Consider the following 101,031-nt stretch of genomic DNA (forward strand, 5'->3'; position numbering starts at 1 on the left):
CCAATAGTTCTCTCAACCCCTCGCTTATGGTCCTCACTATAACTCATACTAGCGCCAACAACACCTTCACTAGCATCGCTTGTGACTCTTATCACTTGCTTATGGGCCTACATCGCTCACTCACTTATCATTGTGATCCTCATATGAGGTGGGCACCTTGGGTAGAAATAGACCTCGTTTTCCCAAGGTGGGTCCCTTAATGACTGGAAGAGCATGTCGATGATGAGAGCCTTTACAACCTAAGACAAAAACAAACCTCAATTGCTCAAGGTGGGTCCCTTAGGGATGGGAGAGGCAGGTCGGTGATAAGAGTCTATATAGCCCGTCATATTGCCCACATCTCTTGCATGAAGTCCTCATTGCAGCCCATGCCATCACCAGCAATGCCCTCACCAATGTTATCTTCGACTCTTGTTGCTTGCTCATGGGCCCATACTGCTCGCTCGTCATTGTTCGCCATAGTGCTCATTGTGACTTTCACCCAAGAGAGATAGATTGGGCACCCAACCCTCCCTTTTCGCCACTGGGCCATGGAGCTCGAAAATCCTAATGTGCCCCTCATTATCGAGGTGAGGAGGTTGGAAAATCAACCCCTCTTCGATGTCTGGCGTTGCGACTCCTGTTGTTGTCGCACTTTATTAGCTCTTTGACTATCTCTGCCATTGGCGACCATGACCTTGATGACGAAATTGGGCAAAGCTCCTAGAGTGCTACTACCTCTTTCGCAAGGTTGGATGTTCAAGGAGGTGACCAAGATGGTGATGACCAAGAGTCAAGGAGATTAAGGTACAAGATAAATGATTATAAACTGTCTCACTTTTATCGCCCACATGGATAAAAGATCAAGTAAATATTGTTAAAAATGATTAGCAATTGGTTCCTCGTAGAATATTTTAAGAATATTCTATCCATTTATGATCAGGTATAAAAATACATCTTCAATATAATGAGAAAAGAGAATTACTTTTGACCACTTGAGTCCATACATCTATTTTTGGATTAACTTGAATGTCAAAGCAATTATGTCAGGAAACCTCGTACGATCTTGGTTTTCATGTAGATAACACCTTAGGAATGTTACGTTTTTACTTTGGAAGCATCTCGAATAACCCTATGCACATAGTTAGGATCATATCGGGTCAACTATGATATCAACGATATCTTCTCGTAACAAAAATAAAAATAAATAAATAAATATATATATATATATATATATAATTTTTAGTTTTTAACCAAAATTAAAAAGTTAATATAAAAATATTTATGTATAAAATATATATTAAGAAATTAGAAAGAGAATAGTGTTGTAAGTGTTGAAAGAGTCTGACATATATTATGTTTAACTAACAATTCCAAAGTATTATATTTTTGGATTGAGTTGATATGTATGCCTTGAATAAAATAAGTTGGTGAGAAATATCAATGTATAATGAATGACAACATCTATTGAGTTTGACAATCATAATAGTTTGACCAAGATTTATCATTTATTTCAACACTAAATCAGATCAATAACTTATTTTTTCTAGCTTGATTGATTCGTTTGCAAAGCATTTTATGTGTCATCTCCTTCCTCCCAAACTTCAGCTCTCTCTCACCAACATGATTTACGAGATTGGTGGTAAATGAGATCATGTGAACCTCATGTGCGGGTCCCACATGTTGGGTCGGTGACGTGGCCATGCGAAATCGGGTGGAATTTGTTTGGTGTATCTTGCGTGGGTCTGGATGTGCGGGGGATAAGAGGCACAGAGCACTTGTCCCTTCTTCGCAGAGACGGGTCCCGCGATCCTCAACTTTACCCGGACCGAGGCACCAAACACGAAAAAGCTATCATATTCATATGACGGGGCGGCGTGGATCCCGCGGCATCGACCGGTAGCAAGCGCCCTTTCCTCGGGCGGCGGCTGGCGCAGGACAGGCGAGCCGAACACCCGCGAGCTCTCGCTCGGCAGCAGGAGTCTCGTGACCCGACACGGTGGTTGGTGGCGGAAGAGAAAGGGAGGAATGGAACGACGAGGGCAATTGTAAGTTCTACCCGTGGTGTGTCTTCTACCGGGTCTCAATCATTTGCGCATCCACATGGTGGGTGGGTGAGCTAAACGCCACCACAGTGAGACCTCGGTACCACCCTGCACAAATACAGAAGGAAGAATAAATTGGGGAGGACATCCAGCTCACACTTCACTCGGGCTTCTTTTACCTCATACATAGCAAGATAATTAATGCCTCGACGCGTATATCGTACGGAATTACGTAGGAAACATACACTTCTAAGTCATATATATCGTTGTATTACGGTCACTATATTCCCAATCCAGCGTGCATTGGACGGTGGAGATGTGCATGTCGTATACACACGCATGACATGTTTCCATGGAAAATGCGAGCGTATTATCCGTACGTGTCAACCAAATACTACTACGTCAGACTACCTGTACATTTATTATGTATACGGGGAGAATGATGAGTGGAACGTGACCCCAACTTTTCCATCATGCTCTCGGCCTCCTTCCACCAGCACGAGTAATTATAACAGTGAATGGGATCCCTTACCGTCACCGCGCCATAAGTGCCACGTTACCCTGAGCACGACGACGGAAGGATGGCGATTCGGCTCGACCCCAACCGCATTCGTCGCCCGTGATGACCCCACGAGAACTACGGCTACTGAGAGGGCTTGCTTCTGTGTCTGGTGGCTTGACCCAGACACGGGAGCTGCGTCGCTGTACCGTCCGTGGGAGCGGCTGAGGACAAGGGAGAAGGATCACGGAAAACCTACGTAGAAGAAAGCACCCCGTTGGTCGCCTATGGTGGACCCCACGAGAACAATGGCTATCTAGGGGGCTGGTTCTGTGTTTGGTGGCTTGACGCAGACACAGGAATCGCGTCACTATATCGCCTGTGAGAGCGGCTGAGGACAACGGAGAAGGTGTCCGAAGGCTACGTGAAGTTAAAGGGAGTAAAGCCGATAAATTGGCTTTGTTTAACGTCCGCCTGCTCTGCCGCGATGGTCGCCACCCTGTTGCAGCCAACCGCAAACGCACAATCTCTCTCTATCTAACTCTTCCTCCTATTTCGGCGGTGATCACCGGCGTCAGGAGTGTTGTCTTGTGGGGAAGAAGCGAGGTATGTGGTGATATGGGGTTGCAAAGATATCTCCTTTTCGTCATTGTACTGTTTCCTAGTGCGCCTTCACTGCTTTCTTGTGCTTTGTTCATTGACATTTCCACACGGTCGATCGGCCGGAGGTGGAGTGAGTGTTCAGTGGGGTTCGGAGTTAGGGTTCGTTCTTCTGCGGTTCTTAGCTCTCCGTAGTCCTGTTCAGCAAGAATCCGAGACGTCGTGTTGGATTGGGTTTCTTTTGGCGGAATTGGGTAGTTTTGGTTGGAAAAGAAAATAATTTGAGCTGGATTGTGGATTCTGAAGTCCATTTTGGTGGCATTCGTAGAAAAATCTGAGATTTTCTATGCATTGTGTAAAAAGTGCTTTTACTGAAATTTTATCTGAATGTATGTTATTCTTTTTTTTTTTTTATCCTCACTCAAATGCCATGCCTCTTTCTATGCAAATCTTCTTGACAGTTCTATTTCAACCATTTTGGTCATCAATCTTTGTCTCGTTTGACCTCTCGGAGCTTATGTACACCATTTTAACCATAGACACGGAGAGAAAGAAAAATCCGTCTTTTTAATCTGTGGATATTTCTTCTCTACCTAGTCACTTGCTTTCTTGCTGTATCTCCCTAGCCCATAGAGTCTGCTACTGGGGTTCCACGTTCTCCAATGTTTACCATATTTATATGAAAGAACTTGAAGATAGCATCTTTAATTCCAATATTTTTGAGGCATTCTTGAAGAAAAAGAAGACTTTGAAGATGTCCAAACTGGAACTGGGATGAGATTGTTTTCTCAACAATGCTGGACATTTTTCTGAAAAATTGGCAAACAAATTGGACGTGAATGATGTTAGAGTGTCAACAAGGGTTTGGCATCGTTGTGCAGTAAAATGTATACAATATCCTTTCTTTGGTTAGGAATCTTATTTGCCCTTGTATTTTTTCAAGCTTATAATGGTGAGATATTCATCTTGTTATCTGGCATTTCTTGATTCTAGTTTCTTTTCAATTTGGTAGTTTGAAGCTGAGGTATAACTCCTTTCGTCACACTTGTAACAACTTTCTACTTTTGACACTGGTGAGGGATTTTGCAGTACAGAGTTCTGTGAATAAATAGTGAGGAACTACCTTGTATTGCATCTCCTTTCATTTAGGCATCAGAGACTCTCTCTGGATGTATAGAAAGGATGACTTGCATACATGATTTGACTAACAAGAGAAGGCTGATAACTGATAGAGCTCGAAGAGATGGTAGCTCTTCAATCTCATATTTTCGTATGTTCTAATATCATTTATGTGTTTAATTTTCCATAAATTGTAATCTTGAACATCCATGCTGTTTGTCCTGGATCTTTTTTATCTTTGGTTATTTTATTTTATTTTATTTTGGTGCGACAACAACAACAGTACTAACATGAATTCCATTAGTTTACTAATGCACTTGATATAATTTTCTTTACTGGCATTTTTTCTTTGTATTGCTTGCTATATCTGCTCAATTGATTATCTTTCTTGGTTCTCCATTTTGTACTCTTAGCAACAATCTTTGCTTCCTAATTTTGCTAGTTTCTTTTTTCTCTATAATTAAAAAACAATCTTTCAAAAATATATGGCTACATATGAGATCACATGTACATGTAGGCCATATGACCTTCTTCTTGACAATGTAGTCTCAGCATGCAGCACTATCGTATATGTGAAATCTATTGCGCATGTGTGGTCCTGTATAGCATAAAAAATGCCATTACTTCCTATCAGTGTTGTTATAAATATTATTATCATTTTGGTGCAATTCTGATTGCCGAGGATTGTTGTATGATGCCATGTTGGTGTGCCAAAATCATTTTGGCATGATGTGGGACCACACTGTAAAGGCTGGCACACTTCTATGCTGCCAAAAAATGGCCTAGCCACGTTACAGCATTACCGGCACTAAATAGCACCACATGCCAGGATCTTTCTAGCATTGTACATGTTGCCCCATATGTACCGACATAATAATCCTTAGAATGTGGTCCGTGAAAATGTGCAAATGTGGTCCATGATAATACGACATTCACAATTTAGACCTTTTCTCACTTCATATGACGTATCACTTAGGTTCTTAAAGAGTGTAAATGACATCCAACAACTTTCTTATATGGTCTTTGCACATACTTGTTAATATTTTGTACTTGTTTGTATAGTTTACTTATACTTTATAACTCTCTTGGAAATTAATAGTCTTGTAGTTAGTCCATGGTATGTCCAAATCTTTTCTTGACAAGTTGCAAATTTTCTTAGATGTTTCTAAAGATAATTATGCCAATTGCTTGGTCAGTTTTAAATTAATCTTTGAAGTGATTCTCAGAGCTTGTCCCGATTGTTATTGTTAAGACCAATGACTAGTGGGTTCTGCAGTTTGTTGAAACAAATTCGATATCGGAAAGCCCACTGATCCAAATCAAATTATGTGGATAGCAAACAAGTAAGCAGCTGAGACTGTCAGATATACTGAAGTTTATAGAGCTTTTTTTGGAGGTTATCCATATTCAGATTTCAATTTTACTGCAGATAGATCCTGATATGGAGAAGAAATCTTCAAGTTGCAGTTCAGGTCAAACACAAATTAAGATGCTAATAGAAAATGAGATATCAAAAGAAACAGAGTTAAAGCGGAAATCACTTAGTGTTGTGGCCCAACTAATGGGAATTGATGATCCTGCGCTAGCTCAACAACATGTCCCCATTTCTACTAAAAGGAATATGCAAGTGGATTATCCATCAACTACCTTAGCAGGAGCACTGAAGGGTTGCCATCAGCAAGAAGTCATTTTAAAGTGTCAGCAATGTGACTATGACAAGATGAAGGTCCAGGATGCACATGAAGTATCACAGAAACCTTCAAGAGCCAGTGGTATCAAGGATCTGTGGGGAAATTGTAATGAGAACCAGAACAAAAATAAAAAGGCCTTTGTTCGCAAAATATTCATGGAAGAAAAGTATGTGACAAAAGATGAAAAACTACTTCACTCCAAAGAGTTCCAAGATGCCCTGGAGATTCTCAGTTCAAACCGAGATGTATTTCTCAAAATTCTTCAAGATCCGGGTTCCCTTTTCCTGAAGAATATTAGAAATGTCCATATGAGTCCACCACTTCAAAAAAAGCACATTACTGTATTGAAGCCTTCACAAAAGGTTGAGAAAAAGGATGAGAATCTGGTGATGGAAGAGAAATATCCATTGTTCAATAAGTGTGAACGAGGAACAACCAAGCAAATCTGTGACGAACAATGTTGGAGCTCTAGTTTTACTCAAACAAATGCTGATATTTTTTCCCTGCCAAGTAGGATAGTGGTCCTAAAGCCTAGCACTAGAAAGCCCCGTGAAAAGAAATCCAAGGTAACCCCTCCAACTACTTTATGTAAATTGCTGGAACAGAGTGGCTTTTTTGGAGAGTTGGGAGATAGTGAAACCTTTGGATCAACATTTACAGCAAAGAATTGCAGTCAGCAGGGACTGGAGAGTATAACTGGCAATTGGACAGATAAATCCTTGTGCTCTCCGGTCAGAGTGAATGGGTGCAGAGATGAGAATTTATTGAACAAGCCAGAAAATGTAAACACTGAAGAAGATGGAGGCAGCTTTAGTGACTCGGAGATTTTGACTTCAACTTCACGGTATTCTTGGGAATATACTAACAGAACTGGTAGTTCTTGCTCAGCCTTAACCTTTAGTCAGGATTCAAATTCACCCAAGTCATCAGTTGTTATGGAAGCGAAGAAGCAACTTTTAGAGATATGGTCTTCCATGGCATCTAATGAGAATAATCAAGAACGGACACAATTGCCAAGGTGCTCATTCTCTTTAGGTGAAATGCTTGCCATCAAAGTGGTAAAGGAAGGTGAATGTGGTGATAAGTTTACTGTACCAAACAGCAAATCATGTGGCCAAGAAGCAGAACCAGAGTTATCTACATCCTGCAAGACCAATGGTAAAATAAAGAATGTGCAAAGGGAGACCTCCCTTATAAATTTATCTAGGTCAAAATCTGTTCCCATCTCATCTTCTGTTTATGATCACATTGAATTGAATAAGGAATCTTCTGACTTTGGGAAAAACAAATCTACGAAGACAAAGGAGATAGCGAAGTCTAAGAATGAAAAGTCAACTTTCAAAGAAAAATTTTCAAATTTTTTATCTTCAAAGATTAAGAAAACAAGCAGAGAAAACCCTGTTTCTCCTCCATTGATGGGCTCTGATGACAAGGCCCAGTCTGGTAGTGCTGGTTTAGCTGCAAACAAAAATGTTGAATCAATAAATCCTCTCTATAAGAACTTTCCTATGACAAGTTCACTGGCAAAGTATGAGGAAAGGTCTGGCAATGCAGCTTATCCAACACCAGTTATTGTAGTAACAAAAAAAGTAAGTTTCTTTTCAAATTTGCTTGTGTAATTCAGATTTCTTTCTTTCTAATTTTTACATATAAACTTGTAAGCCTTTTGTACATTGATCTCTTTCTCATTGCAACATAATACAGAAATCTTTGGTAGTTGTACAAAATACAACATCCATATGGAAACAAATGAGAAAATATCCCAAGAAAGATGCAACTCGTGCTTGCAATACCCTAAAGAAGAGACTCACCCTTCCCCTGAAGGCTATTGCCTCTAAGAAAAGAAGGCAAGCCTTTTTTTAATGAATATCAAAGTTTTTTCTGGACCCCCCAAGAAATCCATAATTTAAAATGAGATATAATCTCCTATAAAATGTCTTTTCTTGTTTTGCTCTTGCATATTGATTGCATATTCAACTTGGTGGAAAATACTTTTAGGTCACACTTTTTATTGATTTTACCTCTTTGAAGTTGCTGCTTAACTAAGATTTAGATTCTTCTCAGGCTTCTTTTTCTATTGAGAAAGCCAAGACATGCAATAATTCATCGGGTGAGATCAAATTCAGGGACTATGAGAGTTTAAAAAGCAACCAGGACCAACCTAGTCCTACTTCAGTTCTTCATGTGCCATTTGTAGATGAAACAAATGACAACGTGTCCCGATCATCTGAAGCTAATGCCGATCCACATGGTATGATCTTTTTTCCCACTTGTTAGAGTTCAAATATAAGTCAGGTCGTTTCTCATATGCATAAGATTTTGGAAATAGTGATCACCCAGCTAATGGATTCTTGTGGGAATCACAGTTTGTTGATTGCACTGTTAAGTCGCACTTGCATCCATGCGTCGAATCATTATTTTTTCCTTCAGTTTGCATCAGGAGATGTTAGAGTTTAAATTTAGGTTGGGTCATTTCCTATAAGCTTAAGCTTCTGATAACAATGTTGGCCAAATTATAATTTTATCATTACCTTTCATCATTCTTTTTTTGCCTTTCATATGATTACTGATTACTGTCTCTTCTTCATCCTAAGCTCTTCCTAGGCCGTCGACTATCAAATCAGTTGTTCGATCCTTATCATGGGAGAATGCCTACCTGGATAAGCCATCTCGAGATCTTTCTAAATGCAATGGGGCATCATCCAAGGTCGACAACCATGAACAAGAACATTTTGTATCTACCCGGAAGGTGCTCTCTTCTGGCTTAGAGAAGGCTACTATGATTTCTGCTGGATGTCAACCTCTTGATAGGCAATTAGATTCAGTGCCGCTTGCAAAATTCCTTACTTGGGAAAAAGAGGAAGCTGAGCACAGGGAGAAAAGGACAAAGCACCATTTCCTCTTTGGCTCTGTGAACTCAGCAGTAGAAATTGGTTCAACTGGTTTGACCACCTTACAAAGTGCATACCCATGGAATAGGGGATTTGGCAGGGATCTAGGAAATGTTTTTGCCAACTCTGCTGTATCAGTAGAGGTATGGAACCTAGTGAGGGATTCATTTTCTGTCAAACCAATGTGGGCAAGAGGTGAGGGCGGCATTGACAATCTAGTATTTGATAGAGCACTGATGAAAGTAAAAGGAGGACAGAGATTAGCTGAGTCAATGAGATTAGAAGTGCAGGAGATTGCCAAGGAGATTAGTAGGGATGTATTTAAGGATTTGGTTGGGGAGGCTTTGGCAGATATCAATGCCTAATGTCTTTGATGATTTCTCAATGCTCCCTTCAAGTGTCGTGCCATGCATCTGTTATTGTCTTTAGGCACAGTCAGTTACTTTGGTATATTTTATTTTTCTTTGTGACTGAGGTATGCTTCCACAAGCACTGATGTTTGTACATTGTGTTGATGACTGCTGTATTTATCAGTGTATCACTGATGAGCTTTATTTCATTCACTAACCTGATGTTTTCCTCTTCATTGTCAATGTGTTTAGACTGTATCAGCTCTCCAAACTTTCAAAGTAAAAAAGAATGAAAAGGTGATGTGATTTCTTCTTGGAATGTTCTGATCAAGTTTTATGAAACTATGTAGGTTTTACACATCCAGTGCCACTTATTCTTCTTGGTTCTTTTATTTCACTCGTCTAAAAGATCCTACAAGTAGCTATCAGTTATTTTTGTTCCTCTTATTTTATGCAACATGATGAGTATAATGGCAAGCAAGGAGATGCCTAAACTGTTGGACATGATGTTTGGGTATGAATATTTAATTAGTTGGAACTTTACATTAAGTCTTAATGCTGATTCTAATCACACAGGACAATACAAGATTAGAATCTAGCATATGCTGGATGTTGATGTGTGAGCTTGAAGGCTAAGATGAAAGTGTGAAAGATGAGCATGTTTATCTTATTTTTTGTTTATAGTTCTCTTTTGATATTGTAATCAATTGCTTATTTTTTCGTATTAGTTGCAAGTCAAATTGTTGAAGCCACTCATGGAAATTGTTTTTCCTTAAAAAAGATATATGCAAAGTGCAAAAGAGGGCAACATGTCTCAGCCACTGGTCAAGCAAAATAGTCAGATATCTCATAAAATAAGAACTGCAGCTTCTGTTATTCATGTAACATCAGATTGGTAGAAAGTATTTACTGCAACCAGTGACATAATTCATGGGTTCATGATTCTAAGCATTCTTCTCATTATGAACTTGTATTATGAATACATAATACAGGTTCTTGGCGGCAGTTTGGCATCTAACAAGCACAGAATAGCAGCAAGATGTTCCTAATTTCTTCCTTCTTTAAGCAAAGCAAGAGGGTATGAAAGGCAGGTGAGTTTGATAGTAATGGATGAAGCTTCAGCATCTGAAACTGGTCTAGCAAGAGGGTGTGAAGTGATGTTGAAATGGTTTGCTCTACATCTGATATGTCAAATGTCAACTAATGAAGATTGCCAAATGAAAATGTGCTTATAAATGTGACAATATAGTATTGAAGGGCATATATTATCTTCTGATAATTTTATGGTGGCAAGCTATTAGTATTGAGTGTGACAAGCAATAGGGTGGTGGCATGAGGAAGATAAAATAAGATCTCCACATCAGATCATCAATGAGAACATTGTGGATATCTATTGGGGTAAGTGAGCATTGATATGAGGAATCATGTTTTGGAAACACATATCTCATGATTCACTGACCCTGAAAACAAATGCTTGATTTTATACCTCTAATCATTTCCTTGGTCCATTACATAATGCAAATAATGGCCAATTATTGAGTCTATCATTGTTTGCCAATCAGATTACATGTTTTTAGTGTTAAATAACTATTAGTTTTAATACGCGTCATAGCATAAAATAATTTGTCAATATTGACTTTTTCTTAGTTCAATAAAAATCAAATGTCAACTATAAAAATAAAAATCTAAATACCTATGGTACAAACCGATAAACACCAATGTAGATATATATCATTCCGATCAATCTTTGGAACCTCCAAACATCACAGTGTGCCACATAAACACCCACCATGGAATATTAATCACACTTCAAATGAAGGATCCACTTTCCTTTCGAAATAATAATGATAAAAAAGATAAATAAATGTGGAAAAAGGAGAAAAAGTTAAGCAACAAGTGGCCAGGTAGCTTTTCCCTAATTGCTGCCTTTTCTGTGCGCATGATCGAGTTGTTGCTATCAACAGCGAAGTGGAGGTGGACCTGCTGGCAAACTTTTGATTTTGATGAGACTTCATTCCTTGTAGGCCTCTGCTTGGATTAATAATAGTTTAAAGGAGGAGGAAGAGGAGCTTTTTAATGCACAATTCTTCCATAAGAACTATCAATCAGCAAGTAGAGATCATTCATGACTTGAAATCTGAAAACCATGACAAATGACTTTGGAATTCCTTTTTCCATGATATGTAATTGCTTCTTGTTTTAGATTTTGGATTTACAGCTTGAATACCCTTTTTTTTCAACTGCTGATGGATCAAAAAGTAATGCTAAATATTTTCTGGAACATGGTTTGTGGTTCATTATGATTGATTGTGATGTTGAAATATTTCCATTTATTATTGTGTTTTGAGGGGTGAGCTACTGAACTATCTCAGAGATCATGGCAATTTATCAGCAACCTTTTACAGGTTTCTGATACTGATTGTTTAACTGGCACACTATATTCTGGTTATTTAAATCCCTCAGAAAATTACTTGCTTCCTTTTCAAACCTTTTTCATTTGCTTTTCTATAGAATTATTTTCCATTTAATTCCTTTTTTCAATTTAAAAAGAAAGACCACCAAGAAGAAATAGAAACTTGGAACAAAATATTGTGCTTTTACTTGATTATGAACTGATATATATATATATATATGTATATGTATATAGTAATCTACCTAAAGGAAATTTAATTCCAAGATCATATATTCTCTGATTTAACACTAAACAAAAGAGGAAACAAAAAGATATATTGACATCTCAATGACAGTGAAGCAGATCATTGGATAAGGAAGTAACAGAGGCTAGAGCAGTCCAAGTCTTGCTCCTCCTGTCTTCTTCCACACACACACATCAATTGGTCTAATTTGTCAGATGGAACATGCATCACATCTATCAGTTCAATGTCTCTGTGAATTCCTTGGCTGCCGACACTGAAGTCCAGAGTGTTCATGTCCTGCACTGCAACCCTAATTATTCTCTATCTATTTGGCTAAGGTGGACAGTTTCTTCAGCTTGATTGAGTCACTACAGAGAATGTTGCATTCTGTGTTGGAGAGCCAGTCAAAGCAAGCTTTGGTGGATGAAACAAGCTACAAGTTTGAGACCACATGAAAAGAAGCCACTTGGACTATCTTTTTGGTCTTTTCCATCAGCTTGTGGGGACTTAGTAGTTTGATCCTGTTTGGGATAATTTTTCTTGCAGGTTTTCTCATCTGCCAATGGAACTCCAACAGCACCACTGCTGGCATATCCATCCACATGTGTAGTACATGACCAGTTCTTGCACTCAGCTATGTGAAGAAAAGAAGGGATATGTAGCTTCCACAAGTAATCTCCTGTTCTATTTGATGTAACATACCAAATACATCTAATCTCTGTTCTATTTGATGTAACATACCAACTACATTTTTCTTGTAATACATGTGATTCTTTGTGCTTATTGGAGAGGGTTTCAATTCAACTTGAAGAAAAATTTGGTGCACCCCTTCCCTTGCTCTCAGTGTACTTTTTGTGTCATTCAGGATTCCCTTGATCTGAGTCACACAAACCCTCAAGCTGAGGATGAAGAGAATGGGAGTTTGTAAAGGATAAACATGGCTGTCTCTTTCAAGCAGCACAAAGGGTTCAATAAGATGAGGATAAAGCTAGATTTGTGAGTATGAGGTTGGCCCAAGGGATTGTAAAAGCTAATGATGTTTGTCCTTTTTGTTGTTAGCCATGATCCTACAATTGTTGAACATAAATATATATATATATAAACGATCTAAGTGTGGCATTCCTCAGTGAAAAGACAAGAAGTGGGGATTCAATGTCAAGTAGAGAGAATTTGGAAGCAATGTTCCTGGACACCTCTCTGGTCACTCAAATCTCATTCCTTCCATCTGTTCCTTGATTGGATTGAGGCTTACAGGCCAACAACTGATGCTTGTAGAACATGTCAATTCTGCAGCCTAACAAAATAAAGTTTATTTTGGTGATGTTAAACACAATCAACTTAAATTTATATCTGAATTAGCACTCAGACAGTGATCTTCAGGGAAGGAAGGATATCATATTACATATGCATTACAAGCAAACTCTTTTTAGCAAGTACAAATATGTGATGGAATAATTCCTAAGCTAAAATTTCTTATGGCTTCATTTGATCAGACAATTCATACTAACATAGTTTCTAATTTCTCCATAAGCTTTTTTGTGACTCAACTGTAGACAGGACAGTTTCGAAGGTGTCCAACTTTTTCTTGGGAAGAAACTTAAACCAAGTAAAATCTCAGACACAAAATGATGCTAAATCCAGAAACTGGAGTCATAAATGTTAGGACAGCTATATATCCACAGTTTCTCTCTAGAACTAAGCACTCCATGTTTTCTTTACCATTACCAAAACTGAGCTTGTATCCTACTCAAGCATGATATCAATGCATGTGAAAAAAGAATTGAAGGATTCTGACAAGAGGCATCTTAATGACTAATCCTTTGACCAAGATCTTCTTCATGATCAATGCTTTGACTAATAATTTCTGAAGACCAACCTTGACTGAATCCCTTGTGGATCTCAGCTTGATGCCACTAGTACAATACTTATCATATAAAACACTATTAAAGAAAAAAAAATTACAGTATGTGCAATAAAGATTAGCATAAGAATCAGTGACAAGTGAGAATAATAAAAATAATGGAAGAGAAAAGTCATATTGGAATTTGTCCAAATCCCAAGAGCCATTAATACAACTGAGCTCAACACCACTAAACTAATTGTAACCAATATAAATATTGATGATAGAGAAACCACAAGAGTGAGAAACAAGTAAAATATTAGTAAATAAGAGATGGTGGGAAGAGAGAGGAGTTTTTTCTTTGGGGTTTGTTCAGAGCCTGTGAAAGACACTCCACTATTTGAGCTCAACACCATTGGCTTACAAGTTGGAAGACATGGAATAATATGGTGAAGAAATCATTAGAGAATAGTTATTTAGAATTAGCAAGTGATAATTGCTGAATACGAAAACAAAGAGGAGGAAGGAGAAGTGGGCTCAAGGGGGAGTGAGAGAAAGAGATGGAAAGTGAGACTTGAAAGCATGCTTGCCGGCCATTATTGTGGCGTCTCTCTCTCTCTCTCTCTCTCTCTCTGTCCTGTGGCCTTATTTTCCCATTTCCCTCCAACTTTGGACCTTTCCTACAAAATCTGCCTGCTTTATGGATCGACGGTGAGGGTCGGATGGGGCCAAAAGCAGGGAAGATGCAGTGGACCAGTAGGCGTGAAATTCCACGTTGGGAATGGACTGAACCGAGATAGAACCCGTGCATCGACGGGTCGAAGAAGCGAAACAGGAGAAAAAGGCGACCGCTTTGCACTCCGCTCTTCGAGAAAGTCGGGGAAGTCGGCTCCTTTACGGTCCCGGCATACGAAAAGGTGCAGGATTCGCGATTTCTTGTGATGTTTGCTGCTGGCGAGTCTATTTTTTCTCGAAGGATTTTGGGGCGATTTGTAGGACTTAAGCTGAGATTTATCGTCTCCTTCGAAACGGTGGGTTTCTTTTGCAGAAAGGTGCGGCTTTGATGCTCAGGCTGAGGTTGCAAACTTGAAGACTCCAGTATTGGTAGGGGGAAATTGGTTATGGTTTCGTGCTGGGGGCAGCAATCTTGCGGCTTTGGTAGAGAAAGTGGAATTCCATGTGGATATCGGTCTGGAAAGGATTTGGTGCCTTTCGCAAGAAAGTCGTAAAAGCTGAGTTGGGTTTGAAGTGAGTTGTCTCAGTTCAATGGACCACTAGTGGAATTCCCTGGCTTTGATTTGATTTTGAGGATATCACCGCCAAGTTCGGTAGGATCGACAGCAAGTTTTCCAAATGTTAGGTGCGATAATTTTGTATTGAACTGTTTTAGTTTAAGAGGAGAAGCAAGTGACGATTTTGAGGGCTTGGTTATTTTATTTGCTTGAGGCAATGATAGTGTCATGAGTTCTCTTGAAATCAGAAACTTCAGTTTACCATACCAGAAGCAAATTCTGGCTTGATTGAAGAATTGATATTGTCATGAGCTTTCTTGAGGTAGAAAAGTTCAGCTTATCACACCGGCAACAAATTGTGGCTTGATATATCATCAATGAAGCGTTGCATCCGTCAGATCATAGGCTTTGGGACCATGGAGGTAAGACAATTTTTGCTGAATCTTCTAGGATTTGTTGTTTCTGTTGAATTGATTTCTAAGTAATTCTGCTTCTACGATTGGTTTTTTGCTTTATATCTTTTCTTGCAATTTGATGAAACGAGCTCTGTCAATTTTTGTTGCATGTATCAGGAAAATGGTCTTGAGTTCTTGAAGTGCAGAAGATGATTAAAAAGCTTGGCTTTATTCTTGATGCTCTGAGGCTTTACTTATCTCAACATTAGCACTTTGTGTAAGTCATAATGATGGCTAAGATGCCAGAGATTTCAAATTCTGAAGGAGCTTCTGTTTTGGTGGTTCTTCAGTTTGTAGCATTATTGGCCTCTGTAGTCATACATATTTCGGAAGGGGTAAACATTGAAGGACAATACCTGTTGGATCTTAAGAGTACAATGAGGGATGATCTGCACCACCTAGATAGTTGGAACCCTAACGATCGTACACCTTGTGGTTGGACGGGTGTTAATTGCACTTCCGGCCTCAATGCAGTGGTCGTTGGCCTTAATCTGAGCTCCATGAATCTATCTGGAAGCATCCCCCTGAGCATTGGTGGATTAGTTCACCTAACTTATCTTGATCTTTCCTTCAATGAGTTATCAGGAACAATCCCTAGGGAGATTGGAAATTGCTCAAAGTTAGAGTTTTTGTATCTCAATAGCAATAACTTTGAAGGTGAAATCCCTCATGAATTGGGTAGCCTTTCCTCTTTGTTAAAATGCAATTTGTGTAACAACAAGCTATCGAGCTCTCTTCCTGAGTCGATCGGAGGTCTTTCATCGCTTGTGGAACTAGTGGCCTACACTAACAACATCACAGGTCCATTGCCTCGTTCCATCGGCAGGCTCAAGAACCTAGTTATATTACGGATGGGGCAAAATTTGATCTCTGGAAGCATTCCTGTGGAGATAGGTGACTGCCAGAACTTGAAACGACTTGGTCTTGCCCAGAACCTGCTAGGAGGTGAGATCCCAAAGGAGCTCGGGAAGTTGAAAAACTTGACCGAACTAATTCTTTGGGACAACCAACTCTCTGGAATTATCCCTAAGGAGCTTGGAAACTGTAGCAGCCTCGTGACACTTGCCCTTTACCAGAATAATTTAGTGGGTAGCATACCTGCAGAGATTGGAAACCTGAAGAACTTGGAGAAGTTATATTTGTACAGAAATTCATTGAATGGGACAATCCCAAAAATGATTGGAAATCTTACTCGGGCAACAGAAATAGATTTCTCAGAGAATACATTGACAGGAAAAATACCATCTGAACTGAGTAACAATAAGGGTTTGCACCTGCTTTTCTTGTTCCAGAATCAGCTTACAGGCAGCATTCCACCAGAATTGAGTGAGTTAAGGAATTTAACCAAGCTTGATCTCTCGATCAACTCTCTCACCGGGCCCATTCCTCTGGGGTTGCAGTATCTGCCTAATCTAACTCAATTGCAACTCTTCAATAACATGCTGTCAGGCCTCATTCCCAAGAGTCTTGGCGTGTACAGTCCACTTTGGGTGCTTGATTTTTCAGAGAACAACCTCACTGGCCTAATACCGAGTCATCTTTGTAGACGTTCGAACCTTATTTTGTTGAATTTATGGTCTAACGGGTTGACTGGAAACATTCCTAGTGGAATTACAAATTGTAAATCCTTGGTGCAACTTCGTCTGGGTAAGAACAGTCTCACAGGAAGCTTTCCCTCTGATTTATGCAAGCTGGTCAATCTTACTGCTATTGAGTTAGATGAGAACAGATTCAGTGGTCCCATTCCATCGGAGATAGGGCAATGCAAAGCTTTGCAGAGGCTTATTCTTCCTAACAACTTCTTCACACATAAATTGCCAAGGGAGATTGGTAATCTGTCACAGTTAGTTATCTTTAACATCTCATCCAATGAAATTGGAGGAAGCATACCTCCAGAGATTTTCAACTGTAAGATGCTCCAGCGACTTGACCTCAGCAAGAATCAGTTTTTAGGGGCATTGCCTGATGAAGTTGGAAGCCTTTTGCAGTTGGAACTGCTTATACTTTCTGATAACAAGTTCTCAGGAACAATACCTTCCATCATAGGAAAGCTCTCTCATCTGACAGAGCTGCAGATGGGCGGTAATGAATTTTTTGGCACAGTACCTAAGGAATTGGGTGAGCTTTCCAGTTTACAAATTGCGATGAATCTTAGCTACAACAATCTTTCAGGAAATATACCACCAGAGCTTGGCAATCTTTCCCTTCTGGAATATGTTTGGTTGAACAATAACCACTTAACTGGCGAAATTCCATCGACATTTGCCCATCTGTCTAGCTTACTTGGACTGAATGTTTCATATAATAATCTCACAGGGCCTATACCTCCTATTCCATTGTTTCAGAACATGGCCCTAAGTAGCTTCATAGGAAATAGGGATCTTTGTGGTAAACCTCTCGGTCAATGTGGTTTGTCTCCATCGTCTACATCTCCATCAGCTAGAACAAGTACCTACTTGGGTAAGACGATTGCAATAATTGCTGCTGCCATTGGAGGAATTTCTCTTGTACTCATTGCTGTGATTGTATATATCATGATAAGACCCGTTGAGACAGTCGCACCTGTCAATGACAAGCAACCAGGTAATACAGATTCAGATACATACATATTTCCAAAAGAGAAAATTACGTTCCAGGACTTAGTTGCTGCCACAAATAATTTTGATGAGAGTTATGTAATTGGAAGGGGTGCTTGTGGAACAGTATACAGAGCTGTTCTGCAATCTGGGCAAACAGTTGCTGTCAAGAAGTTAGCATCTAATAGAGACAGTAGCAACGCGGAAAATAGCTTTCGTGCAGAGATTTCGACTCTTGGAAAGATTAGGCATCGAAACATTGTCAAGCTATATGGTTTCTTCTATCACCAGGGTTCCAACCTTCTTCTGTATGAGTACATGTCAAGAGGCAGCCTGGCTGAGTCGCTTCATGGAGGTTGCTCTTCTTCTCTTGACTGGGACACCCGGTTCATGATTGCGCTTGGGGCTGCTGAGGGACTTTCATATTTGCACCATGATTGCAAGCCCCGGATCATTCACAGAGATATCAAGTCGAACAATATTCTGCTTGATGAGAACTTTGAAGCTCATGTTGGAGACTTTGGATTGGCAAAGGTGATCGACATGCCACAATCGAAGTCAATGTCTGCAGTTGCTGGATCATATGGGTACATAGCACCTGGTAAGTCAACTTAAATACCATTATTTGTTTTGCCATTTTCTTCTACCTTGAGTTGCCTTTTTCTCCTGAGGCTGGATTCACCGAGTTTGAGTGTTACTTTTTCCTATTCATTTTTGCTGACTGTTTTACTGAAGAAGCAGCATGGTTATCAGAAGGAAAGCTGTTACACAATTGTTTAACCTTAGAGCTGATCTTTGATTTATTTTGTGAAAACATAACAATAAAGATTGATTACTATAACCTGTGTGGACCATGCTTTCCGATTTTTCTTCATCCGGTTGGTGTAAATTTGGGACTTGTGTACTCTGTTTTTATTTTTAATATAGTTCAAAGTGCGTCTCTTAACCTACATTAGCACATTAGAAAAATTGTCTAGAAATTCTTGCTTGGACAGGATTTGCCAAAGTCTGAGTTAGTTCCTTCTGGATTCACTCGTTACAATGTTGAATTCTGCACATATTGTAATGCTCTCTGAGAGAATGTTCTATACAATCTTTTTGATAATAACAACTATGATGTAATCCTTGTTCCTCATGATAAAGAAAACAATCTGTGTTCTTAATGACTATTTCCCATGGATGGTCACTTATGCTCGCTTTTTCCTCTTTCATCGATGTATTATTATATATTGGGGAATATCTACTTCATTTCTATCTTTCTGATCATGCATCTGATGTTTCTATATTTTCCCATGCTTTGGTTTGTTGCGCTTTGTGTGTTCATCTGCATCCTGAGTGCCTGTTATCGGATAATATCTTCGTCTGAGTTCAGATTTTCGAGCTTTATCATTAGCATATCTAATTAGCTCTAACAGACATCATTTTCTGTCAGAATATGCATACACCATGAAAGTTACCGAAAAATGTGACATCTATAGCTATGGAGTTGTCCTTCTGGAACTACTGACTGGAAGAACACCTGTACAGCCCTTAGATCAAGGAGGTGACCTTGTTACATGGGTAAGGACACACATCAGAACCAGTTCTTTGACTTCTGGAATACTTGATAGTCAATTGAATTTGGAAGATAGGGTTGTCGTCGGTCACATGATCATGGTCTTGAAAATTGCCTTGCAATGCACAAGTATGTCACCGATGAACAGACCAGCGATGCACGAAGTTGTATTCATGTTGGTCGAGTCTAAACAGAAGGCTGGGAGCTTGGCATCCTCACCGGTTTCCAATCTCTCCTCCGAAGAGGATAACTTGTGATGTATTCATGTTCTGCGTCCGACTAAATGATATATATTCCCCCTTTTTTCCTTTCAATATCTTTGCATTCTAATTTTCTTCTTTTCTCTCTTTTAATGTGTGATCATCTTTGCAGTTGCTATCTATAATATTACATTATGTCTCACTAACTTAGGCATTAGACCACTTCAAAATCAATATTGATATCGTTCTAGCTTCATGTGGACCTTCAGAGATGTCAAGTTGATGATTGTCTTGCATAACTTCATCATGTTAATCTCTTGAATTGCTGATTGGGGCAATTGGACCTCCATTTTAGATTCAAACCTCTATTTCAAACATTCTAGGCAATTACCATATGTCAAAGTCATTTGTCTCGTAGACTAGCCTTTTGAATCCATATTTATATGTTGCAAATGTATTGCCCCTTGTTTCACTTTGATTGCTGGAAAATTGAGCTTTGTAATTCACCATATTACTATGTGAATTTATTCTAATTGTTTTTATTATAATATAATTTTTCATTGTTTATCAAAATTAAAATAAATATATTTGGTTGAATTGGAAAGATAATATCCATTAGCAAAATATATGATTATTTTAAAAATACTTAGTTCCGCTAGATTTATATTCATAATTTAATAATATTATTTTCATAAAAAGGTGATTGTTTTATGACATAAAAATTCAAACAAATATATTTGGTCAGATCCCACAGACAATATCTATTAGGAAAACAGATTATTATTTTAAAATATGTTCACTTACGTTATATACATATTACTATGTGAATTTCTTTCTATTATTGTTATAAAAAGATGATTTTTTTATTATTTATTAAAATTATATATATATTGATACATTTTGTTTTTTCTTAAAACATATGTGTTTTAGAAATTATATCAAATAATATTATGATATATTGGTGATCATAATGTCACAAATCATTAAATAAAACAAAATATTATTAAACTTTTCTGATTTTGATGCTTATTTGAAACCTTAAGGAAAAACATACTCCCCATTTATTAGGAATTATATCAAATAATATTGAAATAAGATGATCACAACGATTCAACATTTTTTTAAATTCTTTTTATCTAAAATTTAAAAGATTCAAAAACTTAGTGGGTGTGTGTGTATATATATAAATACATATATATACATATATATATATATATATATATATATATATATATATATATGTGTGTGTGTGTGTGTGTGTGTATATATACACACACACATATATATATATATATATATATATATATATATATATATATATATATATATATATATATATATGTGTGTGTGTGTGTGTGTGTATATATATATATACACACACATATATATATATACATATATACATATATATATATATATATATATATATATATACATATATATATATATATATATATATATATATATACATATAGTTATCGAGTGGCCAAAACCTTCGGAGGAAAAAGCAAAAAAGAAACAACCTGCGAGATATGTGTGAGAGATAAAACGCAGCTCTCTCAGAAAGGTAATGCAGGGAAATCCATCAGTGCCGCTTGGAGCAAGCAATCGGAATAGTGTACCTCCACCAACTCCAAATGTCAGATCGTAATCTTCCCGAACAAGGATTGAGCACCGGGAGCATGGTACGCTTTCTATCTCTCGATCGAATCCCTTTTTTTCTTCTCCAAGATTTTATCTTTCTCAATCGAAGGTATTGCCGGTTCGCACACGGTCGATGAGCACTCCGTGACCGGTCCCCTATATTGCCGTCGTTATTGCTACATGGTACATTGGGTTTGATGTTGTCTTGTCCTTTCCCCCCCATTGCTCACTTCAACTGCTTGCAAATTGCCGTGGTTTGGCTGGTTTTCCATTTGTCTGTCATCAGAGGATGCTGGCCTTCTATCGGACTTGCAAAAAGTTGGTACTTTGGGACGGCTTTTTGTTCGCCATTGATAAAGTTGCCTAGGTCTCACAAAAGTCAATCATCTGAATGCCTGTGGTGTTATGTCTTTCTAGGGCAAGCCACTTTAATTGGGTATTCACTGTGCACTAATAAAATGTTTATATGTTTGTGATGAGATTCCCTTGAAATGTTAGACTACAGGGGACTACGGGATAGGTTCTTTGTCTACTTCAACTTCGAATTCCAGCACTTGAAATTTCCTTTCATTTATTTCTCCACCCATGTACTGGCTCATATGCGAAACAATTTGCAAGACCATTTTTTGCATGTACTATTTGACGATAATATAAATAATTTGTCATTAACTAATAGTTTATATAATTAAATAAATTTTATTAATTTCAATTACAATTTGATGCTATGGAATAAATTTAATTACACTCATTGACATTCTCTACTCAAAGGTTTGACATTCTCATCCAAGCCCGATGCAGTATCTAAAATATGTGCCTTGTGTAGTTCCAATGTAAGTTAATATTTGAAGAAATCCCATCTTTGTCTGCACATGGTAAACCTTGCTTGATACATATTAACCGATCCACAAAGTTGTCATAACCCAATCTTAGGCCCATTAGACCTGATAACTTGGATATTGTTTTTTTTTTTTTAATCACATGGTTCAAATTGCTTAAGCCTAAGTTACTAGTGGTAGAACTATTTAGCTACATAGTGAAGTCAAAATAAAAGTTGACAATGCTTTCTAGGTATGGCTGTTGATATGACTTTGTAAGGTGTTTCCATTAAAAGTCAAATCCCTTTTGTCTACTTCTGACCTTCTGTCTTTCCCTGTCATTTTTTCTAAAAACCATTTTGAATGCATGTAGATTTACAGACATGTTATTAATATTCTTCACTTGATCTGAAGGGACTTTTTTACCTAATACTTCCTTTGACAGTCTGTACACATTTGACCACTAGTAACTTTGGCTAGTGGACTAATAATCCTTCAATCCTTCTCAGACAATGATTGCATTTATAGGTCCTGGACAGTGATATGCAGGAACAGAGAAGCTGAATGTGTGTGGTTGTGGAGGTTTGCATCTTGCTGAAAGCCCCTGGTTCCAAGAAGGAACAATTTGATCAAGCATGCAAAAATTATTTCATTACTTGTACGATAAACACTAGAAGGTACACTGTCCTTGTTTTTCCCATTTGTCAACTTTCTAATTGTGTTCATACTTCTGTTACTATGTATTAAGATAAATCCAATCTTTTGTTTCAGTGAATCTTCAGAGAAGATGATGAGCTCCTTGTTTCAGTGATGTTTTAATCAGTTGTAGTCATCAATTCAGTATTGATACTGTTCAAATATCCAGGTCCAGCCAGCACATTATGAACCCAGTTATTTTCTGATGGAATAAGTAGCCTGTGTCATGGAGGGAATATAATTATTGTGTAATTGACTGGTGAAGTAGCTACTTACCAAGTGGAACACTCTACTAAAGTGCAAGCCCATGAGGGTATCACATGGACAGATGGCGACACTGGAATGACACCTTCTAAGATGAACTTAATCATATTCTCTGGAGTTGGGACCAGTGAACTATTAATCTGGATCCTAGATGGACCACCATTCAACCGTTCCAAATCTTGATGCTGGTTAACCTAAGGGCTGCCTTCATGGAGGGATCATTGACTCTATCTGCTCCACAAAGAGACGATAACTGGTCCACTTGCCCATCATAGCCGGTAGGTGGGTCCTCTGGTGTCCTCACCCACTGTCGATCTCCACCTCAGATTCTCTGCCACCGTGGTTCGACATTAAAGAATTGCTTCCATTCACGTGTCGTTTGCCACTGGGGACCACTTCACTCTCAAGATGTGGCGACTTCGAGAGTTATCCTGTCTTTCTCTCAGTTTCTTCATTGATTGCAGCCCCAAAATTGTCTTACTCTGAAATCAACACTTAAAAGCTCATGATGGTGTGGGGTTTTATGGTCACTTTCATCCTGCTAAGATGGTACTCACTGAAATGCGACAGAAGAAAGGTTAATTTCAAGGTGAGATTGTCCAACTTCTGTTCTCCTTTTCCAGCAGATCAATTCCAATAAGTGAGACATCTCTTCTTCTAGCCCATATTCTTAGAGCTGAAAGCTCAAGTTTTTTATCTTCACCATACCATGCTATCCTACTCTATGAGTCAGGACATGATAAGTTGTGATCCTCTTGTGCTTCTCTTGTATGATTTTTCTATGGCAGAAACTGATTGCACTACTAGAAAATATAATTTACATGTTATCTATTGCATATGGCTTTGTGGATCCATGATTTATTTATACCATTTAGCAAGGACTTCCCTTCAATGGAAGAAGTAATTCTTGCTGCTAGATCTTCTCACTAAAAGCTTCTCATCATAAGAACAACTGAAGGGATACGTCGAATGCGAGGGAAAAAAGAAAAACACCCACACTGATACTTGTGTAGTCTATCTTCATTTGAAAAAAAAAGCAGCAAAAAAGGATTTAGCATAAAGCAGGGTTTATGTACCCACTAGTATTTACCAATTCAACCAAGTATTGCTAAGAGGTCACAAAACTCAATGCTTTTCGGTGTATAACTCATTCTTTTTTTTTGTTAATTAATTCATTGATACTAGACGGTATAAATCAATGTAGTGATAATCTGTTATTGTTATCATTAACTGAGGCATATTCATGATTTTCATTGATATCTTAAATTTCAAATTTCCTTTTATTTAGGACTCTTAGGTTTGATATATCTTGACAGATAATTCCTTGTAACCTCACAGTTCAGGAAGACATATATTATTTTCAGCATTGTCATCGATCATATCAGTGAGAAGGTTTTTGGCTCTTTGAGAATAACGGTGATCCCCCACCAAGGGGATTTACCCAGGTCAGCATTTTAAGCTTCCTAAATTTTTCATCTTAAAGATTAACTACTCTTGTTCATTTTCTCATACATTTTCTCTATATGTTACTTTATCATTCATCTAATTGTGTTTTATTCTTATCAATATTTTCAAATTTGTAGGTAACAGGTACCATGGCATTTTTTGGAGTTTCTGCATTCATTTCCTTCCTCTTCATCCTATATCAGTATGATTGAATTGATTATTCTTATCAATATTCTCAAATATGTAGGTAACAGGTAGGAAGCTAGTTAAACATGACTGCCCAATGCAATTCTCTACTGCTTAAAGAACAATGTTGAATTGTTTTATTTTTGGACCATCTAAATTCCACAATGCTGTAGCTTCTTTTCATATATAGAGCAAATTCTGGTTGAGTTACCCATTCCAATTTCTCATATTTCCAACAGAAACGTTTTGTAAATTTTGCATACTTAAATGTTGCATAGATTGAAATGCAATGATTATTTTATTTTATTATCTCTTCTGCATGTTTATCTTGAGATATGGAATTATATTTCGAAATGTCCACGCACTTTTAAATGAATGCAAACTTCAATCTCATAAAAATATTCAAATATCCATAAGGTCAATCCCCTGCATTAAGATAAACTATAAAAGCTAATTTGGACTGTCAAATACCATACCGAGCTAGTACTTTCTTAAGAACTGTCTTTGATTGGTGCACATTTCAAGCTTCATAAGCATCTAATGGAGAATTATTGCAACAGCCCATATAAAAGAAAAAGAAAGAACAACAAACTGAATAAGCTGACAAACATGATAATGTCATTGATGCATAGGCTTAAGAGCAGTCCTCCAAGTCTACTGAAACCCTTGATGGTGATCTGCAAACACTCCCCTCAGTTGTTACAGATGCAACATCATGAATCACTATCTAATTATGTGTATTAGAACAAAGCCTGTAGAATTTTTGCCTCATTTTTGGAGCCTTGCAAGCTTCAGCATGTGTTGTCTATTCCAGGGAATTATAGAATCTTTGTCAGTCTCCAATCTGATGGGTAGCCTTCTAGTATTTCGACAAGTCCTGATCATAGATTGAATGTTCAGTACATTGATTAAGGACTACATTTGATGTTCTCTTCCACATGAAAATGCAAAGGGTTGAATGTAACAATTAAATTATTTATTGTCATCGTTTGCTAAAATATCTGAATGAATTCATAAATCTTTCCATTTTATTACACGAATGAATTCATAAATCTTTCCATTTTATTACACCACTTATATGACCTGATTGATTAACTGCTGAACTTTGGAAGTATTTGGTCACCATCTAATGGCCACATTAAGTTTAGAGTTCTTTTTTTGTTTTTGGAAAACCTATAATTGCATTCAATAACAGCCATTTCATAAATACTTTAGCTTATTCAAGTTTTCATGCAGTCAGAATAACTGTGTTAAATAACTTGCTTCATGATTGGACAATAATTGGTAAATCTATGTCAAAGTAGTCTTCACATAAATTATGCATGAAGCAGCAATGCCTCTACAATCAAAAGAGCAAGAAGTTAAGTATGAAGGATGAACACAGGGGAATTAGATTTTCTTTTTCCTTATAATATGATAAACTTGAAGGTAGTGCGATTCTCTATGTAACCATTAGATGCAACTGGCCACAGAGTCAAGAATCACAGAGATTTATATGGGGATGTTGGTGAACTTGTTAGACAAATGCAGTTTAAAGTCAACAAAGATTGCTGCCTGTGTGGTAGTTCTGTGAAAAAGAAAAAGAACATCCTTCATATAGAAATTGAAACTGTATTATCCAGCCTTCTCTTTGTCCTTCTCTTTTGTATGGAAAAAGGCTTGAGAAAATATCAGAAAGTACAACAACTACAGTTTTTCATGAGATCTTTCAAAGGTTTTTTCTCCTATGTGAAAGAAGATAGAGGGGCCAATTTGACCCTAATACTGACATAAAAAAAACTCTGAACTTTGATTCAGCTTAGCTGTTGCCCTTTCTTTCTTTTTCATCAGAGAAAATTTACCTTAACAACTTCCATCTGACTTATGCATGGGCATCGAACAGTAATGATGCATATGTGTACATATGTTTGCTTGGTTGCTTGGGTACACACACAATCCTATCTTCCATTAATGGCAGTTCTTCACTTCTTGCTCTAGGGCATGGACAAATGCAACAAGGTTGGGGCCCTGGTTGGAGATGCAAGAAGGCAATATGCTGAGTCCTTGAGATGCATGTGATAGTGCAGTAACGGGGTGTGCAACTGAAGACTTCTCAGAGGTATCTCAGAATCAGAGGTCTAGGCATGGGTGAAAAGAGTATCATTCCAGTAGAGAAAAGAGAGAGGGGCAAATGGTCCAATGCAGTTGCATGATGCCTTGGTGCTGGAAGCACTGCTGAATTCCGAATCTGGCACAGAGTTGTATGCTTTTGATCCCCCACACGAGGATTGGGATGAAATAGCACTTCAGGATTCTCTTCACATGCATTCGATCAATGAGAAAAGGTGACTGGAGTAACTAGTGCTGGAGAACATGGGAGTCCCATCTTACTCAAAAGGACCCTCTCATTGCTCTTCTTCCTCTTATGTAACTAAGAAAGGATGGTTTAGAGAGTTGGGAGCCAAGTGAAACATCAACCTTGAGGGAATCTTAGGAGCTAATGATTTGGTGGGCCTCTGACATGTGGCTTGGTGCTTCTATTCTGAGTGGGGGGAGGGGAGAGCTGCAAGTTGGCCACAGCTGACTCCCTGCAATAAAGTCCTGAGCTTTATTTCTTTTTCAGAAATTAATCATTCAACTTGCAGTATTTCTTTACTGCACTGGCATGCCTTCCTTGCATTTAATTCCAGTAATATCATTGATGCTGTACAGCTGCAGCATAGATTTCACTCCAATCCTTTGAGGATCCTGCAGGATCTTACCAGCCTTTCCAGTAGTACCATGGCAGAAGCAATGCAGTGACTGCTGTAGTCTGAAGACAAGCAAAGTACATGGCTAAAAAACATAGCAAACAATGGCTTTGTTGTGTTTGTTGGGAGGGATGAAGAGAAAGGTTGCCTTGAAATGTGAAGTATTTCAAAAAAAAAAGAAGAGAGAGAGAGAGAGAGAGAGAGAGAGAGAGAGAAAAGTTGCCTTGAAATGTGAAGCATGAAAAATGATACTGTCCTCATTGAAATGTTGTACAAAGCAGCCAAAAGTGCAGGTGAAAATAAAAAGGAAAGCCTCATCAACATCAACTGTTCTATTTGCATCACTCCCATCCATGTCTCAAAACTTGGGCTCCATTGACAGAGGGTTTGGTGCACTCTTATGGTCTTCTTTACACTATCTACAGCCAGTAGCAGAACCATGAAAGGAGTGTTGTTACTATCTCTGTGTGATTGATCATCATCTCCTATGGCAGGCAAAGATCCTCTGCGCTACGTTTGTTTCCTCTCCCCACAACCTGCCAATGTCCATGGCTGTCCTCACTGCATCTGAGGAGGCACCAGAGAGCCCTCTCCTTGTGAAGCCAACAGCATAGAGCCCAGACTTCCCTTTCCACCCATTAGGGAAGGGAGACTTTGGCACTCCATCCTTGGCGAAGAAATCGCATCCCTGCAAATGGAACCAGATAGTTATCAGCTTTATGATGTCGCTGATGGATGCATAGATAGATTAAGTCAACGAGCAGGAAATCTTTTCTTCCTACAGAACCTTAGACCATTCATAGTGCGTCACCAACTTCGACTGCCAAGCTTGAGAGAACAGTGAAGAACATGGGGTGTAAGTACCTGAAGCCATTGAGGGACGTTGCTGCGGTATCCGGTGGCCAAAATGATCGAATCCACGTCGAGAAGCCGGCCGTCGACGAGCTCGACCTTTCCCGGCGACAGCCTCTTGATTCCGGGCACCACGTTGATGTCACCTGACCTTATTTTGCCGAGTGCGCCGATGTCCAGAACCGGAGTCTTCCCCTGCGTGTTCTTGAGCTCCAGAGGACCAGCGGAAGGCCTCCTCAGGCCGAACCTTTCGACGTTGCCAAGCACCAGCCATGCCAACACCAGGAGAATCTTGTCCGCCAGCCACAGCGGCAGCCACTTCATCAGCAGGATCGCTAACTCGAACGTCGACTTCCCCAGCACTTCCCTGGGCAGCACATGAACCTGCGATCAAGATGGATGAGCAGCTCGGTCAGGAATTGGATTCGTGTTAGATGCTGGGAGTTGCATGCATCGTATGACCGTTGATGCTGCTTACCGAGTCGCGGATTACCATGGACGGGGAGGCGTCATGGTCACACAGGTCGAGCGAGACCTCCATGCCGGAGTTGCCGCAGCCGACCACAAGGACGCGCTTCCCCCGGTAGGCCTCGCCGGACTTGTAGTCGCAGACGTGCTTAACGTCGCCGCCGAACTCCTCCAGCCCCTCCAGCTCGGGGACCACCTTCTCCGCATTCTCGCCGGTGGCCACCACGAGCCATCGGCCAATGTACTCCACGTCGGCGCTCACGTTTCCGGGCTCAGCGCAAGCACCGGCGGCCCTCACCCTCCATAGTCCGCTCGTCTCGTCGTACTTCGCCGACTGCACCGACTGGTTGAACCGGGGGCTGAGCTCGAAGTGCTTCGCGTACGACTCCAAGTAGTCTATGAACTGCTTCCGGGAAGGGTACTCCGGGTAGTCCTCCGGGAAGGGCAGCCTGGGAAGCTGGCAGAACTGCTTCGGGAGGTGGAGCTTGAGGCGGTCGTAGGTGCGCTTCTGCCAGAGGGAGGCAATGCAGTCGGCGCGCTCAAGGATCACAAAAGGCACCTCTTGCTCCCTCAGGCAAGCTCCCACAGCTAGACCGGACGGCCCAGCTCCGACGATGATCGGACCGTTGACCCACACGCACCGCCGCGACAGGAAGTCGTACTGCTCGGTCAGACCGGCCATGAACGGTTGTTTCAGATGGCCGAGTGGCAGTTGGAACGAGAAGCGAGGTGGAAGAAGCTTGAACTTGTGGCTGAAGCACTTGCCGAGCTTACTGGTCTGAAGTCATGATGCCTCTGCTGCCAATGGAGTTTGGCTTTTGGAGATAGGAAGAGAGAGAGGAGGGAGATGTGACAGTGAGGGACTGATGGAGAAAGGGAATTAGGAGAGGAAGACAATGAAGCAAAGGAAGACTTGTACTGAAGTGAGGAAGGTTGGGAGCATGGGGAAGAGATTAAATAGAGGCCAAGGCTGATGAGAGCTGCATGTGCTGGGGACTTGTCAAATGATGAGCATGGCCCTTCCATAAAGCTTTGCAGTATTTATAACCTGAAGCTTCTGAGCAAGGCCTTCATGGATATTAAGATGCAAATTTCATCTTCTCATCAAATCTGCAGCCTCCAGTAATACCTGAAATGGATTGGGTTTTTACACTGGAAGGATCAGACTCTGCCCACAGATTCACAACATATTTAGGCCAGCAATCTACCAGGTTGTCACCCATTGCTGTAAGTGTTGAAGGCTGTTCAGTGCTTGCAGTAGAGAATTTATGCTCACTAGAGGATGCAATCATTAGGAAGCAGTAGCTGTTGGATCAATCACTGTCATTCTGTCAGCATGGATAACAGAGCTTAACTATCATTCTGCCAATATTTCTTCAATGATGAGTGTGATTGGGGTGATGAGTTTGACCTGCTTCCTATCACCCCCTCCCCCACAATGGACCTCTCATTATGATCACAGAATTAGCTCACCAGTTCTTCCTTCCCACTGAGAGCCATGAGTTCTTCTGTTGTGCTAAGATCTTTGTTCTTCTTATAGATAACTGTTGTAGTTGGCATTCTTGGAGTTGCCATATGACCCCTCCTGCAGAAGAGATGCTAATGGCTGAGTCTGTGTGTTTCACTATCCTCCTCCTCCTCCTCCTCAAGGACTCTTCCATGAGATCATACCCTAACAAATTGCATTGTGGTAGCAATGATCAGATAAACAATCCAATAGAATAATTTATTTTAGAGAGAGTTATTCTTTTAAATCTCAACTTCTATCATAAAAAAACAATGGCTTTCTTTCTACTGTTTAGTTTATATTTGCCCATGGATGTGGTATCCAAATATGATCACCTCTCTGTTTCTAAGAAAGACAAATGAAAATTACAATGGTTCCACATCCAATCTATGTTGCTTGCAATTCTAGTCTTCCCTATTTCTGGTGTTACTCGAGCTTTTGAAGTGCTTATATGAAGCAGCAGCAGGAGCTGCTCAAACTTGAGCACATATGATGGTTGATTACACCACTCTCACTTGATCTAACCTTTGACTTTGACTTGTAAAAGCAATTGAGCTTAAGCTACTCAAGTGCTTAAATGGAGAGGCAGGAGTTGATAGAACTCAAACAAGATATGATGGAGGTGTTATATCATTCGCACATGAAGTCTTTTGACTTGTGAGAATAATTGAGAGCCTGAGGGTCTTTTCCTCGAAGCAACAATTCCATGTGCAGCTCTCAAGGCAGCGTTCAAACAACATTCCCTGCACAGCTTCTGAAGCATACAAGTGAAATTAATTGTAGTGCAAATTTTCAGATTTGCAATTTATACATAAAAAATGAGTTCAAGAACCAGATTTAGTTTCCTAGTTTCGTCGTAAGAACAAAAATTAGTTCGATTGTGCATGAATAAAAATATTTTTTTAATATATATATATAATTTTTTCGATTATCTTAGTCTATGCATGAATTAAAAAGAAGTCAAGAAGTCGATTTCTTCAAACGATTGGAAGGCTAAATAAACTCAAAAAGAACAAATGGTGTGTTGTCAAGAGTCCCATACAAATGGTTAGGAGCAGGAGGCATTCTGCTGCCTCTTTTGCCACAGTGCAGTCTCCGGAGACGAAGCGAGCGGCTGCTGCTGACTGTTCCTTCCACGTGTGCCGGTGGGCCCCAGCTAGGTCTCCGATTGCAAGTTGCCATCCATAATTGGCCTTCACTCGAGTCCTTTCTGTGTTTGTTTTCCGAGGAAGAACCACAGCACTCTTGGTCTTATGGTTTCCATGCACACAAATGCTCCATATTATTTATCTTTAAGCCAATAGTAAATATTATTATGAGCGTAGAACTGTGGTTAATCGTCATCAGGTCGATTTTGATTACAAATTGTTCAAAGCTTGCCTGTGCTACATGGTTAAAATGCAGGTTCATGAACTTAGCCTTAACACTAATATGCTATCAAAATAAATATGCTCGAGTGCTTGATTAGTGGTTTGTGCCAATGCTAGAGAACCTGCCCATGGAGGCTAGAAAAGCACACCGGCGATACTTGCGGTGGTGCGATCCTTTCAAGTTGGAAACCCCACTCCTCCCTTGTTTATGAGTCTGTGTTGTTCTCGGAAATGAGTAGAGCCATCCTCCCTGCACCCTAGCTTTGCCTATTCTATGGGCCAAAGCTTCCGAGTGCGGCACGCAATGGTGTAAGCAGCCAGATGGATGGAGGCACTTTCGAAGTAGGTTCGATGGGAAGACTTGTTAATTGGATGCAGCTCTTTAGCTTGAACTCGAAGAGAGCTTTGAAGTTGCCACGAGAAGATTCATGTTCACGCTGAAATCATTGGATGATGGACGCCGAGTGGTCGTCTTTGTGTTTGTGGCTTCGGAGGCTTCCTTTTCTCACCCTTTTGCATGTGCCTAACTCATCTATGATGTATAATTTATATCATAGATCAAAGTTGGAAGGGTAGCTGAAAAGGAAGAAGGAAAGTTGCAGATTTGTTAGACACTTCCAGTGGGCTCTAATACAAAGAGAATGATCGCCGCCTACAGACTCGCTTTTGGATACTCATAAGCAGAATTTTTCTATTGCTTATTCTTCTTCAGCAAAGTCTTTGCCATGCGAGCATACGAACGCTGCATTGGCCACAGTTGCATCGACTCCCTCGATCAAGAATTTCATCTGATCGATCCATCCATGATTCAGTTTCCTTATATGAGTTCTTTGCTCCAAGTAGTCGACGTTAGCCTTAGTTTGGTTGAGTTCCTCCATGCTATGCTGGTTGGAGACCACTGAGACCAGCTTCGAGCTTTGTTAGTCCGGTTCTTATATTGCGTTGTTAGTGACATCGATCTAGATTTCACTTCCTCTTATCTACTCCAAGAGAGCAGTCTACTTTTGGATCACCATTTTTATTATCGTGCTTCTCATGAGATGGAGCTGCTCCAGCGGTTTATGCATGAGTCTACACCTCGGCCTCTGCTGCGGCTATGTGGGTGGCTGCTCCTTTGGACAATCTTGCTCCAATCACCTTGGTGTTTCTTGATAGCAATTGTGTTAACTTTTTTGGTTTGTGTCAGCTTAGGTACCAAATATCATATTTCCTTAAGTCGTGAGGTACTTTTATGATTTCTATCATCAAAGGATCAGTTTTAACACAATCTCGCAAGGGTCTAAAATGAAAAATGATTAGTTTTAATGGATGAGCTCCGATATCTGGAACAAAGCAATTCATTAAATACTTGGATTGTAAAGAGAAACTAAGAATTTTGAACGATGAAAAGATAAGATAACCACACTAAATTATTTTACAAATACGTATTATGTATATTCAATCTTGAGAGTTCCAAATTGATCTTTGACATTACCCTAAATCCTCATCTAACTCTTCACCTTAGATTTTTAGAGTATGAGATACTTACCATTTTGGTCGCAGTCGCGCCACTAGCTTGAAAAAAAATCAATTTACAACATGTGAAAATAGAGTTATTTTGGCCTATATTGACTCTCTTCGACTAGTGATTGTTACGTTAGGTAACCTTGTCGATTCCCTTGGTCTAAAAAATAAGAAAAAAATAAATACTTCAAAAATAAATAAAATATAGTCAAATCATACTATAAGAGAAAACACAAGCAATAAATAATCCATTGATAAAATTGTTACAAGCACTTGGAGAAAAGAAAATGAGAGAGAGATAAGAAATGAAGTAAAAAAATAAAATGAGATGAGTATCGGACGATGAGCAAGTTAACAAACAACGACGAGAGACAAGAAGTAAAAAAAAAAAAGAAGATGAGTATTGGACAATGAGCAATTAAAAGCCATGACGAACTTAAAAAAGACTGATGAGAGATAGATCGGGCTTTTATCTTATAAAATTTATTGAAAAGAAAAAAAAAACAAAATGGAATTTATCCAACCAAATAGATTTAGCCTCTCCAACCGATAAATACTGTCCTATACATACTAGTCCGAGTGAAATTATAAAAACATGCCCATCATTTACAGTCGTATACATAGTTATTATTGTACGTGTGCTAAATGGTGAACTTGGCAAAGGAACCAGGTCACCCAAGGTTCCACTTGAGGAAGGCGATGGATCGAAGCAAAAGCCAAAGTTACATAAATAGTATCCAGGTCAAATGACATATCACAAATGCTGATGTGTTTCAACATAAAAAATCTGAGCACAAGTGTTAACTGGTCCAGCAAGATTAACCATCCATGGCAAGAGAGCTGAACAAAAATCTGCAAGAAATTTAATAGCTGGATAAAAAAGCATGGAAGGAATCAAACTATGTACATTTTGATTAAAACCACCAAGTCTTTCACATGGAACTCTTAAGATTTCGATAATAAACAACAAACAAGAGAATGCAGGTATCTCAGATCATGCTCCCTCGCAGCCACAAGGCCTCTTCAGCTTCATGATCCATATGGATCGATGCAATTACAACAAGGCACATAAATCATATTCAGAACGTCTACATGAACAGAACCATTTCTGACCAGTCATTCTAGTCTTGACATCATTTCTGACCAGCCATTCGAGGCTTGACATCAATCGATTTGAAGCTCCAGAATTTGTGATCCAGTTAATGCAACAGCCTCAACTATCAGATGAGATTTCAGAACAAAGCAGTTTTTGTCAGATGAGATTCCAAATAGAGAACAATTTATTCAGAATCACCCATGGTTCAGGTATAGCTGGAAAGTCTACAATTACCAGGAAAATAAGCATCTCATGGCTGATCCTCGTCTGGTCTCGTTCTCAGGAACCTCCGACGCCTCCTTGGTACTTGAGCATCATCACCTGTGCTATCTTCATCAACATCTTGCACACCCATGAGGTTCTCACCCCATAGGTTATGGTGTCCCAAACGTCGATGTCTACGCCAAGCTCGAGATGAGCCCCTTGGCTCATCAAGGGACTCGATTGGGCTTCTGACCACATGAAAAAGAAAAAAAGTAGTCCACCATGGTCGAGCACGTTCACCTGATCCATTTCTTTCTCCGTCATGTAACAGACCATCTCCGCTATCAATGACATAGTCTCCTATCACAGTTGCACCAGGCATTGCTGATCTTATAGCACTGAGGGTGTCGTCATACTCCCGTTGATGTTCCATGCGGCGCCAGGCACGCTGTCGTGATGGATCAACATCAGCAGGCCTCGTGGTAGGGTGGATTCTCCTGGCATGTCTGCGAAGCTCCTTATAGTTTCCAGAAAATGAGCATGATTCCCTGGTACAACTCCTTGGCTTCTGGTCCAGATACTGTCTTGCCTCTTTGACAATCGTCCAACCCAACACAGCACCTCGACAAAGGGGACACTTCAGAGAGTTTGATTCGGAGGTCTCAATCCCACCAGATTCCTCCTGTCCTTGCCTTTCTTCACCATGACCTTCCATAGTTGTCTCATGCACTTGATTACTATTATTTTCTTCCAACCTTTCAAATAAGCTGATGGAGATCCCATCAGTATTTTCTACCATATTGTTTTCTTCATTGGTCTCAACCAAGTTTCTTCCCATCACTGGACTTGGTGTGGGAGCACTTCCCGTGTGAGCATTCTCAGGGGCCAACAAACCAGTTTGAGAAGTCTTATTATTATTTGCTACAAGTTTTCTATAGCGGTCTAGACAATTGGAGTGCCTATAACTTGTGTCACAAATGTACGACCTGCAGCCTTTCTCATGAGAGCGGCATATAAGAAGAACAGCATTATGGGGATATTCCATACAAATAGGGCATGAAGTCTCATCCAATTCCTTGTGTAAAACAGTCATATCTGTAAACACTGTAATACTTGCTTTCAGATCTGTCATCCCGTTAACACTGTCATGAGGTTCAAAATGTTTAACATACAAACATCCTTTAATATTAAAAGGAAAAGAACATATTGATTAAAAATTTTAGTGCACACTGGGTTACTATATAATACTGCTAACTGTCTCAGCTGTGATCTGAGATACAAGGTTAAATGACAGTTCCTTGTAGGAGAGCTATGTACTGGAACAAAGGAACAATAGAAACACCCACTACCAATTGTTTGCCAATTTAATAACTTCAGCTTTATGTTTTGTAGACTGATTCCTATACCTCAGCAACAACATTTAATATGGGCTACAGCTTTATAGCAATACTTAACAAGGTAACAATCACCAGATTATTCAGGTGTATACAATTCATTATCAAAATAGTCTTGGCAGTCTTAACAATTTCTTTTTTTGATAAATTTTTGAAGTCACTATTTTGGACTATTTCTTCACTAATGGAAAAAGAAGCAAGACAACAAAAGCATCTCACTATTTAGTACCAACAATCAATATCTGGCATTAGAATCATATTACAAGCCAATTTTTCTGAACATTATTATTTCTCCTACTAGATTGAGAGAAGCAAGACAAAAGCTGCATGATCAGCTATCCTGCAGCAACCAGAAATGTGAGGGTCAACTAATTAATGAACCACAAAAATGCATCAATTCTAAACTTCTGAAGAATTTTATCCATCAAGCGGGTTAGCATTCAGTGTACTCCGTGGTCCGATCCCTCCATAGCTTTTGTTATCACAGTACATCTCCATGAACACTGACCACAATTCTCATGTTGTTCTTCTACCAGCCATACATAAACAGTAAAATGCAGGCATGCACTTGGCTTTGACAAAATTTATATTTGGCATGGGGTGAGATGAGCAATAAACAGTCCCTTCTAAATGTCTCACAATTCACCAAAATGATGATCCAAGTCCTTATCAACCATAATTGATTATAGTGCAACTAAACTATCGTGTCTAACATGGGAATAAGAACATAGTGTAAATCCATAATGTCAACATAGGCACGATGATGAGGTATAAAAGACAAATACAGGAAACAAAAGCTTTATTCACTGTTGAGCTATTCAAAAACTCAGAAGCCTCTCTTTCCTTTTTTTTTCCCTCATTTTTCTCTCCTGTTGAATAGTTCATATTTAATCAAAATTTATGAAATATTTTAAGTTTAATATTGCAAAAGAGTCAAGCATTATATAGATTTGACATATTGTTATGTCAATGATGAAGAGTTGGCATCATAAACAGTCACATTTAAACCTCATGAAGAAAGTCATTTGATTCATTTAGTTTTTAGCATGTAAGAATTCTAGAGTGAAAAACAATCCAAGAAGCTAATAATAATTTGTAGGCCCCATGCCATACTAAAGAATGAGCCAAGTTTTCTTGACCATTGATGTTGGTCAAACCATCTGAATGGTCTTTTTGCATCAGACCAATTTGTGCCACCTGGTATGTGGCATCATGCATGGGCATTTAAGTGGGAACTACAAACCACAGATCAAAATTCACAGACTTCTCCAATTAACTTCAACCTGATATCAAATATCATGAAGTGCTACTAAATTTGACTTACCATGGAAAAACTCAAAAAAGCTAAGTTGCTCCATATAATGCTTACCAGATAAGTTATAAAACAAATTCTCTCATCTTTCCTTGATCTCAATGTCATTAACAAGCACTTTTTAATGTTCATCTTTTATGCATCTATTCCTATCCAAGTGTTTGGTCTTAACTTTTCCCAACTTTAGCAGATAAATGGCTTTTCTCCCATCTTTGACCCTTATCTTGCTATAAGCACTATATAAACATTATACAGTCATACTTATAGCTTTCTTGTCCTTTTTAGAAACTATATATCACCTAAATTTTCACTTTCACAAGTTTGACATTTATTATCCTTTGCTAGCTGAATTTTGCAATCAACCTACGTTCAAATATTGGTATTAGCAAAATTAAAGTACATATATATACAAATATCAGATGTCTCATATCAACTGTCAAAGGAATCTAATATAACGTAGCTTATAAAGAAAAGACCTTCTAAACCAACACTTAAAAGTAGTTGAAATATTTCATAGCAAATATAATATGATAAGGCACACAGCATCAAGATCCTTAAGGGCATCAAGCTTAAACAGAAGAGAAAAGTACACCCTAAAAGTCATCTAAAAGTTCTGTTGGATTACAAAGCATAATCAGGACTTACCAGGAAAGAAGGCTTGGATTTGTCCACAGTGGTCACTCTTGATTACCAAACTTCTTTGTATCTTTCAAGATGGTGGTCCTTATCCCTTGTAGCAAGAGGATTATGGTATAGCAGAATCCGCAAACAATAAGAAACTCTTAGAAAGCATGCAACAAAAAATCCAATGTCTCATATATAGCTCCCAGAAATTACAGCTTTCGAACGAACCACTAATAGACTAAGTTATGCTCCACAATTCACGAACAAGTCCTAAGCCTGCACTTAAATTGTGGAACAAGGGCAATTGTCATATTTAACACAACTTAGTATCATTGCCAACCAGAAAATACATAATTATAAGTCGTCGATCAGATGATAAAGGCCCATTGTCAAAGAATCCATAAATTTTCCATAATTTTGGAAACCATAGGTTATGTTTCTTGAGCAAGTGAACGTAAATCCAAATAACCTGACCGATGGCGTGGTTTTTTCAAGAAGGCACTGAAAAGTTCTACGAAAAAAATGTTTTTTTTTTTTAACTTTACAGAATCTGCCAGATACAAAAATATTTTCACGTGTTTGGGAAAATCATGAAATAAACCCATTCCATAAGAAATGGGTTCCAATCCCGACGCCTTACCATAACCAGATCCAAAACTGCCCAAAATTCAACTCTTTACCCCCGATCCGAGACATCGCAACCTCATCCATCCCACAGCTCCAATTCCTTCTAAACCCAAAACAAACCCTAACCGATCGGACGCCGCCATGATCAATTCCCACGACCCGATCATGATCCAGGTTGCAAGCAGAGAAACGCTTTAAATCCGATCCCGATAAACCGATCGGAGAACGATCAAGAAGAAAGAAAGAATCGTTTTTGTCTCAGGGTAAGGGGAAAAAAGCAAACCAGAAGAGAAGAAATCAAAGAAAATTGCGCAAGAGAAAAAGACAAAGAAAACGAAGGTCTGGATGTTACAGCGGTATTCGAGATGGTCTTGCCAGGAAATCTGCAATCAAATCCAGGACAAATCCCTTCTTTTCCTTACTACCAATTCCTTTTCTTTTTCCGATCGTTCTTTCAGACGCCTCCCTTCTCTTTATCTGGCGACAATAGAGGGGGGTTTTGGCTTTAAGTTTTGATTGGTTTCGTCTATCTTTCTTCTGCCTCTTCTTTATATCGTAGGCAATGCCGAGAGAGAGAGAGAGAGAGAGGAAGAGGGCAATATAAATGGAGATTATTTAAGGCTTAGTGGTTCCCTTATCTTCTTAATTGTCTTTCTTTGTTTTGGTTTCAGTGCATGTCCAAAGTGTTTATAAGCAATAAAGTATTTTCTTTGAATTTTAATTTAATATTAAAAACTATATATATATATATATATATATATATATATATATAATTCATTGTGTGGCATGCATTGTGTTTTGGTTTTCCATGAAAATAAATTATTTGTTTGCACCAATAAATGAAATGAAAAATCATATATTATGCTTGGAAGGTAGGAAATATTTTTGGATATTTCTCCCTTCCTAAAGAAATTGTTAAATAATATTGGATAAAATTGAACAATTCTTATTTTAATTGTGTTAATATATATATATATATATATATATAATGGAATATGTTCCAAAGAATTAAGTACTGGATAATATTAAATTATAACTTTTTGAGAGAATATTACTAGCTTTGATTTAGTTTAAAATGTTCCAAACATGTTGATTTGACTCAAACCTCAAAAAAATAATTTTTTTGGATTTACAGTGCTCTAGATGGAATATTAATTGGAAAAAAAAACTTGAAATTAGAATAAAATAGTAAAAGTCGGTATCCTAAATTCATCTGTTTTTCCATCTAAACTCATTCCAAATCATATAAAATGGATCCAAAATAAATTTAAGAGGGTCTAGCAAATTTGGATACCCGAAAACATCCAACTCGAGGTCATCTACAGCCCCTCCAATCCAAGACGAAGTAGCGTGTCATTACAAAACTTGATTCCTTAATTGGACAGTACGTAAGTTCATAACTCATAAGGTGGTAAGCTACCACGACAAGAAAGCATGGTGACTTCGATCGCAGCCAAAATTTGGTGTTTGGACAAAACACTTTCTTCGAGTGGAATCTTTCGTGACGGCTCGCGTTTCCGAGGAGTTGCGGCCGTCAACCTGAAAGGAAGGCGAACGAGAAGCCTCGTGTATTGCGTGCAGGTTTCAAAGGAGCATCCAAGCCAACCTTGCAATCCAAAAAATACCATGACAGATATCTTCAATTGACTTGTTGAATGTAGAGGAAAAGTGTGATGGGTTATTAGATATATAACAAAGTTTGATACGGTTCAACAACCAAAGACCTGTATTGGATGGGAAAGCATGCTCAAATTTGGCCATCGTTGCCATAAAAACTATTTGACAAGTAGTTGATCCAAACCAACATACAAACAACTATGGAGTGTTGAGACCTTTTTAATCTGATCGGATCCATAGTTGGGAAGTCTTTAATCGTGAAGAATCAAAATAGAGAATAGGAGGCATCAGACCTCGGCCAATTGACCTAAGACAAGAAACCCCTTCGTCCTATACATGAACCAAGTTACACAACAACATCAAAAAGATGGTTGATGTTCATCTAATAATGTTTAGCGTGACCTCTGATATTCCACCTCTATATGCAGTGTTGAATTTACAAAATCAACAGGTCAGAAATAACACACGTATGAACGGTCAATGATGTTTGTCATCTGGATCTCCCGTCTCGATTGAGGTTCTCCCAGCTGATCTCTTGCGAGCATTCTCCACAGACCGTGCTGAATCCGGGCTTGATGCCCTGGCTTCTCAAAGTTAGCAAGTGGGCTAGGTTGGTGCATTTCCTCTGCTTGACAGGGCGGCTCCTTGAACTGCCCTTGGTTTGTTGGGAAACAATGATTTCTGGCGGTGTATTACTGTTAGCAACTCGATCACCGTCATCAAGCGTGGTTCTGTGAACTTCCTCCCACTCCAACGATCTCCGATAAGTTTGCCAGGCCATGTCTTGTTCCTCTTTGGATAATCTCTCTGCCTCATTCTCCTGTAAAAGGGTTTCGTGTTCGTGGTAATTCGCAATCCATCTGTCAGCACAAAAATCAAATCAGATTCCTGTCATCAAAAAGATTTTATGAAGATCTAGAACTGTGTATTGGGATTGATAAAATTGTATTTAATTCAAACTTCCTTGAAATTATAGGTGTTTCAAGGATAGTCATGTCGATCTGGAACACAATTCGAACATGCATGTGGGGAAGCTGAAAAAAAGGATAATAAGAACAATTTAACCGTTTAGTTAGAAAACATGAGAAAAGCATCTACCGAGGATAATGTCTTCTAAGTAAGTTTTCCATGAGCTTGTCAGCAGTGTTAAAAGGCAGGCATTCATGATTCCCCAAACAGCCAACCTCATTGGTTTCATCATGACTAGATGTCATTGGATTTCTATGGTCCTGCTCAAGCATGTCTGCATTTTCATCATCACCAAAGTCAAAGAGGTGCAGTATCTCCTCCTTGGACATTGTTCTATGTATTTGTTGTCTGTCCACCACCCTTGCTGCAAGTCCTTCCTTCGTAACCTGTTGATGGTCTGAACTGCTTCAGTCATCATATGTAAACCTTTTTGAACTTTCTCCAGGTACAAAAAGAAAAAACCTTAACATCTATAAATCCGAATTTACCTGCCGCTTATATATCTTTTCTTCCATGGTTCCATGTGCCATCAAGCGGTAAGCATAGACAGGTTTGGTTTGCCCATACCTGCAAGAAGTGACATAAAAGATAACAAAACCAATGACACTATTAAGAAGAGGCATTGGAATTATTAGTTGTAGTCATGCCTCCAAACCCGATATATTGCCTGCAGGTCATAGGTTGGATTCCATGAACCATCAACAACAATAACACGATTAGCAGCATAAAGGTTAATGCCCAGTGACCCAGCACGTGTAGATATCAAGGTGCATTTCACTCGCTTATTTGTGGGTTCGTTAAATCTCTCTACCAGCTTCTGCCTTTCAGAACACTGTGTACTACCATCCAGCCTGTACATAAGTAATCTAACTTTAGAACAAGTATAGAATGGTTCTGGAATTTGTATTAAAAGGGGCTTGATCATCCACAACCAAAGAACAGAATTCTTATAGAAGTAACACAACATGATTAACCATGGCACATCTTAAAAGCAATGAACTCATTAAGGAAATCTGGGTTCTCAAGATTTCTTCCCTAACACATAGTTCATAGTTGTTTAGATGTTTTGCATGTCTAAGACATAAGGCTTTCTGGTTTCAAAACTGCCTAATTTGACAAACTAGAATCCATTTATTAACCGACAAAGACAGACCTTTTCTACTCTCATTTGGGATAGCATCTAGACTTTCATATGAATTATTGAATGCCATACAGAATTCCTCTACAGTAGGATCCAAATATGAAGCTGTTCACTTTTACAGACTTTGGTTTGTGCCTAAAGAAAATTCTTTGCCTCTTATAGAATTACGATAATATTGCAAAGTAGGGGATGTTCATTGAAATTGTATAAATAATTGATGGAATTAAGAAATCTCAAGGGAGAAAAGATACAAGTTCTTCATCCATTTTGCCAGTTGGTGCCACATCAAGCAAACTCAAATCTCAAAGGGATCCCTAAAAAAGAATGGAAGTTGGTGCCAAATCAAGCAAACTTCATCTGAACATTTTATGAGTTTGAACGTTTATTACCAAAATTTAAGATTATCTTATCGAAAGCTTGCCAAATGAAACCAAAGGATATGCACAATAAGGCTAATTTATGTCAAGAAGATGTTTCAGAAGTCAGAAAGAAAGAAACTGAGACTCAAAAGTAGAACATCAGAGCCACGGATGGATACCACCTGCCTAAGGGAGCACTAATATTAATGGGATTATTGCATTTTTCATGCTACATATAGATAACAACAAGAAGCCATAAGGTCCCAGTTGGATACGGATACATGGATTCATTTTCATGCTACATGAATTTTAAGAAAGACACCTCAATAGCTTGACGAACATAAAGGACCATGGAGAAGAATGGCAAAGAAATAATAATGGTAAGAAGCATATAAGATGAAACTATTGGGTTACAGCATTTATCTACCTCTCTTCATTGAAATGCTATCATTTGATAAAAAGAACTTCTAAATTCCAAATACGGAATCCAATAAATAACTTATATCATACCTATACCAATCCTTGCCTTGCTTCCAGAACTTGCCTTCGCTTTCTTTGCGTGGCAGTTTTGACAGAAACATCTCTATTAAATCTAGTGTTGTCAAGCTTTGGCTGAAAACTAATACCTTGTCACCTACTTCAGAACTCATGGTGAGGATATCAAGTAGCAAAACCATTTTACCACTGTAATCAACTTCTTGGTAAATCTTTTCACCAAGAAGATCCGTCCACCAATCAGTTTCCTGCAAGCAGTAAATTCTTTGAGCAATACATTAAACATGCAAAATGATGCATATGAAAGATTCAAACCTTATTTATCTAATAAAATGCATCTCCACATCCCCTTCATGATGTAAAGTTAAATTCAAATTTTACAATTAACAACTTAATGTTTCTGACTTTCATCACTCTCAAAAGCATATATTTTCAAAAAGAAAAGAAAGAAAAAGAACTGCAATTTGAAAGCCAAGATCAATAACTGAAAAGAACAAGAAGATATGTTTTACTTGTAAACGAAAGAACATATGAAAAATTTTCTCAGTCAACAGTAAATTATTATCAAAACATTTTTAAAATTAGCAATCTATTATAGAATGCTTTGTGAAAATTATAAAATAAGATCCATCGGTTGACTTGCACAGGAGGTGGATTAAAATTCAACTGTACCTGATGGTAAAAGACTCCATCATTTCTCTTGTAAAATATATCATCCTTTGCCTTTTGTTTCTCTGTCCATATAACAGATGCTTCAGCTCTCATTAGAACTACTTAAACTATAAGGCTTACATAGAGCATAAAAATGTATTAAACACAGAAATTTAAACTGACAGACATGCACAGCGAAGAAAGAAGCATAGAAAACATCATCTCATACAAGGAAACAGTGGGTCCATGTATTGCTCCAATCACCATCCTATCTATATTGTATTCCTAAATGTAACATCTTATAACTAAAAGAGATGATGCAAAATAAGTTAAATGCAGACACCCATATAATACAAAATAAGACAGCATGAAAACGATGACCATGAGAAGCTGTATTTACAACTATGAAGGGCCAGATCGCCATCCATTGAGGAAGTTTCCTGTTTGCACCATGCCATACTTCACTTCAGCTTCTATTCAAATCCATCAACATGGCTAGACAGATCTACATACTAAATTTGCAATAACTATTTTTAGTTCCTTTTATCCTGTCTGAATCCGGGGTCAATAATGGTTTAGCCAAAGAAAATGGACAAAAGAAAACCTCTGAACATTGGATATTGCTAAAAAATTATGTAGTTCATGACTGACGACAAGAAGTAATGGAAGTTCAAGAATGGTATTTTTAGCACAAACTTTATCCCGAATTTATACAAATCTAGAGGTTATTCCTTTTCTGTATGAACCTAACGAATGCTTTACTAGCGGCACATGCAGCACCCAAGTAAGATCATGATCTACGTACAGGGGGGTGTAAACAACCTAAACTCCAGCAAACAGCCCGAATTCACATTTGGCTCAATCAAACAAGGGTTCAGCCTTGGCTTTTCTGAACATGAGCTGCCCAAGCTCGGGTTGGTACGATGAGCATGCAAAGCTCAAGCACTCAGGACTTCGAGCCATGGTGGAAACTGAAACCAGAGCACATATTCACAAAACAGTCCAGAAAATTGTTCCGAAATCCAAAAGGCCAATAATCACAAACAATAATGCATAAATCAATCACAATGAGAAAAGCTAAGGGAAAAAGAATAGAGATCAGGAAAAGGGAAGAGATCTTGGAGCCAAAACCTTAGCCCCACTGTTAATCTTATCTGCTACATGACCTTCAGCACCTTAAGATCGAAGACCTTGCACCCCTCATCTATGAAGTTCGAACTAGGATGGAGAGAGAGAGATTGCTAGAGAAGAGGAATGTGCAGAAGAGAGTTATGGAAGAGAATGAGGCCACTATAACAGGGAGAATGGTCTGAATGCCAGAATAAGGGTTTCAAAACCCTATATTGTATATCTATTAGGAAGCATCATGTATGATATCACAGACTTTGGGTGTAGATAAACAATTGTGCAAACATAAATATACACAAACTTGAGCTGGCCCTTGTTTGAGATCTCAATAAGGTTTCAAACATGATTTGGTTGCAAATGGGTCAAGCGGCTTATGAATGAACCAAATGGAGCCCAAGTTGTTTGTGAACAGCTAGCTTTGGTAACAACCTTATCTGCAACTCCTCCACTTCCATACAAAATATACTAGAATTGGTAGAATTAGTGCTGCCACTAAAAGATGATCGGCAATATCAACAATGATTGTTTAACTATCCAAATCATATCTGAAGAGGATTTAAAAAGGCAACAAAATTAACATAAAAAGGAAAAAATCATCTCATGATTGTGTGTGAGAAAGAGAGAACAAGAGCTTAAATACTCATACTTGGATGTCATATTATCTTTCATGCAACAAAGTTAGCTTAGAGGAATAGCTTTATCCTATAGTTGGTTGTTTAAAAGGAACTCTCTCCACCTCTAATTGGAAAAAGCTCCAACAGAAGGGTCATATCAAACCCAATGAATCTCTAAGTATCAAAGATAATTGGGCAGCTTCATGAGTTTTATGGTTAATGAAGAGAGTTGAAGAGGTTCGGGAGACTAAATACTCATGTTTCACTTAGATGGAATGGGGGAAAGAAAGAAGTCACCAGTGGAGAGGACTCCGCCAAACAAGAGCAAACAAAACAAGAAGCACCATTTTTTCCACTCCATGAAGAGAATCTTAAAGAATGAATTCTGTTCTTAATGGCCAACCACATAATAAGTCCCATCCTTGAGATGACTAGGACATCCCAAATTGGTTCTGTTGTGATTAATGGGATGTTACATATAGAATAAAGCATCATAATGAAATCCAAAAAGATGACCGACACTTGATAAAACTGACTGATACTTTTGTCTTAATTTCACTCATAAATGAATGCGTCAAGAGAACCGGGGAAAATGAAAAAGAATAAATGGAGCCAGTACCAGTGGTACTATACCACCTCTAAGCATGAATTTAAATACTTGTCTATATTAATTGTACAGATCAAAATGTACCAGTTGAATGCAGGAACAGTATGCAGAATAACAAACCATATCATATCAACACTCATTTTCTGTTTATATTATTACTTAAAGGTATCAAGAATTGCCATTTCATGATATGAAGGCAGTGATACGTGTTTAACACTGGTCAACACACCCTTGCAACAGCCTATGGAGAAATATGTCAGCAACTATGACGTGTCAGCAGCATGTGCTGGTATCTTTTTGACAGTATGTTTCGGCGCACTCCTGCACTAGCCACCTGCACAACAATTTCTGAGTGGTATACTGTGATGTACTTACATATCATACCAGTCTGCAAATGAACCAATATACTACATGGAACAGTATTTATTTTTGTCTCTAAGACATAGATGATAGAACTGTGAAAACAACCTCATAAACTAAGGCCACTGTTAATACTTAAAATTCTCACTCTTAAATAATATAGACCACTAATGTTTTGTTTCTATTTTCTTGTTTATAGAAAATTGGTATTCATCAGTTTTTGGTTGGTACAAGACGTGATTATTAGATTACAGCTTCTCTTTGAATTTTGTTCCCTCATTAGAATTGTTAGCCACTACAGAATGCAATCCATTAATAAAAATTTCATATGCAAAAAGTTTGTACTTCTTTTTAAAGGATTCCATAAGCACTTTGGAAAACAAAAAATAAATTTAAGGTTAGCAATCAAGAATGTTCCAAGCATTTACTTTATAAACAGTAAATCACAAACAATAACTAATGTTAAATGCAGCATAAATTTGCAATATTATGGTGCTTTAAATTTAAAGAGATAGTTATCACTGATGAAACATGGTTTGAGCCTTCAATTCAAACATAGCCACATCAGCCAACTTAATCACACTACTGAACAGACAATAAACAATATATCTATAACATACTTCAAAGTCATAAGTAAACAAAAATGAATTTAAATGTCAAAAAATGGAAACATGAAATTCTACATATATATACGATGGACTAAATACCTCCATTTGAGAAGTCATTTTCCATATTATCATCACTTGAGCCATCTTCCACCAAGAAGTTCTCAACAGCATCTTCTCGCCGTAAGTAATCCCTGTGTTCTTTAGCCACTTGCAAAAGACCAGGATGGTTCCATACCTACAAGCAAAACAAGAATCACATAGTAGTAAGAATCAAGAACAATGCACATTGATGGATAAGCTGATCAATGTCTTAAAAGTCTTATTGCAAGATTGATTATACCTGAGCCAATGCTTGATAGTTAGCAAAGAAACACCGTGGTCTAATTGTTTTTTCAGAAGAAATTTTATCTCCCGTAAAACCGTGTACATCTAAGAACTTTCTATACAATTTTCTTTGCAAAGGAGAAAGTTTAACGGTAATAACAAAAACTGTTTTAGGAGGGAGATCCTTCTTCACAACATTCATGTCCATTCGCTGGACAAATCCTTTTAGTTGTTCATACAGAATGTGTGATCTTTGATTCATAATTCTCACATCATCAATGGTAGAATTAGTGTGCTGACCATTTTCTATTGGATTCTGGAACCTGCACCGAGACAAAGTTAGAACGAAGATCCTTCCCTGCTACTGAATATCTGATAACAATCAGAAATAAAACAAAGCATAGCAGAAAAAGATTTACCGATTACGGAATTCATGACTGCTCCCAAGGTATCCTTCCCTTACAAAATCAACCATCTGTTCAGAAATAATGTCACTAATGTGGTTAATGTAATAAAATTATCCCTGCTTTACAACGAGAAAGATAAGCTACTTACACAATAATATTCCATCAAATTGTTCTGCAAAGGTGATCCTGTCAAGGCAATTCTTCTTTGTGTCTTTACTTGTTTTAATGCTTGTGTTATATCAGCCCTTGTATTTTTAATCATGTGGGCCTCATCACAGACTAGAATGTCAGGCACATACTGAAAAAGAATTAGACAATGGTCATCATTACTACCAAAAGATTGGATAAAATATAACAAAATACAAGCATAGTATTATAATGATCCACAAAAAGAGTACCATACTGCAATATCATTTAATTTCTCAACATGTTAACCAATATCTTTTACATATGCAAAAAGCCTTTATCAAAAGATGAAGATGAAGTAGAACATAGTTGGTTAGGAGAATGTAAACATAATATTTATCAGCACTTTGAGGGATAGAAATAGTAGTTTAAAAAAGAGCATGCCACAAACTCTTTGTACAAGAAAAGATATTGAAACATTAGGAGTTTGGCATGATTTGTAAAAAGCATATATCATAAAACCATTGTGAACTAGCTCTCAGCACCTTCTATATGGTTCCTTCACTTCTTTCCTATAGTCAGTACAGTTTTGTGTTTAGCATTCAGCATGATAAATGATTTTCATGTGCTCTTAAAGCCTGTTCTTCGTCCCCCATGGCAACAAGGGACCTGACTTCATAATATTGTGATAAGAGAAGGAAATTTTGATTGGGCATCTAGCATAGGGACAAACAAGAACAATAGTGCGACGTCAAATTTTGCATTCAAAGGAAACATTATCCATCAGACCAATTAAAAATTGTTATATGATACCAGATATTTTTCGAGTATGGACCCAGAGACCCTAAACCTGCAACAGACGGAAGGCAACATACTAATTGGATATATGTGTCACACAAATTTAGAGAAATTAATCCAAAGAAAATGTGTTCCTTTTTTGTTCAGCAAAACAAAGGATCAAAAATAGCTTAATCTAGATAACAGTTAGATGAAAATTAACACTTTATACAGGATTCTTTTCAGCTAGCATTTAGCATTTCTTGTTTTTTAGCTTATTGATAACAAAGTTGGCAAATATAATAAGATGCACCCAATACAGCATTTCTCTGTAGCACGAGGACCAAATTTATATCTGGCATTTCTCAGTACTTGCACCCCATATGTCATCCCTCTATAGACATGGACCAAAATAATGCAGCCTATACAGCATAATTGTACGGACTTAGTGATGCCACATAAACTAATAAGTGGTATACTGAGGGCGAGCCTGGTTTTTATTCAGGCTCATGGTAAGGACAAAGTAGCAATTTTAGCTTAGTCCCAGATTTCAAGGCTTTGCATGATTTATATACACCAGTTCAGTGGGACACCAAGGGAAAGAAGTGGGAAGGTATGCTAGTGCTACACAGATGAAATATAATAACTCACTTATTTTTTAGATCTGATACACTGAGGGTGGGATTGGTTGCTCATCTGGTTTTGCATGATTTTTTGCACCAGTGAAGAACATAGTAAATTACCAAGTGAAGTGGGGACAAATAAGGAACAAGATACAGGAAAGAGTGCTTTATATATACTAGATGAAATTTAAAGAGAGAATTGAGAGGCTAGAGGGAAAAATAAATTGTAAAATAAATGGAAAAGAGTGATTTGACAGGTCCTCAAATAGTGGAAGAGAGAATAAGAAAAAGTGATAAAACCATTGACTATTAAGATTATTTTTGTTAAATCTTATCTCTTTACAGTCTGTGTCAAGCCACCATTTGTTATCAGCATCCCACCCCCATTTTATATCTCTGCAAGATAAATTTTGCATAGGTCAACTAACATGGAAGATCAAAAATATGAGCTCAACAACACGACAGTCGGGGAGGTTAGTGGCAGATTTGACATATTCTGCCAAATTTTGTTAGTCATCTAAGGTGACAATTTGATTATTAATTAAAGGCAAGAAGAAAGCATCTGAAAATTGGACTTCTATACAATACAAGAACCCTTTTCTACAGAACTAGAATTATAAAGCATATGGACCAGTTTTAATAAACAAAATTACAGCTTGTTGGAGATCATGTTAACCAGGTCAGACCATATTTGTTATAAAAATAAAAAGTACTCTAATTTAAAAAAATTTATATAGTATTAAAAAGTAACACAAGGATGAAGAGAACTGTAAGAAGTAATAAATGTTCAAAGTCCAATGACTTACATGTAAGGCATGACAAATTTCACTGGCTGTACTCCTATCCTTCACATGCCTTCCAAGGGACAAGTTCCGGAAAGCAGCATACCCTATTAGAAAAATTCCACCCTTGACTCTCCATTTTGAAAGTAAATCTGCTCTTCTTTCCCTAACCCAGAAGACACCAAAACTCAACTATAAGAAACAAGATATAAAAGAATCCACAAACTGCAACAGATATGACTTATTTAAGGGTGTATATACATATCATATACGCATCGAAAAAATGAGACATCAAGAGATCCACAATCTCTAACAACATAAAATAATTGAGGTCAAACATATGAATAAGAAACATGTATATTTATACTCGTGCACGAGTCTAAATATAATAGCAAGTCTCCTGTAAGGTCGACCTTATATCAATTAAGTTTGTACAAACCTCATATATGAAAGATGAAAGACAAGATTTAAATTATTTGTATACAGGATATGAAAACAAAGAATCAAATCACTGTCACTTATCTACATCCTTTTAAAATGTCTATAATTCGAGAGTGGTTCTTATTGAGGTCTGTGCCCCCATCTATGAACCAGTCCAGAAATAAGCAATGCAAAATATATCATTGAGTTTTTTTCCACCACTTGACAAATAAACAAATTTGTAGGATGAGCTATTGAACCCTCAATCTAAGGTGGGTGAATCAGGTCTATCACCATCAGACTGGTCCCCTCATCCTACAAATTTCCCTGGAAATGCTAGCTAATTTAATTGGTGAAGTCCTTGATAGTTTATAATAGTGATTTAAACAGGCAGACCAGGCAACGCGCTTCAATGAGGCGCCGCTTGGGCGCTCGCCCAAACCCAGGCGTTGGGAGCTTCGAGCGAGCGCTCGATTCAATTAAGTGAACCGAACCGGTTTAAGTCTGGTTCAGTTCGTAGTTTCTTACCTAAAAAGTCACGCTTCACGCCCACGCAACCTCGAGGAACCCTAGCACTGCTTCTGCCCCCACCACCAACGCTTTCTGCCGCTGTCGTTGCCTCCGCCACAGACGCAGCAGACCGAGCCTTCCTCTGTTGTCGACGGACGAGTCCAACGGCCCTCATAGCTTCCTTCTGTTGTCGCTTCCTTCCACTGTCGAGGGAGAGGACCGCAAGTTCACCATCGACAGACGCCCTCTAGAGCTTCCGTTTCACTATTGTCCGCAGTTTCCGCCGTTGCCACTGTTGCTGTCTGTAGCTTTCACCGCCGTCACTACTACTGCCCGTAGCTTCCCATGCTGCCGCTATTGTTGTCCACAACTTCCACCACTGTCGCTGCTATCGTTCACAGTACTACCGCAACTATCTTAAACAAATCCTCCGCCACTATTGCTATCTCCCTCTATTACTGTTAAAAAAATTTTCTCCCCCTCTAACTTTAAGTAATATACTGTTAACAGTATATTTTTAATTTAATATCATATTTTTTTATTTAAATAATTATATTTTCAATTATATTTTTTATATTTTAATATTTCAGAGAATAATTTTTTCTCCCCCTCTAACTTAAGTAATATACTGTTAACAGTATATTTTTAATTTAATATCAATTTTTATTTAAATAATTATATTTTTAATTATATTATATATTTTTATATTTTAATATTTCAGAGCATCTCGCTTCGCTCGGGCGAGCGCCTAGCACATAGCGCTTTTTAAATCACTAGTTTATAACAATATCTTGGGCTCAAACCCAGCCTACATCACTTACCCTTTGCAAAAAAAAAATAATGTAATTGAAATCACATTATTTTTTTTCCTTTTTCTAAAACTTTTTTGATGTTAAACTCCCATCTTGATATCACAAAGTCATGAAAGAAGAAGAGGAATAAACATCATCTGTGGGTATAACTTATCAAGTGACATTGTTCTTAACAGAAAGGTAATGTCCATGTTACACAAACATAACACTTCCCTAAAGAAAATAAATTTGAAGAAGCATGAACACCACTTACAAGTCAATAAAAGAATTCTAAGAAATAATAAAAACCTCACAAAGGTATTCATTTGCAGATGCACATACATTCATAAGAAAGGGTGCACACAGAAAGATTGTAAAAGCACTTGAGATATGATACAAACAAATATTTAGAATCACATGAAGAAAATATAACTGAAAAAGAAGAAAAACCACAAGTTCCTGAAGAAGTTCCTAAAGTTAATCGGAAGCAACAGACACCCAATTTGCCCACAGGCATTCATGCACACACATAATTGGGCGGGAGCAAACAAATATAAGATCGCCAAAACACTTGATGCAGCAACCACAAATATTTAAAACATAAATTGCTCCACCACTCGTGTTTTTATTAATACTCATTTAGAAATATAATGTAATTTATTATATAATTACTAATCTTGCTATTGAATAATTGGGCAGCCAAACAATCTAACTAAATTCTTAATAAAAAATCTATAGCAAGCATTTTAGTTGCATCAAAAACCAAATAAATTCAGATAAAACCATGGTTCGTCTTACAGGTCAGTACCGACCAGCTATCGATGTGATATGTATCAAGCCGTACCAAGCATACTAACACATGGTACATAAAAGCACAACAACACATGATACATGGGAGTATACCGATGTACCACCCATATTGAGCGATACATTGTGGTACGGCAAACCTTAGATAAAACAAATTGTTGTGGCAAGCTTTAGAAGCGTGCCGAACTCAAGTTGATAAATGATCAATTCAGTCGGACTAGGCCCACTTATTTTCTAATGAGAACTTCTACTAGCCAACGGACTAGATAGTTCCAACAAGTTGACTTGAGCCAAGATATTCTTTTTTCTAAAGGTCACTAAAAAAGTTGATATCATCGATTGTTAACAGAATCAAGGTCTGTCATACCGAATCGTACCGCCCGATACGGGCGATACGTACCGGTCCGACATGCTACCGGTGCACGGACCGCACGCAACCGGGCGGTACATTCAAAAAACCTCGTACCGAACAATACGAGGTAATATCGGGCGGTAACGGTCGAAATACAGTGCTCCAACGGTTAATTTGACCGTTGGAGCCCTTTCTCATTCTATTTAAGTCATTCTTCTCTCCCCTATTTAAGCCAAAGGGAAAGGCAGTAGCATCAGTTGCATCGTTGGAAAGAATTGAGTCAGGCGACGAGAATCCTTCACAATCACATTCTCTTTCTCGCTCGGTCCAGAGACATTATAATAACACGGACAGCAGTGCCTCGACAGATGATGGCGGTGATGCCGGGCAGTCGTTGGTCTCGTCTACACAACTTGAGGGTGGTGAATGGACTGAGGAGCAATATTTTACATATGCCACTCAAGATTCAGATCATGGAACTCGACAAGGTACTGGTCAAGTTTATGCGCGGAAGGGGTAGGAGAAGGGGAAGGAGAAGACAGTGGATGAATATGAACAAATGCAACAGAGCATACATGATATAGACACAGAAAGAGGCTCATCGTATTCACAGTCATCGTATTATGGAGAATCATACGGGCAACAACAGAATAGTGATAGTTGGTCATCCTTCTCTGAGCAACAGTATGATACAGAACAGCAGATCAGTAGCGAAAGTAGAAGCTCTGACATTCACCAATATATGCCTCAAGAGCTGCATCGGACAAATATGATTCATGACGATCAGTTTACGATCAGCACCACATTGATGCATCAATGGCATACGGTGTATCAATACACTATGTCATGGGATCAATTTCATGATTGGATCCAACAAACGTATCATATTGATATGCAGATGTATCGGATCGAAGACCCCGATCCATCACCCGTGGAGGCCCGTCGTTCGTTTTGGTGGTAGAATCAAGTAATCAACAATCAAATATATCTACATATGTGATTATTTAATTCATTTGAATTTTAGAGTTTATATTATAACAAAATAGTCTAACAATTCAACTGATTTTTCTGTAGATATTTCAATCTATAACGGGCTGAAATACGACTACCTCAAATAAGACTACCTCGAATAAGACTATCTCAAAGCCCGAATAAGATATGTGATCCTATTTTTACCCAATTTACATTGATTTGCTAAACTTATACTATTACTATATTTATTTGTAACTTGAAAACCCTATCCTAACTTTTTTTTTAATTTTCAGGTATTTTCGAATGGTTAAATCTGTGAAATCAGGTGTACCTCTTGGTACACCTGGGTGTACCGCTCAATACACCGTACCGTACCATACCGAGCCCAGGTCAAAACGCTAGTACGGTACGGTAATGCGAACCTTGAACAGAATTACAATAAAACAGTTGATATCATTGATTGTTAACAAAATTACAATAAAACAAATATTTTTCAGTTGATTATGTAAATAAAAGAAGTTCGTCAAAAGTAAAGGATGAAAGAAATCTCAGACCTTGCAACATCTTCCAACATGAACACACGAAGAGACTTTAACTCCGTTGGTCGCCACTTCACAAATTCTTGTCGCCAGTTATGAAGCACGTTAACAGGTGTAACAATAAGAGCTGTTCTTAAACCTAGATCAATTTTTCTCATAGCAATGTACAAAAATGCAATAACCTGTGACAGAAATCAACAATTCACAGGAAAAATTAGCATGTAACAAGCAATGGAGACTACCAAAATATGTACGCGAAAGAAGTTCAAATCACTTCAATAGCTGAATTAAGTATTATTCTGAAATTTTCTTACTGGTAAAACGACAATTTTAGTAGCACATGTAAAATTGCTTCAACCTCAAAAACACACAAAAAAAAAAAAGGCTCCAAGCCACGAACTACATGATCCACTTTGCAAGTTCACTTAGGTGGAAAGAAAGCATCACAGAGGCTTATAACATATTAGTACTGCAACATCAGATGTTGATGGAGAAGAATAGATCTGGAAATTGCTTCAACTGTGCAAAAGAAATGAGGGAATAATTTAATGTAAAAATGAAGAGTTGAGACAGTTATGGACCCATAATTAATACTATATTTGCAGAATATTCGTAATGAAAAAGGATAGCAGCAGAGAGCCTCTAGGAACTTCTATGACCAGGGAGAGTTTACCCTGTTTGAAGAAACAAAAAAACCAACAATTTAAATTGGTAGGTTATCAAGTATACAAGGAAAAAAGCTCAGACCTGAAAAGTTTTCCCAAGGCCCATTGTGTGAGCTAAAATGCATCCAAGACCTATATCCCCAGATTTGACCTTTTTGACAGACTGTATAATGTTTTCCCACATAAATCGTATCCCAGCGATCTGCATCCACAATAAAACTATTCCACAATCAGAAACATAAAAAAGGAACAAAATAATTTCTACAAGATAATGCATATGATATACAGAACTTAGACCTGCTCATGCAACAACTATTATAAACTAAGATACTCTACCTCAATTTACAAAACCGAGTTTTGATAATCAAAACCAGGGTCAGGATCAGCCACCTATAAAATAACCTTAATTGGATTGGATCAGCTAGATTGGACAATATGGATTAGGCAATGGGGCAAACCTCAGCTAAAAGAATTGGATCCACAAAGAACATACAAAAGAACTCCTAAGAACCCGAAATGTATACAAAATCAGATAATTCAGAAAAGAACAAAGAAATAGAAAATCAGAAACATGATAGAAAAAGTTTTTTCTGAAAAAAAATCATTGGCACTTTTTGGAAACAACACAGGGAGATTGTCTGATCCTTCACCAAGACTGAGAAAGTAAAGAGAAATTCTTTCCCAGTTCCCTACTTTATCTTTGGCAGTGATCCGACCGAATTCTGAACCTAAGGTCCTCAACAGCCAAGACAATGAGGAATGCTATGCAGCAGGTGATCCAAGGCAGAGTTCCAATGAGGCATAGTTGTGGCTAGATCTAATGAGGAAGCATTCTAAAAAAAGTTTCAAGATTGACAGAGCTCCTGCGACAATGCAGAAATGCCTTCATTCCCTAACCTACTGTTGTTTCTTTTTCTCCTCTCCTCTTCCTCTCCTATTTCTCTTCTCTCAGTTTGGTTGAGGGACAGCATAGTGCCCCAGAGCAGACAGTGCCCTGACAAGGACCATTGATAGGACATAATGAGAAATCAAAAGAGGCCAGTTCTTTAACCTACTAGTTTTGGCCACTGCTTACCTCAATCCAGATTTAACCTTGCTTTGCATTGTCCATATTGAGAAAATTGTTACATTTTTCTTCCTAATTTGACCCCCAGTTCAGTGTCTTCTAAACTAATATAAACACGGGTACGACAACAAAACATTAAAAACAGCAATGAAGTATTATATTTTTCTTTCTAGGATTATTCACAAATCAGTCCCAACAATATGGGATAATTATTCATCAAATCTAGCATTATTACTATTTACAACCAAATATCACCATACTTGAATTGATTACGCAGAGAGCTCCCTGGTAGCAGGGCATCAGCAGAATATGAACATTCAAGGAGTCTGGTGTTTTCCTTATTTACTTTAGCCCATTGCAATATAATTGTCCATTCATTTTTCATACAAAAATAGAAAATATACATTGAATAAAAGAAGAAATAATATAAAATTTTAAATTAATTTAAATAAACATAAAAATGTCTTCAATAACTATGTATTTGATAATATCAATTTACAAGTCTGGTCAGGTTTAAGCAATGTATTAGATTAGAATCTATTGAAATAAATGGTCAGTTGAAATGTAATATTAAAAAGAATTAATGGCATTAGGTGGGATGGATCAATAGATAAGCTGATGCAGCTTTAAATATGTAAATAATTTGTTTTTCTGTATAAGTACATATCGAAGAATCAATACTACTAAATTAAAAGCTAAAAACAAATAGCTAAATTGCCAGTACCATGCAGTAATTTAAATATAACATAAATGAAATAGTTCATAAACAGCTCTAATTTTCAATGCCCATATTGTAAGAGAAAATGTTTACCAAATCCCAAATAAAGAGAATAATTACTTGAAAGTTGAAAATGGCAATCGACTCTGAGAGCACATACATAAAAGTTAAATGGGGAATTTTGTCACTCTATATCCATCATAAATGCACAAATCAACATGCAATGGTGAAGTACCTGCTCGAATTCCAACGCAAATAAGATCCTTAAATGATGAAAAATGAGCAATCTATCAACTAACTTTTATTCAGTCAGGATTTAGTTTAATTAAGTCTATGACCAAAAGATATATTTATTTTAAAGCCATAGTAGGAGAACAATCACAGATCATATCAACATGGACAAACATGCAATTCATAAAATTGAAAAAAAATAAAAAAAGCATCATGCTAAGGCATTTTTTAAACTCAATCAGCTATTACAAATGGACGGCTAGGGGACTAGGAAGTTGTAGAGAATAGCATTGTTTGGTGTGTGTTAGCATATTGAACTCACATATAAAAATGTGAGGCATTATTTTCCAAGAAAAATCAACGATAATATCTCTGGGATCTTATAGTTCATATGAAGAACAAAAACCCACAAGATAAGATAAAACATGAAGTACAACCTCAGATAGAGAAGTTAGAAAAATGAATTGACATAGCCAATGACAACATCCTATTATAGATTTTTTTTTAAAAAGATGCACTTGAAAAGGAAAAGAGACCTGGTGGGGCTTCAACTTTGCAGAAATGCTCTGTGGGATTCTCACAGGCTCCTCATCCTTCTCCCTTGCAATATTGACTATATAACCTTCAATTGCATCATCCAATGAAACTTCCCCTACACTTTCATTACTTCTGGTATTACAAAATTTACCAACAGATTGTGCTTGCATTGATTTAAGATGCTCCTGCCTAGCCTGCAAAAAAGGATATAGTAGTTGCTATGATTAAACTCGTTTGAGACCTCTCAAGAAGATTTTGTTCATATAAGTGGAAACCTTCTCCATTGCAATTTTTCTCCTGGTTTCTTCACCAAGTTCTGTATCATCTATAATTCTCCTAATCCTCTTCTTTCGTCTTTTTTTGTGGCTGAAAGACAAAGAATTACGATAGATTAAGTAAATGTTCAATTTCTAACAAGAGAAAAAAAATAAAGTACTAAATCACTATACTTCCAGATAAATAAGTTTGTTAATGTTACCCAAGTCTGACAACCATTTGACCATCTGAAAGCTCTGAGTCACTCTCTGAGCTAGAAACCATGAACCCCTTAAGAGCTTTTTCACATTCTGAAATAAACTGATGCAACAGAACTGGTGAGCAGCAACAGCAGTCCCAACCATTTGTTTCAACATCCAACAACCGTGTTTCCCCAAAATTTCTTGCTATACACATAGCACAGAATAGCATCTTACATGATTTACACCTTATTAGGTCATCACACTTACTACACCATCTGCAGTAGACACCTAAATCAGGATCCTGCAACCAAGAAACATCAAATAATAAATCATTAAAGCATCTGAGGTACATAAATTTTCTTGCAACAGAACAAAATGACAAAGTTGATTTTCATACCAAAAAAAAATGTAAATTCTTTATCATAGAGAAAATGCAAATCAAGTTAACTTTTTTAAGAATAATTGTGTGTGACCTCTATAAAAGTACTTAACCCTGAAATGTATGCATGCAGAAATTTTTTCTATCACAAAATAAGAAATTAAAATATTGAAGTATTATGTGTGGCATAGCTCAATCGGGAATCACTATCAGTACCTCTATTCTCATTTTCTCTTCTATCAGAAGATTACATTTTGTACATACAATAACTTCCAGAGTTGGATGTCTTTGCACTTCAGAAGCTTTCAGCACTTCAGAACAAGCAGTACAATGAAACTTCTCAGGAATGTCCATAAGGCTGTCATTATTAGCTGGAGTAGGTGAAGAAAGGACATCACTATCTATTACATCAACAACTTCTCTAACTTGAGCTGTCAAACATTGATCTCTGATTAAATCATGTGATGGTGACTTATCATCAATCACTTGCACTTCATCATCACTCTCTATGATGACTGTCCGATGCCTTTTATTGTCAAGTTCAACATCCTCGCCTTCACATGACCTCTTGATTGTGTCATTTTGAATTGGAATTTCATTCTTAGGTTTGTTAGGAATTTCAGGCTTCAAGTCTTCAGCAACAGCAACAGGATGATCAACATCAGCACCAGATGAGCTTGGATCTCTAAAAATTAACTGAGACTCGTTTAATTGTGCCACACCATCCAATACGTCATTCTCAACAAGTTCCTGCATAATTTATAACTCAGGTTAATTCTTGCATGATATGTCATAGTCATGTTTACACAAAAGGATCAGCTTCACAAGGAAAAGTTTTGCATGATGGGAAAATTTTTGGCAAGAAGTCTTATCAGATAATTCATGTATACACCCACTTATTGGGTTATCAGATAAAGGCTCAAAAACACTAACAATATAAACGAGACTCAACCTGATATTTTCTTTTCCTCTTTCTCCTCTGTTTCAAACGACACTGCAGTTTCTTTGTAATCTTCACATCATCCTCCTCTCTCACCTGCAAACAAAAGAATTTTGTTTAATTTCAGAAAAATAACTAAGAATCACACAGCAAAAAAAAATTAAAAACCTTGTACCACTTGTTCCTAGAAAAAAGTCATGCCAATTAATACATACATGGAGAGTTACTAAAATATCGAAGGTCAATCACATTCTCACAAAGAAAACTCGTCAGGTTATTTGGAAGGACAGTTAGGGAATGGAGACCCTGCGATGGGCTGGTTTCCTGATCTGTGTAGTCTGTCCTATGAGCACAATATTGAGTCTCAGCAAACACAAATGACTCATTACAAGATATGTATGTATATACATATATATATATATATACATATATATATATATATACATATATATATATATAATACCTTGGCGACGTCGCCTCGTTTTTCTGCGATGTCGCCCCGCGTGGGGAGAAGAGAGGCGACGTCGCACATTATTTTGTTTACTTTTATATATAAATATATATATATATATAATATTTTATACATAAATAATATATATATTGCCGATGTCCTAAAAAAAAACATACTTTATATATATATATATATATATATATATATATATATATATATATATATATATGTGTGTGTGTGTGTGTGTGTGTGTGTGTGTGTGTGTGTGTATTGAGCGGTATACCGCTCAGTATACGGTACCATATCGTACCGAACAAATCTCGAAATTCCGGTACGGTACGATATTTCAATCCTTGCTTTTTAGTTCTGAGCAATAGTAAAATCACTCAACAAGAGTTAAATCCCACACAAAATAAAATTTTATTCAACATTCGTAAAATAGAATAATATTTACTAGCTCAATACTTTAATTTGAAGCATTTTAAGAAAAAGACAAGATAATAAAAACTTAATATTATCATTTTGAAAAGACAAACCTTTCTATAGTTTCTCTTTTGTTCCTCAGACAATCCAATCTCTTTCTCATTTTGGGTTGCCTCGTCATAGAAAGGATTCCCTTCAATTTCACCAATCTCCTCTACCTAGGCAGATAAAAATAGAATTTATTGATATTAAGTTTTCAAAGTGAAAAAAATGTTATATTAAACCAAAGCATGGTTCTTTGCAAATCTAATTGCAGAATGATAAAAAAAGTGGCGTCAAACACTCCTGACAATATGGCACAGCATTATTTGAAGAGGGCAAAATTGTTTGCGTGGAACCATTAAACCACATGATCAACCACCAGAATGGGCCACTAATTGTGGTCACTGGTCCACTAACCACCAATCCAATTACGGCTAAGTTGCCAATTTCAGAACAAGGATTTAGCCTTTAACCAGAGGTGCCTTCCCAACAGAAACATTTCATTTCACCAAGGAAAGAAGACTTTTCACATGTAAGTTTATGCAAAAGCCTATTTTAAGGCAACTTTGGACTGGACCAGACAGATGGATCAAGAAACTGACTGGTTTGTTCAAGTTTTAAAATTTAAAATGCAAAGGCTTCTGACATGATTTTGGATAGTGACTTTGGGCTTTAATCGAGTTGCAATTGACAGGGAAGGAAAGCATCATCTAATTAGAGGATGAAGAGTTGAAAAAGACACTAAAACAGAAAAAAAAAGTCATTGGCAACGCAGGTATGTAATTTCATGTTCAATCAAATAACTTCCTCACCAACTTTTAAATTCTCTTTTTCGTTTCTTTTTTTCAGTTCTAGCAGCCCATGACACAGCGTTAACCTCCCCGGCAACTGGATGGCACCCTTAAAATAGAACTTAAAAGGTTCCATTGACAAAAGTTACCAACTACCAACAAGTTGACAACTACTAGCTGGGGGCTTGTCGGGCTGAAACCATTTACCTTGTCTATAAATTTCCCTGGCAAGGATGTGTTGCTGACCAGCAATTATTGACTGACGATGATGATTCAGCACCTCCATCATACTCCAAAGAGAAGAGAGAGGAGATATGTTTCTAGTACATTGCTGATTGCACTTAACAGGAAAATCATAAAACAACCAACACAGTGAAACTTAAAAGTCACAATATAACCATCTACAAGGTGGTTATAATCTGTGGTGAAATTTATTTTAGTTAAACCTCCTTTAATCCTTTTATGCTTCACCTTTCATTTGCTTCCTGCCTAGGCCAATTTTAAAACACTTCTACTTATTTACTATTTCCAACCTCTAAATAAGAGGCACCTACTTAATCTGATAAATACAGAAGGGAAAACATATATTCTCTTACAATATGATATGTTAAGTATGACCCAATAGTTCTCCAAAACATGCATCTATAGATCAAAAAGTTTATGCATTCATTGTCCTGGACAGCTAGGTAAAGCTCAGATTTTGTACCTCGTTAACTCCAGGCAAATGGAGACCCAAATTTGCAGCTTGTTGGGGAGTACTAGCCATGTAAACGGCCGCCCAGTTATTGCTACCAAATGAGTTACTGTCTGAGAATCGACCAGAATGAATAATCTCATCAAATATCTGCCAATCTTTTTCAGAATTTTCCATGAGATTGTCACCATCTTTGACAGAAAGATTTTTGGCTAAATAGCCACTAGAGCCACTCTCAAGCAGACGACCATGTTTCCTAGGAGAATGAGAAACATTGAACAACCAACGACCAGCAAAACACATGTAAAAACAAGTCTTACCTCCTTACGGGGTGACAGGATTGAAGGTACTGTTCAGCATCTTTAACAGATTGGTTAAGTTCACTAGTTGCCACAGAACCCACCCAGTGAGCCCTTGTTTTCCAAGCTTCGGTACGACATCCACCAGGAACTTGACTTTCTATCCATTTGTAAAGACTAGGGAGCTCAATTCCTGCTCCATCAAGTTGTTCCTGTCACAGGAGCATGTTATAAAGAACTAACAATTATGTTGCTCCCCTAGCCTCAGATACATGACAATGATCGACTGTCGAGTCAAAATTCCAACAATTAAATGTTCCAAAGCTGGCACATAGTTTTACTTAAAGCATAAACTGCATATTTGTTTGCATTATTTGCATTATGATCTAATCATTATCAATTGGATGACCAAATAAGAAGCAAAAAGGAACAGCATCATCCATGATCTAATGGATTATTCTATTTTCAAACTAATTTTGTTAAATGCACTATATCTGAAAGAATTAAAATGCTTCAGATTTTGCAGAACAAAATCATTAACAACAAAGCTAATTCACTAATTAGAATTAGAGGGAAAACACTAGTATGACAATTAATACTATGAAACTAAAACAAAAAATTTGTTTTTTTCTTCCAGAGCCGAGCGACCTGAGAAAAAAGCAGTGTTTCAAGAACTACATTCTAATTCATGTGTGAAAAGGAGCCACAAGTTCTGATTTGGATACACTAAAACCTAGCAATTGTGACAAGTGACCTAACATTTCATATCAATATAAAAACTGATTGGTAGAGGCAATATTGTGAAAAGTAGCCGCAAGTTCTGATTTAAATACACTAAAACCTAACAAGTGTGACAAGTGACCTACCATTTCATAACAATATAAAAACTGATTGGTAGATGCAATATTGTCTTTTTTATCAGTTATCAATAGCATAAATGTCATCCATCAATGAAGTTGCAGAATCATCAACCTCTGTCATGGTTTTCCCATAAATCATGATCATCTACAATTATCATGTGAATTCTGATAAGACAGTTCATATTTGAAGAAGCAGGTTGGACCCCACAGTTGGTGTAAAGAACTGTGATGTAAGGAGAGGAGGTTTTCAACTAAAAATACAATTGGAGAGACTTCTCACTCCAAATCATAGCCAACTCAACCTCATCCACCACAATTGTCTAGTGCTTAAACTGAAGTTATAAACTCTAGCAGGTTTCAATAAAGCATTGCAAAATTCCGTAGACAGTAAGTACTTCACAACAGTCCAAAATTCTCGTACCAGGACCTAGTAGTCGAAATAGCTTGTTTTTTCAAGTTATATTATCAAGGTCAACATCCATTTACTCCCTCCAAAAGCACTAAAGCAATTTTTACATTTTCTTACTCTTCCAAAACTTTGAAGTGTCTCAAAAATATTAATCATAATTAAAGGTCATTCACCAGAAAATATAACTCATCTAATGCAGTCTCTCACATAATTTCATATAGTATCATTTGATTTTAATTTTATAGCAATCAAATTAATTTATCTCCAACATCTTATCTAACTTTGTGTCACTTGTTCTAAACAACTTCTAACCAGATAATCTTGAGCACACTTTTCGCTGCATTGATCCAAATTAGACAACCACCGAAAAGAGCAACTACATGTATGTGGCTGCTATGTTCGAATACGACGAGTGTACCTTCCTCAGAAGAATAAAATTGCATCCATCTCTTTGAAAATCTATAACCACACACATATATCCCTCTCCAGTTTATGAAAAGGAAGATCTAAACATCAGGGTTTATATACAGTTTTAACTTTGCAAAGACAAAAAGTCAGCTTAAAAATTATGCATGTCTTTGAGAGAGAGATTAGATTCTTAGCTCAAATATAGCCTACATATTCAATAACATTATCCCTGAAATAACAGAAGTGAAAGTTCTTTCACCTACGGAAATCAATTTTGTCCAGGTCAGTATGTATCCATCTGTATTTACCGGCCTGAGCCGAAACAGAAACATGGACAGTCCCCATTTCGGGTAGTCCAGTCTGACCTATTTTTAAAATAAAAAAAAAACCCTTTAAAACCACATAAACTAAGGCTCAAGTCTCTTCTCTATACGTGCAGAGCCCATGACCCCTTCTCTCTGTACATGTGTCGCCTACCGCTCACCATGGGCTGCTGACCTCGGGTATGCTTCCTCCTCTTCTCCTCGTCCTCCACAGCCTTCTCTTCTTCCTCTCCCTCATCATTCCTCCCTCCTCCTCCTCATCCACCTATTCTTGCTTCCTCTACCTCAATCATCTCCTCTTCTTCCTTCTTCCTCCTCTTCCTCCATTGCCTCATTTCCCTCCTCCCTCCTCTTCCTCCACCACCTCCTCTTCTTCGTAACTCTTCTCCTTCGGTACACCATTACCACTCAATACCGGTCCATCCAGGGATCAGTATAATACCTTGGTACAAAATTGCAATCCTTGCTCTGACCAGAGAAATATATATGTATGAATTGTCATTATGTGCATGATTACTTAATAACTTTTTAAAAAACTAGAAGTAGGAAATTAAACCAAGATTGCTTAAGACATTACATAGGTAGTAGTCACAGAAAAAGCCAACACCTCTACATCATCATACTGAATGCTTTAGTCAGATACATGGTCCAACAAGAATTACTCAAAAACAATTATCGAGAAAAGATTCAACAGTTTGTTCTTTCACCAGAGATATATATGTATGAATTATCATTACGCGCATAACTACTTATAAACCTCAAATATTAAAGCACGAAACAAAATCAAGATTGCTTAACACATTAGATAGGTGGTAGTTACAGCCAAAACCAGCAACCGTACATCATTGGAATAAACACTTCAGTCAGATACATGGTCCAATAAGATTTGCTCAAAAACAATTATCTAGAAAAGATTCATCAGTTTATACATAGCAATAAAAAGCAAAAAACCACATATTCAACCTCAAAAACAAGTTAACAAATCACAAGAGAGGTATAGAAATATTAACCATGGTCAAAGAAATAGTGGAAACTTTGATTTTTCACAAAGATGAAATTCTTCAATTTTTTTTCAAAAAAATTGAAACATAGAGTATCTACCAAGCAAACACCCTATAATAAATCAATCAAGGTCATCGTACCACGGTATACCACTCGGTACGAGCAATACATACCAGTTCGATAGGGAACTAGTATGAGTGGTACATCAGTCAGAATGCTCGGTACAACACAGTACAGCTTGGTATGTACCGTACCGATAGTTAGTCGGTACAGTAATACGAACCGATAAGGGAAACCATGAAATCAATAACATTTTTTCCAGCATTATTTAAGAGTTTATGTCAATTTTATTTTTAATCAACTATCGATATATTAGGGAAAACTTACCAATAGTAGAGCACTCTGAGTCTCTAAATTATCAAGAACATCCTCCCATTCTTCTACAAGTACTTTCATTTCATTTGATACAGCTAATTCCAACTATGAGGAGAAAAACATTAAAAAAATCATAAGCATGTGAGAGAACACACACAATACTGCCCAATAAAGAAACTAAAATGAGAAATACCGCATCCCCATGGAGACTCTCAGCAAGCTCAGATCTTACTTCACGTTCCACTTGGGCAAGTGATTCTTGTTCAAGTGATTCTTGTGCCTCAGCTGCCTAAGAGAAGCATTAAACAACACATAACTGGCACCAACAAGATAAAGATAAAAAGGAAAAAAACTCAAGTATATGATGCAAACAAAACATACCTTGCTCTCAATTTCAAGAAACTCAGCAACAAGTTCTTCAACTTCCGCATCAGTTAAAGGTGCCTGATTAAGCACTTTCATCACCTAATTACTTGTACAAAAGAAATACACGAGAAAATAGCATTCATAAAAGAGAATCCTCACCTGAGAAATATAAACACAACGATTAGTCAAATCATCACCTTGTCAAAGAAAATTATGAATTAATTCTTGGGCAACCTTTCCAATACCATCTCAGCAACTAATTGCCACAATAAACAAAAAAACAAAGTCACAACAATGTAGCTAACAAATTAAATACAAGCTTCAGATTGATTAATATAGTAATACACTAATAGCTGGAACATAGCAGCTAATAAGACGACAACAACGAAACCGTAAGTCCCAACTATTTGGGGTCGGCTACGTAGATCTTTTGTCGTCATTGAGATATGTAAAAAGTCATATGTTTAGTTAAGTTTAGAGTATTTATATCTTTATGTATAGTTTCTATTAAGGTCTTTTTAGGTCTTCCTTTGCCTCTTCTCATACCACTAATATTAATCATTCTACCTTCTCTGACTTTCTGACTACCGCATCCAAATGTCTCCTAAGCACATATTCATACCATCTTAAATACTTTTATCTCATTTTATCCTCTATCGAAATGATACCTAGTTGTTCATGAACAAAAGTATTTCTTTTTCTATTGTTCCTATTAACTCAATAACTCTATACATTCATCTCAACAACACAAATTATATATATATATATATATATATATATATATATATATATATAGTTTCTTAATTGTCCAACACTCAAATCCTAACACATAGCTAATAAGAAGAATAAAATATTTTATCGATATCAATGGAAGGTAGATCAACAGTCCAACTCGATAAGTGCATAATCTAAGCATTTTTCCTCAACTTTCAATAATTCCTATTGTAATAAGATTAATGTGTAACTCGTGTGTAAGACTAGTTACTATTAACCCAATTTGAACACTCATTATCATGTTTTCAGCATAAGCCGATTCAAATCCATCTAGCCAATCAAGATTGGGCTAGCACCACAAACCGAGAAATCAATTCCCAACAAGAATCCATTTAATTCACTCAGAAACAAAAAAAAAAAAAGAAGGTTATGCTCTCGGAGAATGATACAATATAATAAACAACTGTACTTTGTGAAGAAAGTATATGTCCAAAACAATAACTAATAAGAAGTTAAATAATAGAGGTTCAGAAGTTAGTTGCTTTTTACAACATTTCATGCTCTTATCACTTCAAGGAGGTATTATGTGATTATTTGACAATAAGATACATCAGTAAGAAAAAGTTAGCATGCTGCACAGGATTCCCACCAACACAAGGTCTACGGACGAAGAATGCTTATGCTCATACCAGCAAAGAGGCTGCTTCCATATATCAAGCTTCCACATATCAAACCCTTGACACTCAGGTCATAAAGAAGCAAGCAATCTGTGATGTCAAAGCTTGCCCACCAAGATATAATGGTATAGCAATAACAACAACAACAAAATCATAAAGTCCCAAAGATATGATAGTACTAAACTAAATTTTTCAAGGTGAAGATCAAACAAATTTGTGATTCTATGACCACAAGAGTAATAATTGTTTTAGTTACTCAGATAGAATTACGAGCATAGCTAGTAATATCCAAATTGAAGGAATTAATACTAAAATAAATATACTCATCAAAGACTATTTTTCTGTAAATCTGAGGTCTATTATATCTTCCATCAATGCTTTATACAAGTACATATAATGAAGTTCCCAAATTATCTTAGACTTGAATATACTTTTTTTTTAACAAAAATCATGTCACTGGCCAAATTCAAACAAATAACCATGTAGGTGGCAACCAAATCTACCTTTCTTTGATAACAAGGAACCATTTCTTGATCTTCAGGTTGATAGAGCTAAAAGTCAATACCATTATATTCTCATGTGTGCAACCCCTAATGTTCCCGTGTGAACCACAAAAGCTCTAATTTTTTCCAACAAGCCAACAGTTACTGACAACTTATGTCTCTATCACAAGTCACCTAAACTCTTCCAGTTTAAAAGTGTACCACCTAGCCACTTGCACTTAAATTCCTAATGAAAACATGACATAGATTGGTACCAGCCCCTTATGATATTAGAACTTCAACTTAATTAATAATCATCAGCGAATCAGTTTTTTAGCCTACATTCTTTATCTCAAGTTTCGGATTGAACTAATTCGTTGTCAATAAATGTTGCTTACTTCAACTATGGTCACAATATGCAACAACTAAATCATCATTAGTAAATAAACAAAGTGAGGTCATTCTAATATGGCAAGAGCAAAGGCATCCCTTCATGTCCTGCAAATGCATGTACCCCAAGTCATAATAAGGCCACAATAAGAATGCTCTCCATCAAACAGACAAGAAACACAATCTAGTTCAACAAAAAACACAAGGCTCTTCCTCTTACATCACAAAAGAGAACACACTATCAAATGCTATCTAGCTACAAAATTTTGTCTCCAGTCCAGTCAGCTCACTTATAAGTTAAAACACCAGTCTGACCCACAAAAAGCCTCAAGGGTTTAATAGTAGGAATGAGTGGCATGCTTGTTTCTATCAGGTAGACTGAACTATCAAACAAGACAACAAACACCCACCTAATCTCTTCTCTAGCTGGACAATACAGCCATAACACCTTCCGCCCAAGACACATCACACCAACTTTTAATTCAGTTCTACTTCTAACGCTGCTTCTTAGCCTAAAAACAAGGTGAAAGGCATTAGAACTAAATACCAACATGCCTTATGTTTAAAGTTTAAATTGCTTGTAATTGTAAAATTATTTTTCTCTCTTATTCAGATTTTTCACCATTGCAACACATTCACCAAAAACATGGTAGTTTCTAATGTTGGACTGATGGCCAAGACTCTGACCTCAACAAAATCCTTGCTTGCAGCATCTTGCCATCTACATTTGTCTTCTAATTTAAGTAATTAAGACCATGGTTGAGACATACATGATCAATCAGCTAGCATTTTCTTTCATGTCTGCCATCAACTTGCTATACAGGTATGCTTAGTTACATATTGTAAGAACCAACTAAAATTTATTTTAGTTATCCTAGGAAAACAATATTAGGAGGTGGCTGAAGTAATTTCAGACTTTGAGGCATAGAAAAAATTGGTCCTTCGAGTAATATTTATTTTTCTGTTGAATTTTGATTGACCGGCTAACATTTTCTTTCATGTCTGCCATCGACTTGCTATAAAGGTATGCTTAGTTACATATTGTAAGAACCAACTCAAATTTATCTTAGTTATTCCTAGGAAAAAAAATACTAAGAGGTGGCTGAAGTAATTTCAGACTTTGAGGCATCAAAAAAATTGGTCCTCCAATTAACAATTATTTTTCTGTTGAATTTTGGTTGATGTCATCATGACCTAGTGAAGCAAAGAATGCTAAAAGGTCCAAGTTTCATATTACTGAGATTAATTTGCAAACATATCTTATTTCAAGAGTAACCAGAAGACTATGAAGTCTGATATTCAATCAGCTATGTTGTTAAGAGATGATCAGAATTTGGAAAAAACTGCTGCACTAGCAATATGCATGAAAAAGATTAATACACAAAAAGTGCAACCAAGTTCTCTTCCTACTTATATCCCCATATAGAATTATTTTTTAACTCTTCCTATCTTCCTTTTATTCTTGCTCTGCATTTAGGTTTTTTTATGCATCTTTTATGTCCAACATATATCATATTGCTGTCAAATCTATTTGCTCTGAATCAGGTAAGACTGATCATCACATCTAAACCAATGACGTAAAAATTGCTGCTTCACAATTCTTAGATACAAAATGCAACCAAATCAACATTACATCAGTAGAAAGTAGAAACTACAGACTTTCAAGGAATGCAACATTACATCAGTGAAAACGGCTGCATCAGTTCCAACCACCAGTCAAATCTAATATTATGAACACACACAATCAGATATATATCACCATTACCACTTCGGATAATAAAAGAGGGAGAAAAAATCTAGAGAAAAAATGGGAAGGGACAGGAGCCGGAAGCTACCATCCTCCTTTATTTCTTCTGTTCTCCTCCTCTCCTCCCAACACCACCTTCAAGTAGAAAAAAAAAAGCCAGCATTCCTCATGCAACTGGAAATGGGTTAGGATGCTCTCCTTGTATGACCAGTTAAATTCAGCCTTTAATATACTAAAGTCACACAAGACTTGAAAGAGCTTCAAACCATTCATAATCTCAATTCTTGCAACTATAGGTTCCTGCATTAAATAAATCAGAGTAATTTCCAACTTGTCATCAAGTTGTTATGTCGTCGTCATATAAAATGACAACTTTTTTCAGCAGAACTTTTGACAAAGACTATGAAACAAAAACACCCACACAATTTCATATCAAAAGCATGTAAAATAATAAAGGGATCAAATGTAACTTTCTATTGCATAAACCAATCACAAATGAAGTCTCAACTCTCAACTTTGTTTAAGACAAAATGTAAATAAACAATGAAGCAATTTAAATAAAGATATCAGAAGGTGTCACAAATCACCTCATTCTTTGCTTTTTCATCATAATCAGATGCTGATGATTGCTCATTATCCGAATCATCAACAAGCATTTCAAAAGAGTCACTTGCCAGATCTTCATCATTATTGACTTTCTCCTCCACCTTTACATCTACCCCCGATCCACTGCACTCCTTTGGTCCAATATCACCCTCATCTTTGTTATGTTTCACAATATGAAGGTCTCCTTTTCCATTCTCTTTCACGTGTACATGGTCATCTTTTTCTTTGTGTTTGTTGTCTATGCACTCTACCTCATTTTCTTCTTCTAACACTACCACTTCCACGTCCATCGGTTTTCTTTCTTTGTTTATATGCTCAGCCATCTTTACTCTTTCTTTTGAATTTCCCTGGCTATAGCATCAAACCCCTTTCCATTGATTCATGCTTATTTCCTGTGTAAATCTCAATATCAGACACTACCAGATAAATTGACATAAATTTGATAGCAGACGGCAATCCTACTGACCACATGTCTTGCACTCAAATAACGGAAGACTGCATCACGAAAAAACAAAACATTAAGCTAGATGGATTAGAAAGAGATCGACTAAATTAGGCAAGTGTAACTTGTGAGTAATCACATTAGGGAAAACAGTAAACCACACTAGAAACATCTTAACTCAAAACACTAAGCGCAGACAAATTAACTCAAGACACCATTCACAGACAAATTAACTTGTGAGTAATCACATTAGGAAAAACAGTAAACCAAACTAGAAAATCGAAGTAAACCAAACAGTAATCACATTAGCAATTTTCACTACCAAAAAGGCCAAAAATTACTCGAAGTGAGAGATCTAACTTGCCTAAATAGGTTACTGCATTACAAATAAATCAAGTAAATAGCATAGAAATGTAATACATTTTCACTAACACATATGAAAAGGACAATTAAGCAATAAATTAGCAGCTTTCCTTATTGATAACTCTAATGAATAAGGAAACAATATCTTGGCTAATAAAAAACTCAATAATGGGTAGAATAAATCAGATGAGTGAACCAAGAAAGCTTGGTCAAGATAAAATCTCATCACCCCACATGGTTGAGTGCCATAACCATTAAGGAGATAAATTAGAAATAACAGCCTATGCTTACCAAGCTTCTGCATTTGAGGGTGTGGGTGCTACAGTAAACAAATTGTACTCTATCATTAAAAATCAACCATAAAAGGCAATGAACTAGGAATTATGTGAAGGGAAGACTCATGGCAGGGGGCAGCATAACCTGGTTTCACTTGTCTGAGACTGAATCACTTGAACTTAACGGATACTAAGGCTTGTAAGATTTCAGTAATTACTAACATAATCAAAAATCAATTGCTAAATAGCTGATTCTTTTTTTGTTGGCTAACAAGTTGTATGCATATCAAGCATGTGGAGAACAATTTGGTCGACCAGTAACTCTGGAATGCAAGGAACTAATATAGATGAGTAAAATTCAAGTCCTCGTCAAATTAAATGCTCACTGTTAAGAAGGGTAGAGTTCATCTTACTGAAATCAGAATCTAACAAAATAGCGCAGGAAAATTTCATATGACCTAGAAATGTCTCTGCTTTCCTGTTGAAACAGTAACAGACCTGATTCCCAGTCCTTTTAGGGCAAGTCTTCTGATCACGAAAGGGATGAAACATGAAACAAATAATAAACAGTTCAAAAGTGATTTTTTTTTCTTTTTAAAACCTTCCAGAAAAACATAATACAAAAAGAATCGCATAAACCATTACGATTCCAAACCAACAAGCGTAAACCTAATTTTGTTCATCAGAGAAACACAAGCATCAACAGTCCTAAACAGAAACATCTCAACGGCAACAACAAATCAAAGAAAAAGACGACTCGTTCAAGCCGAAACCAAGTGTCCGGCCTCAGACCCTCAAGTATTTCAAGAATCTTGACAATGCCACCGCGTTCTGGCATGACTGTTAGCACTCCCTCGATCGCAAGCAAAAGCGGACTAGGGTTAAAGAACGAGCCTAACCGGGACGAGCCAGGGTTCGGAGGCAAGCGGAGGGTGAAGGACCCCGGTGCGACGCCGAAGAATTCTTCCCCTTAGCTTGTTTCCTTTGCGCTTTTCCTTTCTTTTCTTTAGACGACGGGAAGGGAAACCGAGGCGAAAGCTGATGAGTTGCGAGGGTAGACAGGGCACTTCGCCCCCGAACGATCTTTTACCTGATGGCGTAAACGATGGGAGGGTGTTTCGGGAATGGCGATGGGCCGTGGGCTCGACCGAACGGTGGCTTGGCCCCGTTCAATCGTCCATTAAATGGTCCACCCAAATCTATGTTGCTGTGATGGGTTGCTTGTGGGCTGAATACTCCCATTAAATATCTCCAAAATCTCAGGAAAACAACGGTTATAAAACTTGAGACTCTTTGAATTCTATGCGAGGATGAGAGATGGCAATGCTACCAATAACAATGATCTTGTTTGTGCAATATCCTAACATATAGATTTTTATTTATTTATTTTTTAGAAAAAAAACATTTCTAGCAAATATCTTGATGGGAGATAATCATGTGATAGCATAATTAAATGTCAACATTTAATTGTTTTTATTTTTGTTTTTATATTTTTTAACTTCCAATTATAGTTAATTTAATTATATATATATATATATATATATAACTAGGAGCTAGTCAAATTTAGGAAACGATGAAAACATTCGAATAAAATATTATCTAATATCTCATATGAAAACAATTCAAGAGATTGGAATTGGGTATTTAAGATTGGGAGTAGGTAGAAAATCCAATTTAGGATTGATTGTAATATTATTTATGATTTATGTCACAAATAAAACTAATTTTCTTATTGTTTCTCATGTTAATGATTTTGAGCTAATATAGTTTATTACATGTCCATAGGCAAGTGAATTCAATAAAACAACATATATAATAGGGAGTATTTTGAGAATCAATCTTATTTTTCAATTAGGCACTATAAAAACATTGACATGAAGAAAAATGATTGAGTCATCTCCCATCGAACAATGACATGGGGGTGGTTACGATCTGTCGATCCTCATGAATAATAATCCATGAGAGATCATTCGGATTGGCCCCATGGGTCTACGTAGACAACGATCCATGGGAGATCATTTGAGTCTATCATTTCTTCTATCAGTTTCTAGGGACAACAATTCATGGGAATTCATTCCAACTTAACGCCCTCATGGACAAAATGTCTATAGGGGATATTAAGGCTAATATAGAAGATCCCCCCAAGCCAATCAAATATAAAAATTGACTCCCTCGATATCGACCTAGGGGTCGGATCTTTTTTCAAAAATATCTCACACTCTATACAACCTCTCAAACTAACCTGTGCATCCGATGGGTCAAGTTGGAAAACTTCCCCCAACATTGACATTTATGCAATAATCTATCGATAGGCCAAATTCAACCTCAACTCGATCTCGATCTTAGATAGGGCAAGATTGTAAAGACCATCTTGGAGCAACCTCAACCATGCTAAAGCCACCACAAGGGTTTTTATAATATTTTTTCACCTCAACCGTTTGATGACATGTCTCCAAAAGAAAATTATACGGGGAATATGCTCATAAAATTCTTTATGCTGAAGTTAGAATAATAGATGATTCAAAACAAAAAATGATATATACTAAAATCACTCAAGAGAATTTAAGGAGTAAAAGAAATCATTAGAGTGATCTTTATCATTGAAAAGGACATTAATCAACAAAATTCACTTCCCATTGACATGATCGTAAAATGATGATATGAGGAACAACTTATCTGATTGCATATTAATCAGATAGAACTAAAGATTCAATCTGATTTACGTTTAAGCATATGATTAGACGATTTGAATTGGTTGAGTTCAAAGTAAATGTCTAGATGTGTGAAGTCAATTTTTTCCTTAAAAAGAAGGGTATAATTAGAACTTTTAAAATTGAGTCATAATAATAAGTTATTATTTTATAAAATATAAAAAATTAGAGAAGCTACTATGGTTGTTAGACACAACATAATAATAATAATAAGTCAATTTCATTTTTCTTCTATTGTGAATTAGGACTCCAAAAGACTTACCAATTAAATATGATTAATTACATATTATCTATATAGTCAGAGATATTTAGCATCTTATTTTTTATAATTTTAAAAATTATATTAAGATAAATATCTGTATTTATGAAATTAAAATATTGAAAATATTACAAAGTTTTTCATTGAGTATATATTAACTTTACCTCACTTCGATTTATTACCAATATAGTATTTTCATTGTTAGAGTTAACGAAATGAGAAGAAACAAAATTAAATATTTTACATTTATATATAAAAGAATTTTAATATAATATTTAAAAATATAAAGATCGAAATAATATAATTAATTATAGAGATAATATATAATTAATATAATTAAACAACGATGCCCTTATTATTATAATATATTAAAAAATCAAAGAACAAAATCAACAAAAATCCATGACCACCGCACACCACATATCCTACGCTCTCACAACACCACATTAAAAGCTTCAAAAAAATAAAAGAAAAAAAGATGGGGATTGTTCCTCGAGCACGAGCTTTCCATCAATCAAATTCTCCCCTTATCTCCCACCCAATCCAAACCCCCTTCCCTCCCACCTCTCATTTCTTCCTCACCATCCACCCATCCAACGGGAGATTACCGAACAAAGAAGAGAGGAGGCTTCCTCTACCCCTTCTCCTCCTCCTCCTCCTCTTCCTCGACCACTCATCTTCTTACTGTCATCAACAAGCATGGCTTGCTCCAATCTTGCCACAACGTGGGCTTCCCCTAAGCCGTCAGACCACACCCACCTCTCCTCGCGCGCCTTCCTTGCCCCCTCCCGCCTCCTCTTCGCCCCGGCCTCGGCGTCCTCCCCGCGCCCGCCGCCCTCCACCGCCGTCTACTGCGGCCTCCGCGAGCTCCGCGGCCGCATCGACTCCGTGAAGAACACTCAGAAGATCACGGAGGCCATGAAGCTGGTGGCGGCCGCCAAGGTCCGCCGCGCCCAGGAGGCCGTCGTCAGTGGCCGCCCCTTCTCGGAGTCCCTTGTCGAGGTACTCTACAACATTAACGAGCAGCTGCAGACGGAGGACGTGGACGTGCCCCTCACCCGCGTCCGCCCCGTCCGCAAGATCGCCCTCGTGGTGGTCACCGGCGACCGCGGCCTCTGCGGAGGCTTCAACAACTATATCATCAAGAAGGCAGAGCAGCGCAGGGCGGAGCTCTCCGCCCTCGGCATCGCCTCCACTGTCATCAGCGTGGGGAAGAAGGGCAACACCTACTTTCAGCGGCGCCCCTACATCCCCGTTGACCGATTCCTCGAGGTCGGCAGCCTGCCCACCACCAAAGAGGCGCAGGCCATCGCCGACGACGTCTTCTCCCTCTTCGTCAGCGAGGATGTCGACAAGGTGGAGCTCCTCTACACCAAGTTCGTCTCCCTCGTCAAGTCCGACCCCGTCATCCACACCCTTCTCCCCCTCTCCCCCAAGGGCGAGATCTGCGACGTCAACGGTGTCTGCGTCGACGCCGCCGAGGACGAGCTCTTCCGCCTCACCACCAAGGAGGGGAAGCTCACGGTCGAACGGGAGACGGTGCGCACCCCGACCCCTGCCTTCTCGCCCATCCTGCAGTTCGAGCAGGACCCGGTGCAGATCCTGGACGCGCTGCTGCCCCTGTACCTCAACAGCCAGATACTTAGGGCACTGCAGGAGTCGCTGGCGAGCGAGCTCGCCGCCAGAATGACCGCCATGAGCAACGCCACCGACAACGCCATGGAGCTGAAGAGGACCCTCTCGACACTCTACAACCGGGAGCGGCAGGCCAAGATCACCGGGGAGATATTGGAGATCGTCGCCGGCGCTGAAGCCCTCACATGATCCATCTGTTCCAGGACTTCGTTGCCTCAGGTGTTGCTCCTTCTTCTTCTTCTGTTGCAAGTCATGTTTTTGATACATTTGACGGTGTGCTGCATGATTATTCATTCCCAAATGTTGGTATTCTAATAATATGATTCTATGATAGAAGATGTCAATGCAACTATGAGATCACGAAAGATAAATATATATCATCGACATTGTTATTAATTTTTCATATTTTTTCTGATTAAATTCATCATTTAGTTCTGATAATTATGAGGATCAACAAGCATGGACAACTAAACTTGCATATGAGATCTATTAAAGATTAGTGAAAACAAATCCCAAAAAACTTGCCATTTGGACTAAAAGAATCATACAACATCTTGTAGTAATGATACCACTGATATGTTAGCTCTATTATTGGACCTTAATACTTGGGGATGAAGTTAGCATGCTGTGCTTCCCCTGGGCAAACCCTCAATTGGAGCTACACAGGCATGTGGTTCTTTCTCAAAAGGTATATTGTGTGTCATTATTTGTGTTCTGGTTTCTTCAATATTTTGTAATGATTTCGTTCATCATGTTGTTCAAGAAACCTAGCATCTGATTGTGCTGGAAAAAAAATAAATGACTGTAGGTTTTATTGTCCCTTGTATCGACAACTTTTATATGTGAGAATGACATCTATCTGTAGTTCATGTGAAATAATATTTCTTGCGCCTATTGAAAACAATGGAGGGAAGCCAGGATAGGATGCAATGTCAACAAAAAAAGGTCTGAAGTAGATTATCTGCATTTTGAGTTGTCACTGATGATTTTGGGCTTCTACTGAATTAACTTGTGGCACACTACAATAAGCCTAAACACTAACCAGTCAAATGTATATTCATGATCACATTGGACCTTCTTTTTGCATCAGTTCTGAAATGAACTGCACAAATTGCCCTGGAACTGCCAAGAAGAGCTTATATTGTGTTGTTCCTGTACACAATTGCTTTTCCAAACTAGTTCCTTGTAATTTACAGCATGTGGAAATGCATGAACTCTTTCTCCTGAACCATTATTGATCAATCCATCAGCATTGATATTGTCACTATCTCATGCAACACAACAGAGCCCAGACAGATTTGTCCTGTCAATATGAGCAAGAGAGAAATACTTCTCAAACTGATTCCTTATTCCACTGGTATCAATCTGGTAATCAGTGCTGAGAGAGTTAACCGAATAATAATAGATAGATCAGTAATCCACTAGTCTTAATCAGGTACTCTTTGTTTGAACACCAGCCCCCAAACTCTCCCAGTCTTTTTTACCAGAATAGTACACCTGATTTAGATCATCTTAGTGCATGCAGAGTTGCAAACATGACATCCACAGTTGATCGATCACCCCACAATTATCCACCTGGAAGAAAAGAATCCTTGCACAGGGGACAGTAGATCATGGCCACCACTTGTGAACTGGTTTCCATACTTCCATGAGACTCTAATGATTCATAGCCGAAGTTTGATTGGATGTAGAGGAGAAAGAAAAAAAGATCAGGGTTTTGAGAGGAAGGAGAATATGTTCTGCCTCATATGAATCCAACTTTGTAGGAACTCCTTTCTAGTGCAAGTTCTAAGACCTCCTACCAGTCATACAAAGCTGCATACAGTTCATTTCTCCAAAGCCCATGTTACCTGTGTAGAAAAGGAAGCTGAAACCATGAACTCCACAGAAGAAAGGTGCATTCCAGTGTACTTACTTAGCTGTCTGAAAACATATTTTATGAATCTTATTGTTCTATAATTATGAGTTGTGGTGAGTTATGGTCAGATATAGCTTTTTCTTCTGTTCTGAGTTGTGGATGAAGCAATGGCATGTCCAGGTCTGTGTTTGAACCATATGCTTCTAGTTAAGAAGGCAGACATAGGCCAAGACATTTATGAGCAAAGCAAGACTAAGATGAGTTACACAAAGCAAGCAAATGATGCTGGTTGAGAACATGAAGAGACTTGAATGACATTTTAATGTAGAGTCAATCTGTATAGCTACTCTAATTTTTCTCCTGAAGCACACATTTTATATAGTGACATAAATCATTCATCTCCTAGACATAGATTTAACATTTCATGTACAACCACTATATCAAATTAGCTTTGGGCAATCATCTGCTAAGCTATAAAGTGAAGGTGGCATACCTAGTGATGTCATGTGAAAATTAACATTGGTTTCGGAAAACACACACAGAGGTTATGAAGATCATATCGAACTCACTTAGAAATAAGTTAAATAAATCAACGAGCCAGCCATCATAAATGGTTTAGCCAAGTCTTTTGTGACACAGCAAGAGGAGTAAAAGCTAAAATAGAGAGCAGCTGACGAAGTATCAGAAACTGTGTTACATCGATTATCCATGAGATATGCCTGAGATCTTTTCTCTTCAGTGAATGCGGGTGAGATGAAGCACTCCCAAGCCGTCGTCCCTCATCGCATCAAAACCATTATTCTTATTTTTTTTTTCCCTTTCTCATAAGTAATTAAAGATTTCCCATATCCAATTTTTTTTATTATTATAAATAACCCCACCCCCACTCCCATTCCGCCCAAATCCGCCTCTTTCAGCTCGCTTCGCTATCGCTCCCTCTTCCCACCACCACCAACCATGCTCCTCCACCACCGCCATCGCCTTCCCGCCCACATTCTCCTTTTCTTGCTCTCATTCCCTCTCTTGACGGCCGCATCGCCCTTTCCCAACTCCTCCCTGCATCTCGACGCTCACCGCGACCCCGATTCCGTCGCCCGCGAGGTCCAGAGGTAACCCTTTCCTCACAACGCCTGCTCTCTTCACTGTCTCCTTGCTCTCGGTTGCGGGCATTGTCATGGCCGTTTCGACGCTGTTTCAGGAAGGTGGAGTTCTCCCACCGGCGTGCCCTCCTGGCCGCGGGCGCCAAGGACCAGTGCGTCACCGGCAACCCCGTTGATGACTGCTGGCGGTGCTCCGGCTCGGACTGGCGGCAGGACCGGCAGCGACTCGCGGACTGTGGCATCGGCTTCGGCCGCGATGCCCTGGGGGGGAAGGGCGGGCCGATCTACGTGGTGACGGACCCGTCGGATCGCGACCCGGTGAATCCCGCCGCGGGCACCCTCCGGTACGGCGCCATCCAGGAGGGGCCCCTGTGGATCACCTTCGCCCGCGACATGACCATCCGCCTCAACGAGGAGCTGCTGGTGAACAGCTTCAAGACCATCGACGGCCGTGGCGCCGTGGTCCACATCGCCGGCGGCGCCTGCATCACCCTTCAGTACGTCTCCAATATCATCATCCACAACGTGCACGTCCACCACTGCGTCCCCGCGGGCGAGGCCAACGTGCGCTCCTCCCCCACCCACTACGGCTGGCGCACCCGGTCCGACGGCGACGGCATCTCCATCTACAGCGGGCGCAAGATCTGGGTGGACCACTGCGCGCTGTCCTACTGCGCCGACGGGCTCATCGACGCCGTCATGGGCTCCACCGGGATTACCATCTCCAACAATCACTTCTCGCACCACAATGAGGTGATGCTGCTGGGTCACAACGACGACTACCTGCCGGACTCGGGGATGCAGGTGACCATCGCGTTCAACCGGTTCGGGGAGGAGCTGGTGCAGCGGATGCCTCGTTGCCGGCGCGGTTACTTCCACGTTGTGAACAACGACTTCACGGCGTGGCAGATGTACGCCATCGGCGGCAGTGCCAACCCCACCATCAACAGCCAGGGCAACCGCTACATCGCCCCCACCAACCCCGGCGCCAAAGAGGCAAGTCAATCCAAGTCTTGCCTCCTCCTCCTCCCTGCATCTCTGCTTCGTAGTTAAAATCTTGATGGAGGAACAACGTCGAACAGGTGACGAAGAGGGTGGAAACGGAGGAAAGCGACTGGAGCGGATGGAACTGGCGGACGGAGGGGGACGTGATGGTGAACGGAGCGTTCTTCGTGGCGTCCGGGCAGGGGCTTGAGGCCAAGTACGCCAAGGCCTGGAGCGTCGAACCCAAGTCCGCGGCGCTCATCGACCAGCTCACCGGCAACGCGGGCGTCCTCGGTGGGCCCAGGTAACAACACCCCCCTCTCTCCCGGCATTGGCTTCTATACCTTGCCCTTCGGCTCATCCATCCCCTTCGGGTCCTCCCTTTCCTGGGGCTTCTTTTCTCTTGTATGTGCTGGGTGCACATAGCGTCTCGTACCCATCCCTCTTGGCCAGCTGGACGGCATAGAACACGATTAGCGAGGGTAAATGGGATGGGCGAATCAGCCGTTGCTACCCAAACACACAACTCTTTAGCCTCCAATTCGGACACGACACACAGCTGTTCGGTGGTCCGGTCAAGAACCAGAAAAAACTCTGGGCTTGTGGTGCCCCAGTTTTGTCCTGTGCTTATCTCACATCAGCCTTACTCCGCCTTTTAGCCTCACTGCTTTGGACTCGGGACCAATCGGTCATCGGTAACTTCACACTTCCCAGTGTACTTTAGTCCACCCGCCCGCTCTCATCTTCTGCGTGCTGTCGAGGGAGGGAAATGTCCTATCGGCGAGACAGAATAATCGAATCCAGTGTCCTTTAGGGTATGCTTCTGCTCTTTATTTAAAGCATCGACGGTAAGGCCATAAAGTCTTCTGAGATTTAGGGGGAAAAGCTGTATATTTTCCCACGCGCTCTGACGCTTTAGGCTTACATTCTGTATTATGGTATACATATACCATAAGTATATTTTACATTATAGATTAATACTAAAATTTATGTATTAGGTAAAGAAACGAGTACTGAATTCTTAAGCTTGTATGTTACTTAGAAACAGGTCAACCTATGAGTTCTACGATTTGTACCATATTTAAAAACATAATAGTTGTATGATAAAACATGATGAACAAAGATAAACTAGAATTAGTTTGAGATTATTTGTGTTAGGTAAATAATCTTGAGTAACTATAAACGATAGTGACCTATATTAGCTTATAAGTCTATGGATAACTTATTAAAGAACATAAAACAGTGTTGCCTGTGGGACCATCTCTGCCTCTAAGACAGGTAAGGCTGCAGTGTCCAGGAAAAAATGGATCGTCCCAGAAAGAATAGAATACAGAGAGGTGAGAAGGGCTTAAATTTATTGGCACTAATTTATAGTTTGATAAAATGGAACACTCACTGTAGCTACAAGGTTTGCATATTATAAAAAAAAAATTGAAAAGAAGACAAATGTCTCAGTAACGTTCCACAAGAAAGTATTCTTTTCTCTGAGACGTTGAGGTCTTCAGGCTCCATCGATGCATGTGAGCATGGTTTCCTTTAAGAATCTTTTTAGGGACCACATGGTCCGCGCATGTTGGTCCGAATTACACGAACTTGTCCTCAGGGTGGGAAAAATGTTGTCTGGTGGAGTTTTCAATGCAGTAAGTGTTGAAGGAAGTTGTTAGTTTCCCATTGTCAAAAGATATAGACTGATTAGTTTTTGCAAAAGCTGAATGCTTAACCAGTTTTGCTAGGAGGGAAAAAATATGTCTCCCATCTTTGACTCTTGTTGGGAAATGAATCTATTTGTTTTCCTTCTACATGGGTCTCGAGGGATAAAGGTGGGGGTCTTGTGGTGTAGTTTGCCTAATCTTATGTGAGATGTACTTCTCATGATTTAGCAAGAAGTCGACAGAAGAAGCTAATCACTTGTTTCTCTTGGAAAATGCTACTTGGACTAAATCGTTGTGGAGATTATATTATCACTTATATATCTGATGTGTGGGATCCGCACATAAGAGCTATTAGCACTCCTCACAGTTTATCTAAGTAGAGCATCCATTTTCTTTAGATGGAGGCCTTTTCTGCTTCCATTCTCAATGTCTCGTTTATTACAGGCGAAACCGACAAAAATTGCAACTTTGAACAAAGTGTAGAGTTAATTGATTAAATAGATGGTATGTCTCGACTTGGAAGCCTTTAGAAAAGCGAATAGAAAAGACACTAACTCACTAAGGATCTTGTTTGTTTCTCTGTCTATTTCAAGTGAGTATTCGCCGTAATGATTTAAGTAATTTTCAGTTACTTGATTGCATTATTTAACTGTATATTTTTATTGGTGTTTCTAAGCTAGATCTCTGTAAAAAGCTTATATAGTGTATTCACATATCATGTAATCCATGCTTGGGTACAAATCCTAGCCAATATAAATTTTGTTGTAGATTAAGTTTCCATATCCAGAATCCTTTGGTTCGGTGTAGCCACACTATATTTCAAACCTCCACATTCACTATGTAAGTTGTAAAAGAATTGCTTTTCTTTTTTTGCAAAGGATAAGGAGCAAAGTGGGATTCGAGGTTGAAGTCTTTACTAAGTTAAACATTGCTTTTTTATCTTATATGCACTACACAAAGCTAGATTAATAATAAATTAGATCAATCTGGTAAGTGCAGTGGAATTACATGAAAGGTTGCAGAATTCCACATTCATTTGTCAAGTTGTTTTGAAACCTGTGGTGTGTTTCTAGTTACGATCCCATCTTGTTGTGAGATATAACAACAACTCATCCAGAAAATTACCAAACTGTGCTTGCCTCAATGACTTAATTTAGCACTCGTTGATCTAGTGTTTTGCTTTCCGCAGGGGATTTGCAATTTATCTTGCTTGTTTGAAATGTTTTCAAGTATTAATATTGTTAGAATTATTACTCATTATGATTCAAGTTAATTAGTCTCTGTTGCATGGTTGGATCTGTGTATAAAAAAATGAACATGTAAAGCCTTGAGTTAACTGGTACTGTAACTTGTCCTATGATCATAGCTCATTCAGCCTTCTTAGGTGGGGTTAATAGGCGGAAGAAGACAATGACCAATAGCCTAGTTTCTAAGCTTCAATCACATGGAAAGGAACATGATTAGAACAGTAAACTCCAAATATATTTATCTACCCTGGTGCATTGCGAAACTGAGAAACGAGCTCTTGTCTGAAGAGAATCTAATCTAACATGCTGCTTATATAATGAATGCACTTGTGCTGCAGTGAGAGATGATAGAGGATAATAATGTGTGCTTCTGATGGGACAGGGACAACAGCGTGGGACCGGGGAACTCCGGAGTCAACTATGTTGGGTCCGCCACCACTCAAGACGGTGGCGAAGGCGGATATGGGTCCCTTGGTATGGTGTTTGCAAGCGTCGCGCCACCGCCATCTGCTCCGCCAATCTTCTCCTCCGTCAGTATCTTCTTGTCTTTCTATTTAATTGTCGCAGCTCTCTTCTCTCTTTGTAGACCCTGAAGCTGAAATAGAAAAGCGTTGTTGTTTCGGAAGATCAAAAAAATGCAGATGTAAATGATTCTCTTGTAGTTTGATCTAATTGCCGTCACAGTTCTCTACATATATCTTTCAAGGGATTAATCCATATACAGCTTAAATTGATAGGTCAATTAGAAATGGATTATAATATTTGGTATGAACAAATCTATAAGATAGATTTTGAAGAATTATTAACCCACTAACATCGCACATTTTTGTCTACACATGGGAGATGTATTGACATCAAATCTGCCTAAAGCTATCCACAACACGTTTGCTCCAAAATCAAGGTTGAAATATTATGGATTTCCGTGTATAAATTTATCGTGTTTGCTGATCGACATCCATATTTTGCATGCCTACCAAACAAAAATAATCTTCAAGGATTCACGCGGAAATTACTTGACGCTTTCGATAGGGTCATCCCCTCTCTCCTATTCGATCGACTGCTTATGGTCTCTTTATATCCATCATGCAACAAAACCATGTCAGGGGGGAGACGATCATTGTCAAGCTACCTCCTCCTCCTCCTCCTCCTCCTCCTCCTCCTTCTGTTTGCCTCTGGTTAGTGTCATTTAAATGCTACGTCAATCTATTTGATGCAAGTCTCTTCTCCCATTGAAACTTGAACTGGTAGTTTCCAATAAAAGCTCACGTTTTCTCTTGCGTTTCTCGTCTGGAGGAGCAAACGCGAGGCGATTCATCGTGGACAATCAATGTAGCTACTCAATCTGGCTCGGCTCCATCCCCTCCATGGACCTGGGAGATTTCCAAGTCGAGCCAGGCACCGTCATGTACAACTTCGCCGACGACGGGTGGCGCGGCCGGCTGTGGCTCCGCACCCACTGCACCACCGACAACCACGGCATCTTCTCGTGCCTCACCGGAGACTGCGGTTCCGTGGTGCAGTCGTGCGAGGGGAAGCCGGCCAAGGCGCCCGTCACCCTCCTCGACTTCCTCAACTTCAGCGGCAACGACACCCAGTACACCTACGGTGTCAGCCTCATGCACGGCTTCAACGTGCCCGCCATGGTGTACCCGCAGAACTCCTCGTGTGAGCCGACGGGGTGCCCGGCCGACATCAACGCCATCTGCCCCAGCGACCTCCGGGTGAAGGACTCCGCCGGGAACACCATCGCCTGCAACAGCGCGTGCGACGCCTACCGAGACCCGAAGCTGTGCTGCATCAACGAGTACGGCAGCCGCGCCAAGTGCCAACCTTCGTCGCAGGCGAAGGTCTTCATGCGCGCGTGTCCTTTGGCGCACACATGGACGTACGACGGCAGGGCCTTCGCTTGCTGGGGGTCGGACTTCAACATCACCTTATGCCCCAAAGTTTAGGGTTCTATTGGATTGATCACCCTATCATAATGGTTCAATTATTGGGATTAATATTTAGTTAAAGCATGAAAATTTTCCTGTCAATTTAGTTGGGATTGGATTTTATTTATTAGATTGATTACTCATCGATCTCGATTTTTTTTTTGCAATATTGACTCAATTTCTACCCAAAAGTGTCACTTTGATTTTATTATGACCGTATATAATGTAAACTTGTCCTTATAAAATATAATATAATATAATATATCCCTTCAATATTAAAATCCTTCATTGACTTTAATATCCATCCCAAACACCAAATAATTCATTTTGATTAATGAATTAAATAAATAAATATTCATAAAATTTTAACAACATAATCAGTTTTTAAAAGAAATTTTATGTAAACCAAAATTTTAATCAATGGTCCAAAATTTGAGGAGATATATCTGTAATTTAATAGCCTTGAGGAGATATATAGAATTTAATAGCCTTGACCAAAATTTTACTAAACCCAAAATTTGAGGGATAAATATAGAATTTAATAGCCTTGAGGAGATATATCTGTAATTTATTGAAATATACCTAAACAAATTTTGTCATGAAAGCATTAACATTATCATGTAGTTGACATTAATTTCTTAAATTAGTCAAGTATATAAAAAATAAATGAGGTTCCAAAAAGGAAGAAGGGTGATTAGATTGAAATAAGGGTGTTATTGAGAGAAAATAAAATTAGGGGAAAAAAATAATTTATTCTGATGTTAATTTAATTCTAAATAGTAATTAACTCACTGAATATGGCATATATGTGTGTTTTAAGGTTTTAAAGGAATATACATGCTAAATACAAATGCCATAAACATCGGACTAATAAGATATATACTATTTGATTGACATATATAAAAATTTATTGACATGCATACATTAAATTTGCTCTTCAAACATGTCAAGAATTTGTTATAACTCCAATAATTACGACAAATTATTCTGATTGCCGTTTTTGAGACCTTCTCCGCGAAGAACAGTCATCTCGTCTTCTATATAACTTTCTACCCTCTTCCATCTGCTGCATACGGTCTCTTTGTCCATCACACATCAAAACAATGTCAGGAGGAAGTCGGCTACTGTCAAGCTATCTTCTTCTTCTTCTTCTTCTCTTTTCTTCTGGTTAGTATCAGTTAAATCCTTTGTCAGTCTATTCTACGTGCATAGTCAAACACTGCATGCATGTCGCTGCGACACCTCTTTGCTGCTGATCTTAGTTTGTGGTGACCATGGAAGCTTTCTTTTGTGCTTGCCAGGAGCAAACGCGAGGCAGTTCACGGTGGAGAATCGATGTAGCTACACAGTGTTGATGAGTTCCATCCCCTCCATGGGCCTCGGGATGTTCGAGATCGGTCCCAATGAGGTCATGTTCAACACCGCCGACGACAGTTGGCGTGGCCGGGTGTACTTCCGCACCTACTGCACCACCGACAACCACGGAATCGTCTCGTGCCTCACCGCCGACTGCGGCTCCGGCGAGCAGTCGTGCGAGGGGAAGGCGGCCAAGGCGCCCGTCACCCTCCTCGACTTCCTCAACTTCAGCGGCAACGACACCCAGTACACCTACGACATCAGCCTCATGCACGGCTTCAACGTGCCCGCCATGGTGTACCCGCAGGACTCATCGTGCCAGCCGACGGGGTGCCCGGGCGACATCAACGCCATCTGCCCCGACGATCTCCGTGTGAAGGACTCCGCGGGGAAAACCATCGCCTGCAAGAGCGCGTGCGACGCATACCAAGACCCGAAGCTGTGCTGCATCAACGAGTACGGGAGCCGCGCCAAGTGCCAGCCTTCGTCGCAGGCGAAGGTGTTCATGCAGGCATGCCCTTTGGCGCACACTTGGACTTACGACGGCAGGGCCTTCGCTTGCTCGGGGTCGGACTTCAACATCACACTGTGCCCCACGGCTTAGGAGGGCAGGAGGAAGCCATTTTTCCGGTTTCATAGATATTATTATTCTCTGCAATGGGAGCCACTTAAGATCTTTGGTATCAACCTGAATCGAAGTCCAAGATAATAAAATTATTTTTCTTGATTTCCTTTTGTTCTTCAAATTCCTAACATAATCCTAATATAGTGTCTACGGATTCTCTTGTTTTTTTCCTAATTTCCCTGTGATTTCAATAACAAAGTAGGATTACGATATGATTTCACTAATAAATTATTTACTTAATTAACCATGTTTGGACTTAGTAGAGTGCTCTCTCTATCATCATCATGTAATATAAAATGCCCCCAATATTTGCTCTCATCTTTGTATATATATTTTTTTATCTCCATCTTATTAGGGGCGAGCCACGTAAATATAATTGATATTCTTATCTAATTTTTTGAAAATTCATTTGGTGTTTAACGTAAGGGTATTATAATTCTTAACTTAAATAAACTAATTTTACCTATATTTTCTTAATGAATGTTTACCGATATAACACAGATTTCATGTTAAAAAGCAAAGTTCACAATATCGTATCGTACCGGTATTTCGATCTGGGCTCGGTACCGGTACGGTACGATATACCGAGCGGTACACTCAGGTGTGACAAACATTATAATAGTACTATAATGCTACAGTGCACTCGGATCGGTAATAAGTGATCCACGTACCGACAACCGATCGGATCCGTACGTACCGTCCACGGTATAGTTCAGTACTACAGACCTTATTAAAAAGTATATACCACTAATAACCAAATTTTCAAACATTGCAAGTATGCATATGAAACACTTCACTAACGATATTATTATCAGCATTGGACCCGAAAGAGTTTCCTAGCAAATATAAATTAATATATCTTTAAGAGCTCATTTAATATCTAAAATACGTATATATATATATGTATATAAACAAATCTTAACCATTGTTAGAATTGGTTAACCTTTTTTTAGAGCAAATATTAATGATATTAACATAGATGCTACAATTAAATATATTTATTGAGTTAAGCCTAAATCGAAACAAATTAACCAAGAAAAATTATTAAAAAGGATGGAAAAAAACCTTCATATTTTTGAAGTGTAAAACTATAAAAAATATGATCTGCGGGAGAAAAAGAAAAATATGACATTATTATGGAAAAAAGCTAAAATAATGGTTTTTTGGGCAAAATTCCTTCAAAATTTATTATTATTATTATTATTATTATTATTCTAATCCTAATCATGCTCATCATTATGCCGGTGTTTTTCAAATTTCAAACTGCGCTCCTCTTCAAACTGACAATTGAATCCCTGCCTTCGCCTGTCATCCTTTCTCACATCCAGATCAAATCACAACCGTCAAACTTCTCATCGCCTCTCTATATCAAACTCCACCTCGACCCTCACAGGAGCCGTTCTTGTCGCTCGCTCCTCGTCTCCATCGTTATCTGGTGTCCTGCGAACCCTCTCGCCGTTCCCCTTCTTACGGTTTGCTCCCCCTCTTTCCTCCCACTCCAAATACTGAGGGTTCTTTTTCCTGTGATTCTTCTTTTTAATGCCTCGTATTCTGACTCGAGCGTGGTGATTTTGTTGCTCTTTTTCGCTTTTGTTGCTTTTTTGCCGTGAAATCGATCGGTCGAGCAGGCGTGACATCGACATGGGTCAGATCCAGTATTCGGAGAAGTACTTCGACGACACATACGAGTATAGGTGTCCCTCCCCTTCCCCTTCCCTTTGGAGATTACGAAATCCCTATTTCGACAAGAACTCTTCTCGATTTAGTCTCTAATGTTCGCGATTACTGTTTCTCGATCGCAGGCATGTGGTGCTCCCTCCGGAGGTCGCCAAACTGCTCCCCAAGAACCGTCTTCTCTCCGAGGTAAACCAAATCCGTCCTTGCGCCCGGGGGTTCCCTCGATCATCCTGTATGAGCTTTCTTGTGGTCTTTGATTGTGGTTGTCCTGATCGAGTGATTTGTGGTGGGTGCATTAGAACGAGTGGCGGGCGATCGGGGTGCAGCAGAGCAGGGGTTGGGTGCACTATGCGATCCATCGCCCGGAGCCGCACATCATGCTCTTCCGGCGGCCGCTCAACTACCAGCAGCAGCAGGTGAATCACGCCGCCGCTGTCCAAGCCACCCAAATGCTTGCGAAATGATGTTGCTGTTGTAACAGCGAAAGAAGGAAGAAGATGCCTTTTTTCACATGTTGCCATTTCCTTTCCTCGTTTTATGGCTTTCTCGGTCGTTCGTTAGTCTACCTAAAGAGTAATTCTCTATCTTTCTATTAGTAGTATCAATATGTCTATGATACGAAGAAGGTCACTGTGGATGCTTGTGAACATGGAACTTTAATATGGCCGGTCTTCTTAATCCCTCCTCTCCTTTTCTTTCCTGCGCTTGAAAATTCTTATATTAGAGGTTCTATTTAATTTAAGATGTGAATTATGTGGTGTAAAAGTATGGTTTTACCGCTTGCTGGCTTTGTGGTACTTCAAACTTTGTGGAAAAGTTTTGGTGCAGGGACTCTTATGTATTAGATTGTGTGCCCTTTTCATTGGTAAGCAAGCTTTGTCTTGTTTAATACTTATGCTTGATGATATTGTGCAAAGAACATTAATTTTATTGTTTACTCATGTAAAGCATCCACTATCTTGTTTTGGTCATGGATTATTTCAGAATTGGTTTCCAACTTGATCTGTGCCCTTTAAATGGTAAAGAAGGTTTGTTGTCTTCAGTCTCTTGTTTGGTGATGTGATGTTAATAAAATTGATTTATTGTTCACTTAAAGGATTATAGGACTATTCTGACTGCATTGTCATGGAAAGGGTCACATTTATACTGCTGTGTATAAGTTTGTGTCTGATATCAGCTGCTGTAGCCGCCATTGCGAGCGCAGTTAGGCTGTAGGGAATTAGATTGTTCCAGTCTTGTTTGGTGATGTTATGTTAATAAGATTGATTTATTGTTCACTGAAAGGCTTATAGGACTATATTTATACTGCATTGCCATGGAAAATGTCACATTTATTTATACTGCTGTTTATAAGTTTGTGTCTGATATCAACAGCTGTAGACTCCATTGCAAGGGCAGTTAGGATGTAGGGAATTAGATTGTTCCAGTCTTGTCTGGTGATGATATGTCAATAAGATCGATTTATTGTTCACTGAAAAAATTATAGGACTATTCAGACTGCATTGCCATGGAAAAAAAAAGGTCACATTTATTTATACTGCTGTGTATAAGTTTGTGTCTGATATCAACAGCTGTAGACTCCATTGCAAGGGCAGTTTAGATGTAGGGAATTAGATTGTTCCAGTGAAGTTATAGTAGGAGTTCTAAAATTGGAGGAATTTGATTGATACTCCATTGCAAGGGCTGTTTAGATGTAGGGAATTAGATTGTTCCAGTGAAGTTATAATAGGAGTTCTAAAATTGGAGGAATTTGATTGATACACTATCAAGCTATATTAACTGCTCTAGCCTCTATTACCCATGATGTAGGGATTAGATTATTTAGCTTGAAGCTGTAATTGCAGTTCTTATATTGGAGGAATTAGAATGATAAACTATCAAACTAATAGTTGATGCTACTTTTGGTCTGACCACAAAGAAGTAGGAGGCTTTACTTAGTCTTGTAAATTTTGGAAAGATATATTTGTTATTGTAAATCTTAATATACTGTTTCATATTTCTACACCATTCGCTTGTGACATTGTCATGAACCTTCATTTAAGATGAAATCATTTATCTCGAGTTAATGTCAATTGCCAATATACCTTATTGGTCCCAATTATTTTTACATCCAAATGAGTTTTATGAGGTTGAACTTTAACTAATAGTTGAATTGTGAAGTGTTCTTTAAGTTCTTTGGTTTTTGAAGAAATCCAAATTTTTTTGACTTTGAGGGAGAGTTATTATTTTATTAAAATACTATTATTTGATGTTGCAAAATCATTTAGAATATAAGATCATCCCAAATGAATTGCAATTATTTCAAGTCAGACACTATCGAGAAAGCTATTGGGATGCAACGTCATGGCACGAAGAAATCGATGCCACTTTGTTCAGATTTGTCCACCGGGCTCGGGTGGGACAAAGTTAAGATACTTCCAAGCCTCATCTCTGTGGATCAAAATGGTTGCTTCCTTCGTCACGCCTAGTGGTCGAAGACATGTTTCCCCTTACGCCGTGCCTCTCTTTCCCCGCTGTTTTGGATGTATGCAAGTGTGGGAAGAACGGCTGCGTTTGCATTGTATGTAGTGTGGAGTTATAGAGACCCTAACAACTTTGACTTGGCATCCCGGAGGACATGTAGTAATTGAGTTCGCAAGGCCGAAACCGTGGGCGCCTCATCGAATACAGGATTGAAGCATGCATGCACAAGTTTACGTGTCCAGTTATTGAATTACAATTATATTAAGTTTTTGTTGTATATAAATCCCAATATTTATAGAACCTACAAAACATAATAATAAACAACTTCTTTTTCTGTTCCAAACCCCCCGAAAAAATGGCGTCTTTTCTCTACCTCTCTACTTCCAACTGCCTCTTCCAGAGACCTCCTCCCTCCCTCTTCCCTGCTTCGGCCATCTCGCCTTCTTCTTCTTCTTCTTCTTCTTCTTATAAACCCCTTCTCCCCCGGCGCCGGCGGCGGTCGCGCCTCTGTGTGGCGACCCCCTCTTCTCCTGCCGCGCCGACTCCCGCCGTGGAAGAGAGCCAAGAAGCCGAGGAGGCCTCGTCGTCTTCGCCGTCGGAATCTTCGTTCTCGTGGAGGGATCACTGGTACCCCGTCTCCCTCATCGAGGATCTCGACCCTCGGGTCCCCACCCCTTTCCAGCTCCTCAACCGTGACCTCGTCCTCTGGAAGGACCCCAACTCCGGCGATTGGGTCGCTTTGGACGACCGCTGCCCCCACCGTCTCGCCCCACTCTCGGTAAATTACTTTTTCTGTCCAAGATCCCTTTTGTGTTTCTGCTATATTGGGCTGTTCGAGTTGAATTTGGATGTTCGATGTGTTTGCGTAGGAGGGGAGGATCGACGAGACCGGTTGCTTGCAGTGCTCGTATCACGGGTGGTCCTTTGATGGGAGCGGCTCGTGCGTCCGGATCCCACAGGCCTCGAGCGAGGGACCTGAGGCGCGAGCTGTTCGATCGCCGAGATCTTGCGCGGTCAAATTCCCCACACTTGTCTCGCAGGGTATGCTGTTTGTGTGGCCCGATGAGAACGGGTGGGAGAAGGCGGCTGCCACCAATCCCCCCATGTATGTTACGTTTCAGGACCAGAAAAAAGATTCAATCTTTGATATAATGAGGCGGAATTATCATTTATACGTTGGCTCGCTTTGACTTAGGTTGCCAGCAGAATTTGATGATCCCAATTTCTCGACCGTGACTATCCAGCGTGACCTGTTCTATGGGTACGATACGCTGATGGAGAATGTCTCAGATCCGTCGCATATTGATTTTGCACACCACAAGGTATGACTTCTTTTACATGTAATGCATTGTATTGATGTAGACGGCAGCCAGTACTTCTCAAATATGCTTATCCTCTGATGCTCTACAACCCCTACTCTTGCCCCAGAACATTACTTCCAAGACATATCTTAATCCATGTTGTTGCTCTCAAATATTATTTTGTGCTCTTTTCATTTCTAACCAAAAAGGACTAGTAGAGAATCATACTCATATATTCAACTTCTTTTCTGAAAGTGGTTTTGTGGCTCAAGTTTGCTTTCTGACCATGGACATGTTCTGTAGAAGTCACTTAACCTCCACTATTGTCTGAAGCCAGGTCAATGAATTTGTTTTATACTGATTACTAGTAGGTATATTTTGGCTTCCTAACCTAGTGCCTTTTACAGGTCACTGGAAGAAGGGACAGAGCTAGGCCTTTGCCATTTAAGTTGGAGTCTAGTGGCACTTGGGGATATGCTGGTTCAGATGCTGGGAATCCACGTATCAGTGCTAAATTTGTTGCCCCTTGTTATGTTATGAATAAGTGAGTTTCAATTTAGGTATTCTTTTGTCAAACTTAGTTATGTTATGTTATGAATAAGAGGGTTGGGGTGGTGGAGAATTTGACAATGATAAAAAGTTGTTACTGTCATATTTTCTTTAATGCTGTTTCTAGGAGCATTGTGAAACAATCTTAGTTGTCTACTTTTTCATAGTCCATGTACTCCTGCTAATGCATCAAATACATTTACTTCTTTGCCCTTTCTTGTCCAACTACCAAGTATGATTCAGCTTTTCTTGTCTAGTAGAGATTTTTGAAACAGTAGATTGAACAACAGGAAATTAGAGTGTGAAGGGAAAAAAAAGAAAAAGAACATCCATTCAGGAACTTATGTAACTGTGAATAGGAACAGTTGATTTGTTTCTTATGATTGACAGATAAAAGCAGAAGCTGGATGCTAGATGAGTTTTTTGATAGTGCACATTGATTTAATAATTAAGCAAACAGCATCAGGCCTATTCTCTTGTTGACTGAATTAGTAACATGTTTTTTTAACTTCATACCAATATTTTGACCCAAAGGAATAAGTGACCATATCAGATTATACTCCAATTTCAGCTGGAGTTGCTGCACTTGGTTTTTTGTTCAGGTAACCAAGCAGATGAACGATCCTGCATCTTCTTGAATTGATCCCTCCCACATTTTACAGATAACAAGCTGGTATCAAGCAGAAGTAACAAATTGTTTAGGTAAAAGATGAAATGCTTTTTGCGGGCTGTCAACTTCTCCACTGCTTGTTTCAGAAAGTGCCCCTAGTCTTTGACATTTTGACAATGTTCATGAGTTCTATAGTAATAACCTACTAGATATTCATTTCTTTCTTTTCATGCAAACTTCTATTTTGCATATAATCTGCATAATCTTATACAGTTATATCAACTGTTTTTTGCTTTATCTATAAAATTTGCACATTTGTGGATCATGTTGCCTTATCTCTCCTTTTGATTTTTTACATGGCAAGTTCTGTTAAAACATTTTTAATTTATAACACAATTCTTTCAAATAGTGCTTGTGAAAAGTATATCCACTTGCTTGATTTCATGCATTATTTTACAGGATAGAGATTGACACAAAACTGCCATTTCTTGGTGACCAAAAATGGATTATATGGATCTGTTCCTTTAACATTCCTATGGCCCCAGGAAAGACTCGTTCGATCGTGTGTAGTGCTCGTAACTTTTTCCAATTCTCAATGCCAGGTCCTTCCTGGTGGCAGGTATATTAGATATGCTCATAAACTTGTAATTTAGTACATTTCTTTTTTCTGAAGTGATAAAAATATCAATTTCCATTCAGCCATTTGACGTGGAAAAATATTTTATGTTCTTTTTTTTTGCTATGGTTTTAAGAATTAATTTTCTGGCTAGTTGCAGACATGTTTTTGATCTTTGAAGTCCATATACTGCATTTGCCAGGCTGAAATCTCCTTATAGATCCAGAAGGTGATGTGTTTGGATCTAATTTATGGTTCAAAGCATATCTTGGGCCGTTATGGTTGTAATCAGTTTCTACTATCTACTTTTATTGTTTTAAATAGGCCCTTCTATCTTTATTAATGGGTTAATGTAAGGCCTGAATATAACTCTTTTAGGCTAACTGGGGCATGGTAAATTGGTGATCTATGTACTTTGGTGATTTCATCCACATCTGGTCATTTATTGTGACACTGTCAGCCCATCTCTTATTGTGGCATAGTTCCATGTTATCTTACTGAACATTTGGAACTCAGGAATCACATTGCAAATTAAATAGAGTTACATATTGGCTGTTTTTCTGGTTGGACTTTTAATGTAATTTATAATATAAAATATTTCTTTCTGATGTTGATATGTGAAAAGTAACTTCAGATATCTGTGCTTTTTTGGTACAGCTGGTACCCCGCTGGTATGAGCATTGGACTTCAAACAAGGTCTATGATGGTGATATGATTGTCCTCCAGGGTCAAGAAAAGATATTTCTTTCTAAAATGATGGAGTCTTCTACTGATGTCAATCAGCAGTATACGAAGATCACATTCACACCGACCCAGGCTGATCGTTTGGTTCTAGCATTTCGGAATTGGTTGAGGAGATATGGGAATGGCCAGCCAAACTGGTTTGGCCATGCTAGCCAACAGTCTTTACCTTCAACTGTCCTGTCCAAACGTCAGGTGTGACTTTCATCAATTTCCTAAATCTTCACATTTTAGTTGATCATGAAAATATTTAATTGTCCCATTGCTTCTGAAATTACCTTTAAGTCTCCCTCCGAGTAGTGGGATCTTTGGAACTCTATTATAAAGTGCAAAGATAATTTAGTATCAAGTAACATTTAGGGAGAGAAGGCATCATGTTTGGGATTTAAGATGATCTTCTGTTTAGTTCCCAAAGTTACAGCTTTGGCATTTGAACCTGATACTTCTTGAAAATATTTTGCTTTTTAACATCCTTCTTTCCATAAAAAATATCCATTAATTTCTATTGGCTCCCCTGTGAATTTTAAATATTTAATTGCTACTGGTTATCACATAGAAATACAAATGTTTTAGTGATGAGCTGAAAATAACCTCATAATATTTCCAATTAGTAGAAGAGAAAAAATCATATGCATTTTTTATCATTCTTGGTCGATTTACCATTTATACTGAGAGTTGGTACATTTAAATTTGACCACTTGAAATATGCCATTGCTCATCTTTGCTTTGTCTTATTGCATCAGAGCTTATAATTATAAGCAGACTGAATGTTCTTTTCTACGACAGATGCTCGACAGATACGAACAACATACTCTCAAATGCTCATCGTGCAAAGGTGCCTACGAGGCCTTTCAGATGTTGCAGAAGCTATTTATAGGCACAACAGTAGTTTTCTGTGCTACTGCTGGAATTCCTTCAGAGTTCTCAATTCGACTTCTGTTAGCTGCAGCTGCCATTGCCAGCGCAGCTGTGGCTTATGCTTTGCGTGAACTCCAGAAGAACTTTGTCTATGTGGATTACATACATGCTAATATTGATTAACCCATCACAGGGGAGGGACCTTCAAACGAGATTTGCTAGAGCTGGTTTCTGTGTACTTGTTAGATCTAATAAGAACTGTGAGATGTATGAAGCTTCTGTATGTTACTTGTATAGCCAGAGTAGCACAGTTGTAGATGTTAAACATTCTCTCTTGATGAAGTGTGAATCTCTCACTTTCTATTTGGTGATGCTTTAATGTATCGATGTGGGATCGTGGTCGAATGAAGTATCAATAATCTTTGGTTCTTGTAAGTATAGTCCACTTGTTCAAGAATGAATGTGTTCTTACTATTTTTTCCACTAAATTTCATCCACCTCAACATTATCATGTAGATTTGCTGAAGTGCAGCTACCTATATACATTGGCTATTGAGAATGACAGGTTGACAAGTTGACCATACAAGATCTGAAAAGAGAAAATAAACGTATCTTGTTTTCCCTGTTATGAAGTCAGCTCTCACTATGACTACAGAAGTCCGGAGTTGGTGCTCTCACTTATGGAAGATCTCTACTTTATGAACCATCCATCATCTTTGCTGGTGCCCTCAACTTCTGCTTCGCAATATGCTTCCCACTCTATTGTTTTAGAGAAGACGATTAAATAGCACACTAGACTGCTAGAATGAACAGAATCGAGGCATTTTGGAACTAAACTAACTTTGTAACGAAATAATCTAATGAAATCTTTTACGAGCCTTAGTACAATGATAAGATTACTTCTTCGCAATAAAAAAAATAAAAAAAAATCAAGATCCGAGATACAAAAATAATACCTCTAAAATATTAGCATTAACGAGTAGTTGTTGGTTTCTCTCTTCGTCTTGATAGATTCTCAGATTTAGCTTAGTATTACCCAAAAATTCTCTAGGCGGATACTATCACTCCCTTATCAAAAGGAAATTTAAAGGAAAAAAGGAAAAACAATACGTGGTTCACATGTGTTCCCAAATCTAACGACAACGTGATCAACCACTTGCTGCAAGAACGAAGCTCGACTTGAAGACCAATGGGCAAAGGGCTCCCACTCCACCTGAACTGCACATTGGTGGACGGCCGTGACATCCACCTCTTTCCTAAAGGACAAAGCAAAAGCGGAAGGAAAAGGCGAAGGAACCTACTTAGCATATGCCGCACAAAAGCAGAGGAGGAATGAAGACAAAGCAAAAGCCAAGGAAGGTGGTGTCATTCACGCCCAGCATATCCCCCGGAAGATGCCATCCCTCACGTTTATATATGTCCACCCGAAGAGACGTCTCGATCCTCCTCTGTAAGCCCCCCCACGTGATTCATCATCCAGTCATGTGACGCGACGGCCTCGCCGTCCTCCGCCGACGCGGAGTTCCGCGGAAGCCAGTTGCAGTGGCAATGGTAATCGTAGTAGTAACGATAATGATATCGTTGCCTTTTCCTCTTCTAATAAGGTCTTCACTGACTTCTTGACGAGAGGTGGAAGCTATGCAATAGCAAGTTTGTAGGGCAACTTGAAACCTTTGGCATATGAATTCCAACTTTCCTGGTGATGTAGAAGCTCTTCGTGGGGCACTCATGAGAAGAAGGTAAAGCATGCTTCTTGTGTGTTTCCTTCTCCACTACTATTCTCCCTATGAATGCATAATAAGATGCAACGAACGCAAGCTGATTTGGTTGCTGTTTCTTGGAAATGGATGGCTTTGTTGAATTCACAGCCTCTGTGCCATGTCTTTGTGTTGTCTGATGTTGATGATTCGTTTGAGCCATTGGGTTGCCATCTTGTCCTTACAGTCCTAGAAATGGTTTCCATGATGCAGCATAACCAGTGTCCAAAAGAGAGCGTTGTGCTCGTCAATCTTCTCATACATAAGTAATAAGTAATCAGAGTTTCAGAAGACGCGTTGAGTAGCTTCTCATCAACCAAAAAGGAAGACATGATTCTTCCTCGTAACATCAAATCAAGAATGCTTTCTACGAAGCGAACAATTAGTATGAACATTGCTGCTCTCACTTGTCCGCCGCGCAGCCGTTGGGAACCGCAGACTTCGGTGTCCAGTCAACGTCGGCCGCGGCCAGCAAACGCCGCCGCGGTCACATCGCTGCAGCTGCCGATCAAAAGGCACCGATACAGCGCCCGTCTAAGGCAGCGGCATCGCTGCAGCCGCCGTAGGCGGCGGTATTGCAACCGCCTACGACCAAGGCAGCTCGAGCGACGCTTGGGCTGCTGAACAACAGCGCCCGTCGATTGAGCGACGCAGGTAGCCATTGCATGCGACCGTCGCTTGCTGTCGCACCTCTCCCCGCGCTGCGCACAACAGCGCCTGTACGTAGTTGTTGCCCACGGAGTCGTGCCGGCGATCACCGGAGGTTGTCGCCGTTAATAGTGCTGTTAAGTTGCTAACAATAATCCGTCCATTAAATATAAGAAATCTTACATCGCCCACAACAGAGTTAGGAAAATAGATCAATAATATAAACGGATCGTTACAATCAAAGATTAATAATATCATTTCGTAGACGAAAGATGCTAATAAATAAATTTTAAATATAAAACATATCTTTATGATCTCAATATAAAGTCTTATATTTGATTTCAAAATAATAGTCTCTTATATTAATAGTAAATATAAAGTATGTAATTATGTTATTATTAAGTTGAAGACCTTAATGAAAGAATCGAGATCAAATAATGATATATGAACTTCATTTCTTTCGGTGTCATTTAGAAAGTATTTATTTGTAAACGTTTATCAATTTGTAAGGAGAATTATACTTACCCTCTTATCTTTTCTTATCTTTAAAGAATGACGATGGAATATGAATATAGAGATATTAAGAATAAATCTATAATCTTAACTTTTGGAGTTTGATTCTTATGACATCATGTAGTCTTTTGTAAGTTAGAGAAGAGGATTTAAAATGATAATTAAAAAAATCTTTCTTATTAAGATTATCTTTTGGAGAATTTTATGAAATTTTTTTTATCGATAATCATAATCAAAATAATTAATTTTATAATATTTTTTACCTACTTATATATGATTACTTCATCTTAACACAACACCAGTTGCAGTCAAACTTTACCAATCTGTAGTGGACAAAAGCTATATAGGATTGAGTGTTGTGGGAGGTGCATTGCGACTCGAGCTTGAAGAGAACTTGTCAGTAGTGCATCACGATGTTATTTTAGAGTAAGTATTTGTGTGCTTTTTAGCAACACGTTTCTCTGGAAACATAAAGCCTTATACGAAGAACATAGCAGATTAATCCTCTAAACTGAATCACCAATGTTATCTGCATTAATACCTCACATAATTTGTCCACCGACGATGGATACTTTCTTAAAACAATGGAACCAAAACAGGACTTAAATCATCTGATATAGTTCCATCCTATCAGAAGCACTCGAAGGTGACAACCCTAAGAACATCCACTGATTTCAATAAAAAGCAAATGGAGGAAAAAGAAAAATTGAAAGTGACAGAAAACTGACACACGGATATCCCGACATCAAAACGACACTCACTCACTCAAATGCCCAACGTCAAAACGACACTCACTCGAATGCCAACATGAAGGCAATAGTTGACGACTCTATGACGCCACACAATCTTACATAAATCCTCATTATCTTTGTTTTAAGTATCAAAGAGTCATTATCGATATCCATCCATTGGCTTAACATTGAACTTGCAATGAAATCAAATCAATCTGAATCATGTTAGCTACGCGATAACCAAAAACTACAACAGGAAGAGACAAAAAATATCTCCTTTCTTGTATTACCTTAAATCCTCGAGCGATCGGGTGTCGAAAGATATGAGGATTCTCGATCTCCAAATCGCCCTGGGAGTTAGCAAGAACATTAATGACTCAAACTTGTGTCCTCCGTTGGGGTGTAACACCGTTGACGATTGTGGACGCCTTCAATAACGATTCAGAGAAGGTCGAGTCAGGATCTGTTAACACCGTTGCCTCCAGTTCGCAGTTGGAACACGACCCAAGTTGATTCATTTGCATCACGGTGGCAGTCGAAATGATTACCTAAATGGAAACAGAAACAGAGGCCGGAAAATGAAGCTTCTGCACATAACCATGTCAAACAAGCCAGGCAACCAAAGCTGTCAAAGAGAAAGGAACAAGAGGAGATCAATGAGACACAATAAACCTGAAGAAGCACATGTATACAACATCCAGAATCAGGATAATGATATCTCGGGATGAACAGAACTTTCCGAAGATCTCGATTAAATATCAGGAGATTTCGAACCAAAGGTATCAAAAGGTCATAGCCATTTTCCCCACATTACAGCACAACCAATCCTGAGACAAGATACAACAGCAGATTACACCCGAGCTGCACGACAGCCACAAGAAGCCTGCCCAACACCTAAAAGTAAAGTTGCCTAGATTGGGCCACGGTCGCCTCCGATGGACAGTAAGGACACTTGAAAGCTCGTGTACTGTTCTTGGAGAGCTTCACTATCGACTGCTTGGAGAGCACATGGCCACATGGAATCATCATCGGAGGGTTCTCATCACTCCCTTGCTCTTTCAGCACTGGGCAAATGAAGATTGAGTGAAAATGGAACTCCCTTCCCAGGTCCACTGGAACAGGGAGCTCTGTCATCGTCAGCCACTCCTGCTTCTTAGTAGCCATCACACTTTCTATCTTCAGCAGCACCGGCAGCCCTTGAATGCCTGCTTCTATTGTCACACCAAGTGGGCTTTGATAAGACTGGCCCAGCAGGCTGCAGAACCGTTGCATGAACTCCTCAGCTACGGTCTCCCAGTGACTAGGCGACATGAAGTCAGCGTATGGGGACTGGTGGATCTTACCAGCCCATAACAGACAGGCCATCAACTTTTGGAATGTGACCATGTGCACCGGAGCAAAAGGGGCCAGACGAGTCCTTGCATAAGTGAGAGCCTCATTTCTGCTTCCGTTCTGTAGTATCTCTACAAACTGCAGTTGGTGAAGCTTCAGTTCAAGACTAGAACCATTGTGCAATAACCATTCACTCTGCTTGGAAGCCCAGCAAAGAGCAGGTTCAAGGTTCCTACACCTCATAGCCTCGACTATTTCATGCATCTCCAGGAAAGCAGATTTAATGGCTGCAGCTTCTGGCTCGTTTGCTTCTCTTATGAAGCAGTCACCGATATTGAACATGCCATGGCGGTAGAA

The 101,031-nt window shown here is 38.6% G+C and overlaps 12 protein-coding genes and 1 long non-coding RNA gene across 30 annotated transcripts in view; 9 read left to right on the top strand and 4 right to left on the bottom strand.

Moving 5' to 3' along the window:
* The first annotated feature begins 2,997 nt into the window (after positions 1 to 2,997).
* On the top strand, positions 2,998 to 9,410 carry LOC135667583 (uncharacterized). Of its 4 annotated transcripts, none has more exons than XM_065178419.1 (5): positions 2,998 to 3,129; positions 5,469 to 5,585; positions 5,672 to 7,522; positions 7,998 to 8,184; positions 8,528 to 9,410. In XM_065178419.1, exons 3-5 carry the CDS (start codon positions 5,684 to 5,686, stop codon positions 9,187 to 9,189), a joined length of 2,688 nt encoding a protein of 895 aa, XP_065034491.1. In that variant the 5' UTR covers positions 2,998 to 3,129; positions 5,469 to 5,585; positions 5,672 to 5,683; the 3' UTR covers positions 9,190 to 9,410. The 4 variants fall into 4 exon arrangements, with proteins under 4 accessions (XP_065034491.1, XP_065034493.1, XP_065034492.1 ...); XM_065178421.1 differs by having other exon boundaries at positions 3,008 to 3,129; positions 5,519 to 5,585; XM_065178420.1 differs by having other exon boundaries at positions 3,008 to 3,129; positions 5,459 to 7,522.
* Positions 9,411 to 14,213: 4,803 nt separating this feature from the next.
* On the top strand, positions 14,214 to 19,782 carry LOC135585498 (probable leucine-rich repeat receptor-like protein kinase At5g63930). 2 transcript variants are annotated; one of them, XM_065178424.1, is made up of 4 exons: positions 14,214 to 14,567; positions 14,699 to 15,304; positions 15,455 to 18,514; positions 19,346 to 19,782. In XM_065178424.1, the coding sequence occupies exons 3-4, from the start codon at positions 15,565 to 15,567 to the stop codon at positions 19,723 to 19,725; spliced, it is 3,330 nt and encodes a 1,109-aa protein (XP_065034496.1). In that variant the 5' UTR covers positions 14,214 to 14,567; positions 14,699 to 15,304; positions 15,455 to 15,564; the 3' UTR covers positions 19,726 to 19,782. The 2 variants fall into 2 exon arrangements, with proteins under 2 accessions (XP_065034496.1, XP_065034494.1); XM_065178422.1 differs by having other exon boundaries at positions 14,214 to 15,304.
* Positions 19,783 to 21,168: 1,386 nt separating this feature from the next.
* LOC108952539 (uncharacterized) lies at positions 21,169 to 27,598 on the top strand. Its single transcript, XR_010510592.1, has 6 exons — positions 21,169 to 21,353; positions 22,656 to 22,804; positions 22,899 to 23,676; positions 24,426 to 24,532; positions 24,671 to 24,787; positions 26,697 to 27,598. It is a non-coding gene; the product is annotated as an uncharacterized LOC108952539 (long non-coding RNA).
* An 82-nt stretch (positions 27,599 to 27,680) lies between these two features.
* Positions 27,681 to 29,746, bottom strand: LOC103982762 (probable indole-3-pyruvate monooxygenase YUCCA5). The gene is made up of 3 exons (XM_009399775.3): positions 28,779 to 29,746; positions 28,313 to 28,684; positions 27,681 to 28,136 (listed from the first exon to the last, which is right to left on the bottom strand). The coding sequence occupies exons 1-3, from the start codon at positions 29,448 to 29,450 to the stop codon at positions 27,927 to 27,929; spliced, it is 1,254 nt and encodes a 417-aa protein (XP_009398050.2). The 5' UTR covers positions 29,451 to 29,746; the 3' UTR covers positions 27,681 to 27,926.
* A 4,293-nt stretch (positions 29,747 to 34,039) lies between these two features.
* On the bottom strand, positions 34,040 to 38,980 carry LOC103982760 (uncharacterized). 5 transcript variants are annotated; one of them, XM_009399773.3, is made up of 4 exons: positions 38,758 to 38,980; positions 37,800 to 38,054; positions 34,479 to 35,590; positions 34,040 to 34,365 (listed from the first exon to the last, which is right to left on the bottom strand). In XM_009399773.3, the coding sequence occupies exon 3, from the start codon at positions 35,578 to 35,580 to the stop codon at positions 34,495 to 34,497; it is 1,086 nt and encodes a 361-aa protein (XP_009398048.2). In that variant the 5' UTR covers positions 35,581 to 35,590; positions 37,800 to 38,054; positions 38,758 to 38,980; the 3' UTR covers positions 34,040 to 34,365; positions 34,479 to 34,494. The 5 variants fall into 5 exon arrangements, with proteins under 5 accessions (XP_009398048.2, XP_065034498.1, XP_065034497.1 ...); XM_065178426.1 differs by having other exon boundaries at positions 37,800 to 37,884; positions 38,758 to 38,963; XM_065178425.1 differs by having other exon boundaries at positions 37,800 to 38,059; positions 38,758 to 38,963.
* Positions 38,981 to 40,134: 1,154 nt separating this feature from the next.
* LOC135667734 (protein CHROMATIN REMODELING 20-like) lies at positions 40,135 to 72,591 on the bottom strand. 7 transcript variants are annotated; one of them, XM_065178428.1, is made up of 27 exons: positions 72,417 to 72,586; positions 70,904 to 70,932; positions 70,419 to 70,829; positions 65,837 to 65,899; positions 65,649 to 65,744; positions 65,468 to 65,560; positions 62,100 to 62,290; positions 61,792 to 62,035; positions 60,366 to 60,470; positions 59,391 to 59,474; positions 58,655 to 59,188; positions 58,080 to 58,360; positions 57,877 to 57,967; positions 57,601 to 57,795; positions 55,132 to 55,251; positions 54,400 to 54,566; positions 50,018 to 50,159; positions 47,834 to 47,983; positions 47,698 to 47,753; positions 47,295 to 47,601; positions 47,054 to 47,189; positions 43,659 to 43,720; positions 43,002 to 43,234; positions 41,639 to 41,842; positions 41,480 to 41,558; positions 41,121 to 41,377; positions 40,135 to 40,882 (listed from the first exon to the last, which is right to left on the bottom strand). In XM_065178428.1, the coding sequence occupies exons 3-27, from the start codon at positions 70,758 to 70,760 to the stop codon at positions 40,513 to 40,515; spliced, it is 4,602 nt and encodes a 1,533-aa protein (XP_065034500.1). In that variant the 5' UTR covers positions 70,761 to 70,829; positions 70,904 to 70,932; positions 72,417 to 72,586; the 3' UTR covers positions 40,135 to 40,512. The 7 variants fall into 7 exon arrangements, 6 of the variants coding, with proteins under 6 accessions (XP_065034500.1, XP_065034501.1, XP_065034502.1 ...); XM_065178429.1 differs by lacking the exon at positions 70,904 to 70,932; XM_065178430.1 differs by lacking the exons at positions 70,904 to 70,932; positions 72,417 to 72,586 and adding an exon at positions 69,920 to 70,131 and having other exon boundaries at positions 65,837 to 65,980; positions 70,419 to 70,556.
* A 2,435-nt stretch (positions 72,592 to 75,026) lies between these two features.
* LOC135667821 (ATP synthase gamma chain 1, chloroplastic-like) lies at positions 75,027 to 76,525 on the top strand. The gene has a single exon (XM_065178435.1). The coding sequence runs from the start codon at positions 75,187 to 75,189 to the stop codon at positions 76,309 to 76,311; it is 1,125 nt and encodes a 374-aa protein (XP_065034507.1). The 5' UTR covers positions 75,027 to 75,186; the 3' UTR covers positions 76,312 to 76,525.
* A 141-nt stretch (positions 76,526 to 76,666) lies between these two features.
* Positions 76,667 to 83,654, top strand: LOC135667805 (probable pectate lyase 12). The gene is made up of 4 exons (XM_065178434.1): positions 76,667 to 79,089; positions 79,179 to 80,076; positions 80,163 to 80,368; positions 83,346 to 83,654. Exons 1-4 carry the CDS (start codon positions 78,938 to 78,940, stop codon positions 83,554 to 83,556), a joined length of 1,467 nt encoding a protein of 488 aa, XP_065034506.1. The 5' UTR covers positions 76,667 to 78,937; the 3' UTR covers positions 83,557 to 83,654.
* A 673-nt stretch (positions 83,655 to 84,327) lies between these two features.
* On the top strand, positions 84,328 to 84,915 carry LOC135672200 (thaumatin-like protein 1). The gene has a single exon (XM_065180658.1). The coding sequence runs from the start codon at positions 84,328 to 84,330 to the stop codon at positions 84,913 to 84,915; it is 588 nt and encodes a 195-aa protein (XP_065036730.1).
* Positions 84,916 to 86,269: 1,354 nt separating this feature from the next.
* On the top strand, positions 86,270 to 86,857 carry LOC135672201 (thaumatin-like protein 1b). Its single transcript, XM_065180659.1, has one exon. It carries the CDS (start codon positions 86,270 to 86,272, stop codon positions 86,855 to 86,857), a length of 588 nt encoding a protein of 195 aa, XP_065036731.1.
* Positions 86,858 to 88,228: 1,371 nt separating this feature from the next.
* LOC135672622 (cyclin-dependent kinases regulatory subunit 1-like) lies at positions 88,229 to 89,233 on the top strand. Its single transcript, XM_065181122.1, has 4 exons — positions 88,229 to 88,350; positions 88,507 to 88,572; positions 88,681 to 88,741; positions 88,855 to 89,233. Exons 2-4 carry the CDS (start codon positions 88,520 to 88,522, stop codon positions 89,017 to 89,019), a joined length of 279 nt encoding a protein of 92 aa, XP_065037194.1. The 5' UTR covers positions 88,229 to 88,350; positions 88,507 to 88,519; the 3' UTR covers positions 89,020 to 89,233.
* Positions 89,234 to 91,319: 2,086 nt separating this feature from the next.
* On the top strand, positions 91,320 to 96,064 carry LOC135667837 (pheophorbide a oxygenase, chloroplastic-like). The gene is made up of 7 exons (XM_065178436.1): positions 91,320 to 91,796; positions 91,888 to 92,123; positions 92,214 to 92,340; positions 92,727 to 92,863; positions 93,938 to 94,097; positions 94,752 to 95,030; positions 95,622 to 96,064. Exons 1-7 carry the CDS (start codon positions 91,374 to 91,376, stop codon positions 95,874 to 95,876), a joined length of 1,617 nt encoding a protein of 538 aa, XP_065034508.1. The 5' UTR covers positions 91,320 to 91,373; the 3' UTR covers positions 95,877 to 96,064.
* Positions 96,065 to 100,067: 4,003 nt separating this feature from the next.
* Positions 100,068 to 101,031, bottom strand: part of LOC135667853 (protein RMD5 homolog) — a 5,035-nt gene continuing 4,071 nt past the window's right edge. For all 4 annotated transcript variants that reach the window (XM_065178439.1, XM_065178437.1, XM_065178440.1 and 1 more), the window contains one exon: positions 100,068 to 101,031. This exon is cut by the window's right edge and continues 400 nt beyond it. In XM_065178439.1, coding sequence (XP_065034511.1) covers positions 100,237 to 101,031 — 795 coding nt within the window. In that variant the 3' untranslated portion in view covers positions 100,068 to 100,236.

This window comes from Musa acuminata, chromosome BXJ1-4 (assembly GCF_036884655.1).
Source record: "Musa acuminata AAA Group cultivar baxijiao chromosome BXJ1-4, Cavendish_Baxijiao_AAA, whole genome shotgun sequence".
NCBI lineage: Eukaryota > Viridiplantae > Streptophyta > Magnoliopsida > Zingiberales > Musaceae > Musa > Musa acuminata.

What these genes read in the sequence shown, in the direction of transcription:
- LOC135585498 (XM_065178422.1), top strand. Translation starts at nt 15,565, where the DNA reads ATGATGGCTAAGATGCCAGAGATTTCAAATTCTGAAGGAGCTTCTGTT. An exon ending in ATATGGGTACATAGCACCTG is followed by an intron (nt 18,515 to 19,345) that starts GTAAGTCAACTT and finishes ATTTTCTGTCAG; the next exon opens with AATATGCATACACCATGAAA.
- LOC135667821 (XM_065178435.1), top strand. Translation starts at nt 75,187, where the DNA reads ATGGCTTGCTCCAATCTTGCCACAACGTGGGCTTCCCCTAAGCCGTCA.
- LOC135667583 (XM_065178419.1), top strand. Translation starts at nt 5,684, where the DNA reads ATGGAGAAGAAATCTTCAAGTTGCAGTTCAGGTCAAACACAAATTAAG. An exon ending in TTATTGTAGTAACAAAAAAA is followed by an intron (nt 7,523 to 7,997) that starts GTAAGTTTCTTT and finishes GATTCTTCTCAG; the next exon opens with GCTTCTTTTTCTATTGAGAA. An exon ending in AGCTAATGCCGATCCACATG is followed by an intron (nt 8,185 to 8,527) that starts GTATGATCTTTT and finishes CTTCATCCTAAG; the next exon opens with CTCTTCCTAGGCCGTCGACT.
- LOC135672201 (XM_065180659.1), top strand. Translation starts at nt 86,270, where the DNA reads ATGGGCCTCGGGATGTTCGAGATCGGTCCCAATGAGGTCATGTTCAAC.
- LOC135667805 (XM_065178434.1), top strand. Translation starts at nt 78,938, where the DNA reads ATGCTCCTCCACCACCGCCATCGCCTTCCCGCCCACATTCTCCTTTTC. An exon ending in GTCGCCCGCGAGGTCCAGAG is followed by an intron (nt 79,090 to 79,178) that starts GTAACCCTTTCC and finishes ACGCTGTTTCAG; the next exon opens with GAAGGTGGAGTTCTCCCACC. An exon ending in GGCGTCCTCGGTGGGCCCAG is followed by an intron (nt 80,369 to 83,345) that starts GTAACAACACCC and finishes CTGATGGGACAG; the next exon opens with GGACAACAGCGTGGGACCGG.
- LOC103982762 (XM_009399775.3), bottom strand. Translation starts at nt 29,450, where the DNA reads ATGGCCGGTCTGACCGAGCAGTACGACTTCCTGTCGCGGCGGTGCGTG. An exon ending in CCATGGTAATCCGCGACTCG is followed by an intron (nt 28,685 to 28,778) that starts GTAAGCAGCATC and finishes TCTTGATCGCAG; the next exon opens with GTTCATGTGCTGCCCAGGGA. An exon ending in ACGTCCCTCAATGGCTTCAG is followed by an intron (nt 28,137 to 28,312) that starts GTACTTACACCC and finishes TTCCATTTGCAG; the next exon opens with GGATGCGATTTCTTCGCCAA.
- LOC135672622 (XM_065181122.1), top strand. Translation starts at nt 88,520, where the DNA reads ATGGGTCAGATCCAGTATTCGGAGAAGTACTTCGACGACACATACGAG. An exon ending in GACGACACATACGAGTATAG is followed by an intron (nt 88,573 to 88,680) that starts GTGTCCCTCCCC and finishes TCTCGATCGCAG; the next exon opens with GCATGTGGTGCTCCCTCCGG. An exon ending in AGAACCGTCTTCTCTCCGAG is followed by an intron (nt 88,742 to 88,854) that starts GTAAACCAAATC and finishes TGGGTGCATTAG; the next exon opens with AACGAGTGGCGGGCGATCGG.
- LOC135667837 (XM_065178436.1), top strand. Translation starts at nt 91,374, where the DNA reads ATGGCGTCTTTTCTCTACCTCTCTACTTCCAACTGCCTCTTCCAGAGA. An exon ending in ACCGTCTCGCCCCACTCTCG is followed by an intron (nt 91,797 to 91,887) that starts GTAAATTACTTT and finishes GTGTTTGCGTAG; the next exon opens with GAGGGGAGGATCGACGAGAC. An exon ending in GCTGCCACCAATCCCCCCAT is followed by an intron (nt 92,124 to 92,213) that starts GTATGTTACGTT and finishes GCTTTGACTTAG; the next exon opens with GTTGCCAGCAGAATTTGATG.
- LOC135667734 (XM_065178429.1), bottom strand. Translation starts at nt 70,760, where the DNA reads ATGGCTGAGCATATAAACAAAGAAAGAAAACCGATGGACGTGGAAGTG. An exon ending in AGAGGAAAAGAAAATATCAG is followed by an intron (nt 59,189 to 59,390) that starts GTTGAGTCTCGT and finishes TAAATTATGCAG; the next exon opens with GAACTTGTTGAGAATGACGT. An exon ending in AGTCATGAATTCCGTAATCG is followed by an intron (nt 47,602 to 47,697) that starts GTAAATCTTTTT and finishes GTCTCGGTGCAG; the next exon opens with GTTCCAGAATCCAATAGAAA.
- LOC103982760 (XM_009399773.3), bottom strand. Translation starts at nt 35,580, where the DNA reads ATGACAGATCTGAAAGCAAGTATTACAGTGTTTACAGATATGACTGTT.
- LOC135672200 (XM_065180658.1), top strand. Translation starts at nt 84,328, where the DNA reads ATGGACCTGGGAGATTTCCAAGTCGAGCCAGGCACCGTCATGTACAAC.